Source organism: Camelus dromedarius, chromosome 3 (assembly GCF_036321535.1).
Source record: "Camelus dromedarius isolate mCamDro1 chromosome 3, mCamDro1.pat, whole genome shotgun sequence".
NCBI lineage: Eukaryota > Metazoa > Chordata > Mammalia > Artiodactyla > Camelidae > Camelus > Camelus dromedarius.
In genome coordinates this window covers 91642011-91763906 of record NC_087438.1, presented here as the reverse complement: position 1 = coordinate 91763906, position 121896 = coordinate 91642011, and the positions used below count along the sequence as shown (strand labels likewise).

Here is a 121896-nt window from a genome sequence, read left to right as displayed (position 1 = left end):
GTGAAGCACAATAAAGCAAAGCCCAATAAAACAGGGAATGTCTGTAAAACTTGCTCAAGGCTACACAGCTGATAAGTGACAGATCCAGCATCAGATCCAGAAACACTGTTCTCCAAAGGTATGCCCTTAGCCTTATTATAATTTGCTTTAACTAGAGCACAAGCAAATATTTTTTAAATTGATGCATTAACAGAAAGGAAGCTAACTTTGTCCAATATATTTTTGTTAATATTTTTCCAACTTATGTTAATTTTAAGATTTTTGATGGACAGAAATTTTTAAAAGTTTATAGCAAAATCTATTTATTTTACCTTATCTTTAATTCCCATCCTGAGATTAAATAATCACCTATATTTTCTTTCAGCTTTTTATCTATTTATTTATTTTTACATTTGAATCTTTAATCGATTACAAATTAATATCATATGTGTTTTATGGTGAGATGCTATTTTTTTTACAGCTTGTCAATTGTCCTAGCACTAATTTTGAATAATTTAATCCTTTTCTTGATCATTGGTAATGCACTTTTATCATATGTTACAATTTTATAAACACTTGGGTCTGTTTCTAGAATACCTGTTTATCTTTCTTTGTATTTTTAAACTTGTAAGGGAATATTTCACCAGACCACTCTTCCTTTCCAAAAATTTCTTAGACAGTCCTGCCTGTTTGTTCCTTCAGATGCCCTTTAGAATTGTTTTTTTAAGTTCCTAAAATATCTCCCTGAAATATTAATTTTGATGATACTAGAGTAGTGAATTAATCTGGCAGAATGGCAGGTTCGCAGCATTCAATCTACCCATTCAGGAACATGGCACATCTCTATTCAAGTCTTAATAAAATGAAATAATTTTTTCACTTAGGTTTTACACATTTTTAAAAGGATATTTCTAGGTATTTTTTGTTTTTATGACTATTAAGAATGGAACCTGGTTTTCTCCAGTATATTTTCTAGCTGGTTATTTCTAGTACCTGATTTCTAGTTGCTGATTTAGAGACACTTTTTATATTCTTCCACCTAAACTGAAACTCTTAAATATAAGAATTTCTAGTTAATTCTTTTGAATTAAAAAATACAGTATCATGCTCTGCTCCTCATAATATTGGTAACTTCATCTATTTTCTAATAGTTTTACTTCTTATCTATATTTTACACTATGACTATAGTTACTAAAACTTAGACAAAAATGTTGAAAAGAAAAGGTGCTAAAACATATATCCATAAAATTACTGTTGAAGGGATGCCTCTGGTATTTCACTCTAACATTCAGTGTAATACTGGCTGTCATCTGAGACTGATATTCATAAGGAAGCTCAGGTAGTTGGCTTGTAGAACAAATATTAAAAATAGTTTTTAAAAATTAGGAATATATCTTGAATTTAATTGAATACTATTTTGGCATGTATGATTGGTCTTTGAACTACCAAAGAGATAATCATTTGTGTACTTGTTGCCTTTTTATAAATAGATTTTAAAAAGTCATCTCTTACTACTGTAAAACATAAAGCAGTCATATGAACAGCAATAAAAGGCAATTATCACATCCTTACTTTTTGCATTTAGAAAAAGCTGTAAGAGCATTTTATACTTAGGTGTTTAAAAAGTCAAATGTCTATGTTTCCAACATAACATTTTCACTAGGCTAGAATTACAAAGGTTGGTTGGTTGGTTGGTTGGTTTTTAGCAGCTTACAACAACTATTTTATTTTGCTGGTGATTTTGTGGACAGGAATTTGGGAAGGGTTTGGCTGAGCTTTTCATGGGGTTGTCATTGGATGGTACTGGGGCTGTCATTGCCAGGCTGGACTGGGCTGGACATCCAAGATGGCACACTCACAGGGCTGGAGCTCAGCTGGGGCTGTGGACCAAAGCACCCCCAGGTGGCCCCTCCATATGGCTGGGCTTCAAGAGGGGTGTCCAAAGAACCAGTGCTCAAGTCCAGAGATCCAGGTGACCTTGATCTTCAGATTCTCCAGCACATAAGCCAACCAGCTGGGGACTTAGGAGTCACTGCAAGTTTTAAGAATTGCTGGGCTCCCTTCCCCACAAAGTATTTTAATTAAAATGAATACTTGTCAGATACCCATTACATGCAAGAAAAGCTCAGAAACCCTACAAAGGAAAAAAAGATAAGCAAGGTGGGGTCCTGGCCTCCCAGAGGCTTGTAGACCTATAGTGGAGGGAACAAGACAAAAGCCCAAATGAGTGAGGGTAACAAGCACCAGGACAGCACAGAGGAGTGAACGGTCACTGCTGGTGGGAAAGAAATTTAATTATTTTTAGCAGCTGATGCCACCAAGCAGCATATTAAAAACCAGTGGCTACCAAGTCTACACACACACCATCACTCTGAATATTGTTAAAGGGTTGGTAGCTCGCCACCATGCTGCTCCCAGAAAAGCCGGCAACAGTGAGAGCATGCTGCCCAGGTCTCCTGGAGGACCTTCTTGCTATGTTCTCATCTCTGCTTGACTAAAACATAGTGAAACATGGAGCTGACATTTATTTTCTGAGCTTCCGTTATTATGTTATCCCATTAGTGATTTTTACCTTTTACGATGCTCTCATGGAACTGAGATTCCCCTATTGCTGACCAGATGCACCCCTAATTGGAGAGAATACAGTTGCATACCATGTTTAGGAAGGTATGTATTAATGGAATGTTTTAAAAGGCTCTCCAGATTGTTGGCTTAGATAGCCTTCTTCCTGGGTGCTGACCCCTCTTGGCTATGGGACATCCAAGCCATCTCTATCAATCTAACTGGTTTGCAGTTTTCCTGATTCTCTGTTTACCAATAAAATGTCTCTTAAACCAGTCTTAGGGAACAGAAGGCTTAGTCAAGTCCTCACAAAGAGCACAACAACTGTGTACCATTCAATAGGCTGTGAGCCACCAAAATTGTAGCTAGGAACTGCCTTGGGTCCCTTCTGAAAGGCCGACAGGTCATACGAGCCAGGCTACTTGATCTCCTGCTGCATTTCACTTGTAAAATGCTATTAATATCTGCCATCAATTCCTCTCAAAGGAGTGTATAAAATTTTCTGGGTAGGAATATTGCATTTAATCATTTGGTTACACCACTATATGAGTTCATTTCAAAAACTGCTGTGACTGTGAATGTGTTTGTTCACTTATACACACACACACACACACACACACACGTTGCCTCCTGACAGTTGTGTTAACACAATGATTTTTTTTTATTTGGATAGTATTTGTATTTGGAAGTGAGTGTTAATCTTTATACGGATTTACCAGTCTTTGATCAACACATTTTCACAATATCTTACAAACCCATTTCATTGAATTAATTATAATTACTAAGGAGGACTCTCTAGAAATGGTTTGGCTTATAAAATAAGGAGCTTATCTGGAAGAGTGGTCCAGAGTTTGTTATATGATAAGCATTACTCAACAGCAAGGTCCATTTTAGTGTTAATTCTTATCATCAGTCCATTTCATCAGGAAAGGCTCTAGTTTCTTCTTAATCTTATGAATCTGTTTTTCACTCCCACCAAATAGAGTAGAAATTTTTATCAGAATGAAGTTACTAGAACTTTGGGATTTTCTTCTTTCTCCATGGAATCTTTTGTTTTTTTCCCAAACCTGAACCTGAAAATAAGATAAGTGCTAAAGAAAATTAAATATTCAAGACTTCCCTCCTCAAAATGCCAAAATGACACTGAAAAACAGGTCTCCAGTCGATGAACAGGTAATTATTTTAACTCTAATAAGAACCTCATGAGCCTAGAAGTAGTCTTCTGTGATGTTACAGTTTCCCTGAGGAAAGAGTAAAGTGGCAAGCACGATGCTCTTGGCAAGTTAAAGTTGATGTTAAAGTAGTTATTTTATTAGAGGAAACAACTTATCAAAAGTAGGCACCTTTTGCTGTCCACATTCAGTCTGGGGTCAGAATCCATTCACATATGGACTTATTTTTATCAAGCCAGGCATTAAAAACACTTTATCTTGTATAACCTCACAAAAGCAATATGAACTATTCCCACACAACAGATAGGAATACTGAGGTTTAAAGAAAATTAAGCAATGTGCCCAAATTTATGCAGTAGATTTGGAATTTGAGGTCAGGCAGTTTAACTCTAGAATCTCAACTTCTACCATACTACTAATCTTTAAACGTTTGCCAGTCTACTATGTCATAGAAAGATATTTGATTTTTCCCCCTAGTTCCTGAGTCAGAGCTCATAAATCTCTTGTGATGTCCTGAGTGACAAGCGTAATAGGAGCGCTTTGCCTCTTATTCTAATGAGGCAGCTCTTGTCCCTAGATAGCTTCACGAGGAAAGCTGGTCTCCAGAAAGACCAATCCTTGACTAGAAGCCTGGAATTTTCAGCCCACCCACCAACCTCCAGGGAGGGGAGAGGGCTGAAGCTGAATTAATAATTGATCATGCCTATGTGATGAAACTTCCAGAAACCCCCCAAAACACTAGGGTTCTGAGAGCTTCTGAATTGGCAAACATATCCATGTGCCAGGATGGTGATGCTTCCCAACTCCTCAGGACAGAGGCTCCTGTGCTCTGGACCCTTCTGAACCTCACCCTGTACTCCTCTTCATCTGGCTGTTCATTTGTATTTATAACAAATGGGTAACAGTAAGTAAAATGTTTTCCTGAGTTCTGTGAGTCATTCTAGCAAATTCCTGAACTTGAAGACAAGGGTTGTGGAGACACTGGTCTTTGTACCCAAGATGGACACGTTGGGGCTCAGGGCAGGTTGCCCCCAAATATGCTACAGGGCATATTGATTAATTTTTATTAAAGTTGCTTGTGAAGCAGCCAATGCAAAAAGGAAACTCTGGCCTCCTCTGCAACCCTGAAAGCAAGAAATAAATCTCTCCTGTCATGTGAAAGGTGAACTTCCTGCATCTGGAGGTAGGGGTTCACACTTACTACCAGAGAGAGACAGGGAATTCAGGGCTGGACCAAGATGTCTGTGTAAACAAACTTTGTTATTTCTTTATTAATTTACTACCCAAGCTCAAATTTTGCTTAAATTCCTTACTAATTAAGCACCCAAACCTAAGTTTCTTTGTTCTGTCAATCCCTCTCAAATTTATTGTTTGTTTAAAAGGTGTAAAAGCTACCTTCTTTGGCCACTTCTTAGGTCCTATTTCTGTGAAATTTCCATGAACATTAATCAAAATTTATTTCTTTTTCTCCTGTTAATCTGATTTGTATCAATTTTATTATTAGTCTAGCCATAAGAATGCAAGAGTGGTAGGGCATAAATTTCTGCCTCCCTGACAGTCAAAAGTGTGGATAACCTTGGGGACCCATTACTTGCAGCTGGAGTGTGAAGAGAGGGCTGTCTCATGGGATTGAGACTTTAACCTATGATGCTAACTTGGGTAGTTAGTGTCACAACTGAATTAACTTATAGGACACACAGTTGGTGTCAGAATTGCTTGAGGTCAGGAGGAAAAACCCTCGCACAATCTCACAGACCAAAAGGTGGATGAGTATTTCTTTTTCATGTATATGTTTTCCACTGAAATTTCCTTTTCTATAAAACTGCTTGCTCATGACCTTTGCTAGTTTTCCTACTGAGTTCTCAGTTTGTCTTTTTTCCACTCGTTGCTAAGAGCTTCTTGTGTATTAAGTTTATTAACCCTATGTCTATAGTGTGTGTTGCAAATATTGTTCCCCTGGTTTGTCAACCTTTGCCCTAATTGACTGTTTCATTTTTGTTGCACCAACAGTTTCTAAAATTGCATAATCAGATATATTAATCTTTTCCTTTATGGCTCTTTACTTTTTATATCATGCTCAGAATGGCCTTCTCTAAGGATATGAAAATGTTTATGTTTTCTTCTGGTACATTTATGATTTTACAAGTTTAGGTCTTATTTTTTGATCTTTCTGGAATTTATCTTGATATATTTTGAAGTAGGATTCAAGATTTTTATTTAGCCAAAATAATTAGCTGAATTTTCTATCATCCTGTACTGAGTAATCTAACTTTTCTCCACTGATTTTGAATTGCTACTTTTCATCATACACTGAATTCTCATATTTTCTTTGGTTTAATTCTGAACTCTATTCTATTACAGTGATTGATTTTCCTATAACATTATCACATTGATTAATGTGCTTTATTAACTGTTAGAGCCCCTCTCCTCTTATTACTCTTCCTTTTCAGAACCTTCCTAGCTATTCTTGCATGTTTATTCTTTCTGAGGAATTTTGGTATCATTTTTTAAAGTTTCACTTACCCTTTCACTTTCTGCATCTGCTCTAAGGTCTCTGGTAGAGTCATTCCAAAACTGTCAGGGAAAAAAAAGGGCGATGATTCCAATCAGGACAGTCAGGCTTCCCATGAGGATGTAGGGCAGAACTCTGTTGTAAGCACCTGTAAGGCATGGGACAAAATCAATTAGATACAGGAATTCCTCAGATACTCTTGAGAATCATTTTATAAAGGTGGCAAACAGTATTTAAGATTTTATCTGAATATCTGAATATTTACAGAAGAAAAAAAGCATGGAAAACATCAGTTTCTGTTTGGCAAACGTCATTGCCCCCGTGTTTCCATAATCATTCACCGACCTGGTTTTTGCATTATCATGCAGTCTCTCATGTCAGCTGGTATTCTCTAAGCTTCTACTTAATTATGTGTGATAGATGTTCAGCTGATAGAAATTTCTGCCGACCAAAGTTGTCCTCTTGGATATTGGAGGTCACTGGAGATGGGAGATGGGAGGACACCAAGGGGCAAGAGGTTGACTAGGATGTTGCAGGGACAGGTAGTGGCTGTTATGACGGGTTGGACATTTGCTTTTGACCAAATCAGTAAGCTAGGTCCACAGAGCTGTGAGACTCTTTTAAAAAACCTAAGTAATATTTTCAATCCAGTTTAAATCAAAAAATTTCAGGCACTGTGGTTTCTGTTTGCAGCATTTGTATATCTTGGTTTTATATGAAATTGGAAGAACCACTCCACCTCTCCTTTATCTGGTGTTACTTAGACAGGAAATAATAGATCTTCATCTTGCTTCCCTTCTGCCTACAGAGATTACACAGGGGCAACACACCCAAGAATTTTATTTGACAAAAATGTTCATCTTGAAGCTTCTCTAAGGTCTCTGTGTCACTAACAGGAGTAGCTGTTGTGGAACAGAAAGGTTTTGCTCAGACTCCTCCATTTCTTATGTACCAGTGGTCCACCATTAGGCCACATGACCATGCTTTGAAAGTACAGGGAAGAACAAAGGGGAAATGACACCAAAATATATAATAATGTACTTTCTCAGGTATTGTTCGGGGCAGCTGTGTGGAAAATGCTTCTCTTTCTCTATAAGGATTTAGAGTGTACTTTTTCTGAGAATTCGTATATGTCTCTGAGGATGTGTGTGTGTATGTGTGTGTTTGAGCCAGTAGGTAACCTATGGATGACTAGGAAGAATAAGGAGCTGTGTCTACATCTCTCACCAGTAGAGTTCCTGATGGGGATTAGGCTTGACGTGCCAGAGCCTATATCCAATGAACACCCTACTAAAGCCATTCTGTAGTGTTATTCCAGATTGATAAATTTGATTATATAAAAACTAAAACTTCCTGCACTGCAAAAAATGTCATAAAGTCAAAATGTAGATGATAAACTAGGAAAAATATTTACAATATATATACAAAGGGCTAATATTTTTCAATTACAAAGAGCTCCCACAAATCAAAAATAAAAAGTTGAATAAACCATTAGAAAGATGGGCGAAAGACATGAGCAGTCAGATCTCTTAAAAATAAATAGAATGTCAATAAATACATGAAAAAAACTCTCAGTCTCATTCATAACTGAAGAAAAGGAAATGAAAGCAACAATGATACCATTTTTCACATAGCAGATTATCAATGATTAAACAACTGGATAATCCTCAATGTTGCTGAGGATGTGGAGAAACAGGCACTTTTATATATTTTATAGTTAGATTGTGAATTGGTACAATATCTAGAGGTCAATTTTGCAATATCTACGAAATTTTTAAATTGCTCCAGCAATTCATGGATCCAAATGTACAAAGGGTATGAGGGCATAGGGAATTGTTTATTGCAGTGTTATCTGTAATAACAAACCTGAAAATGGCCAACTGTCCATTCATGGGCCTACTTAAATAAATTATTTATATACATACATACATTTAAAGTCTATGTACTAACTAAAAAAAAAGGTAAAAGAGCTATATATACCAATATGGAAAGATATCCTGATACACTGTTAATTTTTTTAAAAAATTGTGAAAGAATATTTATAATATAATTTTTTGTGTGTTTAAAAACATACATATACATATATACGTATGGAGAAAAAAACATCTGAAGGGCCACTCACCAAATTGTTAATATTAGTTTCTTCTAGGGCTGTGATTTGGGGAACTGAGAGAAAAGAGGTAACTTGTACTTTTTCCAGTACTTTCTATGCTGTTTGTATTTTTCACAAGGGAAATCTATTACTTTTATATTTTTAAAAAAGAACAGACTGATAAGATGCATCTCACCAAGGTAAACAAAGTAGGGAGCAATGATGCTGCCCACTCTGGAGGCCATGGACGTGATCCCCACAGCCATGTTCCTGACCAGGGTTGGGTAGAGCTCTGCAGTGAAGACATACAGCATGGAGAAGGCAGAAGTGATCCCGAATTATCCTAACATGGCCAGACCAATGGACAAGAAGTTGTAATCTGGAAAAGAGACCCAATGTAAACAGAGATGCTTTTAGAAGCAATGTTTTCCTAATTCAGTTGCTGGTATTGTCCTTTTTGCTAATACAGGAATGTTTTATAACATAAAGATGTTCCCCCAAATTACATTTTATCTTCAATGTCTTACTAATTGGACATGGACAAAGACGGAGTGTGAGGGGTTGCTTTGAGCTTTGTTCTTCTGAATCATTTATGCATTCAATGACCTTTGTCCACTTTTATTTATTGCAACAGTTTCATAGTAAGCTGTTAGCATGTTAATATAGTTAAGTTTAATATTCGAAGAGAAGGACCAATCCTTTTTATCTTGTTTATTGTTATTAAGAAATACGTATTTCTATGCATAATACTATATATCAATAATCAGTTGACTTAACATTTTAACAACATGAAAAAACTAAACATAGCGAAAATGAGAAGTATGTATCTTTTCATGTGCTTTCTAACTACTTAAAGATTACAGACCATAAAAACCAACAAATTTATACTGGAATTGACATGTACTACCAACTCAGAGAAGGTCTGAAAGTACCAAGAAATTGGGAATCAGGACTGTGACTCGATGAAAGAGGTTTCTACAAGGGCAATTACCGGGAGCATTACTCTTCCTCTTCAGGTGGTAATTTCTGATTCTCCAAGGCTAACTTTTATGTTTGAGGGGAGTAATTTGAACACAGGAAATCACAGTTTACTATCACTTGTTTAATTGACTAATGAGTTGTTTATGATGTAAAGGCTACATAAACAGGGAGCGGTGACTAATAATTAGCCCAGTGAAGGTGTGGATTTTTTCTGGTAAGCTGTTAATATTGGATAATTTCTTACCTGCAGGTACCAATTGAATTAAGAGAAGCACACCTCCTGCAAAAAGCAGTACTCCAGCTATGACATAACACCTGGGCAGGGTTCGAAGTAGCAGCCAGGCTGTAATGTAAGCTGGAACTTCAATCAAGGCAGAGAAGAAACAGTTCAGGTAGGCATCGCCATGTAAATTAGGAGTGTTGAGAGACAGAACAAAGTAACCTACTGAGGTTAGCATCCTGAAAGTCAAAAGAAAAAAGACAAAAATGACAAAAGAATGGCTTGAATTACTTTACAGTTTCATGATGATCAAGAAATTGTCTAGATCCTCCTGCCTTACAAGCAGACACTAGCCACAAATGGCTATTTAAAAGTAAATAAATTAAAATTAAATAAAATTGTAAGTTCCATTCCTCAATGTGGCACTAGCCATACTTCAATTGCTTAGTAGCCACATGTGGCTAATAGTTACTATGACGGACAATACAGATATAGAACATTTTCATCAGTGCAGAAAGTTCTATTGGACAGCTCTAGTCTAGATATGCCAATATTCAACAATACCTCTCCTAGTCTAGTTAATTTCAAGTTTCAATATTTCCTGAAGAGTTTGTACATTCTCATTCCTGCAGAGCTATTATTTGAAGAAGGAGTGTTGGTCACGTCAGTGAACATAAAATCTGTATTTCATTCTTACCAAGAAGAAGAAGAAGAAGAAGGGGGAGAAGGAGGAGGAAGAGAAGGAGAAGAAGAAGCATAGGTAATCCTGTGGGATCCACTTACAGTAAATTCCAACTAATTTAGTAAAACTCATTTTAGGGAAAAAAAGAGAAACCCCATAATGCTTCAAAGTATCACAGAGTGCATATTTCCATATCCTGTCTTTATAGTTAACTTCCATGTAAAAGCTTCTCTGTAGAAGAAAAACCATACTATGCAGAAATTTGCTTATTATTAACATGACTGAAAAGCAGAAGGCTTCTGAAAAATGTTTTCAGGAACACTGTTGGATCTTTTTATACATACTCTACTAGGTTGGGTAGCACAAGAGCTAATCTAAAACAATTTTTAAAAACTGAAGCTTTCATTGCTCTAGGAATCTTAGTGATTTTCACATTAGGTAATGAGAGTAGCCTAGATAAAACTAGTGACTAGTTTATTACTGGCTCAGTAGTGCCACTACTTGAGATACATTTCCATCAATGATATATGCTGACATGTGAGAACTAAGGCGGTCTATTTTGAGGAAAGCCATATGCCTAGGACACACTTGCTTAATTCAGAGGCATAAACTCTGTCATTGACTTCTTCTAATTGCAGAACAGGATGGCCCTAAAAATAGACAAGCTGCAGTCTGGACCTACTCTTTTTAGTGCTGCCATCATGGGGTAGGCATGTTCTTTTTTCCTTCTTCCTCATTTCTTGGCAGATACATTATTAAATCTAGTCTACAAAGTCAATTCAGTATTTCTATGCCTTAAAATCACTTGGTAGATGGCTATTAGCAAGTATTAAAAGCTTGTCAAAACTCCAATCCAGGCACTGGGGATTCAAGTTATTCCAGCCTTACTCATCAGTTGCCAGTACAGCTTCAGGAAACAGGAGCTGAATTAGCATCTTGGCTTCAGGCACCAGGGACCTCATAAATCTTAATCCCAGGAACCTTGGGGGGATGGGGAACCCTTTCCCTGTGGGTCACAGTATTGTAGACTTAAATATTGTCCCTTGTGACTTTTTTTTTCAGTAACCAGTTCCATGAATTAAATTGAGGCCTTCCCAAATAACTTAGAATTTTAAAATTTTAATTTCATCTCAGGAAGACCTAGGCCTTGCCCTGATCATCCCTTGAATTAAAGAAAATCAGCTATATATTTACATGTAAAATCAAAAAACTAAATCTATTTAATCAAATGAATCTATATACAAAACAGAAACAGACTCACAGACATAGGAAACAAACTTAAGGTTACCAAAGGGGAAAGGGAGGGGGAAGGGGAAAATTGGGAGTATGGGATTACCAGATACAAACTACTATACATAAAATAAATATGCAGCAAGGATTTACTGTATAGCACAGGGAACTATATTCAATATACTGTAATAACCTATAATGGAAAATAATCTTATATATATATATATATATATATATATACACACACAACTGAATCACTTTCCTGTACACCTGAAAGTAACAGACCATTATAAATCAACTATACTTCAATAAAAACAATTGAAACTAAAAAGTTACAAGGCTCTGAGGTGGGGAATCTCCCAGGATAAAATCACTCTGTGGCCCTATGATGTGTGTGCAGTAAGAGGCTGAGGAAGGAATTTCTACTAAGAAGGAAGTAAGACTGCCAGACCTCATTATAGCAGGTGCTCCCCAGATATTAGCATCCTTCTTTCCAGGAAAAATCAGACACTTCCTCATGCAGCTTACAGCCATATGACCTTTTGGCTTTTGCACCACTTGGAGTATACAGCTCTAGAGCATGCCCCCGAAGCATAACCCTGTTATCACAACAAAGCAAAGCTCCTCTGAAACTACTGGGAACTAGCAGTCCTCCTGGAGAGCTCTGGGGGTGGTGCCAGGCACAGACAGGATCATGCTAATGCTTGATGCTTCCACAGGACTTGTGAAAAATGCAGATTGCCAGGTCCCACCATGGGCCTGCTTCATCTGAATCTTTCCTGGAGCCTGGCCTGGGAATCTGGATTTTTAAAAGGATGACTGTGATAAGCATCCAGGTTTGGAAACCTGAGAACAAGAACATTCTTGTATCCACTGCTTGTTTGTCTCTGGCCTGTACAGAGCCACTAAAATGCCTTTGGACCAGGCTGAAGGTGCTTCAGAAGAGAAGCCAGAGAAGCTTAACATCTCCTTCCAAGCTGATACTACTCTATATGTTTTCCTGTTCAAATTAATGCCACTGCCCCTTACGTGAGTTAAGAAAACACAGCTTTTAAGAGCACACACTTTGGCACCAGAGAGACCTCGGAAAAGCACAAGCTCCCTTTCCCTTCACAGGCTCATCTAGTTGACACTCAATGTGCCTTGCGGCAGGAAGAAACCAGGCGTGCTGTCACAAGCGAATTTTCACACTGGCCTTTATTTTTACTTGTCCGTAATTATATATCTCTTCTATGTTTTATTCTTCCTTTCATCCATGTAGGTCTGATCTTTAATACTAGGCTATAAGTTCCTCCGAACAGGAGTCAGACCACATATCCACTAAATATCAACAAACACCCAGGACAGCTCTGAGATGCACAAGTGTTAGACACTCCCAATGTTATTTTTGTATCTAGTCAAACTGACAAAGGCTGGGAATGGAATTCTTGATCTGAAGAGCAAAGCATTAAGATATATTTGCCCTGGCAGCCCTTTGAGAGCTTGGGTTCATGGCCACTGTAATTAATCCTCCGGTCATCACTAAGGTATCTGCTCCTGTCAAAGGCCACAAAGACCAGGGATGGAGGAAGCCCTCAGGGTAAGGCACTGGCATGCCCGCCTCCCTTCACAGAGTCCTGCTTTCTGGGGTGGCCTGGAGCACAGATGTGAGCATGGGGAAAGCAAGCAGACTAAGAAGCGTATGGTCTTGATGGGGTTTCCTGAGCAGCCCCCCACCCTTCTCCTAGCCAAGAGTGCCCTGCCCCACCCTCTCCATCCATCTGTGTGTCCTCCCTGGTTTGGACTCTTCAGCCCTGAGTCACTCTGCTCGCTTTCTCTGCTGGATCACAGTGTCCACTCACTGGGTACTTCCTCCCTCATGTCATCCTTTATCTTCCATCGAATCCTCTTGACACTCAGTTACATTCTCTGCTCCTTAAGCACAGAAACTATGTCTAATTTTTCTTGTTTTCTCTAGGAGTTGGCACGGGGCATGGCTGAGGACACTGTGAGTCCTCATTGACTGTCAGGAAGTGCATCTGCTTCCATAGGATACCAGCTGTTTTCTCGTGGCCTCCTGCCTGCAGGGGTGAATCCTCCAGCCGGAGCTCTCAGGCGTCAACATGACACAGCAAGACTAAAGACATGCGCAACTTCCTCAGCAGGCTTTGGTAAGATTCAGGGGACAGTGGGGAACCCGTGGGTGGAATACCCCTCAAACACATTTTTCCCACTTAAACTGGACATTTGAAAAACAGCTGTATGTATCTGCATCAATGGTATGGAGCAAGACCCCAACAAAAAGTTGAAGATAAGCTTGCAAAAGGGAAAGTAACTAGTATTTAATCAACACTTGTTCTGTGCTAAGCAGTTTACATATATTATTGCACTTACTTGGCCCACAGCCCTTTGAGGTAGGTTTTATCTCAGAACTTCATCATTATTGTGTCTCTAAGGCCTTGAACAATGCCTGGTACATAGTGGGCACCCAAAACATAGAGTCAAATTAAAGTCCATGATCAAGAATGCATAGATGATTTCAAGAGGAAACATCTGCAAAGGCTTACCTCCACAGGATCAAAAACCATGACTGGGGCAGCTACGTTGTTCACTTTTGCAGCTTTTTGGATGGTATCTTCAGCTTCTTTAAATCTTCTCTGGGATATCAGCCACCGGGGAGATTCAGGAATAAACCTAAAATTCACTTATAATGGTTTATAATTTTTCACAGTAGCAAGGTTTGATGTTATTAATTGTAAGTTGCCCCCGAGTAATTTTTATTTTGTAAAAAGCTAGTTTGTCTTTTTAAAGAACATCAGGAGGGAAGCCTCATGTGAGCTCCATTGATTGTAGGAACAAATAAAAGTACCTTCAAGTTTCAAATTTCTGATCAAATCATAGGACCAATCATCAGTTGTGCTTGAGGCCCGGACCAGACTTTAAGGGGTAACACTAACTGTGGGCATGTTTAAGCCAGGGCAGCTGGAGTATGCCGTTCAAAACATCATAGCCAGTGTGGCTTAAGAGAAACACAGCCTAGGGTCTTTTCAGTGTGTCTATCCCTGGGAGCATCCCTGCTGCCCCAGTTGGTGATGCTCACAAGTTTATTGGGTAAGAGAGGGCATCTGTGTTCCTCAGGCTTTTCCGGTAGTCAGAGGAGGAGGTGAGCATACTGACATCCTCCTGCAGGCTGTCCCCAGGGCTTTCAACAGATTCCCAGCTCAGTGAGCACCCAGACCAGTTTTGGGGAGACAGACAATGTTGTCTTATTTTTTTTTTAATGTCTAGAAACATAATTTTTTATTATACAATCTATCCACATTTTAAGTGATGCTCAAACACAGTTGACTTCTTTCCTAATTTTTCTATTTTTTCTATTTATTTTCATCATGCTTTATTTAATTTTCCTATTCTTTCCTCGTTTTTATTTCTCAGAATTGCTTAGCCATCCTTCTGTCCGGTCTTGTTGCTCTTGCTTTCCTTAGCTATTTGTCAGTACTTAGTTATCCTAGAAAACAAGTTATATGTAGCAGATACCCAGACCTCCTGTAATTAACGGGCCCCTCCAAGGCCTCAGTAGGGATTACCTCAGAGCAAAACACAACATACAGAATGGCCAACCCCCAGCTTCCATTCCCAGCCTACTACTAGCATATGAGTTGAAAAATGAATCCGGTTTGCATTTTTCAGATTGTACCCTTAGTTGGTCCCTGTAGCAACTGTAATGATGGGAGGTCACTGACCTTCAGTAATTAGAGCTGTGCCATCCAAAAGAACTTTCTGTGGTGTTCTGTATCTGAGCTGTCCAACAGAGCAGCCACTACACGTGTGACTATTGAGCTGGTGTGACTAGTCGGACTGAAGAAACTAATTTTAATTTATTTACTTTTAATTAATTTTAATTAAATGGCTGCCTGTGGCTAGTGGTGACTGTATTAGTGCAGAATTAGCAGTTTTACCCCACAACCACCATATACTGCAATGGGCACTTCTGCTTCTGAGAGATAACTTTTCCCAACCAGGTTGTTCTTAGAAATATCCTACCTTTCTTACTAGGGGCTCTCAGGGCCATCACTGGCCTCAGGTTCCTAATACTTAGTCAGCTAGATATTGTAGAGCTTTTCCCATGTTGCACCTGTGGGCTCCTTCCCCACCCATTACGCACATACTCCATTCATACCTAGCCACTTATTGCCAAGCCTTTTAAGGGAATGTGGGACATAAAAAATCCCCAGACTACCTACAGTAGCTCTGTGTAGGTTCCTGCCCACTGTACTCAGGGTTGCTGCCGTCTCTACTTTCGAACTGCCATGGTTTTTTGGTGCATGAAGAATCAAGTCTAGCTGATCATTTCAAGTTAGTGGAGAGCCAAATGAGGTTGTACACTCTAGCCTCTTCATAGATTTAATCCAGATTGAACAGGGGAAGGGTATTGCTGGAGAATTCACATCACATATCGAGTAGGCAGCAGGGATCACAGTAGTCCAAAGCACTTCCCACATCATCCCAGCCCACCCAGACGGATAAGCATTGCTTCAGAAAGTACCACCATCAAGGACAAGACATTCAAAAGAAAGCTATTTTGTTTTTATAGGAAAATGATAAGACAGTTGTTAAACTTTCAGGGCAAGCACCCAGCTTATTTGTCCTGGCCCCGGGCTGCCTTCTGTCTGGGGCAGTCCTGTCCCTGGTACAGAGTGCCCACAGCCAGGAGCACTCATGAACCAGCCCGTGGGCAACAGAAGGGAGAACACTCCTCAGGGCAAGAGTTAGGCAGCTCCTTGTGGGATGGACCTTCTCTGCTAGAAACTCAAGGGGCTGGCCTAGCAGAGCTGTTCCTTGCAGTGATGTTTGGTTCTGAGGCAAAGATCCAAGTCCCAGAAATTAAAACCCCTATTAGTCTCTTATGGCCAATGAGGGCCCTTTTCTTTTTGTACTCTCTCTCTCTCTGATAGAATCATATACTAATAAGGTTGATTATAACATTTTTAAAGTACTTATCTCTTATGCCAAAATGACAGCTAGAGCCAGGGAACACAGATTATTAAAAGCATTCATCTGAAGAGGCAGAAAGTAACCTTTGAATAATCTTGTCTTGTGTCTTGAGAGACCCTATGGTCACCAACATCTTTTACAATAAATTCAGTTAGCAAGGGGGTTGTGGAGAGACGGAGGGTGTGATGATGGTGATGATGATGATGGTGATGACTCTCATTCCAGAAAACTGCCCTGCTCGCAGACTGGGTCAGGAACTCAAAATAGTATCTACCCTCTAACACACTACCTCTCAAATTCTAGGGAAGTAAGAGAAAAGTTCTCTCTCTTCCCCATGCACACCCATGCCAAGAATCTGCATTGGTTAAACCACAGCAGTCTTAGAGGCACCCAAAGGACAGTGGTTCAGAGTGGTCTAACTTGAGACACGTGATCCAACAAGGCCAGGAAGTACTACCTGTCAGCCTCTACGGCTGCCTGACAGTTGCAGCAAGATGAAGGCCCTGCTGGGAAATCTCCTAAGGCAGTGTGACCACACGACGGGGCAACCACGAGGGCTAATGAGTTCCAAAAAATGACCATTGTGTGTAAGCAGGTAGAGATGAAGCAGTTCAGCAAAAAACAGTCACTGCTGGGAGATTTGACTTTGATATCATGAGACCAAACCAAGACTAATTAATGAGAGAGAGAGAGAGAGAGAGTGCCAGACCCACCAATGGAAAAATAATCCCCTTTCCTCTTGCTTAAATATGAAAAAAAATCAAAGAAATGGGGAATCCCCCCAAAAAGAGGGTATGGCTAAGGACTTTATTCCATTATTCTTAATCTTTTCTCTCACTTGAAATTTCCCACTTAATCACACTGGGTGAAAATGGGGCCAGTATCTCAACACTATGTTATTCCTACACTGCTGTGTCAAAATTGGGCTGGAGGGTTGTAGGGGGAGAGAAGAAAACATTTCTCCAACAACTCATTAAACAAAAGCAATTCTCTCCCCCTTCAAGACAAAGCAGATAAACAGGCACGTCTTAGATGCTAATCATCACATGATAGGGATGCTTGAAGAAGCTACATTAGTTGAAACCACTAGGAGAAAGAGGTTTGCTAGAGAGAGAAAAGTGTCAAAAGAGCAGGGCGGGGGCAGAATTAAAAACAACCAAGCCCACAGTATCATTTCCACAAACAACAACCAGCAGTAACAGACAAGAATGGGGAGAGCCTGAGTGGGGACTGGGTTTCCTGAGAACCGAGCTTTGTGGGACAGTGGAGAATCACACCCCAGCACGCTGGCTCCCCCCACCACAACGAGGCAAATGGTCTCTGGGCTTCGAGGCCGTCGCAGCTCGCTGCAGTGAGATCAGCAAACCCATGCTAGGATCGGCACCAGGCTCTCGGCTCCAGGCTGCTGGCCCGCAGCAGGGGGCTGTCTGGGATGGAGCCTCACTCACCACCACAGTGGGACACACAGCACCCCCGGCACAGTCAGCACCAGCAGCAGCATCCGCCAGTCTCTGATGAAGTAAGCAAACAGTGGCAGCAGCATGTAGCCAACTGCAAAAAATGTGCACACTCCTAACGTAGAGAATATAATACGAACTGACTTGCCAAGAATTTCTGCTCCTGTTCAAAACAAGGGAGGAGTATTAGCATTTTAACTCATTTTAATATTTGCTTTTCACATCATTACCTGGCAGGCAGAGTTCAAAATACAACCACGTAGGAAAGGGAAAAGGTGTTTGTTTCATGGCCTCTGCAGAGCAGGAGCAGTCAGGGTGGAGGAAGGTGGGAAATGACCCAAGACTTATCACCTTAGAGAAGCATGAGTTTTGTGAGATTTTAAACGAGCCATAGATTTTATTTTTTTAAGGCCACCTCATGTCATAGAAACATCATGCCCAGCCCCAGGAGGTAATCTCTTCAGAGAATGTCATATTTCCAAAGTAAGAGCCCCGAGGTAAGTAACAGAAAGGGTGTCCCAGGAGATGTGGCGGCTCTTCCAAGGGCTGCATGCGTGGTGGTGCATTCAGCCCTTCCCACAATTCTCCACTGTAAGTAAGCAGACTCCAGTCTCTTGGGAAACAATGGAGCGTTCAGTTAGTGAGTCGGGTTAGGACACACTTAGCCATCTTCAGCCCTGGGAAACAATAAAGGGGAGCCAGCTGGCTCTGGAGGAGCAGGGATCAGGTCCCTGGCACCTAGGGCTGAATTCTGCTGCAGCCACACTGTGCCCAGGGATCAACCCCAGGCGGACACAGCCCATGCAGACCAAGGGAAGACAAGAAAGACCTGCTCTACTGGCCAGGCCGGCGGCAGCCCTAGAGCTGGCCACACACTTTGGGGCTCACAGAGCTTTCCCACACCACCACAAAGGCCCAAGACTGTTCGGTGTCCCGCCCTGTTTTGGGAAAGGCTCCTGCTCTGCTCAGCGCCACAGTGGGTGGTTTAGCTCCAGTTCTTCCAGAGACATTGCCTGCCCCTTGGGGCACTTGGTTTGAGACAGGGAGTCCAAGAACAAGCTCCTTTTGTTGTCACAGAGCTCCAGGCCCTTTCCAGAGTTTACTCTTGGTCCTCTGCCCTGGGGTGGAGATTTGGCCAATTGCAATGGCTCCATCTTTTGAGATCTGCCCATCACTATAGAGAAATAGCCCAGAAAATACAAAACAGACCATTCAAAGGTCATTCAGGCTTGGCTTTCAACAGAAATTTTCTCAATTGTGTTTATATGCCCTGAGCACAGGCTAAGGAATTAAGGGCTAATTCCAGAGCAGCAGTAAAATCACTACTTTGGCTGGTGTCTCTTTCTCGCCGCCTACCTGTTCCTGTCCCCACCTCTCTTCTTTCTCATTCAGCATAACTGAAGATGTGCCTCAGTGTTTTCCTCTTGAACTGCCGTTTCTAAAAGCTGGACTGACAGAAACGGCTAGTACTGTGTACTCCTTGCATCCCAGACTGCAGAGAGTAGCCTTAATCACACAGGGCATTTCTCAGCCTCTAAATTCACTTCCAGGGATAGGGCCAGACTTCTTTGAGGATCATGAGTGTTATTTCCAGATCTTTTCTTACCTCATTAATGACCTTCCTACCACTTCATAGGAAGACTCACCATGCCATATGGGAATGATATGGGAATGAATAGGGGGTGATTTATTCCTAAGCAGAGATTCAGAAGGGAAGCAGCAGAGGATGTGACTATGGAAAAGAGAAAGCGCACAGGACCAAGTGAAAATCTTGTAGACTCACGAGGCCAAGGAGCTCCCTTAAACTTCCATGCCCCTGATAAGAGAAGAGAGGGAAGTTACACCACTGGATTCCTGGATAATCTCCCTCTCTAAGCTTGGATCTCAGGCCAGAACAGAGCTGTTCTAACTTTGGAGAGTACTCACAGGGACAGAAGAATTATTAAATAAATCTACCCTGCCTCTGCCCTTCTGTGGAGCAATACGAATGGCACAAACCTGAATAATCCCTTGTTAGCACAACTTTACACTCTGACTTCTAGACAGTCACCTTTCCTTGAAGATCATCATCACCATCATCATCATCATCTTCTTCATAGCTAGCATTTTTTTTTTTTGAGCAGGCCCTTTGAGCCAGGTTCCAAGCTTAGTGTTTATGTATATTATCTCTTTGAGTCTTCACAATAATTACATAAGAACTAATATTGCTTCTATCTTACACATCATCAGCTGAGACTTACAGAGTTAAAGTTAATTGCCTAAATTCACAGCCAGGATTTTAGCCTGATCTGTTTGGCCTGTGGATACCGTCCAGAAAAGAATCACCTGGGGGCAAAGCCTTGGCCCTATCAAGCAGTCCTTCAACTGAGGCTCCATTGGAGACATGTGTGGGAGATGGGTGAGGCCATACTTGCTTTTTAGAAGTTAGGATTTGCATTTTCTCTGCCTGGGCTGGTCTTTGAGCCAACTAGCCCCCTCAGAGGGACTCTGGCAGAGGAGTCCTGATTCCTGCAGACTTCTCACGGCCTCCAGGTACCACAGATTTTCCATGTGCTTAGCTGGCAGTGAGATGGGTTACAGTGGTGACTTCTGGCTCCGCTGACTGGGGATCCCTGTCCTGGCCTCCTTTACCGCCTAGGTTTTTGCTCCTAGGGCAAAGCCCACTTGGTCTTGGTCTGGTTGGGCCTCTGAGTGTCACTTAGGAGTGAGACTCCGACAACTAAGCCAGAGGGACATGGCCTGCAGGAGTGTTTGCCCACAGACTGTCACCACCACTCGAATCTGAGCACTCTCTCCAAGAGGGCGTGACTGAGAGAGGGCCAGGCTTACTTCCACGTTGATCAGGGCCGTTCTGTGGTAGTCAGCCCAGGAACCACTGGGTCCTTTCCACATGGAGGCAGGACCTGCCCTTCCATAAATGACCAACAGAGACCTGCAAACCCCTGCTCAAGAAACCAGAATGTGGTGCAGTTGCCAGGATGTGGAGCAGGACCCAGGGACCCCTGGGACGGGAGTGCCCTCTATTAGGTATATGCAGAGAGCATTGATGCCCGTGTGACTTTGATAGGTCCTACTTCATGGAGCTATTATTGTAAGGACTAAGATAATGTAGGTAAAGGGCCTGGGTGAGTGTCTGGTATGTGGTAGGTACTTAGGAATAATTCTGTTATCCCAGTCAAACTGTTGAAATGTGCCAGATGTCAGGGGAATGATGGAAAAGTACAGAGCCTTTGATCAAGAGACCCAGTGGAAGACAGCAGAACCTCTCTTTGCTCCCTGGAAAATACTCAGAATTCTTTTCAAATTGATAGGTGTTCCCCTGCTCAGGGCGTCCTCTCTTCCCTATATAAACCTTCACAGACCATTCGAGTTAAAAGTAATCTTTCTTATCTCTGTATATACCCAGAAAAGTTATCTGAGCTCCCCTGACACATTGACTGTCTCTGCTGACCAGATGTGAGCCTCTTGCAGACACACAGAAGTGAGTCCTTACTCCTCCCTGGGCTCCCCCAGTTCTGCCCTCACACATTGCAGGGCAAACAAGGGCTGCCAGAAAATTTTTGCATCTTTTCAGTGTATTTATATACCATCTCCTCCCTTGAGGGTTTTGAGGTAGCTTATAATCTGAATAAAAGTTTTAAATGGCTACATTAAAATAAAAAGCAAATAAAGGTAAAAAGTTATGTGTTGGAGAAAAGAACAAAAACACACAATGTATCATTTTGGAAAACATTCTAGGAGTTCCTTAAATGGTTAAACATAAAATTCCCATATGACCCAGCAATTCCACTTAGAAAACAGTCTGGCAGATCTTTAAATGGTTAAACTTAAAATTCCCATATGACCCAGCAAGGTACATATCCAAGAGAACCGAAAACATAGATCCACAAAAAAACCTTGTATTCAAGTGTTGATAACAACATTCTTCATAATAGCCAAAGAGTGGAAACAACCTAGATGTCTATCAACAGATGAAGAGATGAACAAAATGTGGTTATCTCCTACAATGGAATATTGATTAATGCTACAGCATGGACCAACCTTAAAAACATTAAGTGAAAGTAGTCAGTCACAAAAGCCACATATTGTACGATTCCATTTATCTGAAATATCTGGAATAGACAAATCCACACAGATAGAAAGTAGATTAGTGGCTGCCAGGGACTTGGGAAAAAGGAGAAGGGGGAGTGACTGGTAAAAGGGTTCCTCTTAGGGGTGATGAAAATTTTCTGGAGTTAGAGTTTTTGGTTGTACAACTTTGCAAATATACTAGAAACCACTTAATTATACTCTTTTAAAGAGGTAATATTATGGTTTGCAAGTTCTATCTCAATTGAAAAACTATGTGGCTGACAAAGGCTTCATGATTGATATAGTGCAATTACCATCTTGCCTGAGCTTTCCAGTAGCCAAAGTTATAAAGGGAGGTGCCATCAGTTATGTACTTATCAAAGGAAAGAACACATTTAAACATCAGTAAATAGTAAACATAGTTAAATAGTAAATAGTTCAACATGGAACAAATACTGCATAGGAGGTTGATGTTAGTTGTACTGGAAAAATACCGAAATAATGGATCAGTGAAGACAGGAGGCAGTGAAGTGTGCAAAATAATTTCAAGCAGCTAGTTATGAGAAAGGATGATGCCACTGGAGTTTTACCCAGAGGCTGTGGACAGGTTAAAGTTGTTATTGCTGGGAAACAGTAGATTGTGAGGGGCAGCTGGAGTGTGGGTGGGGTCAGTGTCCTCGGTCCTGAGTAGTCATTTCCTCCTGAACCAGAATCATTCTGGCAGCTCCCTCACTTCCACGTGTGTCCACACTGTTCCTTTAAGTAAGGAACTGTTCCTTCCTTCCCTTTTCTTGTCTCCTATGACTCTGGCAAGCTTTACAATTGTTTTAAAGCAGAGCAAGGAGAGGATCCGTTTCTGCACCACTTTGGAAGTGGGAGTAATTCAGCATCCTGAATTAACATGAAGACTCCTAAAATGGGAGATTATCATCACAGAGTCTTGCCAACCCTTCCCTGGAGCCAGAGGGCAAAAGTGAAGATCCAGACAGAACTCAGCCCAGACCCCAAACTCTGGTTTCTTTTAGTTAAATAAAACCCGGAACTCGACTGTTTCAGCCCTGGAACACCAGAGAGCGCTGCTGTGCTGTGGGAAGCCTGCCCCCCGTGCCCTCGCACGGTCCCCTGACCCCGCCCCACCCCAGGTGCTGCTGATGAGGGAGTCTGGTTGCTCCAGGGGAAGGTTGATTTTCAGTGACACTCTTTAAATGTTCAGGCCTGAGAACGAAGGGTCTCATACCAGGACACAAAACTCAGCAGTTTCCCACAGAGCACAGTGGAGTAAACCTACAGCCAGGGAGGCTCCCAGAGCACCCTACAATAGCCCCAGACCCAGGCTGATAGGAGCCTGCTGCACCCAGCTTCCCACCTGCTGATTGCTGGTTTGTACATCTAGGCTTGGACTGATCTTACAGATCTTACTTTCCCCTTGGCCCTCTCACTCTTCTAAGCATGGAGAGCAGGGAGGGAAGTTGGTTACAGGATCAGGGTCAGCTGGGCAGGGACTTTCCTGCAGGAGGCCTGGCGTGGGCTCTCCTGGCCTCATCCACTCACAGGGGAGGCTCTATGGCCCCAGAAACACCCTGTGCCACTGGAAAGGCTGGTCTCAGTGCTGGCCATTCAGTAGAATCTAGGGGATACCATGCATGGCACACACGCCACCAGGCTCCTGATCCCAATGACAGGGCTTCTCTGGCTTCACTGTGACTCTGTCCCCTTCCACTTCAGAGGATCCTTTAGGTCCTCCTAAAGTCAGGCAGAGCCCTCTGTTTTGGGGAAGCCTGTTTAGTCTCTGGTTTGTTCTAGCCCAAACAGCCACCCACTGGGCTTTCCAGGTATAGGGGCATCACTACAAGGAAGATGGAATATGCAGAATTTATATCATGAAAACAATAGATTTTGCTGTGCCCAAGACCCCTGTGTCCTTGGGGCCATCAGGCATTAGGAGATTGCAACTTCTGTCCTAAATTCCTCCAATCTCCAGTTTCCAGCACCACTGGCTGGAGGCTCTCTGGGGCCTCTACGTAACAATCTCCTTTGGAAATTCTTGCTCCCCTTTTTCCCCCTTCAGGGAGGAGAGAGCCCCGCTTCTGCTGGGGCCGTGTGGCTTCAGCATGCCCCTCCTTCCTCCCCTCTTATGACACTATGGCTGGGCCTGTGGTGAGGAGCTCTTCACAAATGATTAAAGGAGTGGAATTTGAACAATTCCATCTTGGCAACCTGACAGAGGGTGTACGCATCCTCAACTTAGAGAACACAGCATCCTGAAAGCCAATGAGTCATCCAGACTCTTAAAAGTGATCAGAATCATCTTACTAGATTCAGATTTTTGAGACAAGAAGAATCATTAGACTTACATTAAAGGGCCACTCTTAGTAATTACACTGTGACAATAGGGACAATGTGGGACAGCCAGGAAGGACATTTGATCACACTGGAGATTATGAGAATTGGTGCCTGTTGTCCCAGAAGTTCCCCTATATCTCCTTCTCTCTCCAACTCAGAGGGAGCATGTAGGCTCAGAGAGCATGCTGGGGCCTCTCACTCCTGTGGATGACTCTCATCAACCTGTCTGGAGCTCACCCACTGCTTCTGAGGGAAAGTTGGTGAAGGGCCTGGGGGCCTCTTCATGGCCTTTAGCTTGTGAGGCCCCTTCGTGCAGCCTGATATTCCAGAAGAAGGCTGCTGCTAGGATACAGGACTGCTTTCATCAGTGAGGGTCATCGTGTGCACAGCTGTTAGGCTCTGGTTGTGGACTCTGACTCAGGGTGAGACTAGATCTGCCCAATGATGGCAGACTGGTGCTGGACTCCTGTCTGGCACATATCTCCTCCACCTGTGTACTGGCCACACCAACTATTCTAAGTCCTTCCATGGGCCATGCCCAGCTGCCCTTTAGCCTTGTCCCAGGCAGAAGCCCCAAGCTTTCATAGCTCAGATCGAAGACATCCCTAGGCTGTTGCTCCCTTAAGATCCCCTCCTCTGTGTTTCTCCCAAGCCCTGTGCTCCTTCAATGTGTCTCAGCTGGTTCCTCCCAGCTCCAGCTCTTATTTAGTGTCATATTTCAGGACTCAACACAGAGCTGGCTCCCTGTGAGTGCCTGCCCTGCCTGTGACAGATCAAAGAACCTGTAGCTATAGTCCCCTCCCCAGCACATATACATCTGGAGCTTATCACATTTGGAAACACAGCCCATGAGTTGAGGTGCTTCCTTCTATGCTGAGTAAAAGCACTCACTGTAACCTCTTCAGTGGCCTCCTCTTCCCAGGCCTCTCAGAGGGGTGGAAGGAGGAGCCCTGCAGGTCAGAAGCCATCCTTACCTAGTATGAAGGCCACCACATAGTTGGAGATCTGGCCCATGCCGACGATGACAAATAATATGGTGAACATCTCCCAGTTAATGGAAAAAATCTGCAGGAAGCTGAAGCCAGTCTGCACAGCCATGGTTATGAAGTGGATGGTCTTCCTGCCAAACCTGTAGAGTATAGCCCAGCACAAAACATGGCCCACGCAGGTCACTGTAGCATGCAATCAGGGTGTGTGGCAAGCCTTAAATCAGACATCGCAGAAGACTTTGTTTTTTCAAGGGCTGTGACAGGCTTTCCTCCCCCTCACATCCTCCCAGGTTCCTTCTTGTTGAGACTTCAGGCATCCATCTGTCCAGGAGGTGACTTTTGAGATTCTAAGCCTCCTGTGGAGGCACCAAATCTCAAAAGCACATAACAGCTTATGCAAGGACCATGTGGAAATCAGCTCTTTAGAACGAGCCACAAGTAGAAGCTGCCACCATATTTCTGGAAAGCGGCTACAGTACAGACTAAAGATCTAATATCAGCAACATGGGAATTCTGTCAATCCAGAACCAAGAGTCTCTCTATGGCAGTGGTGTTCAACCTTGGTTGTGCTTGGAATCACCAGGAAAGCTTCAAAGAATACTGGTGTCAGCAACCACCTTCCTCAGTTCTTACTGTCTGGCTGCAGACAACTACATGCATTTCAGCTTAAAAAAATTTCCCAAGTGACTCTACATGCATCCCAAATTGTGAATCACTGCTCTATGGGAAGTGTAGCTTCCAGCAATGTCCACTGGGGACACTGTAGTGGGCTTGCCTTAATTTCACATTCTGATAGTGTCCAATGGATAGAATGGAACATAGGTGTGAGCAGAAGAGTCTTCCACCCAGTTTTCCAAACTCAGGTATCAGGCTGTTGGGCTTGGAGTCCCACTGGGCTTCATAACTGGGGGAGGGACGGCCACTCCTCTGGGAAGTCTTCCCCAACACTGCCACTGACCACTCCCATTTTCCTGCTTGGGTTCCCATAGAATATTCAAGGGCCATTGAGGGCACATCTCCCGGAGCTGTGATGCTGTCTGTTCCAGACTGCACTCCAGGAGGCCAAGAACCAGCCTGGATCAGCTCTGTGGCCCCAGTGTCCAGCCGGGGGCCTGACCCATGGCAGAGATGGGTGCACAGTTAGCGAGCAGGTGCTCACGCTCTGGTCTGACTCTGGCTGATGGCTGGTTGTGGACAGATCGCATGTCATCCAAGAGTTAGGGGTGGGGTGGGGAGGCAGTGGTGAGACAGTAGCAGCTTTTTTTGAGGCATTTGGTGATATAAAGACTCCACTTTCCAGAGGGTCCCAGCAAGAGGCTGAGGGCAGGGGGAACAGGAGATACTGTGGTTTCTCCTATCTCTCACTTGGTGGCCTAAGTGGCCTCTCTTTCCCTGGGTGAAAATACCCTAAATTCAGTTCAAACCAAAGATAGGCAGTGAATTGAAATCATCTTTCCTCCCTCCCAGCATCCTTACCTTTCTGACAGCTGCCCGGACACAAAGGACCCAAGGAGCACGCCTACGAAGAACAGGGAGGTGGTGAGCGGCGTCTTCCAATCATCCTCACACACCAGATTCCACTGTCAGGGAAAAGTGTGAAAAGTTAGCCCAACCCCTCAGCAGGCCCAGCCCCAGCCCAGCTCAGAGGGCATATCAGCTTGGCAGCCAGGTAGGCTCTCCTCCCCTGGGCGAGGCTGTAGCTTTTGTGCAAAGGGCACAGGCCTCACAGCCCTGGGGTTGACTCCTGACTGTACCATTTACTGGGGCAAGTCAGGGTCCTCCCTGAGACTCACCCTCCTGTTCTGAAGGGAGGGTGATGACTGTGGCTCTGCTTACATTTGTGTAGTGAGAAGCCAGCTGAGGCATGGCTTTGACTGGTGACCCCTCAGCTGGGATGCAGTATGAAGCAAAGGTGGCATTTCTGCTTCAGAAGGCATCCCAGCACAGAGGGAAGATGTTTGAAAGGCCTCAAGGGCAGGGTAGAGGGCATGGTCACTCAGTCCAGGTGTGCAAGTTTCCTTTACCTTGTTGAAAAGTGCAAGTGGTCCCTGGGGCCTGTGATTCTGTTTTCTGAATGAATTCCTCTAGAGAACCCTGTGCTCTCTGGCCCACTAACACCATAGGCCCAGCTTAGGGCCTGATCCAGGGCCCCAGTGTGCTGGGGGTGGGGTTCCTACCCCCTATGCAGTGCTCCTTATCTCCCCTCTATACTCCTCCACCCTCCTTCCCATGCAGCCCTCACCCAAGTGTGGTCCCTCCATGTCCCCGGGTCCGGGGGCTATGATAGCCCTAACAAGTCTCTGCTTATGGACCCATAAAATGAGAGTTTCAGCCAGAGTTTCAATTCCCAGCTCTCGACTTAGGGCAATTCAGCAAAATCTCAAGGGGAGGTTGCAAAAGTTTCAATGGGTGTTCAGGGAGCTTTCATTAATTAAAAAAATAAACAGATGCCCATAAATATTTGGGGGCTGTGGGTAAGGGGGTTGCTGCACGAGGCAAGATGATCCCATCTACAGGGAAACCCCCTGCCTCCCACCCAACCCCAGCTCCACTTGGCAGTGGTGCTGCTCCATGACATTCCCAAAGCAATTTAGCTATTAACTCTCACAACTTCCCTGAAATAGATGTAAAAATGAATTCACATATTTATATCATACCTCATTCTGCAGCAGAGAGAGGTATATATAAGGACACACATAAGAGAAATGTGTACAACAAAAAGCTAAGGGAATTGGGGCAAGTGGGAATCACAGGGGAGGCGGGGTTGCAAAATAACCAAGCCAGGGTAAGACTGGCCACTGGCTATACTGCCCAGGGGCCTGTCTGCTTGCCAGGGAAGCCCTGAAATCTGGCTTTGAATATCCCAGCAGCTCAGCTCTCTGGATCACTGTGCAGATGATCCACTCTGGATCATTCCACAGAAGCTCAGTTTTTCTAAGTACTGAGACCCAAGAGAAGTCTCTCCTATATCCTTCCTTCCACAGAGGGGCCACTCTGTGATGTTGAGGATAATGTCTTTGAGAACACCCCCATCCTGGAGACAATAGCAAGATTCAATAGAGTCTGCCTCTCCCGGTGCCCACAATCCTGGCCACAGGCCAGACGCCCAAGCACAGCTCTGCTGAAGAAAGACAATGAGGGCCAGGAACTCAGATCTCTACCCCTCAGACACAACTGAGGGTAAGTCTGAGACCATAGCCAGAGTAGGGTTGCTTCAGCTTGGGCCCCTGAATGGGCTTCATGGGAAAGGGCACAAACCCTCCAAAACTGTATGGCCAGATTCATGTGCCCTCCCTGGCCATGACTCAGAAGTAGACAGGACATGTACCTGAACTAATGGCCAACTACTTACAAAAATCACTTGCCAAAGTGTCAGAAAAGAGCTTGAGATCTGCCCCAACACACAGAGATTAGTGTTTGAGGCCCCAAAGCCTCATGATGTGGAGTGTGACCCATTGTGCAGAAGAGTAAACTTAGGCTCTGAGACTGGTGTTTGCCTGAAGTCATAGCAGGTAACTGGGCAAGCGAGACACCAGCTCCGGCCTCAGAACTCAAACTTGTAACTGTCTGCTTTGGACAAGAATTCCAAAGGCCAGACAAAGTGAGTTTATTACATACCACCCCCTGTACTTCTTCAAGGAATGTGACCCCGGGACTAGGGACAGAAGGCCTCGACCACAGCCTTTGGCCTTGGACAGAGCTGAGGAAGTCTCGATAGTAGGGGTATTAATGTGTCCATTATCAATGATCACCATTCATCTGTAGTCAGGCAGAAAAGCTCTTCCAAAGGTAATGTGCTCTCCTTTCTTGTTCTTTTTAATATTTTTGTCAGGACATTGCCTTAGGGGAAGATAGATAGGACTTGGAGACAGAAAAGAAAGAAGAAAGCTGTCAGATGAGGGGCCAGGCATTGCATGGGCAAAGGTAGTGAGCAGACCTGGTGACCTAATTTGCAAGCCCAGTGCAAACAGAAAATTCAGGATCCCCTATTTAAAAACAGTTAAGAATTTCAAGACGTCGATAGCAGAGAGTGAAAACTAAGTGGGGGCCCCTGTGTGACTGCACGGATTGATGCTCAGGAAGCTGGCCCTGGTAGTGGGTCGAGCCTGGTCTCTTTAGGGAATGGAGTAAGGAAAGAAGTTCTGACTTGGGTGCTGAGAAGTGTGAAGTGAGGGCCAGCTCTGCATTGCCCTCCTACTGGAGGCCATATGGCCATGGCTCCAGGTTCCCCTTCCCTCCCTGAAGAGGGGCCCAAGAAGCCCTGTCAGCATCAGGTAGCACAGAAGGTGGCCATCTGCCCCAGGCCTTGGAGGGTGCTATATGTCTTTGGAGCTCTTGCTTGCATGTGGCAGGAGATGACAGCTGGATCTCATGGCTACCCATGGTGGGTTCCAAGGCTGGGCTCTCTCGGGGAGTTACTGTACCCAGAGTCTTTTTAGAAAGCTACCAGAGACCTGGTAATAGGACCTGAGATTGGCAGATAAAGTTCCAGCTGTGGCTCATGGGACTGGTGACCAATAAATTGGCTGCCAGCCTAAAGAGGGGCCCTTTTCTCCGTGGGACTGTTTTTGGGGAGGCCAGGCTCTGCCTGCCCAGCCCTTTGGGGATTTTAGGAGTGTGTCTTGGAGCCCCGCTAGCCAGGTCCCAGGAAGCTCCCTGTGGTTAGTAATGAAATGGCAGGACCAGTGGAAGATAATCCTTTCCTTGATGAGACAGAACTGTCCTGTGGGTCTCTGCACATGTGTGTACACACATGCACACATACACAAACATACATACACAGGGTCAGCTCAGAGCATAATGGCTGATGGCCTGGTGAGGAGCTGCCCAGCATTGCTCTAGAGCTGTACTTTGAGGTCAAAAACTACCATTTCTGAAACACAACCCACACTCACACATGCCCTGGACAGAGAGTGGGACATGGGAACCATACAGCCCAGAGTGGATAGGGTTAGGGCACTGGATGTGCCCTTGCAGGGTTACTGTGCCTGTCTCATTCTCAAGGTCTTAAACCAATGCTCCCCAGCAGAGCAGAGTAAGCTCCAGTTGGCTGGACCATCTAGCCTTCAGCTCTGCTTTAGTTTGGCCTAGAAGAATATGGCGCTCATGGTCTCAGCAGCAATAATAATAGGAATGATGAGTACAGTGTATTGAGTGCTCACTGTGTGTCTTGTATTATCTCATGGGATTTCAAAGTTGCCATATGAAATGGGTGCTCTCTTTATCGCCATTTTACAAATGAGGAAATGAAGGCACAGAGCAATGAAGTGACCAGCCCAAGTTCTAGAGGATTGGTAAAAGGAATTGCTTAATCATTTATTCAGCTGTCATTGAGCACCTGCTCTGGGCCAGACTCTGTATGGGTCACAAAGCAGACATGGTCACTGCCTCCACAAAGCTCAAGATCAAGCATACCTCACAGGACAGATCAGGTGTGCACATGTGCATGCATGAACCTAGCAATCCTGGGTGGGGCAGGCTTTGTTCTGGGCCACTAGAAGCCTTGCTCTCTGGCTAGAGAGGAAAAGAGGCACCCCCTGCTCATCCTTCTCCAGATGGACAGAATTCTAAAACCTGAACACATTCATATAATCATTTTAGATAACTGATGCTTGCACAAGGCTAAGCACTTAAAACATAGGATACTTAATATAATGGATATGTAATATAGTGGATACTTAATATATTGTTGATGAACAAATGTTGTACAATTAGGAGTAACAGAAAATAAGTTTGGAAATGTCCTTTGAAATCACTGTCAACCTTGAACTCCCCCAAGTAGCCAAAGTCGAGCAGTTTTAGCCTTTTCCAAAGCCATAAAGGATGATAAAGATAAGTGTATCTGCGACCTGCATCGGATTGAGAATCTGGAAGGCAGCCTGATGTTGAGCAAAGAGCACAGGCTCTCTGGGGTTCTGCCACTTCTGGCTGTGTGACTTTGGGCCACTCATTAGCCCCCTTTTCCAACTTCAGAGAAGTGACAATAATACTCCCTCCTGAGGTTGTCGTGAGCATTGGACAGGGAATGTAAGTAGAGTGTCTGACATTAACCATCACAGGCCTCATTAAGTGGTAGTTCCCTTTCTACTAATCTCATGCCTTTGTCCTAAGCAAAACCATGACGTACAACAAGCAGCATTAATGAGTAAGCAAAGCAGGTTACACTTAAACCTGACTAGGCAAAAGAGATTCTTAGAAATAATAACTTTATATTCAATGACTAAAAACTAGAAAAGCTTTTACCACAAGGTGTAAAATCTCTTTACAAACGGACTTCAATCTCAGAGATGACTGTGAATGAAAAATTAGCTATAGTCCATTTAAGAATGAAAAATGGATTTCTCTTGTAGTTGTTTTTTCATTCTGGGGGAAAAAATAGGAAGTATTAGTTAGTTAATAATAGAATATACATTCACTCTTATTTCCTCTTTATAACTCAGTTGCAGATTTAAAGCTGGAAATTTCCTGACCATTGTAGGGGAGGTGGGGGAGCTGGCTGGCTATTTAATTCTTTGTGTATAAGAGCTTTATTGAGATACAATTTATATACCATAAAATTCTTTTTGTTTAAATGTCTACAATTCAGTGGTTTTTACTATAATCACAGAGCTGTGCAATCATCAGCACTATCTAATTTCAGAATGGTTTCATCACCCCTGAGAGAAACCCCATACCCATTAGCAGTCACTTCCCATTCTCTTTCCCAGCTCCTGGCAACCACGAGTATACTTTCTGTCTCTATGGATTTGCCTATTCTAGACATTTAATATAAGTGGAATCATACAATATATGGTCTTTTGTGATTGGCTTCTTTCACTTAGCACAATGTTTTCAAGGCTCATCATGTTGTTGTATGAGTATCAGTACTTCATTCCTTTTTATGGTTGAATAATATACCATTGTGTGAGTTTACCACATTCTATTTATCCGTTTATCAGTTGATAGACATTGGGGTTGTTTCTACTTTTTGGCTATTATGAATAAAGCTGCTATAAACTTCTGTGCACATATTACATGGACATATGTTCTCATTTCTCTTGGGCATATATGAGGAGTCGAATTGCTGAATCATATAATAAATCTATATTTAATCTTTTTAGGAACTCCCAAAATGTTCTCTAAAGTGGCTGTGTCTTTTTACAATCCCAACAGCAATGAACGAGGGTTTCAGTTTTTCCATATTCCTATCAACACTTGTTATTGTATGGCTTTTTAACTTGAACCATCCCAGTGGGTGTTAAAAAGTATTTCCATTGTGGTTTTGATTTGCATTTCCATAATGACTAATGATATTAAACATCTTTTGTGTTGAATCTGCAGATCAACTTGGGGAGTGTTGCCATCTTAACAATATTAAGACTTCTGCTTCATGAACAGAACATGGAATGTCTTTCCATTTATTTAGGTCTTCTTTAATTTCTTTCAAAGATGCTTTGTAGTTCTCAGAGAATAAGTTGTGCATTAAAAAAATACATATTCCTGAAGAACTTCCTTTAGTATTTCTCGTAAGGCAGCAGTGCTAGCAAAAATTCTTTGTGTGTGTTTGTGTGTCTGGGAATGCTTTTATTTCATTTTTGAAAGATAGTTTTGCTAGATATAAGATTTGTGATTGATGTCTTTTTTCTTCCAGCACTTTAAATATGTTATCTCACTGCCTTCTGGCCTCCGCTGTTTCTTGTGAGAAGTCAAATATAAATCTTGCTGGGATTCCCTTGGATGTGGTAAGTCATACTTTTCTTGCTATTTTCAAAATTTTCCCTTTGTCTTTGTCTTTGAGTAGTTTTACCATGATACGTCTGTGTGTGAAACTCTTTGTTTCTTCTACCTGGAGTTCGTTGAGCTGCTGAGCTGTATAGTTTAATGCTTTTCATCAAATTTCAGGAAATCTCAGTATTTCTTTCACTATTTTTTATGCTCCTTTCTCTCTTCTCTTAGTGTTCCCATTATGCATGTGTAAGTTTCATTAATAATGTTTCAAACTTCTCTAAGACCCTGATCATTTCTCTTCATTCCTTTTTTCTCCCTTTTTTGGATTACAATTTGCTGATTCTTCTGTCTGTTCAAATCTATTACAAGGCTCACTAGTGAAATTTTAATTTCAGTTACTGTGTATTTCAACTCTAGAACATCTATTTGATTCTTTGTTTAATATAACTTTTATTTTTATCTCCTAATTGGTATTCTGCATTTGACGAGACGTTGTCATCATACCTTCTTTTACTTTTTAAAGTATAACTTCCTTTAGTTCTTCGAATAGATTTGTAATGGCTGCTTTGAAGTCTTTGTTAAATCTGTCATCTGTGCTCTTTCAGGCAATTTGTTTCCTGCTGCTTCCCTGTGTATGGGTCATGTGTTCCTGTTTCTTTGCGTGTCTTGTAATATTTTGTTAAAAACTGGACATTTTAGGAAATATATTGTGGAAACTCTGAGCACTGAACACCCCTTAAACCTGAGGGTGCTTGTTTTTATTTTCGGTAGCTTGTTTATTTATTTAATGACTTGGCTGGACTCTTAGTGAAGTCTATTTCCCTTGCAGTGTGAAGTCTCTGATGTTGCTCCTCAGAGGGCATAGCCTTGGGCATGTGCACAGTCACCCTGGGATAGCAATGATTTTAGCAGGGCTCTTTTTGACTGTCTCTTTCCCTGGTTTTTCTATTTAGCTGTTCGCCTCTGCTGATATCACACCTAGCTGTTAGGTTCCACCAATTGCTGGCTGATTCCTTTATTGTTTCAACAGTGCCCTGGGGCATAAAACATTTCCTCATCTAGTTCAATTAAATTCAAGATCATTTGCAGGAGTAGTTTTGAGGCAAGGTTTTGAGGTCTGTTCAGACTCCTGGAGGACTGTTATGAGCTGTTCTTTTTCTGGTTCTCTCTAGTAAACTAGTTGCCTTATGGGTTAGCTTGTTGCTCTAATGAAGCTACCAGTCTCCTTTTAATTGTTTACCATCACAATCTCCATTGTTTTAAAGAGCCCTCGTAGGCTTCAACGTCTGCACATACTGTTTCAAATGAAGCTATTTCCTGCGGGGACAGCTTTAGAGCTCTCTGTTGTTATGGACTACTTCTCCCCCTGGGGAAAATCTCTGAGCCCCTGCTCTAAAGTTGGAGAAAGGGAAAGCAGCCCTCAGAATGACACTTCTGCTTTATGAGTTGGATGCTGGTCCTTCTTTTCAGCTTGCATCACTTATCATGGAATTTCCACTCTACAACAAGCTGGGACAAGGACAACCAGCCCAATATTCTCAGCCTGTAGAACCAGGGGTAGAGCCGCTACTATGTGAGAAGGGGCTGAGTGGAGTATGGGATTCCCCAATATTCTGGTTGCACTCACCAGGAATTAAAGATTCTCTAACTCAGAGATCAGGAGATGGAAGAAGGCTAAATCTTAAAATATTCTCATTATCTTTCTTTCTTCATATTAGAGGTAAAGAAAAAGCACTCACTAGTGGAGACTCCTCAGTGAAGAGTTCTGTGGTCATCAGAGGCTGAGCCAAAGCAAAAGACCCAGGGAGTTTAAGTGGGCTGGTGGGGATGGGAGTGGAGGGGCCTGAGGAAAGAAGGAGCACTCAGAGACCTGGCTATCCCCCTTGCATCCCGACATTGGATCTACCACAGCTCTACCAGGCTCCATTCTGGGAACGAGACCGAATGGGATGGGATCTGTACCAGTCACACAGCATCAAAGAGAAACTCTAGAAGGTGCCACTGTGAACCTGCCCTCCAGTCCTCCAAACAGAGCAGGAGCCACCAGCCCTGGGCTGTCTGTGCCAATTGCTAGGGTATGTGAGTCAACCTAGCCTTCCCCCAGAGCCTCCATTCTCTCTGCACTACCTCTGGTTCAAATGGGGATCCCTGCTGTGAATGAAAAATACTGCAAGCCATATCAGTAAACAAAGAATGCTGTGGCCATCAAGTCATCAGCTGCTACTGCCAACTCAGGATGCAGACAAGCAGGCAGCCCCCAAAGGTGCATCCTGAGAGAACTGAGAATGTGAAAGGACAGGATACTGGCCCTAGATAGCTAGGTGCTTGTCAAAGGAATGATTTCAATGAACCCAGACATTTGCTCCCTCCCATACATAGAAAAGCACTTAATTATTTAATTTGAGATAATCTGATTTTCTTTAGTCAACAGTAAGTAATGTTTTAATGTTCTGACTACCCAGTCTTTGTTTTAAAACTCCTGTATATCCTGGCTCCTCCCCTGCCTCTTTGGAGCAGTCCCTCAGAGTGATTTGAGAGTCTGTCATCCCGGGCTCAAAGGGGGTCGAGTCCTCAGAAGTCCGCCAAGTAAAACATAACTTTCAACTTTTACGTTGTGCATTTTTTTCAGTTGACACTGCCTTTCTTTTGAACTCCAGAGATACACTTTAAACTAAACCAAAGTTTCAGATAACAAGGCAGATCTGCATTACCTTTGAATATAAATCAAATTTAGCCTGTCCCTAATAAGAAATCACAGTCCCATCAGAGGCCCGAGGCACCTGCAGTTCCTCCGACCAGTTCTGCCAAAGCCTTGTTTTTGTCAACACACCACATAATCTCTTAGACAAAGTGTGAGGGTTCTGCTGCCCACCAGAAGAGAGAGACAAAGTCTGTTTATCTCTTTAACTTGGCAGGAGGTGTGGGTGAAGCAGCCTCCAGAAGGTATACTCTGATATCCTGGTGGCCTTTGTCAGAGCAACACAGTTTAGAGGCAACAGGCAAACTGTTTGGGGTGAGGCAGCAACAGAGGAGCACCTTCAGGCCAGAGACAGGGAAAGCCCCTAAATCTTTATTTGTCCTCTTGCTGAACCATTGACTGTAAATAAAAGTCTGCTGGTGTTGCCTAGAGGTGGAGGTCCCCACTTTATTCCCTTTGGAATCTGGCATAGCGCAGGTCTGAGTAAACTTGGCTAATACTCAGGCTGTCCCAGCAGCCAAGTTGCCAGTCTCATGCTAGCCAGCAGTATTCCAGGGCAGCCTGCAGACCTGGTGGTAAGATAACAGCTTAAACTTGCTTCCTGTTCACACTCTTCACCTTTGGCAGAGACCACACAGGCCCCAAGGGAGGTACATCCCAGTGAGCTGCCATATGGGGTCCCATGCACTTGTCAACCAGATGCCAGGCTTGGTCTGTCTCACCGTTTCCTCCTTTGCTGCTCCCAGTGCCTCCCATAAGCACCCTGTTTGCAGAGAATAAGGCCCCCATGTTCCTGTTTCGTATCTTTGGGCTGTGGGTGGAGCACCAGTGTATCCTGCTCTGTCCACTCTCTGACCCCAGGTCCCAGGAAACACAGCACAAGGCTAGTGCCTCCTGAGGTCCAGGCCCTTTACTGGATGCTCCTTCATGCTTTAGGCCATTCAGCTGGTCCACTCATGGGCTCCTAGAGGATGCAACCAGCTGGAGAGAGGATAGAAATCATTATGGTAGAGCAGTAACCCTGTCTCAGGTCACTGATGACAAAAAACTGATCTTTACCAAACAAGCCTCAGGGCCTCAGGGCCTCTGGAGCATGGAGTCTGGCTCAGAGGTGACTGCCTAATTTTTTCCAGCCCGAAGGGGGTCATCTACCTAATGATGTTCCATGGAAAAAGAGGACATGTTTGAGGCAAAGGCTAGCCCATGCTTAGACCCTGGCCAAGAGCCAGATTCACCCCTGCTGCTTTGCCCCGTGGCCCTGCTGCTGAATCTAGGCCCCCTGGAGAGAGGGCATTTGCTCCTTCAGCCTCAGGGCAGGAGGCTCCTGAGCTTCCTTTCACCCATAAGGCCTTCGCTCCCTGGGGTCTGTGGCACTGAAGTGCTGGATGGAGGGTCATGCCCATGGAGACTGGTCTCACCACTGCGGTAGATCTCAGTGACAAAGACTCCATCATCAGGCAGATCGTCTGGGATGCTTGGGGTCCCTTCCTTCCCCAGCAGAAGCTTCAGTCCCACGCATTGGGCCAGATCTCACCAGCCCCTGCTCCTGTTCCTATGCTCCCACCCTACGGATAACTTAGCTAAGAGGTGACTGGTGCTCTTCCCTGGGGGCAAACACAGGCTCCTCTAGCCCTGACTCCAGAGACAGATGAAGGACCTCACCCTGGATTTTTACATTCTTTCTCCTTAAAGTGGAAAATAATTTGGTTCAAGCTGGAACAACCGGAGCAACAAAATAAAGGATAGTATTAGGTTATGACTCATGGAATAAAATAAACATGCCTAAGTCTGTACTGATATGAAGTAATAATTGTATAAGTAAATGCGAGTGAAAAGGAAGCTCTTCTTTACAGAAGAATTCCAGTTAATAAATAGGAATGAATCACCGCTAGGCAAACACCCACAGAAATAGTTGTTCCAGTGAAAGTCTAGTAATGGATGTTAAAATCACTGGGTAGAATGTCCAAGAAGAAACGGGATGTTTGTACAGTCTCAAAGTATCTCCCCCAAGATATTTATTAATTATGAAGGGGAAAAAATAGTAAGTTTACAGTGGAGAAACCCAGCAGACACCAACTTAGCCAAGTAATCAAGGTTAATGTCACCAGTAGTCAGCCACATCAACATCATGTGCCTGCTGGTAAGATGCCCCGAGGACTTATCACTTCTCTGGTATTCTTACCAAAAAGGGCACAAACTCAGTCTCATCATGAGAGGAATCACACAAATCCAAATTGAGGGACGTTCATCAAAATAACTGATAGACTCATAAAAAGTGTCAAGATCATGACAAACTGAGGAACTGTCACAGACTTGGGGAGACAAAGGACTTGACAACTAAATACAATGTGGGATTCTGGACTGGATCCTAAAACAGAAAAAACAGTAGTGGAGAAATTGGTAAAATTCGAGGTCTCTAGTTTACCTAATAATATTGTCACCAATGTTAATTTCCCAGTTTTGATAAATAAATTATGGCTATGTAACTTGTAGACATTAGGGGAAGCCAGATGAAAGGTATATGTGAATTCTCTGTGCTATTTTCACAACTTTTCTCTAAATGAAAATTATTTCCAAATGAAAGTTGTTGTTTTTTCTAAGTGATTCTTAGCCCTGCACAGGACAAATAAATTGGACTTCACAAACAGCCCTCAACGAAGGAGACTACCTCACACACCTAAACACACAGACAGATGCACCTATTCAGGTCCCAACTCAGACAGCAGGTTCCTGCCTCCTGGCATTCTCTGAAAGGCATCTCCACAGCAGAACATGCCATCCTCGAGTCCCTGGCTGACCTGTCTTCCCTGTGGAGGAGCCAGAGGGTCATTTCAGGTGGGCTTCTCTGTTCCAGAAGGTATTGCCATCAGGAGATCCCATACAGAGGTATAAAGCAGAGACAGTCTGAGAATGGTCCCTCTCGCTGTATAGTGCCAGAGGGATGCCGAGGACTTGCTCAGGGCCCCTGGGCTTGATGTTATCGGGGACCTGAGGCCATTTTTTACCCCAGCATAGTATTTGGACCTGTGTCCTATTATCTGGGCCCTAGAATTCCACTCTGGAAAAAGAGGGCTCTGTCACCAGACAGTCTCATCATCCATTAAACAGGCTGCAACCTTAACCTTAGAACGACTCCCACAGTGCCACCAGCCACAGGTGATGAGACATTTACCACCCCTCACCCACCCACCTATGACGACCATTTGCTGGTGCTACAGATGTGGTGGGGCGCATGATCTCACTGAATCCTCCCAACAACTCAGATAAGTGGGGCATTCTTATGATCCTCATTTTAAACAGCTGTAATAAAATTCACATAACATAAAATGTGCCATCTTAATGATTTTTAAGTGTACAGTTCAATAGAGTTAAATGTATTCACACTGTTGTGCAACCAATCTCCAGAACTCTTTTCATCTTACAAAATGAAACTGTATATCCATTAAACAACTACCCATTTCCCCCTCCCACCTTGGCAACTACCATTCCACTTCTGTTTCTGTGAATTTGACTACTCTCCGTAACTCATATAAGTGAAATCATACAGTTTTTGCTTTTTTGTGACTGGCTTACTTTACTTAGCATAATGTCCTCAAGGTTCATCTGTGTTGTAGCATGTGTCAGAATGTCCTTCCTTTTTAAGGTTGAATAATATTCCATTGTATGTATACACCGTATTTTATTTATCCATTATCCATTGCTGGACATTTGATTTGCTTTTACCTTTTGGCTATTGTGAATAATGCTGCTATGAACATGGGTATGCAAATATTTCAAGATCCTGCTTTCAATTCTTTTGGATATATACCCAGAAGCAATATTGCTGGATCATATGGTAGTTCTATTTTTAATTTTTGAGACTGCCACACTGTTTTCCATAGTAGCTGCACCGTACTACATTCTTACCAACAGTGCATGAGGGTTCCAAATTCTCCACATGCTTGCTTGTTATTTTGGGGGAGGGTTGTTTTGTTTGTTTGGTTTTGGTTTTGATAGCAGTCAATCTAATGGATGTCAGGTGACATCTCACTGTGGTTTTGATTTACATTTCCTTAATAATTAGTGATGTTGAGCATCTTTTCACTTGCTTGTATCCCCTTTTATAGACAAGGAGACTGAGGCACTGAGCAATGATGTAACCTGCTGAAGTCATCCCAGTGGTTAAAGGCAGGGTCAGAAGTGGCCCTCTGGTCTGACTCCAGAACTCCTCCTTGTGCCATCACCTCTGGGGAGAACCACCCCACCCTACCCACTTTCAAGCTACTCCTTTCCTTCCTCCCAACTACTAGTGCCCCTTTACCTTTTATTTTACTCCTAGCACCCAAAAAGGAAGCCAGGAAGTGAAAGACTGCTGGAAAAGGCAAGTCCTGGTGTGTATGTGTGAGAGTGTGATGATGTGCCTCCCCAGAGGTACCCACAGGCCCCTGTGAAGGGCACAACAGGGATAGCTATATACTTGTAAGCCAGGAGCTACCCACCCCTCACACCCTGAAGTGAACAAAACCAGCAAGAAAGGGGAAAGAGACTAGTCAGCCCAGCTGTCAAGGAGGGCTGCAGCCAGTAGGGCCAGCTCCAGCTCAGGTGCTGATGACACTTCCAGGACCAGAGGATGGGCAAGCACTAGGAGCCCCTGCTAGGAGATCAAAGCCAGAGAAGCACGGCCACCTCAGGGACCAGGGTCAGCATGGTGCCAATGATGAGGGGAATCAAGAGGTGCTCCACAGGCTGAGCCCACTTTCCACAGTTCCTATTGACTCCACAGCCACCACTCTTACCTGGCCACCAGTCTCCTGCCAAAACAATTCCCACAGCTTCCTCACTGGTCTTCTTGTTTTTCATAGCAGTGAGAGTGAGTTCTTACTCAAAACACAAATCTGGCCATGTTACCTCTTCCTTTGAACCCTTACTATTTCCTCACTGTCTTCAGAATAATGTCAACTCTTCAACATTCTTACAAGGCCATTGTGAAGATACTCCTACAGACATTTCTAGCCTCACCTGCCATTCCTTGAGTTCCAGGCCATCTTGATCTATGAAATCCCATCCCCAGAATCTGCCATGTTCTTTGCCTGGACAAGTTCTGGTCACATTTCCAGACTCAGCTCAAATTTTAACACCTCTTCTTAAGAGTATTTCCTCACCCTGCTATCTCCACAGAAAACGTAATTTTTACCCCAGGTCACACAGTAAGCCTGTCAGGATTTGAATTCAGGTTCCTGAACCCTGTTCCTAACCAGGTATGATGTTAGCTGACTCTAACATGGCCAGTGTGCCCTGTGGGCATCTGAGCTTTGAAAGCACAAGGCCGGGCATGGTATCCTATTACTGTCCCATTGTGCTGAGGAAAGGGGATAGAAGACTAGCAGACACTATGCTCAGGTTTTCACATAGAGCAGAGGAGAGGCCAGAAGCTGGGAAATTCTACATGCCTGATTAACAGCAGAAAACGAGTCTATGAGGGTACCCTCTTCAGAAGATGTGTGCTGATCGAGCATCTCCTGGTCCTTATCAAATGCAAAATAGGAAATGCAGAGGACAAAGTATGTCTATATCTTGACTCTTGAAACTTAGAAATCCTGCCACTAAACCATGTCGGATGCTAAGGGACTAATGGCATAAGCTGGAGCCCTTGTCCACCTCTAGGCCCTGTGCTCAGATGGTCTCTGTGAGTCTGTCTCTTCATGAGTGCCTTGAGGTCAGGGTTTCCTGCACTTTGCCAGTATCAGGAGGTCCTCTGCTCCTTTCTAGAGAAATTGGAGCCTCAGGACAGGACCCAAGCCTCACCGTAGAGTATGACAGAACAGGACACCCTCTGATGCTTCCAGAAGTCTGTGGGCAGGGAACAGCCCAGATCTGCCAAAGCCCTGCCCAGCAGCAGGGCTCTTCTTTGTGTCTGCATGTGGGCTCAGCAGCAGCCCCCACACCTTTCCTCAAGCCTGTGGCAGGAACTTGACTCAGGCTGTACATCTGGGGAGCCTGGGGCCGGTGGTGTCTAGGCTCTTGGGAAACAACTTGGTCTGTTGTGAAACTGTCAAAGGAAAAGGCAGATGACAACGGCCTCCTTTCTTTCTTCTCCATCCCCTTCATATTAGACAGAACAATTAGGAATGAGCCTAGGTGAGTTCTGCTCTCTCTGGCTGCACAACCCTGTTGTGCGTCAGCCAGGTTTGATGAAGAGTCGGGGACGCTGATCCAGGCATTGCCAGGGAGTCTAGGCGGGGAACTGATACAGATGAAGGGTCGCTCATACAGTCACCTCAGTCACAATGGTGGACAAGTAGACGTCCTGGCTGAACTCCCAGCCATCCAGGCAGCTCTCCTGCTCCAGCTGCTCCAAGTCCACGTCGCGCCCCGGCTCCAGCCCGAGCGCCGAAAAGTTGATGATTGTCGCGAGGCGGTAGCGGCGGCAATAGTGAGGCACCTCGCGGCCGTCCTGCAGCCGCAGCGGGAGACTGTGGTTGCGCCGAGCGAGGCTCAGGTTCGCGGTGTCCGGCACCCGGCAGCGGTGCTCCGGGGTCCCGCCAGGAACACGACTGACATACCGTTGAAGCCGTTGGGGATGATGCTGGCGCTGAGCAGAAGGAAGATGAGGCGCTGGAAGGGCCCCCACTCGCCCAGGAAGGTGGTCACCTCGTCGTAGTCCCGCATGCTTCCCGCCGCTGCTCTGCAGTCTGCAACAGCGGGCGATAAGGGCGTCCGCCGGACAGCGTCGCGCGGCGAGGGCGCTCCCCGAGGCCGTCAGAACGTTCTCGCGGGCCAGGCAGGCTGAGGGAATGTGGAGCGCGCCGCCAGGGACCGTTCCCGGGGAGCGGGCTGCGGGCGTTGGTAAGTTCCTAGGAAATGGTCGCAAAGCTGGAAGGCACGGTATAAATTCGGGACCACACCTCCATCCTGGCCGGGGCGGCGAGGGCGGGGCGGCCGGGACGGCCGAGGTGGGGCCCGGGGCGGCTCCGCCCCCGCTCCGCCCGCCGCCCCGGGCGACCCCGCGGTAGACCCGGCTGAGGCCTGGAGCTCAGGTGGGCCGCCTAGCTCCCTCGCACCCCGCGTGCCCCGCGACCGCCAGCTGCTGAGCGCCCAGCTCCGAGCCGCCGCGTTGGGCACCACGGGGGCGAGCGGGCGAAAGGGAAGAGCTGAGGCGGGAGAGCAAGGTCTTTGAGAGGTCGGGCCTCGGCCCTCTCTGTTGGCGTCGCCCAGGCCTCATCCGGGCGGGAGGCTCTCCCCTGCCACTTCTAACCCGGAGTCTGAGCTCAGAGGGCCTCGCGCGAGGCGTGGACGGGCGAGCCCGTGCCGTTGGTGCTCTCGGGAAACTTCTGTGGGCACAGGGGTGACAGGAGCACACCATTTCTTCTGGCACGCCGCTGCCCGAGTGGCCGGCACCAGCCGACCCGGCGCTCGCCTCCGCCTCCACCCCCACCCCCCACCCCACTTCTCCAATCCTAGAGGGCTGGATTCAGTTACCAGCCGGCGGAGCCCAAATTGGCATCTTCTGGACATCCAGGAGCCTCACCTCGAAAAGGGGGAAAGGGCCCAGTGCCCAGAAGGGATGAGCGAGATCACACTGCGTCTGAGATAGGCTGGGAGCCAGGGGCTACTGGGTCGTCCCAGGATCTTGTTGGGGCCTCTCGAGAAGATTTAATACGGAGCCTGGCCCTTTGTAAGACCGCGGTAATGGAAGCACCTCTTACTGCTTTCACCACCCTGGACTGTGATTTTGATCCCCCAGGGCTCTTCATCGGGGCTGGCTGCCAGTCTTCTTGGACTGGAAGGCGTCTGATTTGCGGAAGGGACCGCCCCACCCCCGCCCCCCGCCCCAGTCCAGGAACAGAGGGAGGGAGGGAGGGACGGAGGAGGAGAAGGTCCAGTTTGGCACCCAGATCTGGCAAGGTAACCAGAGTAGGGACCAGTCCGCTCAGTGTCCAAGCCTAAGACTACTCACCTGTCGGATTTTGCACCTGGGGCAAGTACCTCATTCCTTTCATTTGCCTCAGGTTTTTCCCAACCCTCATTGCTATGCGTTACTGAGATTCCCACTTGGACCTTCTAAAGAGTCATATAGAATGAAGCAGCGTTTGTTTCCTAGTTCTGGTTCCATTGGTCAACTCCCCTGCAGTCCCAGGCTGCATATGTGTGAGCCAAACAGGTACCACTCAATTGAATTGTTTGCTACCACCCAAGAAATCCTTACCTTTTATTTATCAAATAAAGGTAAATCCATACCTTGAACCATTTAGCCTTCCATATGAAATGAATGCCCAAGTACACTGTTACAGCTGGACCCCGGGAGGCTTTCTATTCACCAGCGTCCTTCAGTGCCACTGCTAAGTGGGGCTCTGTTGCAGTAAGAATCCATTTTTTGGCTTGTATCTTCTGTGAGACAGGGCTGAGTATTTTTCCCCCTATCAATTGGTTATAGAGAACTACCCTCATAAGACCACAGGTCTGAGTTGGGGGCGAAGTGTTGATATAGCTGAGATAGGTGTCATAGGAGTCTGAATCACCAGACATTAACTTAAGCTGTATGGACCTGCTCAGTCCTGATCCTGACACTACCATTTCTATTATATGATGGATTGCTGACATGCCTGCTTAATCTTATGACTTGATAGAATCTGGCAATACCTAGCTTTTACTGGACACTTCTAGTTGCCTAGACCCTTGATATCCCATGGCCAGGCACTCAGTTTTTACTGTAGCCGTGTAGTTGCTTTTCAAATGGCAAATAGCTCTCTGCTACAGAAGGCATGACCTTGTTATGGAGATCTGTACTGAAACTGTTTTATTAGGGCCTCTTTTATCAGAGGCTCTACTCTGCATTCTTATCACCATGAACATCTCTAGCACCATGGATTCTGCTGGGTCATATGGACCAAATGGCAGGGAACCTTGTACTATAGTTGGACACACTGTAGAGCTCTCTCTGGGCTTCACTCAAAAGTGGGAGTTTTCTCAGGCACCCATTAAATGGGTTATAGTAGTATTCCCATGAAGCACTATGTCTTTATTAGTGGTAGAGGGTACAGGGTACAACAACTTGCCTTTACCTTACAGAGGATGGCCTGGCATGTTCCAGACTACTGAATCCCTAATAACTTCACCAATTGGCTTCAAAATAATAAGGAATCAAAGAAGTGGGTGAGGATATAGATGAAATAAGATTGGCCATAGTAGTGGTCCTAGGGGTTCATTTTACTAGTTTGTCTACTTTTATACTTTTATATACATTTAACTCATTCTAGAACAAAAAGGTAAAAAAACCAAACCAAACAAAAAAACATTTGTCAGCATGCAAGGCCCCGAATAATACTTTTTATCTCCTATCTTCTGGCATGGATGTGTCTTACTAGAACATCTGCTCACTAGGTTATGACATATTAGCATTATGTAATCGATACAGTAAACTATCGTGATATTCTATGGAAAATCAAGACAATCAAAGTCACTAAACACTGTGATAGAGAGCAGAAGAATTAACGCAGCCCAGGGGCAAGGCGAGCAGGGTGCTCGCCAGGTTGTCAGAGGGACTCTGGACCCATAGCCCAGGCTTCTGAGCATCACAGTACATGTCACAACATCCCTAATTCAGCTGTTCATGGGCTGAGATCCCAGGGCCAGGGTGCTGGGCCACCCAGAGGCCTGAAGCCTTGGCCAGGAAGGGAGGACTAGCATGAAGCAATATCTGGATTTCTCCTGCCCTCACGCCTTTCCTTGGTTCTCAAGGAAGAAGGTAGAGGAATAAAGCATGTCACACAGGTAACCAAAAGGAAGGACTCAGATTTCATTTCTAGCTCCTTGGAGGGTCAAGGAAGGTGGCATGAGCCTGGAAAAGATCTTGAGGAAGCTGAATTTACACATTAGCACAAATGCAATTTTGCAGGCCTGAAGCAGGGCTGTCAGCAACGATCAGCAGGGGCTGCACCTCATGGGGCCTTGTGGGCTGGGTTTAGGAGTTTAGGCTTTGTCCTAAGGGTAATGGGGAGCCATGGAAGCTTTAATAGACAGAAGTGACATAATCAGAATTGCATTTTAAAAATCTCTCTTTGCTGTTGTGTGGAGAAAAGATTGAGGGGCCAGACAGGGGACAGGAAGGCCAGGCAGGAGGTTATTACAGCACTTGGGCAGGAGAATGTGGGGGCCTGGACTGGGGCTGGAGCTATGGAGGCAGAGGAAAGTGAGCTAGTCAGGGGTTAGTTAGGGATGAATGCAATTGTGCCTAAACTGGTCTCCCTGCTTCCACCTTTGCCCCTTACAGTCTATTCTCCATACAGCAGATAGAGTGATCCTGGTTAAAACATAAAAGTCCAGGTCATGCCACTCCTCTGGCCTCTCATCTCAGAGTAAAGGCCAAAGTCCTTCCTGACATGGTCAGCCTTCCCACCCCCACATCTCTCTCACCTCATCTACTTTTACTAGCCACTTCATTTACACCACTCCAGACATTTCTTTGCTCTTAGAACACACAAACACGTGGTTTCTCCTCCCTGTCCCATCCAGGGTCTTTGTATTCCCTGCTCCCTCTGCAGAAATGTAGTTTTTCCAGATACCCCCACTGATGTTCCCTTACCACCTCAGGTCTCTGCTCAAATGTCACTTTATCTGTGAGGTCTTTCTAAATTCCTTATATAAAGGAATCACTTATTCTTTATTGTAATATGCTATTTATTTCCTCTATGGCACTGCATTTCATCTGGACTTTTAAAATATGTTCAAAATCTTTCCTAGTATGCAGCACAATGCCTGGAACATAGTAGATTCTCAGTAAATAATTAGTTGAAAAAATGAGTTGAGGTTGAGACTGCAGGAGGGAGACAGTGCCCATCAGGGCTTAATTCCCCTTGAGGGTTTAGGCAGTATGCCAGCAGAAAGCAGGAGAGCAAGGTGAGGAGAAAGGTGGTGGGAGGCAGGGAGGCCCAGGGTGTGTGTGTGTGTGAGACAGAGGGGACTGGCCTCAGGGCTCCTGCACCTCTCTGTGCCCAGCCTGGGGTCTGGGGAGGATGGAGGAGTCTGACCAAGGAGGTAACAGGTTGTGCCAGAAGCAACAGGAAGGAATGCAAGGGGTGGGGGAAGGGCACATGGATGGGAACTACTGACTTTGCCTGGGGATGGGTGGGCCAAGGCTTTGCTCTAAAGGGAAGGGTCAGTGGATCAGGGACTTGAAAAGTGAGTAGGAGTTTGCTGGATAAAGAAGAAAGAATCAAGGCATTTTGAACTTAAGAAAGGTCTGAGGGGTGTGAAAAGGCAGGGTGGCTCAGAGAATGGTGAACTCTTTGGTGTAGTAGAGGAAGTGAGACCAAGTGGTTAGCAACCTGAGGTCTGAGAGGCTTTACATGGTAGGCCTAAAACTGATCTGTCAGTGACTCCATCTGAGGGCCCTGGGGCCGTGGTGGGGCACAGGGGGAGGGTTAGGTCCATGAAGTAAGAGAGCGAGAGAATCTTCCAGCTGTCCTGAAATGGACCCCAGAAATGCTTAGGAGGCAGAACCCCATACACAGTGAGAGGTAGGCTGGGATAGTTGGGGTGAGTGTGTAGAAGATGACGTCTAAGTCTCTGGTTTGAAGGCCTCTAAGGTGAAGACCTGTGAGAGGGACAGGTTTGGGGACAATAATGAGAGTTGGTCTGGGCCGGTTGGGCTGGGATATTAGAGCAGGCAGATAGCTAGATATGAGCAGAGAAGGGGGGACACATGCCAAATGGCAGGAATTGGGCAAAAAAGGTGGAGCATGGGCAAAATGCAGGAAACCATACATCATGTAATCAACAGAGGTCCTTGGTCAGACCGAGAAAAGCAGGAGCCTCTGGACTGATAAGAAATCACACATTTCAGGGTGACAAGTGTCCTGGTGGCCAACAAAGAAGAGTGGGTAGAGGCAGGAATCTCCAGTGTCTGAATGTAACCTTTTGCTCATTATGCCTTCATTACAATAAAATTAGCCTTCCAGATTAGAAGTACCCATCATGCACGAATGCCAAGATACTTCCGATCCAGACTAAATAAGGACAAAAATCCCTCCTCCCCTCGGGAAGGTGGAACTGGATGAAAATCAGGGAATACTTCAAACCCTTCCCTCCCTAATTCCACCCATTTATTTTTACACCCTATATAACCAGCTTACCAAGGAAATTCGGCGCAGCTGCTCACCTGAGCCTGCCCGCTCTCGTCTTTAGAGCATACTATCTATCCCTTAATAAATCCTCACTTTACTTTTTTAACCTGTCTCCTCTTAGAATTCTTTGTGCAAGGAGACTAGAACCTAATCCCTGGCAACAGGGGCACTCTTAACTGAGAATCCTGCATCTGTGTCTCCTCCTGGAGATTCAGCTGCCCAGTCTCACGATTAAGCCCCTGGGTCACAGAGACCTTGTCCCACAGAGGCCTTGTCCCAGTACATTTGGACTCAGTCATGGCCCCTGGGCAGAGAAGGTGGTTATGGGACTGGCAGAGCCTGGTCCTTGAACTGGGAAGACTGGCAGCTCTGGGCACCACTCCTCTTAGCTGTTGTGCCCGCCACCCTCACTAGGATGCTTACCTCTGCGAGGGTTGATATGGCTGCTGCAGCCCTGTGAATGTGGAGCTGTTGGTCTCGGGGAGCCAGAGGTGCCTAGGCAGCTCAAGGACTCCTCAACTTGGGTGTATAGGCCCTGTGTGGGGAGCGGGTGTCTGAAGGATTAAGGCGAGCGCTGGCGGCTGCTGTGAGTGGGGAGCCTGGTCTCTGCAGGTTTGCATCTGAGAAAGTGGTGCCGGGCTGTGCGGGTAGCTCGGGTATTTTTCCACCTGCTCTTCTGCTTAATGGCTTCCCTGGCTGCCCGTCATCCCCTCTGCTTCCGCCTATGGAGGTGGGGCTGGGACCTGGTCTGCAGAGGAAGAGGGATGGGTATGGAACAGTAGACTCTTCCACCAAGCCGTCCTATTACCCTTAGGCATAGTTCAGTATCTCCCCAGATCAGCTGACCAGTCCATTCTGCACCAATCACTATTTTTAATGGAAATTATATATTGGCATTGTACATGAAGTTCACCAAAGTTGTATGTACATGTAAGGCAAGTTGTGGGTCATCATGACCCTCACAGGATTGAGAAAGGAATGTTATATTCTAAGGAGTTACATGGCTGGCACCAGAAGGAGAAAAATTGATCTTTATGGTTGAGTAGGAATTTCTGCCATTGGGGAGATGTGATTAACACACATGCAGATACACACTCGAGGGGAAGGAGGAGGCCAAAGGTCAGAGAAAACCTTTTATGTTTAAATTTTTTGTTTGTTTATCTTAAAATCTGGACTTTTACTTCATCAACCCTAATCAATACAGAGTAAGCACAGATCACACTATTCTCTGGTAGGAAAGGACTCTAGCCAGTTATTCCCAAATGAGTCTCTAGATTCAAGGCAACCCCAGTCACAGTTCAAAGAGGTTTGTTTGTTGTCTGGTTTTTTTTTTTTTTCCAGAGCCTGATTCTGAATCTAAACCTCTGGGCAATTGGAAATGTACAATAGCCTTGACTTGTTTCTAAGTGAAGAACAAGGAAGAGAGATTGGCATGTTAAACTCTTTAAAAGGTAGTAATTAAATCAACATGATATTGTCTCAGTAATAAAACAGATTAGTGGAAAAGAATCCAATAACAAAGATTCTTGCAAAATTATGGAAAGTTCTGACCTATCATTAAGAAATTAAACCTCAGAAAAAATGCATGAACGGTTTAGAGCAATTCACAGAACTCTTGGAGGGAGACCATTCTGTTGCCCTTGGCTCAGCACTCAACAGCAAACATTACAAATATCTGTTCAATGAATGCTCATCCCTGGTAATCAGAGACATGCTAATTAAAGCAACTATATACCGGGTTTTACCTATCAGATTGGCAAAAATGAAAAAGAACTGATAATACCCTGTGTTGGCAAGAGTGTGAGGAAAGGTGTAGTGTCGTGTGGTGATGGTGAGAGTCTGAATTGATAAATCTTTTATGATCTGTGCTAGTACAAAACTGAAAAGAGCACAAACATACATTACTCGGGGCTCACTAAATAAATAAACTAGGCTGCTTCCTGTTCTGAGCAAGCTAAGGAGAGGGTAGATCCATGTGACCTGGAGTCCAGGACGAGTCATCCGGTGTTAACAGCCACAATTCACCCACCCCGATACCATTTCTATTTTTCAAAAGTGCGAGTCTGTATCCTTGTGTGTGCGACCGAGCTGTGAAAGGCTCAAGGCCCCCCACCACGCTGTCACCGCCAGGCTTCGGAGGAGGAGTGTTTACTTTTCGGCTTTGGAGGAGAGTGTTCTTTTCTTTCTAAAATCTTTCTCTCTCCCCCTCTCCCTCTCCCACACACAAACATACACACGCACGCGTGCGTAAGCGCCCCCTGGTGGGGAGAGACAGGAAGGGGAAGAAAGGAAAGACTAGAGTAGGCAGGGGCCGGGTGGGAAGGAGAAACCCGGAAGAGTGAACGCGAAGATTGCCGGCAGGCAGATTCCACCCACTGTCTGGGAGGCAGTCCGGGTGATCTCCGCAGTCAAATCCCCCGCGGGGCAGTCCCTGCTGCGGCTGCTAGGGGCCGCCCGCGCTCGTGCTGCTGCACAGACGGAGCCTTTCCTGCCTGTGCTAGCCTTTGCCATAGCTTTGTACAGTTTCTCCCCCTTGCAGAGCTCTTCGTTCCCACATCCCTTAGTTCTCAGCTGATACCTTTCCTCACTCCACCAAGGTCAAACCCTTTGGCATGATGTCCCCTTACAGCACCTCATACCTCACCTCCCTATTAATAGAACTGACCTTGTGTTTCGTGTCTGCCATCCACCCAGGCTGTGGCCTCCTTGAGGACAGCACAGCACCTGTCTTGCTCGCCATTGCACCCAGTGCCTAAGAAAATGCTTGGCACCTAAACACTCGGGAGCCATGGCCTAAACTGGAGGGAGGCAGGCCAGGGCACTGATACGGTCGAGGCCAAGCAGAGGAAGTTTATTAGGCAGGGCGCAAACACATTATTTACACGGGCCATGCAGGGACATTAAAAGAAGCAGAGGTGGGGACGGGAGGTTTCGGGAGCGGCTCAGACGAGTTCCACCTTGGCATTGGGGTACACGGCCACCACATCGTAGCCCTCCGGAGGCTTCACGCGCGCCTTGGCATGGCTCTCACAGTAGAGCCGCTCGTCCAGAAAGAAGTAACCGCGCTGCTTGAGGTTCAGGCCGCAGTCGCTGCACATGAAGCACTCGGGGTGGTAGAGCTTGTCCCGTGCCTTGACGATGGTGCCCCTGATGGGAGACAGAAGAGAGCAGAGTCTGGAGCTGACAGATTTGCCAGCAGGCCCTCACCCAGGGCCTTGGGAGCAGTCAGGAGACTGCTGGAGGGGGTGGGGAAGGCGGGGAGGCACAAGGCAGGGAGGTACTCACACAATGCCGTGGCCGCAGCGCGTGCACTCGGGAAGCCCCTGGAGGCCACTAAGCGGCGCGCCCAGCTTGCTGGCCGTGGGCTTGAGGTTCCTGGGGCTACCAGGCCCAGGTCGTTCCCCTGAGAGCCAGAGCACGATTGGTATGAGCCCGGTGTGGAAGTCAGAAAAGGGAAAAACTTCACTTCAGTGGAATGTGGGGCTGGGCCCTGATTACAGAGCTACCGCCACAGAGACTGGGAAGGAGGGTGAGAGGGGTGAGGTGAGGGGCCGCGACAGGGGTGGAGTGGGAATCAGAAAGCACCTGCGCAGTGAGGAGTGTGGGAACACCCCCAGGACACGGGGAGAAGCTAATTGCCAGGAGGGGGGACATGGGGTCGCCAAGGCATGGCTGGGGCAGGTTAGGGGGTGCCATTGGTACCTCAGGGAGTGAGAAGGCAGGTGGGTAAAGCCTTACCGCCCTCGCCGGCCTCTAGCATGCCCTGCAAGTAGCGGAAGGAGCCTGACTGCTTGGGCGCCGCAGCCATGGGCTCAGCAGGCTCCCGGAGCATCCTGTACACCTCTGAACCCAGGTCGACTCCACAGTCACGACTCCGCGGAAGGCCTCTGGCTGGGTCGTTGCTGGGGGAGAGAGACGCACGAAGGGGCAGAGTTGCAGTACCAGCCTTCAGTCTGCCAGCTCAGGGGTCTACTGAGGTTTCATGGGTCAGCTGAGACCCAAGGATCAAGTGTTAGGGGTCAGTATGGGACCTGGTGTGAGATTCGAGGGATTAGGGATTAAGATGGGACCCAGGTACGGCTACAAAGGCTGTGCCTCTGTACTACCTGTGGGATGGAGACACATGCAGGTTGCTCATCTGGGCCAGTAAGGTAGCCTCACTGCTGCTGCCGTTGTGAGGGACTGGGAGGCGAGGTGGCTGCCCGTAAGGAGATCCCAGGGCTGGTCTGCCATCTTCTGGTCCAGTCCCGGTGGCTGAGGGCCGCCTGCTGGTTGCTGGACTGCCATCCTAGGAGAGAGTGGGGCCTGAGGTGCTGGGAGACCCTCTGGGCGTAGGGTCTCTGGCCATTCCTTGTACACCCACCCAGGCCTTCTTGGATGTTGGTTGTCTCCCCTTGTTCTGGCATCTCTGGGCTATGTTATCCAGCCAGGGAATGAATCTGTAGGGAAAGGCTGAGTTTTGGGCCTGGTTCAACCCCTGCAGAAATAAGAAATGCTCATAGAAAGTCAGACACAAAAATCTGAGTGCCTAAGACTCACCCTTGGCTCAAGAACCATGTGGTGGTTCTTACTACTAGTACCTGTGAGGAATGGTGTTGGGGAAGGACTATCCCAAGAAGCTTTTTAAGGCCAGGATTTCTGGAGCAGAGAGTGTGGCTTCCTTGCAGAGATGGTCCTGGTGTCAAGCCTTCTTACCTGCCAGAATGGTGCTAGGCACTGGATGGGCCCAGGGCTGGGAACACAAAAAAGGAACTCCTGCTCTGCAGCCAGTGAGGGTCATCAATTGTTGTGTCCCAAGGCCCTTTGGTGGGGGCAGGCTGAGGTTTAAGGGTGCTATTGTGAGGTCATCTCCCTCCAGGCTGGTGTTTTTGCCCCCATCTCCTGCTTCCAGGCCAAAATGGGTGCCCTTCTGTAGACACAGCAGATGAGGGGCAGAGGCTGTGCCATGGCTCAAGGCTCCCCACTTCATAGCCAGCCCCTGGCTGAAACATTTGGGCCTGAATAGCCCATGGGAAGAGGGCAGTACCTTTGTGGGTGTGGATCTAAATGGGGACTAAGGATCTCCTTCCCTGCAGACTCCAGGGCCTTGTTGTCCCTAGCTTGCAGGCACACAGGCCTGCCCTCAGCAGTGTGATAACAGGCATGTACACTCTCACAAGTACATTTACAGCCATACCTATGCATGAAGGCAACACACGTGCATCAGCCAGTCCACCTACATATACCTAATCTTACAGACACATTTACATATACTTGGAGCCAGTGCTCGTCACACTTGCGATGACCATGGTGGCCTCCATGGCTGGGACAAGGTTGGTGGCCAGAGCACCCTGCTGTTGCTGCTTTCTGCAGGCTCTGAGTGGGGTGGGAGCATGGGGAATGGGCAGACCAGCAGCTGAATGAGGGCGATGCCCCTGCTCTCCCACCCCAACAGACAAAGGAGAAGGTCTCTCACTGCCCAGGTGGGCCCCCATCAATGAGGCAACAGCAGCAGAAAACCCCTTAACCCCACAGGGCCCGAGAAAAGACCCTGAGAAATCCGAGCACTCCCGCACATATGTCTGCAGGGCAGGCAGGCAGGCGAGTCTGGCCTGGCCTCTAATGGGGACCAGATGGGCCATGGGCCGTGGGGGCAGGGCTGGGCCCCTTACAGAGGAGGCTTCAACAGGAAGAGGGAGTCAGGGAGAACCTGGAGGAAGGAGGCCTTCACTCACTCCCACCCAGCAGGGTGTGAGACTCTATTGCAGGGTCATCAGAGCCACTGCCCCTCCCATGGCCACCCATGCAGCAGCCTCTCTAGGTCTGAACTCAGTGGTTAAGACACGTGGCAACCTCAGCCTTGTTTGCATCCCAGCTCTATCAGTCACTCACTGAGTAAGTCATCTCACCTCTCTGAACCTCAGTTTCTTCGTCTGTGAAATGGAGAACATGGTTTCTATATCAAGTTCCTTGGGATAAAATGAGACAGTTGCATACAAAGCACTTACCATAGTAACTGGCACAGAGCAAGTGATCATCGGATGAATGGCTGTCATGAGCATTCCTGAACCCCTATTCCTGCATTTTCCCTCTTCAGGTGTGTAGTGGTACACCTAGTACCATGTGCTCCTTGTGTCTGAGTACCTGCCAGCTGCTGATTTGGTTGTTGAAGCCTCAGTGTGTTAGTCAGCAGAATGAGGGTAACTGTCAGCTTGTTCATCAGCTCCCACAATGACTATAGTCAGAATCTGGGACACTCCCACAGAGATGGGCACCAAATCCAGGTGAGCAGGTGACAGCTCCCAAAGGCTGAGCTCCAACTCTCCGCTGGCCTGGAGAGGACAGGCTGAGCCTGCACTGCCTGCTCCACCTGGCTTGCCTTAACCCATCACCTGGTTCTCAGCTCAGATGCCACTCTCTTCAGGAAAACTTTCCTGATCACCCTCCTTCCTCCATTCTGGGCTGTGTTCCCATATTAAGGGCCAACAGAAGGAGTCTCCTATGACCCTATATGGAAGGTGAGCCTGAAGCCCCATTTGGCACACATCTTACTTGGTGGGGAGTGCCAGGGTACTTTGTGCTGGTATAAAGGCCAGCTGTGGTTCTCACCTCCTCCAATGACTCTAGCTGGGCCCATCCCCCTCCTGTATGCAGGCAGAGGATGGGAGCAGTATGGGGACAATGGGCCCTGTGTCTGTGTTACTGAGGACATTGCCCTGCAGGGGCTGGATGGGGGTGTTTCTGTCACCACCCATGGAGCTCATGACCTTTTAAGTACAAAAGGGGGACAGCAGCTGAGGGGCTGCCCTGTTGCTTGTGGAAAATCCCTCCACTTCCAGCCTGAGCCACCAGCAGCCTGATCCTCCAGGAGGTCAATGAGGGCAAGTGTGAGGGCAGGGGGAGTTGCTCTTTAGGCCCCAGCCCCCCAGGCCCACTGCCCCAGAGCCTCTCCTGGAGGACTCAGAGACCTGAGCTTCAAATTCCAAAGCTCAGGCTCCCTTGCCTTATCCGTCTGGGCACTCGTACATGAAAACTAGGGCTCACACATGAGCTGGGGGCCTGTGCTCTGCTGCTCCCATCTGTCTGGCCCATGCCAAGCCTGGTCAGCTTGTCTATGTCCCCCAGACCCCATCCGCATGGGCTACCAGAATAAGCTTCTGAGACACAGTTGTGGCCACAAATCTCTGCAAGAACAGCTGAGGTCCTGTGTAGAGGAAACCGAGGGCCTCTTTGTGGCCCTGCCCCATTGTCCACCCTCACCTCTGCCTCTCACCCCCTGGGACTTCTCTTTCCTCTGAACCTATGGTGCACAATTTCACCTCTGGGCTTGTGTGTGCTTCTTGGTATACTTTCTCTCTCTATGCCCCTTTGCCTGCCTTATTCTTTCCAGGCCTTCAGGTCTTGGTTTGGATACCCTCTCCTCTAGGAAGCCCTCTCTGACTCCTTGGTTGAATCATTTGCCTAATCTAGACTCCTTTGACCCCTGGCTTCTGCCATCTCAGAACTGCTAAGTGCCTCTCACCTTCCAGAGCAGGCCCTCCTTGCATGTGATAAGCACCTGGCCTCAGGGGTGCCAGCAAAGGCAAATAGGGAACAAATTTCAGAGCAAGATGGGAATTAGGGTAGATGGCAAGGGAGAGGCCATAGCAGATCCTTCCCTCTCATATAGCGAAGACTCCATGAGAGAGAGTGGACACAAGTAGTCCCAGGAAGCCATGGTCCCACATGCTGGGTCCCAAGTTCTGGCTCCATCACAGACCATTTGTCCTTGCCCCCACTTTGTGGACCAGAGATACTGAGTTTGCTCTGGATACCTCAGCATGCCCACTTGGCTACCTGTCAAGCCCATGGCAAAATGAGGCCCTAAAGCAGCCTGGCCCCCATCATGCTCCTTGAGGACAGCACTGTAGCTGTGACTCCTATCATATACAGACTGAGCAGGCAGGACAGCAGCCAGAGGTCTGCTAGCTGTAATCACAGGATGGCCAGGAGAAAACTTTAACCTTGGATAGGGCAAGGCAATGCCTTACATTCTAAGGTTGGCTCTGGCCACCTAGGTGCCCAAGGCTAAGATGTGACAAAAGAGTGTCCCATAGCCTGAGACCACCACAGCCTATGGTTGCCCCCCAATCCACCCACAAGCTTGGTGAGCTTGCCCCCACCCCCACCCAGAAGCCTGATGGCTTCCTACTGGTTGGCATCACTCGGCAACAGAGTGAAACCCAGCTGGGTGGACACTAGCCCTGGGCCAAGGCTAGCCCAGTCCCCGCCCACCACAGGCACCTGTGTCCCAGAATCCAGGACTGCTGGAGTACAGACAGAGCCCCCAGCAGGTACATATCACCTGGGAGCACTGGATGGGGCATGGGCATTGCCCAGAGAAGCTTTCAGTTTCAGTCTCTGGCCTGGGCATCTGAGAGCCACAGTGAGGACATCCAGTGCAGTTAAACCTGTGGACTAGGCCTGGCCCCTTTGCCCTGAGCTTGCTCTGAGCCAGGCCAAGCCAGACAGGTGGTGTCTGTACATACCTGGACCTCAGGGTCGATGTGGCTCCTGTGTGCATGAGCCTTGCTGTCCTCTGGGGTACTGGGCCAACTCCTGCCTTCAGGCCTGTGACAGGAATTAGGATGGTCAGAAATCTCTGCTTACTAGCCCACCATGCCTGGAAACTAGGACCAAGAGGGTCCTGGGGTCTGGGCCCAGGGCCACCCAGGACCGGGCTTCGTAACTCTGCATGAATAAGGATACCGCCCAACTCTTCCCTCTGCACTAGAGTGGTGGCTGTTGCAGCAAGGAGACACAACTCTAGATCTGCCACCCACCTGGTGAGGGCTGTGCATCCCTTCCCTACCTGCTGCTCCTTCCCTCTCTGGTCTGGCTTTTAGAGAGGATTCAGCAGAATCCCTGCAGCTTCCCCACTCTTCCGCCCTCTCTGTGGCCTATGGAAGCTCCGCATAAAGAGGGCCCAGCTCACGGCAGGACAAGCCAGGCCTTACACACTGATCAGCTAGAAGCCCATCCACTCATCCCTCTTCCATCCACCATCTCTGGCCGGGCCTGCGAGTCAGGCATCTGTGGGCTCCGAGGGAGGTGGAATGGAGGCTCTGAGCAGTGCGCCTCCCCTCCTGCTGCTGCCGGCAGAGTCATCACCAGTGTCTGCCCAGCCCAGATGGGAAGCAGGCCATTAGGAAATTCCTGCTTCGCCATAGAAACCAAAAGCCAAACACCACTCAGGAGAGAGAAAAACATCATAAACCTGCCATAAGCAGGGCAGGCGGGGCCAAGAGGCTACAGGCCTGGGGCCCCGTCCTGCCACTGAGTAGTCCTGTGAGAAGGCAGCCCAGGAGGGTGCGTGGTCCCTGGATTGGCGGGTGGGTGTGAGTGAGACTGGTTAGACCAAAGGGGAATAATGTCCCCACTCTACCCCAAAGGGCTTCCTGGGTCTTCTTGGGGTCTCACCACTTCACTAGCAGCTCAACCCTGCTCCTCTCCACCACTCAGCAGAGGATTTTAACAATCTGACTACACCTGTAGTCCACACTCACTCTGCAGTTCCTTACCCTTGCCCATTCCTTGGTCCCCTGCAGGCTATCCCTCTCCTCTACAGCCTTCTGGAGGCCTGTGGCACTAGGGCTCTGCTGTCCCACCCCCACTGGCATCTGGCTCCAGCCCCCTCAGCCAGGCTCCCAAGTGACTGCCCTAACTCAAAGCTCTAACCGTGGCCTCTATCCACCCAGAACTCTTCTGGGATAAACCTAGGACACCTCATGTAGCTATTTGGCCTTATACTTCCTTGAAGTTCTGCCCAAAAGGAAAGTACAAGGTCAGAGGGTACAAAGTACCTAGAGCCATGAGAGTGGCCCAAGGCATCAGATCAGAATGAAAGGCTTATTCACGAGTCAACCTCTACCCCTAGGTTTCCACTTCAGGCTGGGCAGGTGGCTCCAACTGCCATCTTGAAGCCCACCAAAGGGTAGGATGTACAGATGCATCTTGTGCCACATGTAGTGGGTGACAGGGACCCCACCACAGGCCCCAGGGTTGGAGTTGATGCCAGGAAGGTCCTGGACCTACAGAACATGCCCAGAAATTGTGGGTTAGCTTGGATTGCTGGATACCTGGCTTTGAGTTCCAGACAAAGTAAGTGTGCCAGGGAAGCTGGGCCTTTACTTCACTTTTTATCCTGAGAAGAAGTCTGTGGAGGATTAGAGCTCTTTGTACGCAGGTAGGGAAGCTGGCCTGGGCAGAGTTCTGGGGGTGCTGACACAGAGTACCTCCCTCCAACTAGCTTACCAGGCTTCCATAGAGAACATGGTGTGGGGTGGTCTTTGGGGCCCAGGCATAAGTCCTGGCATAGCATGCAGGATGTAGAGCAGGGTCAGAGGCCTTGCAGTTGAGAAGGTACCCAAGAGAAGAGATGCTGGCCCAGAAGGTCAAGGTGCCCTTGTGTCTTGATCCCCTAGAATCTGCATGTGTGAGAATTAGGGATAGGGGCCTGGAGGACAGGACCCCAGTTTTCATCCTGACTGAGCAGTCCTTGTATGTCATCATCACTCAATCCCAGATCACAAAACAGTCCCTATTTTGAAGTTGAGGAAGCTAAGGGCTCTGAGATTAAATTACTCGCGGGAGGACAGCACAGTTCTCGAGTGCAGAGCTGGGACTAGAACCCAGATCTGTGATAGGAAAGGATGTGCTTCTCACCTGCTCCATGGCCAGGCAACATTTGGGGGCCAAAACACCCCGAGTGGAACAGGTCAGTGGGCCCTTGGCTCCGTCCATGCCTGGCTTGGAACAAATGACCAGGAAAGGAAGGAAGGTAGGGGGACCTCCACCCTACCCCCCGCCACCCTCCCCTGACATCATTCTCCCTGCGGATCTCCTGACTCAGGGCCCCTGTGAACCTCCCCTGCCCTCTGCCCCACTACTACCAGGGCTTCCCTTGTTCAGCCACGCAAAGTCAAGGCTGGAGGTGAGTCAGGGCCCAGGAACCAGGCCAAGTTGGGTGGACCCAGAGGCTGCTCGTGGGCAGAGCAGTGCTGATGTTTCCCCAGCCAGCTTATACCTGTCTCAGAGAGGGTGATGAATGTGATTCTGCTTTATGGAAAAGGAAGCCCAGGCTCATAGAGGTCATTTAGTCTACCTAAGATCCCATAGAGCCTGGAAGAGGGCCAGCTCTGCTACACTCCCGGGCGAGGGCCTCCTCACTGTGGGCCAGGTGGAGTGTATAAGGCCTTGGACTTGCAGCTGGGCCCACTCAGCGCCGAGAGCAGAGTCAGGGGTCCTGACTCTGACCCAGACCTGGGCCAGACACAAATGCAGGCTACTTCAGAAGCCTTCCCACCGTTTAATGACTTAGAGCCATTGGATTACCTCCTGCCCTGCCGGCTCTAAGGTCTGGTTGGCCGTGCTGTGGTTTGGGGGAAAATTCGCCCACACACATCCCAGGGGGTCATGGAAAGTCCCTGTTAACAGTGAATGCGGCAGAGCTGAGCAGTTATGTCTGACTTCTCTGGATCCAGGCAAGATGGGGGCAGGGATATTCCTCTGAGCCAGGACCCAGCCAATTGCCATCAGTCTGAGGAAGGCTGAAGATGCTCCAGGTACACCTTCAATCCTGGACTATGTACAGGGCATAGACAGGGCTTCGTGACTTCCAGTCCTCCCCTTCATACTGGGCTGTGTAACACTGCACAGTTCATGGCATCAGATTTTAGCTGGGCAGAGGCATGGGCCATACAGAGTGGGGACAGTTGAGGCAGGCAGCTGTGGTGCTGGTAGGAGTGGTCAGCAGCCAAGGAGAGGAAGTGGCGTCTTTGGGAGTGAGACAGACTCAAGGTCAAATCCTACTTCCCCATGGCCTTGTGTGTGACTCTAAGACCCCTCTAAGGTTTCTGAGCCTCAGTCATCTCACGTGTAGACTACATTAGGTTTTACCTTATCAAGTTAGTTTGAGTGTTAAATGAAATGTTAAACAAGAAACTTCTCTGAACTGGTCATCAAGCTGGTCACTCAGGGGTGGGAAAAGGACTGAAATCGTACACCCCTCACCCTGTCCAAGGCCACCCATGGCCTTACTTCAGCCCTGACTTTGGGCTGCCTACCCCCTGCCATAAGTCCCCCAACACAGTTCCAGCCCCGAGTTAAAAGGGGGCTTCTTCTCAAGCCACCTGCATCTCCAAACAGTGCCTGCCAAGCCCCCATAAAAGTGCTACTCCTTAGGACTGGGGTGCCAGGAAGCTGAGGCAGAGAGGCCATGTGAGGCTCAGCTCACCCAGGATGCAGGCCACCCATCACTTATCCTCCCCTAACCACCCTCCAGCCTGCCATCATCCTGGCCCAGTCTGCCCTATATGCATAGGGCATACCTGCTCACAGAGAGTGTGAGGTGGTCATTGCAGCCCTTGATGCGGTTCTGTGCCTCCAGGTGTGTCATGAGCTCTGTGCTCTCACCATTGATGGCCTGAATCAGGTCTCCAGGGCACAGAGCAGCCAATGCAGCCTTGCTGCCAGCATGGACCTGTGGATAGACAAGCCAGATGGCTGGGTATTGGTCATTATGTGGCCTTGCTGCAGGCTCTGCTCTAGACCCCTTCCAACCTCAAAACCTGGCAAAGGTGGCCCTGATGCCAGCGTGACCTGTGAGTGGGCAAGCCACAGGACTGGCTGACTTCCCACATGGGCTTGCTGGAGCCTCTGCTCTAAACACTCCCAACTCCAGCACCTGGAAGTCTGGTGGGATATGAGTGCATATGAGAGGGGCTTCCTCTGGGCTGAGACAGGTGGGGTGTCACTCTTGTAGCCTGTATACATAACCCAGGTCATGCAAGGGACACATAGGGTCATGTGCTCTCAAGTATATACAGAGTGTGGACATGCCACATATACCCTGCATTGCCCCACCCAGCCAGACCACATAGCAGCCCCTTGACCTGACATTCAAACCCTTAGCAACCTTGTCTTCCTCCCTGTTTCCTCTCATCCCCAACCCCCACATTCACCTCCACCCACCCACACTCTATTATCCGAATGTCCAGGGGATACTCACTCACTCAAGTAAATATCTCTCACCTCCACACTTCTGCAGATGCTGTTTCCTCTACCTGAAACACTCTTTCCTGACTACCAGCTTACTCCTCCTCATCCTTCAGGTCTCAGGCTCTCAGCAGAGGCCATTTTCCCTGGGAGCCTCTCCTTTGGGGTCCACAGTATCCTGTGCACCCCCTTTACCACTCTGCTTCCCTAACATTGTTAGTGCCTCATTCTGTGTCATCACCTCTCCCAGGCAAGTCAAGGGCCGTCTACTTCTAGCTGCCAATCTGCATTCCCAGGTCACAATTTTACCTCCCCTTCCTCTGCAGGACAGGCACTCATGCCACCCCAGTGCCACTACTGACCTCAGAGTGTCCACATCTGGAGACTCCAATGCCAGTTCCTTGATGTGGGCCACATGAGGGTGGGGATAGGCTCACAGGAAGCCTGAGTAAGCATCCCAGGGGAATTCTGGCAACAGGGCATTCTTTACCCTGTCCCTGGTCCCAGCACAGCCTTTGGAAAGAGACTTCAGGCACCCTCATTCTTACCCAGCCTCTCCAGTGGTACCCGGCTGTAGCTCAAGAGCTCTTAGTGACACTGTCCCTACTGGGGTGGGAGTTCTTGGAAACCTAGCCAGGCTCAGCTTAGCCAGTTCTCTGTAATGAATAGACAACACTGAGGTGCTGGCAGCTACTTGGCTGTAGTCCTGGTGTGGGCACTGACTGCCAAGCTGACGTGCCCTGAAATAGGCAGCACCAAGGAATGTTCTTCTGGAGCATGATACCCTCAGCCAACCAGCCCAGCATTAATGTTCACTTATAGGACATGGCTACCTACACAGGCCTGTCCTCCTGGGGGAGGCACACACTTGGCACCATCCCACCCTTCCCTCAAGGTCTTGCTCCAGGTCCCCTCTCCTTCATGGATTCCTGCTCTGTGACATGGTGTGGGCCCTGTGCTTTAGCTATAACTACCTCATGGCAACCTCTTAACCATCTAGTGAGACAGAGGCTTGTTCTCATCCCTATTTACAGATGAAGAAAGAGAGGCTTGGGGGAAGGGACACCTTGCCCCAGTCCCCATGCAGGAGAGGAGTCTTTTTCTTCAGGGGGGTGGCTAGCTGCTGGATGATTCAGCCAGCACAAGGGGTATATTCAGGCCCCTGTGGGTGGAGGAAGTTCTCGAAAGCAGGGGTGGCTGGGACTCTGCCAGTTCTGCTAGCTGTGCTAGTTCTGGTCAGAGAGGGCATGGGGCCAGGAAACCATGACTCTCCCAACTGCCTTTATATGCATTGTCTCAGTAATCCTCAAGCAAGCAAGCCTATTTCCTAGATAAGGAAACTGAGGGCCAGAGAAGTGCAGAAGGACACTCAATTGATAAACAGTAGAGTTAGGATTTCAATCCAGGCCCAGGTGATTTTCTAAAAAAAGTGAGGGGAGTGAGGTGAAAAGAGAGTGTCCCAGGTAGAAGGATCAGCATGTATAACGGCTCATCTGGGAGTGAGAGTAAAAGCAGGCTCCTGTGGCCAAAGCATCAATGATGAGGAGAGAGTGGAAAAGATGAAATCAGAGAAGAAGCAGGGACCAGATCTGGGGGCCTTGTAAGCCCAGATGAGAAGCTGGCATTTCTCCTGGGTGGTTGGCAACCATGGAGGAGTCTAAACAGGGAAATCATGGACAGAGCGGAATTCAGGCTGATCCTTCTGGCTGCTGAGTGCAGGTTAAACAGACTGAAGAGAGAGGGAAGCAGAGAGGTCAGCTGGGAGGCTGGGCCATGAACCAGTCCCCTCACCTACAGCAGCTACATTCCCAGCCCCTGCGTCACTCTACCCAGCCTAGACACTGAGGTGGGCTGAGGGCCACAGAGTCGGGTGCCATGTGGTCCTGTACAGTCGTACAGGCGCCAGACAGGCCTGGCTTCCCATCCCTGCTCTGCTTCTCTGGATACATTACCTTAGCCTCTCTGAGCCTCAGTGTCCCTATTCCATAATGTGAGGCCAGAGGGAGTCCTTTCTTTTAAAGGCTGTTGTGAGGACTTCTTGAGACAATCAGGGCAAAAAGTGCTGACAGGGAGTTGGGCACAGAACTAGTGGTGCTCATTCCAAGCACCAGTTTCTGGGGACCTGGTAGCAACACCATTAGGATGGGCCTGGAATGCTGTGGATGCTGGGGCAAGGCCAGTGCTCATTACAGTCTGTGGGGAAGGGATACTGGACAGTGTTCTTGGGGGGTTCCCTGGGGCTTTGTGGGTCAAGGTTGCCCAGCCCCAGGTCTTTCAGGCAGCCAGCCTCCTCTCTGTCTGAGTATGGCTGTCCCCACTGGGTGGGGGAAGCCCCGTAAGCATGGGAGGGGTTAGACCTTGAGCCCCCTGGGTGAGGACACTCCCACACACCGTCAGTGTCTGTAGGCCTGCCCTTGATGTACCTGCTGGGCAAGCTGTGGCCTGTGCCTCCCCAGCCCCATAAATCTCCTGGAATCCCACCCAAACACAGGCTCAGCCATCCTGGCTCCTCGGGCCTGAGCTGCTGCTGCGTGACTTTGGGGGACAACAGGGGTGGGGGGATTCTTCCTGGCAAACTCTTTCCCAGACTGCCTGCCTGCCAGGGGCCTGCATCTTGATCAGCTCCAAACAAGGCTGCCACTGCTGCTGCTGCTGCTGCTGTGACGTGTGGAGGCCTTCCCTAGGCGGGCAGGCAGCCGCGTGGGCAACAGATGTCTCTGCTCCCTGCCGCCTGCGGCCGTCAGCCGCCGCCACTGAGCCTGTCAGCAGCCTCACGCCCAGGGTGCCTGGCCTGCTGGCTGGCCTAGCACCCCCACTAGCCCGTCTTGGTGGACACACAGCATAACACACAGGCAGACACAGATAGGTGCGCGCATACGCACGCGCGCGCGCACACACACACACACACACACACACACCCAGCAGGGCTCCCTCAGGGAAGGGGGAGATGAAAGACTCCCGGAGGTGTTGAAGGCCCACCTCACTCAGCCCTAGGGATCTAGTGGCCGTGGGGTGAGGGCAGATGTGGGAATCCCCCCAGGACAGCTGGGCCTGCCTGTCACCCTGGTCCCCAGAAATGGGATTCCATGATTCCATGCTCCATCGGGTGTTCATCGCCTCCCAAGACCTGGAAAGAAATCTCTGAAAGCCCAGCCAGCTTGGTCCAGCCCCAAGGCAAGAGGTAGTGGAAGGGTGAGGGAAAGTGTTCTCAGTTCCCCTGACACAGGGCCCTGAACACTAGAGCAGCCTATGTTGGTGCAAGAGATGGCTCCAGGTCCCCTCCTCTCTTCCCTTCAGACTAGGAGCCCCTAAAGGCAGGGTCTGGGTTCTCTCATCTTCCATTCCCCAGGCTGAGACCCCCAGCAGCAGAGTCTGAGTCCCCTCTTCTGGTCCTTCAAATTAAGCGACCCCAAAGCTAGGACAGGATCCTGTCTTTCCAGATTGGACACCCCCTCTGACAAGGCCCAAGTCGTCTCCTCTGCTCCTCTGTCCTCCTCAGATTAGCCACCGCCCAGGGTTGTGCCCCATCCTCTTCCTCTTCTGTCCTAAGCCTGGGGCAGTGCTTGACCGGAACCTTGAGGAACTGGGCTGAGGCTATCCTAGCCCCTGGTCTGTGTCTTGGGTGGTGGGGTGGGGGGAGTCTCACGACTGCATCATCAAGTTTTCCCTCCCCCTGGAAGCCAAAAATTCCTCCTGGTTGCTTCCTTTTAGGATGACTGAGGTCACGGATGAGAGACTGACCAAAACCAGAGTGGGGAAGTGGATGGATCTCTCTTTTTTCAGTTTCAGAGAGGACTCCAGACCTCCTTGGGGTCGCCCAGCACTGCTGACAGAGACCCTTGATAGAGGAAGGGGTCTCTCAGTCATTTTGCCCTAAATCTTAAGGGTGGGTTTAGTCTGAGCAGCATTTCTGGGCCTCTGTGTATCTGTCCAGACCCCTGGCCCATGACTGCGGTCCTTCCCTGGCCTGCAGTGAGTCCCCCAAAATTAGGCCAGCAGGGAGGCTGGTGTGTGAACTCTTGAGGGGGATCCTCCCAGGGATAGGGCAGGCAGGCCCAGAGGGAGTAGGGAGCGGGTTGGAGCGGTGCTGCTCAGCCTGGAAGCCTCCTCTACAGCCTGTAGGTCACCCAGGCCAACCCTTGGCCTTCGAGCTTCCGGGACGTCGGGGTTTCGGGTCCCAGGTGGACCGCGAGGACGGGGTCTTAGATCCAGGACCTCCCCTCCACCCCGTGGCAGCCGGACTCACCCGCGAGATGGTGAGGGGTACGCTGAAGTCCCGGCCGCCCACCAGGCGGAAGCCCCAAGGCGAAGGGCCGCGCAGGGTCACAGAGTGGGGCATCTCAGGCCGGAGCCGCAGCCGCAGCCGGAGCTTGAGCCGGACACTAAGGAACAGCCGCCGTCGCCGCCGCCGCCTGGATGCCGCGCCCCGCCCCCGGCCCGCCCGCCCGCCCGCCCCCGTACCCCCCTCCACCCGGCCCCCGCCCCCGCTCCCCGCGCGCCGGGATTGGCCCCGCGGTGGACCCGACCCTCCCACTTCGGGGGCTCTGAGGGCCCGCCCCTCAGCCCCTGCTGCCTGCAGCCCAGCACCCCCACGGGGTTCTGAGAGACCCCCGGGCTGGGAGGGCCCCGACGTCCGGAATCCTGCCTCGGCCTCCGCTTTGCCCGCCGCGGACGCAGGCTGGCCGCGGAAGCTCAAGCCTGGCCCTTTGAAGTCGCCTCTACAGGGCGGCGCCCCAGCCTGGGGGAGGACTAGGGGGCAGAAGCAGCCCAGATGGGGGATGGGGCCGCGCCTTGCTCAGAAACCTCCTCTAGGTCCTGGCAGGCAAACCTGCGGCCCCACCCCTCGGTGCAAAGAGTCCTCTGAATAGTGAGCACTGATGGGGAGCCCTGGGCCTCAGCAGGCCTGGGCCAGGGACACAGACCCAGGATGACAGCGGGCAGCGGGAAGTATAGAAGTGGGAGCAAAAAGCTACCCAACCTCATTCGGGGAGGCCAGGACGGCTGTGTGAAAGAGGGGACCCCTGACTTGAGTTTAGAAGCAAGGGGCCCTGTCTTGTCCTTCCAGGTGTAACTGCTTCCCCAGGACGCTCAGGCCTTCTCCAGCTGCCCCCTCCTCCCTCCCAGGCCATCTCCCTGCGTGAATGGTCCACTTTCTTCCTCCCTTGCCAGGAGCTTTGTTTCCCCAGGCTACCTGGAAAAAGAGCAGCTAGGGTGGCTGGGATAGTGGCCCGTGCCACGTGGTGTGAGGGACGTTAAATATCTAAGGAGAGTGTAATTATGGGCAGCCCTTCACTTGGGGCCCTCCATGGTCTTCTCTCCACTCTAAACCATCGTCCTCCAGGAACATCCCTGAACAGCCTTTGCTGGTGCCATGGCCCCATCCACCTCTCTCTGGCTCTCCTGGATACTTCAGTCTGGCCACATCAGGGCAGCACTGTTTGCTGTTCTACACTCTGAGGAGGTCCCTAATTTAGTCATTCTTGACAACTCTGTGCCCTCTTGGCCAAGTTCTGCTAAGGATGCTGCCCTTGGGAGGCTTACAGTTTGTGGAGTAAGATGCATCTATGGGGTCTGTAATACCCCAAGAAGGAAGATGCTTGAGAAGCCCAAACTTAGGGTAGTCCAAGGAAGTGGGGATGCCCTTCAGGATGGAACATGGGTGCCTCTGGGAGGGGGCATGGTGCTGTCTGTTCAGCTGGCAGAGAAACATGGGTGGTGGGTGTGGCAGTTGGGGGGGATGTTTGTGTGTGGAGGGGATGGTGTCCAGACAGCACCAGTCACTGGGCTCCCAACACTGGTGAGAGAGGAAATATATGCTCAGTTCCACAGAGACTGGGTCCAACATGGACAGAGTGGAAGGGCTAGCAGGAGAGCTGGTTGCTGGATGGTCTCTCAGGGGCCTTTAGGTCAGAGACTTCCCAGGACTTGGATCCCACTGAATGACGTGGAGTTTGGGGGCAACTATCACTATCACTGGCTGTCCAAGGATTAGGTGTTCAGCATGACTGGGTGGTCAGATGCTTCAATGAGACTCCAAGAGCTGTAGTAAATGTAAATCGTGCAGAGTTTTGTTGGGGGGGACGTGGGGCCTCAGGAGTCTGTGGAAGTTCCTACCTAAGGCATCCCATAGTGGTTTCCTGAAACTCCTCCTTAGACATGGCTTCCTTCTCCCAACTTATCCACCCCCAGGGACTGTCAACCACCTCCCCCCACCAATTCTGAAATCCCTTCACTGTCTTCCTGTTTACTTCTATTTGTGGGGAGCGTATCAGCCCCCTCCAGAAGTGATACTGCTGAGTATGACTTTCCTAGCTCTTCAGCATCTGGGCATTGTAATCTTTCTCCGAAGGCTTCTCTCACCAGACTGAAGACAGGGGTGAGGTGGGGAGTGCCTCTTCTAGAATCCGGTGTGTAAACTTTCCCATATCATGGTGTAGTTTCTGGGGTAGTTCCAGGGTCCAGGCCAGTCATCCCCCACTGTGGGTCCTTGATGGCATCCCTGACTTGAGAGGCCCACAGCCGATGGCACCCTCTCACTGGACACAGGCCTGGGCTGGGCTGTGCTCCTGGAGACTGGAAGCAGCTCTTCTTAGGGGCCACACAGTTGTCTTACTCCTGAGACAATCTGCGTCCTGGGCAGCAGGTTAGCAAGCTGCTTCCAACCCATCCCCTGTACTCCCTCCAGGAAGCTCTCAGAATCTCCTTTTCACACTTGATGCCCTTGTTCTGGGGGAATTGCTGTATTGCTGAATCCCCAACATGGTGGAGCATCAAGTCATGGGACAATTACAGGGTCTGGAAGCCCTCTCCAAGGTGGGGATGGGGGCAGCTGGGTCATGCCTCAGTTCTGCCCTAGTGGCCTTCACTTGTTTACTGTACACCCCACCAGACATCTGTGCTGCTGGGTATAACCAGACTGCTCACTTCGTGTGTTCTTTACTCATTCAGCAAAAACATATTGAATGCTTTCCATATGCCATGGCCTGTACCTACCCAGGGCTGAGGTAGAGGCACCATGGAGACAGTGACTGTGTGTATTTTATTTATTTATGTTTCTCCAGCACCCACAGAGAGTCTGGCACACAAAGGGTGTTCAAAAACACTTGTTATTGACATTATTATTACTGTTATGGCAACTATTATCTCAGCTCACCCCTTAGGTTCAGCCCAGGGAGAGGCAGAGAGGACATGAGGGAGCCGGAGAGAGGGGGGACTTCTGCTCCTGCTGCCTTGGAGGCACACCCAGTGGCCCTGTCCTTCAGGGCTGTCCCAAGTAGCTCAGGACAGTATGCCCAGGGCTGCTGTGTGCAGCCAGTTAAGTCCAAGGTCAGGAGAATCCACAATACTTTTTCCTTACCGGACTGGCATGCTCCAGGAGGAACAGATACCCTTGGGAGATGCCCTTGAGACTGAGCCTAGGATGAAGGAGAGGGAGGGGCTGGGACAGGAACAACCTCAGGCTGAGGGTAAGGCCAAGCCAGGGGACTGCCCAGATTTAGAAGCAGCCCTGGGTGGGGTGTATAGTGAAACTGCTAGATCAGCCAGATCCTGTGAGATGCTGGGGGTGGCCAGAGAGTGTAGACCCTGACCTGCTCCAACCTGGCCCAGTGGCCACAAGTTTCTGGGTAGAGTCTCTTCCATTCAGGCCAATACATCCCTCCTTGAAGGCCCAGCTTCCTCCCTTTAGCACATAGCCTGGATTCCAAGGGGATCTGAATCTTGATGGAGCAGTTCCTCTTCATGGGATGCCCATTCCACAGTACTGGCCACTCCAGGACCCCAGAGGGTAGCTAAAATAAAACCTGAGGAGCCCCCATTTCAGTGTGGCCTATGTGGCCCAGCTCCAGGTCTCATGGTCTCTGGCTGCTGTGGGGTCTGCTCTCCCAGAGGCCTCCTGCTCAAGGCTAGGAGCCTGGGAGTCTGTAGGGTGGAGAGAAGAGCAATCTGTGGCAGGGCTGGATGGGGAGGGGCTGTGTGGACCTTCTGCAGGGCCGGGACTTGGCCCTACAGTGATAGAGAGCAAGGTGGGCCTAGGCAGGGTTTGAGGGGCTCTGGAAGGGGTGGAGGCTGCCAGGGACATAAGGCACAGGCAACATCCAAAAGGAAGGTCTGGGATGTTATAGCCTTTGAGGCAGGTTGAGGGCTGATGCCTCACATTTCCTGGGATGACAGGACTCAGTCAAGGAGGCAACAAATCTGGCCTTTGAGCTGTGTTTGGTGTAGCAGAACACACAGGGGAGAGTGTGCCTGTGACAAAAGGAGTTTCCCAGCTCTAGTTTTGTGCCATCTGATCTCTCAGCAAACACTTATTGAGTGCCTTCTGTGTGTAGCCTAGACCTGATTAACTAGACTTGGAGGTATGGTGGGGACTCCCCACATTGCCACACCTTCTCTGGGAGCTAAGAGGCTAGAGGCTCTAGAGGGAACAATTCTCTCAAGGTCCAAACAGGGACAAGGCTGATTCTGACAATTGGAGCCTAGTTACTGGCCCTGAGCCAGATTCCAGGGCAGACAGAAAAGCAGAACCAGATCTCATTAGGAAACTGAGTCCTGGGAAGGCTGAGTGACCACCCCAAGTTCACATAGCTCCTAAGGGATTGATCTGGGGTTTAGACCCTGCGTTGGTGATGTACTGCCATGCCCCTTGCACTAGGCACTAGATGTGTCTCAGTCATATGTGCAGTCTCCAACTGCAGCCCATCAGTCTTGCTTTATCTCTGTTTTCACAGAGAAAACCTGTCTGCTCTGGGACCCAACAAAGGGGCTGTCAGGCAGCAGAGTTGGGGCAGGTTTACCCAGCTGGGCCCAGGGAGGCCCTGGCCCTGAGGCCTGGGAGTGGAGTGTGTTGGAAGGAGTGGAGGGAAGCAGCAGACAGGTGGGAGAGCCAGAGGCAGCTCAGCCAAGCCCAGGCAGGGAAGTGACAGAACAGGCTGTCAGAAGTGGCAGTGAGGCCCATGTGATTGAGTGCTGTGCTAATGGGGCCTCAAGACTGCTGCTTACAAGGGCACCATGGTCTCGTCCCTGCCTCAAGGACATCCCCGTTTTTACTCTCCCTCCCACTTCTCATTCTGGCCAGAGGGTTCAGGCAGCCTGCCCTAGACCACCCAGCCTCTGCTCCCACCAAATGCCTCAGTTCTACCTGTGGCCCCAAAATAAAAGTCCAGCCCAGGAGTTCACAAGTTTCCAGCTTCCCCTGGTAGTTGGAGGCTTCTGTTAGCCAGCCACACCCGTCCCTGTGCAGAGAAGGTACCTCTTTTACAAATCAGCTTCTCCAGGCAGAACAGTAGAGGGATCCGGGAGCAACTGGACTGTGTGCTCGCTCTGTTCCCTGGTCACTCTTGGCCCTGGCCTGACTGTCATGCTCTGGCATAAGCAGGGGTGCAGGACCCGTCCCTTCTCAGCTCAGGGACAGAGACATGGCTATCAGGTGCAGGGAAGGCTCTACCACAACTGCAGGGATGACAAAGAGGAAACAGGGTGCAGCCCAGGGATCTAATTACTGGGGCTTCTGAGACACACAGCACTATTCATCTGTCAGCTTAGGACTCACTGCCTGGGCCTGGACTCCTGGTATTCCCTGCCCCAGTCCACACTTCCACAAACACTCACATTTAGCAGTGACCTAGTCAGGACGTTCTGGTCTCCTGGCTGAGGACCTGCCTCCTCTTGCTGACCTCTAGAGCTGACAGTCAGGCCACTTAGAGAGAGCTGGAGACATCCAGGCCACTTCCATGTTTCTAGACTCTCAGTAGAATAATAATGGAAGAAATGTGAAAATAGTATTTTAAGAATCATGGCATATGTTATTTACACTTTTGTGCATTTATGCAACAAATATTGTGGAGAGCGTTCTGTGTGTCAGGCACTGTTTTAGGCCAGAGTATTGAACAGGTGAATGTTGGTAACACATATACAAAATGTTCAGCCTCACTTGGAGATAACCTCAAAGATTTCAGTTCCAGGCTTCCTTGCCCTTCTTCTCAGGATGAACCTTCCCAGCCCCTGTCCCCCATAATTTTCTCACTGGGATAGATTTGGCCTCTGTCCCCTGCTCCCAAGGGGTCATAGGAACCATGATGAGATTGGTGAAGACGGCGAAGGCTTCCTCAGGAGTCCAGGGAACATAGGTCTGTCTCCAGCCTGTCTTCCCAGCCCCATCCTTTCTATCTCTAATGGCCGCCCTCTCCCCTATGGCACCAGCAACTTCACGCACTGACTGGTCTTGGTGAAGTGCCCTGCCCGGTGGTGCCCAGCACTGCTAAGCGGTGCCTGTGGTGCCTCTAGTGGCTGAGTCACAGGCTGGCAGGGACCGCTCAGGCTGACCTCACCTCCGGGTCTGGCTACGGGACACCCCAGCTGTGACCACCTGGTGTGAGCCTGGCCGCCCATGTTGCTGGGAGAGTATGGCAGAGCTGTGCCACCAGAATGCAGCAGCTGCCAGCTGGCGCTGCGGTGTGGGAATCCAGGTGCAGGGGGCCATAGGGATTAGAGCAGGAAGAGCCAGATAAAAGCTTGCAAGGGTGAAACTGGGCTGAGTCTGCTCCAGGCCCATGGGGTGAATGGGCTGGAGCAGGACCCATGAGTCAGCCTCATGTTCTGGGTGGCTATTTTTTGGCTCCCAAGAATCTTCAAAAAATCCTTTCCTACTTACTTTCCCTCCCAAGGTCACTGTAGACCCAGACTCAGCAGTGGGAAGTGGGCAGAGCCCTCAGTGGTGGTTGGGGGGAGCTCCTCACACCCTACATCTCTTATACCTGCCCACAAGGGAAAGAGTGTGTTTGTGACTTGAGCCCCCACTGAGAGGACACCTGATCGGACTGTTTCTGCCTGTGAGATCATCAGACTTGTGGGAAGGCAGCCTTGCCTGAGGAATGAGGGAGGGAGGTCTTGGGGGTGAAGGGATGCCTCTACCACATGAGAAGCCAGGATTGCTCCAAGAGAATGTATAATGAGCATTCTGTGCACTGACAGTTAAACAAGAACTGCCTCACCTCAGGGAAGAGGAACAGAAGATGGCGGGTCTGGACTAGACGTGCTCTGTGCTGGAATGGGCCCTGCCCAGGACTCTGGGACTAGAAGGCCCTGAGGAGTAGCTGCATCTAGGATTAAAACAGGCTAACCACAAGGAGCTGTGACATTGGGCGTTCAAGCATGAAGCATTGTTGGCCCAGAGAAGAGCACAAGCATTCCTCTCAGAGGCTGTGGTATTCCAGAGCCAGAGCAAGATGGAGAGCTTCCACAATTATTGTGCAGATCTATTTATTATTCTAAGACCAAGGCAGCCCCCCTACAAAGAAAGATCCATTTAATTTGTGAACATAACAAAGTGGCTTCTATTGTGTGTTAAAGTAGTTACCCACATGGGAATTTTTCTGGGATTGCAAGCTTGATTTAACAGTATAAAATCCATTGATGAATAGATTAAAAAGAAAAAAAGGAACACTGTGATCATCTCAAAAGGCATTTGATAAAATTCATCAGCCATTAACAGTAAAAAGTTGGAAAATCTTGAAGAGAAGGACACATTCTTAACATTTTAAATAACATGTACTGGAAACCAAATACCAATATTGGACATAAGACCCTGAAATTCCCATTAATATCAGGACCCAAGCAACGTCCCTTTCAGTCTATTATGCAGTGTTGCTTTGGAGGTCCCCACTAGGACAGTAGGGTGAAAAAAAAGAAATAATGAATAAGTAAAATAATAAGTAATGGAAAAAGCAAAATGGTCATTGTTGGCAAATGTTACGGTTTTGCCTTCATAAAATCCAGGACAGTCAACTGAAAACTATTATGACCAGTAGGGGGATCCAGTCAGATGAAGCAGAATGAGGTATATTCATATCTGTATACAGATTTTAATAGCTTTTAAAAGTGTTAAGTCACAACTAACTTAAAAATGTGATGTAAACAATTTACCATTCACAGTAACAGTGACACGAGAAATACTGAGAAACTCACTTAGAACACATGGAAGGCATATAAGATTTGCCTGTAGGATAAATACAAAAGAAGACAAAATAAATAGAGGCATATGTCATGTTCCTGGAAAACTGAATATTTAAATTTATTAATCGATAAATTTAATGCAATTCCAATGGAAATTAATTTGGGTGAAGGGAAATGGCGAGATGATTCTAGGATCAACTGAAAGAGTAAATAAGGACAAAAACCAGAAATTTGTCCAATAGGCATTAAAATGTGTGATAAAGCTGAAGTCATTAAGAGTGTGGTGGCAGTAGAGGAAAAGACAAAAAAGTCAGTGGAACAGAAGAGTTCATAGCATGTGGTAAAGGATACATCTTAATTCAGAGGATAAATAGCTTATTCAAAAAATCATGTTGCGGCCATTGTTTATCTATACAAAAATGTACGGTTATAATCCTATACACTTCTCCATACTATAAAATGACTTCCAAATTGATTCACAAACTGTATGTTTCAATATTTCCAATATAAGTGTTTTCATTAAACTGCTCATATACTCCAATACAAAAAGGGCTGATAGAAAATGTAGATAAATATTTTATAATAAACATCCTTTTCATCAAGATAAATACTTTAAATATGTCTTCCTGTTACATGTAGATAAAAAAATCAAAGAACTGTACTGTAAGCTATTGATATTTATTGCTGGTGATAGTGTTTCAGGACATTTACATTTTCTAGGTTACATATTTCTACAGTGTTTTAATTTTATATAAGTAAACTTGTATTTGTAACTAGAAAGATGGAGATAATAAAAAGGAAAATAAAGACAAGGAGAAGAGGATAAACACTGCTTCTTATGCAATGTAAAAACCTTACAATAACATACTTCCATTTACCCCTCCCTTTCTTTGTGCTGGTGTAGTTGTACGTTTACTTCTACAAATACCATAAACTCCGTAATGAATAGCTGTTATTTTTACTTTAAACAGTCAGTTGTCTCTGAAATAATTTAAGAAACAAGAAAACATGTTTTATATTTACTTGTAATATTACGAGTCTTTCTTCCTTTGTTTACAGCCAAATTACCATCAGGTATCCTCTCCCCTCAGCCTTAAAAACTTCCTTTAGCATTTCCAGTAGTTCGGGTCCACTGGTGATGAATTCTTTCAGCTTTTTTTTTTTTTTGTCTAAAAACTTTTGAATTTCTCATTTCTTTTTTAAAAGATAATTGCTCTGGACATAGAATTAGAGGTTGTTTTTTTTATATCATATTCAATATATCATTTCATGTTTCCATGTTTTCTGGCTTATGTTACTTCTGATGACAGGTAAATGGTCATTCTTATTATTGTTATTCCTAGTATAACATGTTTGTGCTCCTTCACTGTTTTTAAGATGTTCTGTTTGGTTTTAAGATATTTGATTATGATGTGCGTGGATTTGGTTTCCTTGTATTTATCCTGCTTGGGGTTTTGTAATCCTAAACTTCTTGTGATGGTCAGTTAATAATTTTCGAAGTCAATTTAGAATTTCAGTCACTATTTTTTTAAATAAAGTTTTGCCTCAGTCTCTTTCTTTCCTTTCCTTCTGGGAATTCAATTTTATATATACTAGACTGCTGAATATTGTTTCAAGGTCACTTCACTGAGACTGTGTTCATTTCTTCTTTTTCAGTCCTTTTTCTCCCTATGTTTCCATTTGGATAGTTTCTATCAACTTCAAGTTCATTGAACTTTTCTTCTTCAGTGTCCAGTCTGCTCTTAAGACCGCCTCATAAAATCTTCATTTTATATATTATATTTTGCAGTTCTAGAATTTCCTTTTAGTTCTTTTTTACAGTTTCCATTTCTCTGCTATTATGGCCCATCTGTACATTTATTATGTCCATCTTACTGGTTAGAGTTCTTGAACATATTTATAATAGTTGTTTTAAAGTCCTTATCTGCTAATTTCAGTATCTGTGTTACCTTTGGATCTGTTTCTATTCATTGTTGATTCTCCTGGTTATGGGTCATATTTTCCTGTTTCTTCATATGTCTGGTAATATTTGATTGTATGTTGGGAATTGTGGATGGTATATTGTTGACAGTCTGGATTATGCTCTTCTTTGCAGAGTGTTGTTTGTTTCTTTAAGCAGTAAATTTACTACAGGCTTGATCTGGATCCTTTTGAGGCTTGATTTTAAGTTTTGTTAGGGCAGATGTAAAGTAACATATCCTATATGGCTAGAGTAATCCTATTCCTAAGGTATGGACTTCCTAAGATTTTAATTAAATGTTCAGGGTGTTCAGCAAGGTCTTTCCACTCTGGCTGGCCAGAACAGGTCTCAGCACTGTGTGACCCTGGGAATCTCCATTTAGTTTACAGACTCAGAGTTTTTAATCAGGCCTTGAAGATTCTTTCCCTGCACATGTGCAACTTAGACAAAGCCTCAAAGATACCTCTGCATATTTCTAGAGCTCCTTCTCCATGCAGCTCTCTTCTCCTTGATACCCTGCCCCCCAAATTCAACCACTTCAGTATCCTCTATCTCTGATTTCTGTTCCCTCCTCTCAGTGAGACCATTGCTCTGTTTGGGCTCTACTTCCCTATGCCATAGTTTCAAAAATGCCCTAGGTAAAGATCTTTAGAGAATGTGGAATTCACTTTGTGTGTTTCCTCTCTCTCAGGAATGAAAGCTATCTGATGTCCAATGCCTGTAATCAGTTGCTACAAATGTTTTATCTAGTTTTACAGTTGTTTACAGTGAAGAAGTAAGTTTATTACCAATTACTCATTCATGGTTGGAATCCAATAAAATTTTAAAAGAAGAAAGGAAGGGAAAGGGAAATAGGGAGCCCTAATTCAGAATGTGGATCTGATGCCACAGGTATCTAAGAATCTAAGCTTTCACAGAAAGCATCTGGGCCAGTGGGGCCGTCCCTTTCTAGTATTTTCTAATCTGGCATCAGATTTAGACTGAATAAAATCTCCAGTTCTGGCCATGGAAGGTTGTATCAGACTAATCCTCCTGCAAAAATTGCAAAAAACAAGAATTTGAGGGCATTGGAGAACAGCCAATACAGGTAAGAGTTGAAGGATTATGATCCTTGAAAAAAGGGAATAATGTGTAGTGAGTTCCACACTTACCCTGGCTTTTTCCCCTGGAGTTATTTCCCACATTGCTGCACAGAGCAACTGGAGCTCTTAGACATTGCTGCTGGGAGTGTAATTTTGTGTACTCACCTAAAAAATGGTTAGAAGTAAATATTGTAGCTAAATATATGCATATCTTATGACCTAGCAATTCCATTTCTTGATTTATATTCCACATAACTGAATGTTTATTTCCACTAAGAGACATGTGCAAACATATACAAAGCAGTTTTATTTAAAATAACTAAAAACTAGAAACAATTGAAATGTTCACCAACAATAGAATGGATAAATTGTGGTATATTCAAACTATGGAATACCACACAGCAAGGAAATGAAATGATGTACTACTGAAAACAACCAGATAGATTGTTACCACAGCCAGAATGTTGAGTTTAGAAAGCAGACATAAAACTATATAGAGTATAATTCTACTTCTATAAAATTTGAAATCTGACAAAAATGGTCAAAGGTGAAAGAAGAAAGAGTAGTGGTCAATTTGGGGAGGGTTTATTGACTATGATGGGGAACAAGGGAGCCTTTTGATATAGTGGACATAGTCTATATCTTGATCTAGGTGGTGGTTACATGAGTTTATGTGTATGTAAAACAGATTGAGCTATATATTAAGATATGTATATTTTTCTGTATGTTAAGTATATCTTAATAAGAAGTTTTAAAATAAAAATTTTAAATGCCACTGGCTGCCCATGCCATTCTACCCCTGCTGGTAGGGGGTCTGTGAAGTTCAAGCAGGAGATACTGGCTTTCCAGTGGGTGGAATGAGGCCCTGCCTGGCCACCACACGCCTCCATGTGAATTAGCCATCCTCCCACCCCAGCCCTTGCTCTTTCTCTCTCCTAGATCTCCAGTCCTCTGCCTGGCTGACTACTCGGAGAGACCCAAACTGCACCCCCTCACCTGACCACTCAGCAGGTGAGATGCCTCTTCTGCAGTTTCTCTCAGCCCCTGGGATTCACCATCAGTTTCCTCATCTGTGTCCCTGCTCCCCCACCACAACCTCTGCAAAACAAAAAAACAAATCAAAAAAACCCCATAAGCTCTGTCAGGGCAGGGATTCTGTCAGACTCATCTCTGTCTGTGTCCCTGGGCACTGAGGACTGGGAACAGAGTGGTTGTCAGCAAATATTTATTGACTGAACATGGGAAGTGAGGGTGCAGAGGGTGTAGAGGCCTTGGGTTGAGTGATCTAATGTGAAAGCCCTTCTAGAGCTGAGGGGCTGACTGCTCCTCAGTATGGCCAGCGCAGCTCAGAGACAGTCCTGAGGCTAGATAGGACACTGAGCCAGTCCCTCAAGTGTAGGCTGCTTCCGCAAAGTCCACTTCCTCCCTCTGGCAGGTCTTTTCTTGGTAACGTCCCCAAAGTCCATTTCCTCCCTCTGGCCAGTCTTTTCTTGGTACTCCGCGTTGGTTGAACCCAGGGCAGGAGCACCTGTTGGTGTCACCTATGCAGGTCAGCAGCCAGGGGCACAGAGCAGGGGAGGGGAGAGAGACTGGGATCTGAAGGAGCAAGCGGAAGCTGTCCATCCGACACAGATGATGTCTGTCAAGAGTTAGGTTACACTTTTTACAGGGTGAATGCTCTATCCATTAGCTGCCCTATTGCAGGAGCAGTTTAGAACATCAGAGGAACCCAGATGTGGACTGCCCATTCCAGCTCCTTTGGCCCCTCTCCTCAAAGGGTTCCTCTCAACAGGAGCCATGTCAATGGCCTCCCTCATCTCCTTACCTAACTTCACTGCACTACTGGCCCTTGGTTTTTCTTCAGTCGTGCTGGTTTCTATGATCTGAGGCTCCCCAAAGGCTGCAAGCCAACTAACTGGATGTGAAGGTACCTGGTTACCCATGGCTGAGTAAGGGGTTTGGGACCCTCCCAACACCTTTCCTGTCTTTCCCACCACTGGAGGTCCCAGCAGTGGAATCCTTATGGCCTGGAAAACATTTCTATCTGCCATAGTTGCTCATGCTTATGCAGCCAGGCAAAGATCCCAGCTAAACTTTGGCAGGTTGGAGGGGTAGGGCATGGGCTCAAGACCCGAGGAGCTTTTTGAGCAAGACTGGGACTGCTTCTTTAACTGGGTGGCCCATGGTGGGCTCCATGCACCCTCTGCTGGCCATCCTCAGTTTTGCAGATGTAGCTCTCTGGGCAGGACCAGAGTCACATAATTCTCCCAGTTTTGAGGCCCCGTGCATCTTTGCCCCAAGAACACAGATAACTGCTGGTGTCCCGGGATGGAATGAAGAGAAAATCACAGATCATGGTGAAGGCAGGGGGTCAGCTTGGCCTAGAGCTGTTGGGTGACTGTTAGGGTGAGAGAGTAATGCTCGCCCCCAGGACTGCTGACACATGATAATGTCTGATGGCCTAGATACCGTTCACCACCTGGATCACTCACTCTTTAGCCAGGGAGATGCCCTCTCCAAGCCATCCCTGCTCCTCTTGGGGGTATGATTCCTATAGATGATGGAGGTGAGCATCTTTCTGATTCTAAGCCTCAATTGACTGGTTCAGGGTCAGGGACAAAGTCAGATTCTGGTTTAGTTAACATTAAGTTTAGTTAAATGTTATTGGTTTAGTTAAAATTAACATTAAGTTGTGAGAGAGAGTCAAGTTTATGAGCAGAGCTGAGTACAGAACACAGAACCTCCTCCTCCTCATGTGAGAGGCCACAAGCTTGTGCATGTACGCACGTTCCTGTGTGCACATGTGCATGTGTGTCAAGTGGGTAAGGATCCTCCCACAAAAGGCTGTGGCCAAGTCATTCTGTTTCTCAGCACTAGAGGCACAGGTGTCATCAAACTTCTCACAGGTTCATGCAAATGTTGGAAACAGGAAAAAATTTAGAAAACTACAAAAAAAAAAAATACTAAATGTTAGCAAATGTAACTTTATGTCATGGAAACTAGAACTCAACTCAACCATGTTCTTACTGGGTCAGTAAAAATGTACTTATGTGGGAAGCCAGTTTATTGGAGTATGTTTGATGTGGTGTGGAGCAGTCAGGGCCTCCAGCAGAATAAGTGTCCTGGCTTCCCTTTAGTGGGTCAGAGTCCTGGGCAGTGTCCTTTCAGGGCAGAGGACAGGGCTCAGCAGCAAGTTCAGATGACAGTGTCTACTCAAGGGGCAGGGGAAGAGTCAGAGCCCCAACCAGAGCTGATACCAGCAGGGCAGTTGAGGACATAAGAGAGCCTACAGGAGGGGATGGGGTCCTCAAAGCCTCAGCCACATAGGTGACTCAGGCTCCTGTGGTGATGAGGGGGTAGATGTACCAAATCCTATGGCAATTTTGTACAAATCAGGAAAGAATATCACATTTGAAATTCACTTTATTTCCATCTACTAGTAAGTTGTAATGAATATGCAAATCTACAATGTCTGTGCTGTGAATGGAGCCCCAGGCTTGTGCAGTACAGAATTTGCACAACTTGACTGGGCTAGGGTCACTCACAGATGGATTGACTGGCAACCATCTCCCTCCAGAAAGGATATAAGGTGCCTCAGAAGCATGCATCAGTATAGCAGAAGTGCATTCATGTAAAACTAGGAAGGGGAAGTGAGGCCAGGGAGAGGAAGGGTGGTCTTAGCGAGTTAGTGCGAAGACCATCATTAACTGGGTGGTTACCTTATAAAGGAAGGAGCCTCAAGATTGAAGAAACCAGATGCTGTGATTAGGACTCCTTGTCAGCCCGAAACCCTGAAGGGTGCTGATGTGTTCTCTGGAGGTGACTAGCTGGAGCCCCATTCTTGTGTGGTCTAGGGGCTGCCACTGATTTCCTTTACCAGGGCCTGCTCTGGGGTGACAGGCCTGAGGGAGCCAAGGGTGAAAAGACCTCATTCTGGATGTGAAACTGGGTCTCATCCCGAAGAGGGAGTTCAAAATGGGGAGCAGAGCATTTAATAAATTTGTTGAACGAATGAATAAGTGAATGCACACAGCCCTCCTGTTCTACCTCCTTATTCATTCTTAACTATATCCACTTCTCTCTCTCTGCATTGCCATTGCCAAGTTCAGGTCATCATCACCTGTCATCTAGACTCTGCACCAGCCCCCTCCCCAGTCACCTCCAGGCTCTGCTCCTCCTTCTCCCCCTCCCCCACAGTAAGCGGATGGGGGTGCTCTCCCTGGATCCTAAATGGGATGGTGCTCCTCCCTGGCCTTCACTCTGGGGTGGCTGCTCCCTGCCCTCAGCATCACATCCAAACCTGTTTCGTGGCCCTTGAGGTCTCAGGTGATCTGCCCCTGGGACCACTGCAGCCTCGCCTGTCATTTCTCCCTCACTCTCTGCTCTACTGGCTTCCTGACATTTTGACAAGGACTGAAAAAAAATAGTAAAACCACTGAACTTTCAGCCTTTTAAACAGTAGCAAAGTCAGATGTCCAATAGTTATCCCCAGCCCTCACCTAATCCTCACACATCCCTAATCCCTTCCCAGCCTCCATTTGAGCTCAAGACTCAGTGAGGAGGGCTGGGGTGGGGATGGACTATTTTTAAAGGCATACTTTACACTGTATGCATCAAAATATGAGGACTGGTAAATACCATACCTAACTAACTCCTAGCCCTCTGGCCATTTGTACTAGCCCGGAAGTTTCTTGCCCAGGATGGAAGTGGGAAGGGTGTGGTGAGGAGGGAAGCTCTCTACCCTGAGGGCCTGCTCTGGATCTGCTGGATAATTATAGCTCCCAGAGGCCTTGGATGCCTCTCTCCACCATGTAATGACAGCCCAGCTTGTTCTGGCTTTGCGGTCTCTGGCTGCAGGGGTCCTTGGGGGAGGCAGATGAGAGGGAACATGTAGTCATTCTATGGGTGTGCCTCATCTTTTGCATGTACCAAGCAGGCACTCTGTGGGGACACACTTGGCCCTGTCCAGGGCTGGCACCGCGGGTCCCTGGACATTCTGCCAGATTCGTACCCTTCCCCAGGTTGTTTAAGGCCAGACTACCTAGGAGGCCCTATTTCTGAAGCAGTAAGGCCACCACTAGGTGGCCCCACTCAAGCTGTACCTCCCACCCTCTCTCCCAAGCCTTGAGTCAAAGTGCTAGTCAGTTGGGATACACCCAGTCTTTTCACAGTCCCTAAAGGGAGGAACCTGGAGGGGAGTATTGGTCCCAGGGTCCAGTGGACAGCTGTATGGTGACTGTGCTGAAGGGTACAGATGTGTGTCAACATGTACAATACACTGTGCAACATTGGTTGATCCCGGGAGCCCTGCTCTGGGGAATTTTGTGGATGGACAAGGTGCTCATAAGCCCTGGCCAGGTTTCGAACTGCTGTAGTGGTTGCCAGGCCTTGCAAGAGTAATCAGCAGTCAGGGTGGCCTCAGTGCCAGGCAGTAGGACTTGCCCCCTTCCCCTTCCACAGGGCAGGGCTCACAGGTGAGTAGGGGAAGGCAGGGGCAGAGCAAACTGAGGAGGCCTCCGTTTAGAAGGAAGGGCTGCACCCCACCAGCCCTACCATTCATCCAGTTACCTGTCCACCCTGCACAGGTATTTTTGCCAACCCTTCTGGAGATATGCCAGATCCTTCTCTTGGGATAGAGGTGGTAGGCAAACAATTCTAGGCAGCTTTGAGGAGCCATCGGCTGGGGAATCTCACTTAGGGACAGCATGGGGGTAGGGAATCTCACTTAGGGACAGCATGGGGGTAGGGCCTCATTTGGCAATGCCTCTGGCCAAGCTGGGGTCAAAGGTGGAAGTCCATACCTGATCTGGAGCCTGAGGAGGGTCTCTAAGACTGGGACCAGGAAGGCAGCACTTCCTATCAGAAGCCTTTACCAGCTGGAAAGGGCTGGGCCTGGATAAGTTTGCTGTGTGAGTCTGTTCAACTGCCAGTTTTCCCCACTGGGCATGGTGGTGGTAATTAGGTTTGTTTATTTGTTTATTTAAATGGAGGTACTGGGGATTGAACCCAGGACCTTGTGCATTCTAGGCATACACTCTACCATTGAGCTACACCCTGCCCCCTGGACAGAGACCCTTTGATCTTCACAGTCTCTGAATCCTTAGCACTTAGAATAGGATAGAGCCATTACCAGATGTGGCTTTGTTTACACAATAGATTTGGGGAAAAAGGAATGTGACATGGCTGTTGAGTCACTAAGTGACTCAGAATGGGTGTTCTTAGTGAGGTCTGCTGGAGGCCACACTAGTGAGGGATGACCATTCATTCATTCATGTATTTTTCATGTATTTTTCTTCCCCATCCCCTGTCTAGGTCCTGGGTGCCAGGCCTTATGCTAGAGGTACAGTGATAAACAGGACAGAAGCAGCCCCATCCCCAGGAAGGCGCCATGGTGAAGGAAGTAGACATGATAGTCAGATGGCATACGTGGAATTCATCCATAAGGAGCAGTAGGGCCTATGCAGGGACCTGGGTCAGGCTGGGTCCAGAGAAGGCTTTCAGAGAATACAACATTTTGGAGTGTTCTGGCCAGAAGAATGACACAATCAAAGGCCAGGGACCTAAAAAATGCCAGGGATGCTGGAGCATCAAGTTTGAGGCTGCATATAAGAGAGGCCATCAGAGCTGGATAAAGGGTATTGGCAGCGTTGGTGTGATGTGTGTCTATCCTGGTGGCAGGAACACCTCGAGAAGTTCTATACGTGAAAACAACATGATCAGAATCACACTGTTAAAAGATCACTCTGCTTGTGGAATGGAATAAGGATAGAAGGAGCTGAGTGGAAGCTGTGGGCCACGATGGATTGTCCAAGTGAGAGGTGGAGGTGTCCTGATTTTGGGCTGTGGTTGCAGGAATGGAGAGCAGTAAATGGACTGAGAGATCTACAGGGATGTGGGGGGGACATGGTGGGGAAGAAAGTGGGAATGACCGGGAGAAGTTGATTCTGTTTCCTGAGATATGGGAAATGCTGGAGCAGCAGCAGTTTGGGTGGTGTGGGTTAGGATGTGGGGAGATAATGAGTTCATCCATCAAGTGGCCACAAAGAAAAGGCTACGGGGGTCTGGAGTGGGCCTTGGCTGGAGATTCGTAAGTAAGAGTCAAAGATTTATAAGGGGCCCAGTAACCCCTGAAGGGCATTAGGGTCAGGTGTACTGGGTTGAATGGTAGCCCCCAGAAAGATATGTCTAAGTCCTAATGCTTGGACATTGTGAATGCGACCTTATTTAGAAAAAAGAACTTGCAGATGTAATTAAGAATCATGAGGTGAGAGCATCCTGATTACTCAGGTGGGCCCTAAATCCAATGATAAGGATCCTTATATAGAAGAGGAACAGATGCAGACACCTAGGAATGAGTGGGGTCCAGGTCTCTGAGGCCCTGTAGAGGCCTTAGTCAGGCCTTGGCTACCAGTATATGGAGCAAGGCATTAAGGAGATACCCATTCCTTCATGTAGTCATGAACTATTTATTGAGTTCAGTTCTGGGGTAGCAGCTGAGGATATAATGACAGACAAAAACACACATAGCTTACACACTCCCGGAGCTCCCAGGCCAATTGTAGGCAGTGCGAGGGACAGATATTAATCGAACAATCATTCAGCTATATCAACTGCAGCAAGTGTTAACAAAGCATGTAGGGTATGAGAGGCTGTAATAGGAGGTTCTGACCTGGTCAAGCATGTGAGGAAAATCCCTCTGGGAGGATCTGAGGGATTTAATCAGGGAGGAGGGAAATTTTTCTAGACAGAAAGAACAGTATGTGCAAAGGCCTGTGAGTGGAGTGGGGAGGGAGAATGACCAGTTAGAGGGACTGAGGGAAGGTCAGCATGGCTAGAGAAGTGAGCAGGGGCCAAACCACACAAGGCCTTATAGACCACTTTCAGGATTTTTCCTAAGAACAATGCAGTTCACTAAGCTGAGAGTGACAGGTTCAGAACTGCATTCTGAGGAGGTCGCTGGCTGCAGTGTGGAGAAGGGACGGGGAAAACAAGAATGGAGGGGAACAGCCAACCAGGAACTGTTGCAATCATTCAAACGAAAGAGTATGGAGAGAAATGGGTGGATTAGAGATTCAGATGGTAGAATTGAATGGATGTGGGAGATGGAAGGATAGTGTCGGGGGGCAGGGCACAGGGGGGTGCTGAGTGTGATTCCCAGGCTTCTGGTTAGGTAACTGGTGGGGGTGGTGCTCCCTCAGTGAAGTAGAGAATATGGGAGATATGGTGGGAGGAAGGCGAGAGAGTTGGGCATGTTGTAATTGAGGTGCCTGTGGACAGTCAAGTGGAGCTGTAGACTCAGCAGCCAGTTATATGACTCCGGAGCTCACGAGAGAGGACAACAGTAGAGAGAGAAATTTGTGAGTCATCTGCATATAGGAAGAAATTATAGAAAGAGGAAAGGAAAGAGGAAAGGCCTGAACTCTGAGGAACCTCCAACCTTTACTGACTAATGGGGAGAGAGGGAGAGGAGGATGTACTGGAGGCAAAGATGCTTGGGCAGAGGTGGCCAGAGAAAATGGTGGCAACCAAGGGAAATGAGTGTTTCAGGGAGACAGTGGTCAAACGCTGCTGGGGTGTCAGATGGTGCTGGGGGGTTGGCAGATGAGGACAGAAGAGTGGCTGTTGAATTTAGAGACTTGGAGGTTATAGAGAGTTTGCTGAGTTCTGGTTTGGTGTTGTCAGGGAGCCAGAAGGCCCACCACAGGGGCCTGAGTAGTGGGAGAGAGGTGAGGACAAGGAGACTGCTCTTTGAGGGAATTTTGCTGTGGTTGAGAAGGAGAGAGACACTGCAGTAGTTGGTGGGGTCTAATGAGGGTTTGTTTCCATAGTAGAGGCCTGAACATATTTATAGGTCAAGGTATGGATCCATTTGAGAGGAGGAAGTTCAACATTCAAGACAGACAAGGGATGATCCACAGGGCAAGCTTCTGAGAAGAGGGAGAGGATGGGTGGACCTGGGCAGACAGAGGGAGGCTCCATGACATAACAGGATGTAGCAGATGCAGGAAGATTTCTGTTTGGTTTTAGTTGAACTCTGGTGGAGGTCACCTGGTGGCTGAGGAAGGCCAGGAGAGTGGCTCATTCTGTGTTTTATGTGTGTTGTGTATATTTCTGTGTGCCTGTGGCTTCCCTGGGTCTGGGCTGCCAGCCTGGACGGTGTGCCATAGGGAATATCCCTGCACTGGTCTGGGCGGAGGTTGGACACCTCCCACTCTGGGCTAGCTCTCTGATGAGATTCTCAGACCGGTTTCCCCTCATTCATGACCAGGAAGGTTCACAGAGCAGGCGTGGGAAACTGCTTGGCAGCCAGGGCCTTCTCTAGCCCAGGTTGAGGTTTGCAGCATCGTGCCTTCATTCCCTCCCACACTGGATTGGCTGAATGAGGTGACCACTGGTTTTGGCCCGGGTTGTATGGAAGGGCTTGGGCAAAACAAAGTTAGCCCCAGTGTGCCCCTCGCCCCCAGTCTTTGATGGAGTCCCTTCTAATCAACCCATTCACCCATACATACATCACCAGGAGTGCCTGACCCAGGTGCTGGGTTCAGTGGCAATCCCTTTGGGAGCTGGCCCTGGAAGTGGATCCCAGGTCCCTAGTCTTCTTCAAGGTCTTCTCCACTGTCCCCACCCCTGAGAATCCAGCTCCTGGGCCGGGTAACCCCACCCCCTGTAACCTGATGGTGGAGATGTTGGGGAGGGGGCAGTAGGAGCCCATATATACGGCAGGACCACCGAGGAAATGGGCTTGAGCTGGGGTCCGGGGGCCGCTCCTCGTACAGCACCGGCGCCAGGATCGGGTCGTGGGCCCGTGTCCAGCCGCCCTGGGAGGAGGGCGGGCGGAGTCCCACAGGTGGGAGCGCGAGAGGGGAGGCGGGCGAGGCGTACGTGCGGCGAGGGGCGGGCGGCATGAAGGGCGCGGGCGGTCGGCGCCCGCCTGGCCCGGGGCCCGCTCCCGGCTCCCGCGCGGCCCGGCGGCCTGGGCCTTCCCGGGGGGCGCTGGCGGTGGCGACCCCCGGCCGGGGCTGTCGGGGCGCAGAGCCAGGGGCCGGGCGGGCGGGGGACAGGAGGTAGGGACGTGGCAGCGGCTCAAGCGGGCGGAGCCGGGCCGCGGCGGGAGGCGGGGCCGCCGAGGGGGGAGGTGCCGAGCGGGCCGGGTGCCGCCGCGGGAGGTTCTGGAAACGCCGGGAGCGGCGCGTGTCCCGGTGAGCGTCCTGCCCGCCCGGCCGCCGGGTCCGCCTCGGGGCTCGGGCGCGGGCCGGGGTCGCCGGGCCGAGCGTTGTGCCCGCGCGGGGCAGCGAGTTGGGCGCCGGGGGTCGCGCCGCCTGCCGCTCGCCACGCTGTCCCGGCCGCAAGCCCGCGCCCTCCGCCCAGTTTCTACAGGCGTGTGGGTTCCTGTCCCGCCGCTGCGTTCCCTCCCCGAGCTCACGGCGGTGAGGTCAGCGGCGCCCTTCCTGCCGGTCCCCTCGGCGGCCGCGAGGGGCCGGGCGGGGCGGGGAGCTTGGCCGCTCAGCATGTCAGGCTCCCGGGAAGGGGCGGCCTGGCCCAGGGCTGCCAGAGGTTGGAGGCGGAGGCGGGGGCATCGGGCAGGCCCTCAGGGGCCGCTTAGTTTTGGAGGGTCCGCCTTCCTTCCTCCAAAGGTCTGGGAGACTGTGGCCTTGGCCCCGCAGGGTCTAGCTTGGTGCCCGTTAAGTCTGGCTGTTGGATGAGAAAATTGTTCTGTTTTTTTGTGGGGTTTTTCTCCCTCCAGACACCCTTTTCAAATCTGCGTGGATTTGCCTCAAGAGCCGCGGAGTCTTGTGGTATCTAGTTAACTGATTCAACCAACGGACCCTCTGTGTGTCAGAAACTGCAAGGAGTTGCTAGCCCAGTGGGGCAGGCGGACTGGAAGACCAGGAGAGTCCAGGCCCACGGCAGTGTGGTGAGTGCTGTGCTGGAACAGAGCACCAGACTATGGGTACTTGGTACGCGGCAGAATGCTTCAGGTCAGAAGACTTCCTGGAGGAGGTGACCCATGAGCTAGAGTGGTCCCATGACGTCTAATTGAGACAGAGGAACAGCCTGTGTGAGTGGAAGCAGACCTGGGCACTCTAATGGAAGCAAGGTGATGGGGGAAGGGCTACTTTGGGGGATAGCTGCCCATGGCCCTGTCCACAAGCTTCAGGTGAGAGGAGAGTGCCTCGTATTTTGCCCTGTATGTGGAGGGTGCTCAGTGAACCCTTGCAGCATAGGCATGGATCAGGGCATTTCCTACTTGAGGACAGAGGCCCCTAGCTTTTTTTTTTCCCCCCTAATCTGACATCTTTAAGATGGTGTAAAAGAATATTAGAGTCCCTCTCAAGGCTGAGACTAATGTCTTCTGCTGTGAAGTGACACCTAAGGCTAGTGCTGTTCTTTGGCCAGAGATCCTGACCCTGAGAGCAACGCTTGAAGGACATCACTTTGTAGCTTATGGCAGTCTCACATGTTCCCAGTTTTGCAGAGAATCACTGTCCACTTAAGCATGTATAGAATGATTTTCCAAGATGCTGCTGCTTCTCAGACTGTATCACATCTGGACAGCAGGTTCCATGATTTAGCTCTCTTTTAAACTAACCATGATTTCCTTTGGCTTGTGCTTAAACTGCCCTTGAAGTGTCCAGGGTGCACTCTCTAACTTTGGTTCTGGACCTCAAAGGCCAGCCTGTCTGTTCACTTCTCCCTACTCTTGAGATGTTTAGACTTTGAATCCTTTTCTTCTAGGGCCTCATTTGCAGAGAGCCAAGCCTGTCCACTGTGTGGCCTAGCCAAAGAAGCCACGTAGCAAGGATGGAGTGAGTTGGCTGGGGGCCTCATCCCAGAGATGCTGTCATACTGAGACACCCTAGTTCTCTGAGAGCTCAGCAGGCAGTCGTGGTGGCGACTAAGCATTGTCTGTGGCTTGTGATGGGCCCTTATGCCCTGTTGAACGCTCTGAAATGGCAAGTCTGGGAGAGTACTTACTTTGCCACTGGTTTAGCCTGGCCACAACTGATCTCTTTTCATTCCTTGAGTACCTTCTGGGTGCCTGGTTTCTGCTTAGAGTGTGCCTGAGGCTGGAATGAGAGAGGAGGGAGAGGAGGCAGCAGTGGTGGCACTATCCTTGCCCATGGGTCGTTCATAATCTCGCTGAGATTGCTGCTTCATCCTGGCAGCTGGTCACGTGACAGGGAGGACCTCATCGGAAAGAGAGACTGTGGGTGCAGCTCTGAGGAATGAGTAAGGTGAAGGAATCTGGGGTCTGCTCATTTCCTGAGAGAACCTTGCTTTTTAACTGCCCTCCCACAGCCTTGGAAGAGTCTGAGGCTGGGTGCAAGACCTTGGCCAATGTGTGGCCACGCTGGCTGATAGTGTGCATTGGGCTGGTGGGTGTGTCCCTGGCTCCTGGAATCTGTCAAGAGTTTAATTTTATGCAGATGGGGGTTGTCAGGAAAGGCTGTGATGCAGGCATGTGCAAGCCCAGACAGGGTGTTGGAGTGAGAGTTAAACTTTGAAAAAGTTGCTCAAATCTAGCAATTTTGACTTTTGAAGTGCACCAGAGTGAGACATAAGCGTGTCCTTGAGTAGGGAGGGCTGGTAGCTCCTGTGGTCTCTGGGGTTTGAGCTGGGGATGTGGAATGAGCAATATAGTTTTTATTCTCAGAAGGAGCAGAGGGGAATGGAAAGTCTGGATTACTCTTTTTGGAGGCTTAGAAGAGAGTGTTTGTTTAAGAGGTGTCATTGCAGAGCAGAGGAGTAAATGTTTGGGTAGTGAGCTCTCCAGCTTAAATAAGACGTGAGCCTGGTCACAGATCTGCTCTAGATCTTATAGGAAATGCTTGCTAGACTGTAGCCTGCTCTGTACCTGGCACTCCTGAGGGCCCAGGGTGTGGCTGAAATCCTGAGGCCCGGTACTTGTAGGAGCTTGGAGTGAGCAGGTCAGAGGCATAGAAATACCTGAGATTCTAGAGTATTGTTCCAGCTACCTGTTTTTTCCAGAAAGCTTTCTTTCCTTGGTGAGCATTAGAGCCAGTGATTGACTAGTTCCAGGGTTATTCCCTGATAGTCAGTGTGCTGCATTACTCTTTCCTGAATTAATGTTTCATCTCTTTTAGCACTCCTGGGACATGGAGATTCCCCAATTTCTGCCTTGTTGTCATCTTCACTGTCCTCTAGGCTGGACCTTCCTTCTCTCTAGGGATCAGCTGGGCAGCTGGCTGCTTCAGGTCTATTGCTGTTCCTCTAGTACCACTGGTGCTTTGACTGGTATAAATTATGCCTGGTGCTGGGTTGCCCACTGATACCATCATCTCATTTAGTCCTCAAAATAGCCCTATGAGATGTAGGTCCTAATATTATCACCATTACATAGATGGGAAAACTGAGGCTCAAAGAGTCCCTGTAAATTGTCTAAGGTCCCAAAGCCAGGAAGTGATTGTGAGGCTGAGTTTTAACTCTGGGGCTGTCTGGCCTCAGGGTGGGTGTGCCTGCCTGCTGGACTGTACGGCCTTGCCCTGAGCTGGGCACATGTTTATTGTGAGTCCTGTGATGTCTGGGGCAGAAGTGACTGCTTACTTGAACTCGAGGCACCATGTTCCTGTCTATGTTGCTGTCTGCCTTCTGGTCAGATCCAGACAGGGATATTGGAGGCTACTTTGTGAACCACAATAAAGTCCTTGACCTGGGCAGGCCTGCTCTGCCAGGGCCACGTGTGGCTCCTCCTCTTGGAAGATCCGTATGCTATTAGACAACAAATATTACTAAGTAGTATGTCAGGTATGCAGGAAGCCCTCTCTTAGCCTCAATTATCTATCTATAGATCTATGTCTGTAATGGAGATGTTTATCTAGTTTACAAGATTTTGGTTAGGATTGGGTCATAGAAATGAAAGATTTTTGGAAACATGAATAGTGGTTATCTTAGCCTAGTTCCCAGAGAATAGAGCCCAAGGCAGAGCTTAAGTCCTTAATGCTTTGTTGGAAGGTACAGTTGCAGGGCAGCAAGGGAAAAGAAAAGTGAGGTAGAGGAAGGTGAGGTAGAGATAGAGAAGGAGAGGGCAGCAAATACAAGGTGGTGCTTTAGCGAGCTGGCCAGTCTGCACAGAGGTGCACTAGGTGTTTAGCCATGCAGCACATCTCTGGGCAAGCTCTACAGAAGCTCCATGCTGAACAACCGTTTCTCAGTGGAGGCCTGGAGAGGGGATTTATCTGCTGACGTCCTCTTGTCTCTGTTCTTCATTGGTCAGAGTTGCCTCATGAGGAGTTAAATCCCCCATGCCCACTCCTCAGTTACACTCCCAGGTTCTCCAGCAGCCCCTGAAGAGGCCAGCATGGCACTTGGTTGAAGTCTGGAAGTAGTGGGAGGAGCCAGAGATTTGGGGCCTGCATAGTCTCCTCTCCTGGGTCTGAAACATAGCAAGTGGACATAGGTGAGGCCCGGAGGGTACAAGGTGGTACATCAGATGCATCCAGTATAGTGGTGTGTGGATTTTATCCTTTCTATAGTTCCTTATTAGTTAGTCTTGCCTAGACTGCCAAGTCTTTGCCAAGACTATGATTGAAAACCCAGCTTGGCTTTTGCGTGTTGAATTTTACAGCCTTTTCTGCTACTTCATTGCCTAGTTACTGAAGCAGGAGACTTCGTGGTTTTGATGGTACCCAAGTGGGAAGTACAAGTCAACATTTTTAGGTACCAGATAGAGAAGATACAATCAGCCCTCTGTATGCATGAATGTGAAATCTTTGAACACAGAAGACTGACTGTACTATGCCTTTTTATATAAGACACTGAGCATCCGTGGATGTTGCTGTCTGCAGTGCCTTTTGGAACCAATACCCTGCAGGTACTTGAGGGACAACTGTAAAAGGATAGGCATTAACATCTAGGCTTTGTCAGGTTCTCAGTGAATGAGAATTTTTTCATGTGAGATAGTAGTTCAGGATATGAAACCTGGAGTCATGAGATGGGCTGGAGAAGGCAGTAGGGCCAGGTCACACAGAGGCAAAAAGGCCCTGAGGACTGAGGAGTTTGCACTTTACCCAGAGGGCAGTGGAGAGCCTTTGAAGGAGTCTTAGGGGGAGAGACCAAGTGGGCTGCAGTAAGCCGCACTGGCTATTGTGTAGAAAGGAGTTTGGAGAGAGGTCACATGAAATGAGAGACCAGTGCAGGCAGAGGCTAGTATGACTACAGGAGAATATTAGAGGTGGCTCAGAGCAGAGCTGGGTGATGACTAGGTGTGACATCAGGAAAGGTGAGTACCAGAGACAGAAGCTTGTGGGCTTAAATGAACATCCATGTGCTTAGGTGGTATGGCCTTCCTGACCCTCTGTACAACGCTTATTGGATTGAGCACGCAGGTCCTCTTGGCTCTGCCATCCAGAGTTGGCCATACCACTGGGAGGCAGGGCCGCTGGGGGGAGCCCTGTTCAGGCAGATTTTACCCCTTAACAGAAGGCAAGCAGCCTCTTGTTCAGAGCCAGGCAAGACCTGTTTGTTCTCAGCAAACCCATGTTCTGTCTCTAGGCTGTTAAATACATTGTTAAAACTTGAGCTGTTGCATTTGGGTTGCAGCTGGGAGCTTGGCAGAAGTTCCTGCTAGATGAGGTAAGGGGAGAAGCTAGGACACTCCTGGTTTGCAGCTGGAAACATCTTTTTGGCCATTTGGCCAGGTTGTAAACGTCCTTTCCAAAGAGCAGGCTCACTGGGGCCTCCGATTGTATGTCTTGGAATTCCCTTGTGCTTAGAAACAGTGCTGGTTGCCTAGTGGGAGAATCACTGGCCTTGGGGTGTTGGCAGGCTTTGGAGGACCTCCTGGTGGGGATCCAAACTCAGGCTGCAACAGTGCTTTGGAGTCCAGTTGAGAGAGCCTGCTCTGTTTTCTTTTCATTTTAAGTATATTCTAAAATATATTTTAAATTTTCCAGAGAACTCCTTGTGGCAAGATTAGAGACTATAAGTAAACATAAGTAGAAAAATAAAATTACTTCACTAAGATACTAGTAGATTTATGACTCTGTGTACATGTATGCAAATATGTAAGTTTGCATGTATTTAAAATTTTTTTCCTGTAAAATTGAAATCATAGAGTACATGTTATTTCGGAGCCTGCTTTTCTCACTCAAAGTAAGCTTTGATCTTCTCTCCCTGTTAATATGCATACAGTATCCATTCTTAACATAATCCATGGTATGGAAGTATTGTAACATCTTTTGTTGTAGTTTCCTGGCATGAGCAAGTCTGTGGTGAAGTATTATTTATTGGGGGTCTGATATGGGCCAGACTTTTTTCTAAACTTGGAATACAGCGCAGACGAAACTCAATATTGGTTTTTCTGCTCAGGCTTGGTGCCGTTTTATTTTCATAAAAGTAGGTTTGACATTGCCCATTTCCAGGCCTATTCGACATGGGTTTCTGAGGGTTCCTGGGAGGGCTTTTGGCAGCACTGAACACTGGTAGGGGCACTAGGCAGACACATACACTTCTACCTACTCTGTCCTAAGCAAGCTCTGGGTATAGATAGGAGATGGGATGGACAGCATGTAGGTAGTTGGCTTTTCCCACACTGTGGGACACAGCCCTTGTTGGAGGCTGTCTCCTCCCAACCTGACCCTGATTAGATGCCCTTTTGTATACCTCATACAAATTAGTGTTCAGGGGCCCAGGATCAGGAGAAATGGGGTGGGGCTCCAGCGCATACCTGCTTGGGGTGGCAGTGTGATGGTGGTGGGCTGGGGGCTGCACAAGGGTGTCTGGCTCTCTGGGCTTGCAGGTTGTCCCCTTCCTCCATCAGAGCAGGACTTCACAGACTCTTGGTAAGCCATTTCCCAGAACCCCATCTGTGATTCTTTGGGGCTCTGCCTCCAGGCTGGGATTCATGGATAGGCTCAGTCTAAGCCAGATAGCACATTCCAGAGAAGTGACAGCTGGTATTCATGTAATGAAGGAACCTGGCTGCTTTATCGTGAGTAAGGCATGAATCATGAACTGTGTCACCAGGGTGATTGGAAAGGAGCAGAGAGGCTTCTCCTTCCCTTGAATTTATTACCTGATCCCTGAAAAGACATGCCACTGCAACTGGTGGCACAACAGGGGAGAAACCCTGGGACCCCCTACTTCCAGCCGTGGTTGGTCTGGTCTCCTGCTTGGGCTCTGCTCTCCCACACCCCAGCCTGTCTGGCAGTTGGCTGTTTCCTCACTGTTCACAATACAGCCTCCTGGTTCTGGGTTTTTTCTCTTCCTTCCCTTTATACATACAGAAGTGCACTCTTGAGCTGATGAAGCTTCTTGAAGTACAAGGAGCAGACACTGCCCCTTGTGAAAGCGGCTTGTGTAAGCAAGAACAGAGGCTTTCTGGAATCCCGGGGTGGAGATGCAGTATGCTGAGGCCTGGGGGCAGACCTGTGGCTGGAATAAGGGGGACCTGGGCTCCACCTTGGGGCCAGGCTGGGCCTGCTCACCTTCTTTCAGTGACTTGCTTTCCTCTGCTGCCTTAACTGTATAATGATTCTCTTAGCCCATACCCCCTCCCCTGCAGCAGGTTCTGGACTGGAGGATCTTGTCCTGTGTATCTCTGTGCCTCTAACACCTAGGGCATTGATGGGCATGATGCCAGCTCTGCAGACATTTGGCAGGGGATAACAAATGGGGACGCTCACTTGTTCTCTGTTCTCCCTTATATAGAAACCCATTTGGGGGTGGGGTTGTGGTTGGCTTCTCTGAGCCTAACCTGGAACCACAGTGGATTGGCATTTCTTCTGAAAGGGTGAGGTGAGGAATAGTGGATGTGACTGCATCTCATCAATTATGGCAGTCAAAAAGCTGATGAACTGGCAGCTAAGACTTCGAATTGTCTCAGATAAGGCTTATGTTTTAGAGGAAGGCATTTGTATTTCCTTTATTTCCCTTGTTTTCTTTTAGTAAATCTCCAGTGGGGCTTGGCTGAAGTAGAGCAGGAAGAGGAGGGACTGTCAGAACTGTCTCAAGTGGGTGCTCTTCCTCCAGCAGGCTCGGGGCTGGGAGGTGACGTCCTGAGCTTCCATTGTGTACTTGGGTCCACTGCCAATGGGGCTTGTCCCACGTTGTGCCTGCTGCCTTCAGACCTGGGTCTGGCTATTTCTAGGTTGACGAGAAGATAACAGCTGGCCTCTGACTCATGTCAGAAGCTCAGCATAAGATGTTGGCCCTGTGTAGCTAATTCATTTTTGTATTCTGAGTGCCTAGCTCAGTGCCTGGCATATGTGGGTCTTTAGTAAATATTTGTGAGTTGTGTCTCTCCACGAGGACAGTGTCTGCCGAGGAGCCTCACTACAGGAAGAGCAGTGTCTGCCCAGAGTGCCTGCTCCCCAGCTGCTCTGGCTGCAGCCGGGTGCAGACTGGCAGGGAGCAGTTTTATTTCTCTTCTGGCCCGCCATCTGCTGTACACTTTTCTTGGGGTGTGTACATCCCTGGAACGTATTGTATCAAGTTCTCTTTCTGTCATTGTCTCTCCTATACTTTTCAGTCTTGTGGGTAAGGACGTGTGTTACATCTGGGTCCCCAGAACCTGCCCTGTCCTGGCACATGTGCTCGTAGGAAAAACAGAAGCAGACAAGCAGTCTGTGAAACAAGGTGGAATGGGCCAGAATCTTAAGACTGACAGACTATTAGAACCAGAGTTGACTGTCCCCCTCAATTCAGCCTTCCCATGTTGCTGGTGGTTACCAGAAGTTGAGAGGGCAGAGTCTCTCCTCCCAAGGGCATTTGGCCTCCCAAAGGAGGGGCCAGAATTAAGCACACATCACTGTACACCCTGGCTGGCATCTTTCCACTGGTGATCCTGAATATTTTTCTTAGCTTCTGTGTGCTCGGTAAGGATTTTGGCATGTTTGAATGTGTGTGTGTATGTGCATATGTCAACGTGTGTCCTCACCTAAGTCGCTTTTTACCTAAGTTACTTTTTATCATTGTTGATCTGATGATTACTATCACTGAATGCCTTGCAGACACTGCCTTCTGTGACCATGAAATTCTGGATGTCCACGTTGCTGGTGGCATGGTTTGGTGTCCTGGGCTGCGTGCGGGCTGAATTCTTCACTTCTATTGGTACGTGCCAACAGGACTGTTGTCTACCTGAGCAATCCTTGGCTCAAGTGCCGAGGGATGTCACTGCCTGAGGGCTGTTCTCATTCAGTGTGGGATGGCTTCACCCACTGGTTTTGACCAGATCTGGAGAGAGTGAGGCTTGCAGAGCTGTTCTTCCCTACTCTTTTTTTTAAACAATCTTTTAATTTTTTCTGTCATTTATTTTATTTATTCTATTTTGGGGAGGAGGTAATTTGTTTGTTTGTTTGTTTGTTTATTTATATATTTATTTATTGAGGAGGTACTGGAGATTGAACCCAGGACCTCATGTATGCTAAGCATGTGCTCTACCACTTGAGCTATATCCTCCCCTGTTCTTCCCCACTCTTGAGCCCTGATGATCTGGATGTTTTTCCTGTGAGCCAGCTGTCTCAACTGGACCTCCTTTCTGGCAAGTGCAGGCTGCACATTGCCACCTTTCTCCTGGACCAGAGAGTGGTTTGAACAGAAAAGCCCCCAGGATGTCCATGTCCCAGTGACATGACCCAGCTGGGTGACAGTGGGAGAATGCGGTTTGGGGTTCCTTTCTTAAGTAGTCCCCAGTGCACTTAACATCCTCTTAGAGGCTCTGCCTTTCTCTTCCTGAATCTGGGGGCCAGGACCATAAGAATGCCTCAGACCCCTTTAACTTCAGGTCCCTGTGATCCCAAGAGAGCTGACATGCCTGTGGCCCAGGGGACTTGCCTCTGCTGGTGTTCTATGCCTCAAGGATGAGAGCTGGATGTCCCTCATCGATTTCTTACTGGCCCTTTTTTCTTTCTGTTGCAGGGCACATGACGGACCTGATTTATGCAGAGAAGGACCTGGTGCAGTCCCTGAAGGAGTACATCCTAGTGGAGGAAGCCAAGCTCTCCAAGATTAAGAGGTGTCTGATGTCCTAAGTCCCCATACCCACCCTGAGCCAGCCCTCCTGCCCCACTAGGGAACCCATTCAGGGTGCCCATAAGAAGAAGCCCTTGAGAGGGCAGTGTGGGGCAGGCCTGGAGGTTGCTTCATGCCAGTCCTCCAGAGTGGCTAAGTATGTGGGCTAAGGACTCACTGCTTTTTCCTTGCTATTTAAAAGCCTTTTTGCATGTTACTAGGTTTCCCAGTTCTTATCTAGATTAAGGAGCTGGAAGTATCAGTGGGGAGTTACTGTATTCATTTTTTATTGCCTCTTGATGAAAAAGGTCCTGAATCTTACCAGGGAAATTACCACAGGTGAAGATTCATGTGAGTGGGTGTGTTAGTCCTCCTTTGTCTCTGGTTCCATAGCTGGGCCAACAAAATGGAAGCCCTGACCAGCAAGTCGGCTGCTGACCCTGAGGGCTACCTGGCCCACCCTGTGAATGCCTATAAACTGGTGAAGCGGCTGAACACAGACTGGCCTGCGCTGGAGGACCTTGTCCTGCAAGACTCGGCTGCAGGTGAGGGAGAGTGAGCAGGTGCTTGGGTGAGTTAGTAAGCCCATGTGCTTGCACCTGGGAAGGCTCTGAGCCTGTCCCAGATCTGGGTGTTGGTGGGCACATGAAGTGTATGTCATGGAGCCTGCCGGTCACCTGGCTCTCTCTCTTCTCTGTGGGTACCTGGCTATCCTTGCTTTTAATATATAATAACAATCAGTTCCTAACTTTTCTCTAGTGTTTTCACTTCCCTTTTCTGGTAGGAACTTTATTTTGATTACATTTTAGTAGCATGTTTTTATATAAAAATTGGAAAACACAAAAGCAATTGTATAGGAAAATTACAGTTTTTAATCCAATTGTCTAGTGATAAACACTATTAAAGTTCTAGTCTTTATACACATGTATATATAAAAAAGAAAAGGAACCCTACCTATGTACCAGGGGATGCAAATGCACTTGCTCTGAGGGGCCAAAAGAATGAACAAAAGTGAGTTAAGTGGACTGAATGGCGGGACTGGCACGAGCTAGGGAGCATGGGCCTCATCTAAATTCCCTCCTGCTCATATCTTTTAGAAATAAAACATATCTGTTGGCAGATTTATGACATAAGCATATTCTGTTTTCCTGAATTTTTCAGCATCTCTGTATGTTCTTTAAGTGTTCTTCTGGAACATGGTTTTAATGTCTGGACAGTAATATGTCACAATGATACAGTGTAAAACTGGTCAAATCAGTGGATGTGGAATTGTATCCAAATCATAAGTGTATCTTACACATATCTTTGTGCCTATCTCTGATTATTTTCTTAGAATAAATTCCTAGAAGTGGTATTTGCAGGTCAGAATATGAGGTTTTTTTTAAAGCTTTAACTTGCTTTTACTGTAATAGTACTTTCTGTGCTCTAAAATTTTTCTCTCAGCAGGAGATGGAGGGGCAGGCCTGGAGGAGGGCTCTCCTGACTTCCAGCCTTGGGCCCAGCCCCTCTGGACTCACTGTCTCTTCTCCCTGAGTGGGAGTGCTGGTTAACTTCAGACTAGTTGTCTCTCTGACTGAGGCGTTTTTGCCCATGTGGCCAGACTGGGCTGGGCTTGGCTGTGAGCAGGATGGCGTCTGGGGAGGGATTGGTGAGCTCAGCCAGGCTGGAGCTGTGCCCAGTGAGCTCACTGCCTCCAGAAGTCATGGCTGCCTCTCCCAGACCCCTGCCTTCCAGCCTGGGCCTGTAGTCAGAACTGGCTGTTCTGCCTGCACTGTGGGATATTCAGCCTGCCCAGATGACCTCCTGCTCTCCAATCTTGTTCTCCACCCCCCACCCCCACCATCACCATCTGATTCCTTTGGAAAACCTTATAATTAGCTGGAGGGAGATAGGACAGCCCCCGAGAGCAATAGGTTGTTTTCACTTCTTACTTACAGAGTTCTTTCCCCCCAAACGGGGGAGGGGAACAGAGAGACATGCTGACAATGCTACTTTCTCTGGGAGCACTTTTTTCCCCCTGGATTGTAAACTCATACAGCCGTGAGGAAGACAGGGTTGCAGCACCTTGGTCCCTGGGTCCCCAGACATAGCTGAAAGTGAGTGTGTGAGCCTGAGGTTGTGAGAATAGGCGGCTGTGGGTGTTGCTTCTCTGAGGAAGAGGCCAGAGAAGAAATGGCCTTGGAGTTTCCCTTCCAGTTCTCAGCTCATGGGCAGAAATGAAGCCTCTGGATCGGCCTGGGAGGGCCTGGCCCTCACCTGGAATCCTGAGATTGCAGGAGGTGTGTGTCTTGCTTTACAGCTAGGACTTGGAGTCCCAGAACTGCTTCTTTGGCTATTCTGTGGTCAGGGGCTCTCCCAGGCTCCAGGCTGTGTTCTTGAGTACCACTCTTGGGGAGCTCATGCCCTAGCTCATTGCGGGCCTGAGTCGGAGCGTACCCTAGTAAACAGCAAGGGCTCAGTAAAGTCTCTCAGGGTGACTGTGCCTGGCTTGTGCGGCCCCACCTCAGTGCATAGCCTGGTCAGATGGTCTTCCAGTCCCTAATCTGGGAGTAGGGACAGCACTAAACACCTCTGTGACTGTCATTATCACCTTTCTGGATGATAAAGGCCAGTGGTGAGTAAGGAGTAGCCAGCTGGGCTCTCTAAGTTGATCATCTCTGTTCTTGGGCTCTTCAACCTGAGGTGTGGGCTGGAAGTCTGTTTACCTGGCCAACCCAGTAATCCTGGATCAAGGTTTTCCATGTGATTCATTTTCTACTGAGTGGTTGGCAAGTTCTCCCTGCATCCTCTCCTGTGTCCCTGTCAGTTACTCTCACTGTCCTCTGTCCCTTCTGTCTCCAGCAGTTACGAATGCATGCTTTGGAGCCAGGACTCCCAGAGTCCCCTGTGTTAATTAGTGAGTGAGGCCCTTTCTGTTCAGTTCCAAATGAGCAGCACAGGTAGTTGGTACAGTGAGGAGTAAGGAAGGAGAGGTCTCCATGGACTGGAGCCACCAGGGAGGGCTTCCTGGAGGAAGGGGAAACAGCCTCTGAGGGAAGGGGCAGAGAGATTGCACTAGCCAGAGAGACCCTCCGGTGGTGCCTCTCTGGTTCCAGGTGGAATTCTACCCCTGGATCAAGGGTAACCTTCTGCTCTCACTCTCTCCTTTGGAAGGTTTTATTGCTAACCTGTCAGTGCAGCGACAGTTCTTTCCCACTGAGGAGGATGAAACAGGAGCCGCGAAGGCCTTGATGAGGCTTCAGGACACATACAAACTGGACCCAGACACGATTTCCAAAGGGGAACTTCCAGGTAATTCACCACGCTAGGCTTTGCCTGTCCAGCCTGCATGTCTACTGCTGTGGCGGGACAGGGATGGAGCCACTGCTTCTGGTGGTCTCCAGCCCCAGGTGAAGCGCTGCCTCCAGCAGTGATTCTCTCTTGGGTTTCTAGTGGGTACCAGTCCCTTATTCCCATGACAGCTGCCTTTCCGTAGCCCCTACCCAACGAGCTCCCTCTGGGATTAGCCCAAGCCCTCTCTTTCATCTCAGAGAATGCGGAGACTGCTGCTCAGGACCCCCTTGACCTCTGCCCCCAGGGCACCACTCAGGTCTGTGTACAGACCGACTTCTGTCCGCAACCTCAGATTTCTTCTTGCCCAGGACTGATCTCTGGACTCACTGCCCTGTGTCCTGTGTGCCCTCAGTTTCAGTCTCTGCCCTTGTTCATTCTGTTTCCACTTCTCTGGGCTCTTCCCCCTGAGCTCACACATATGCTCTGTTCTTGCTCATCTTACAAACCTAAGGATCAAAGGTCCTTTTGAGTCTCTGCTGCTGATTGATCTTTTCTCCGTCCTGATTAGGCAGCTGGATAGACTCGTCTACACTCTTCCTCCACTTCCTTGGTTCCTGTGTCCTCCTGAACACACAGAGTCTGGCCTCTTTGCCCTATCCACCGATCTTGGCCCTGCAGGATCACTGGTGGCCTTGGCTGGTAAAGCCATTAGGCAGGTTTCAGGCAGAATGTTCTTTAGCTTTTCGGCAGCGTTTGGCACATTGTTTGCCCCATTCTTTCTGATATTTTCCCTTCCTTTGAATTCTGAGACACTGATCTTGGCTGCTTCTCTTTTGACACCTCTCTCTTTGTAACAGGCCCCTTTTCAATTCAACTGATTGCCTTAGTATGTTTATAAGAAGATGTATTGGGGCTTGGGAGCTATTAAAGGCCAATAAACCCTGGCATCCAGTTTATTGCTCACCCATGAGGGCCCTGTGGAGGCACAGCAGAGAGAATCTCGGTGTGTTGGCACTGTGTTGTTGAGAGGGGCACAGTGTTGTTGAATGGTCAAAGCCTGGAGTCCTGGTACTGAGGAGTCCAGTGGGCCGACAGGAGGGAGTGTAGAGTTCTTAATCCTTAGTCAGGCCACAAGGACAGAGAGAGAAGGCAGCTTGGGGTACCTGCAAGATCTATTCACCCTGTAGCTATGAGAATCATGGGTGGGAGGAGGGAGCCACAGCCAGGCATTGACCTTTTACATTCACTTAATAGACCCCTGCATTTCCTGGAGGGGCAGTGAGGGGTGGAGGGGCGTTTTTTGCCAGGATGCCATCCCTACCTCATGTCTCCCTAAGCATCTTCTCCAACTGAGCCCAGCCGTTTGTATCACTTGATGTATCATCTATACATGGATGACATCTAGATCTGTGTTCTCTGTCAGCGCCTGTGACCTGAGCTTCCAACCAGTGCAGGCAAGTGCCTGTGGGCCATCTATACTTGGATGTTCCATGGGCTCCTCAAAATTCATGTCCCAAACTGAAATCCTCATCCCCTTTTGAACTGTCCACCCTCCTTCCTCCTTATCTCCACAAAAATTACACCATCCACTTGCTGCTCTGTGGATTCTCCCTCCCTATAATGTCTTCTGTATTTTGAGGGCCTGACTCCAGCCTCATGGTCATGTCTTTCTCAACTGGATTATTGAAATATTGTTCTGACTTATTGTGCACCTCCAGCTCACTCCTTAAATTATCCTCTGTGAGCTCTTAAGCATATCTTTTTACATGAGTTTTTGATCACAGTTCTTAACTTTGAGGGTTAAAGCCAAATTCCTCTTACATATGGTGTTTAAGGGCCTACGTGGGGCCATCTCCCTAGCCTCCTCACCTGTTGTACTAAGCTACCCCATTGCTCAGTTCCTTTGTTTATCCCGCAGAGTGTGGGATAAACATCAGCGGGGTTTCAAGTCTGATCGCCCTTCCACACTCAGCACTCTCTGGGGAGCAGACTTTCCAGTTGGCTTCTGGGATGGATGCTGAGTGTCTGGGACCCATTCTTGACATTCATGGCATCTGTGAGACGTGTTGATAATAGCTACTGATATTAACATCCTGGGGGTCATAGCAGACATTTTCATACATCATCTTGTTGAATTCTTGGCACAAGTCCTCTAAAATTGATGGTATTACCTCTGTTTAGAGATAAAGAGGCTAAAAATCAGAGAGGCTGAGTAACTTGTCCTTAGTCACACAGTTGGTAGGTGCCATAGTGAGGCCCTCATAGACCTAGCTTTGTCCAGCTCACTCAACTGTGTTATACTGCCTTCATCAGTGTGAGTTCCCTGGCCTACAGAGCTAGAGGAGATCTGTGGAGGCCCATGGAGAGTGGATGGGGCCTCAAGGAACCCCTGAAGTTTCTGGTCTTCCTACTAACTCTGTCTTGTGTTTACTCTCCCCAATTTCCTATCCCACATTGTCTGTTCCTGAGCCGTCAGGGCGAGCAGACCCTGGTCTCTGAAGCAGCCAGCCTATTGCAGCAGGGGTTTCATTCTGGACATCCTGGGCATCAGGCAGCAAGAGCCCACTCTGAGGCAGCTCTTCCATGTCAGCCATGCCTAAATTGCTGTTGACGGGTTTGTAGGGAGACGCCCTTCCTTTCCAGGGAGGATCACAGCCTAAACCCTGCATCTTACCATAGCCTACACACCACATCTCCTTCTGCATGACTTCTTCATGGTCACTTTCCAGCGCTGAGTCAACAGCAGAGGACCTGTGGTCAGAGGACCTGCCAAATTGATCCTCAATGAGGCCCCACCACCTAGTGGTCAAATTTGGCACTGCAGTCTTGTCTCCTGGGCTCCCTTGGCATCTGTCACACCATTCCTGCTACCTCTGGTTCTTCTGCCTCTTGGGAACGTCTCAGTGTTTTTCACTCTATGTCCTTTCTGTGTAGGTCATCTCTGGGGGCCTAGCCTCAGTCACCTTCTCTATTCTTTCCTCACACTGTTCCTGGAAGTGGTTATCCTCCTCCATATCTTTAACTGCCACCTAAGTTCTATTTTTTACATTCAACTAGTTTTTCTATCTTCCACACTTAAATGGCCAGATGCCTTGCAAACATCTCCTGTGTGGTGCACGGGACTTTCATACTCTTGAACGCTACTTCTTGGTGGGCTTCCTGGGCTCCTCCATAACAAAGGCCCCTTCCCTCTTGGGGAAAGGGGAGTCTGAGACTAGGAGATTGGTTGTGCACACCAGCTCAAGGCAGGGCCAGCCTGGTGTGCTCACTGTACTAAGGCCCTTAGAGGTGTGTGTCTGAAGTGGGACTCTGCTGGGATAATATTTTCCCCTTCCAGAGGCCCAGGCTCCCTCAATGGGGGGATCTCTCTTACTAACCCAGGGACTCTTTGGAGCCTGACTATTTGCCTCCTGCTGCAGGAACCAAGTACCAGGCAGTTCTGAGTGTGGATGACTGCTTTGGGATGGGCCGCTCAGCCTACAATGAAGGGGACTATTATCACACAGTGCTGTGGATGGAGCAGGTGCTAAAGCAGCTCGACGCTGGGGAGGAGGCCACCACATCCAAGGCCCAGGTGCTGGACTACCTGAGCTATGCCGTCTTCCAGTTGGGCGACCTTCACCGTGCCCTGGAGCTCACCCGCCGTCTGCTCTCCCTTGGTAATAAGGTCCTAGGGGAAGGTCAGGTGTGGATGGGGAGGTAGCAGGAGAACTGGTCACCCTGCTGGCCCCTCTCTGGCCACTATCCAGGGACTGAGCCAGTCTGACATATAGCTCGGCCAGTGACTAGTGCTTTGCTGTTTTTAGGCCCAGACCAGTTGTCAGCTAGCTCATTACCCACCTTGCTCCTGGCCTTAGCACTTTCCCAGTTGTCAATGGATACCCTCAGGCCTGTGATGCCTGTGGCCCTACATGCTGTCTTTTTGAACAGGAATCCAGTGCTGTAGTATATTTGCTGCTCTGCACAGTGGAGCTTTCACTGCATGAGGAGCAGTTTGAGAGGCAAGCTGTTCTGGGTTGAGGCAGTGACAGTGACCTGACCTGTTAGAGATCTGAGGTCTAACTAGGGGACTTGCCATGGCATTGGTGATTTCAGCGTCTTGTGGTGTTAGACTGAAGGGGATCAAAGGCCCTGTGCTTAAGAACCTATTTGGTCCACCTCTTACTAATATATGGGGATATCATAGTCTAGAATTTCACAGACCAACAATGACTTCCTTTTGCTGCTGCTTTTCATGGGCCTTGAGTCTGAGGCCAGGTAGCACATGAGTGTCTGCAAGACGGATATGGGAAGAGAGCTTTGTAGACTCTGTTGTATTAGTAAGAGCCTTGGACAGGGAGTTGGGACATCTGGATTCCTGTTCTGTATACCCTAACCTTAATCTGTTAATCTGTTAACAACTTTGGGCCTCCATTTCCTCATCTGAGAGGTGGCACAGTAATCCTACCAAGCCTGCTCCTTCATGTTGTGAGGCCCGCAGGATGAAGCTGTGGCAGTGTCACATGGCTATTCTTGTTGCCAGTGTTTCAGCCTGCCTTCTAGCTGTGGCCAGCATGTGATGTGGTCACCAGTAATGGATGTACTCTAGGGGATGGATGTAACTTAACACAGCCAAGACGGGAGAAGGAGGGAGAACTCTGGACTGCTTCTCTGGACCTGTGTCCTAGGGACCTCCAGGGAGGCCTGAGAGGAGAGCCGTGCTGGTGGTTAAGTGTCCCCCGCTTTGTTGCTCCTTTCTCATCTCTGACCAGAGTTGGGGGCACCTCTGTTGGTTTTTCCGCTTTGACCAGCGAACCCCGGTTAGGTGCTGCGGAAGGCAGAATGCTGCGTGCAAGTGAGCTGCTGGGAGAGAAAACCGCTTACAGAATAATTTCTCTAAATGACCTAACAGATGTTTGTGGTTTCCTTTTCCTTCTTGTTCTTTGCTTTTGCTAGACCCGAGCCATGAACGAGCTGGAGGGAATCTGCGGTACTTTGAACGGTTGTTGGAGGAAGAAAGAGAAAAAATGTTATCAAATCACACAGCTGTACTAGCAACCCAGGAAGGCATCTATGAGAGGCCTGTGGACTACCTGCCCGAGAGGGATGTCTACGAGAGCCTCTGTCGTGGGGAGGGTGTCAAACTGGTGAGACACGTGGGTGGGTTGGGGCCCAGGCTGTGGATCTAGACCTTGGACAGGCAGCTCTGGGCAAGATGTTCCTCTGTCTGTAGGTAGTTTCCTCAGTTCTTTGTAGCATCTGCTCAGGTTGACGTGTAGGGGCTTTCTGAGATACAGGACAGGAGACTGTCTTTCCTGAGGTCCCAGGCAGAGTTTTAATCCTCTAAGTTATTAGTGAGCTCCCCTCTCTACCCCAGCATGCCAGCTTCTGCTTGTCTCATAGTTCTGAAGAAAACCATGGGTGGGGATGTGACTTGGGCCCTGAAGGAATTCAGGTCTCTAGCAAAGACGAGGCAGTTGCTAGAGCTTAGTATGAGGTATCACTGGCCTTTGAGAGCTCTGGGATCCCAGTGTTTCCTCATGGAGGCTGAGGTGTGAAGAAGGCTCTCGGCCTTTTCTGCATCACTGTCTGCCTGGCTTCCGCACCTGGAAGAGCTTCTTCACCGCCCCAACCCTTCTGACCTACTCACATCTCTTAAGAAAGGGGCCAGGGATTACACCCTGCCACAGGACTTGTGAATGTGAGGTATTCTTGGGATACAAAATATTGCATGATTTGTGGGGTGTCATTTCCTGCCGATCAAACTGAGGGGCTTTTGTTTTCTTCTCTCCTGGGTCAGAAGGGCGTGGCTGCTGGACATGGAGTGTGAGACTAGTGTCTGCAGCCAGCCAGCCTGGCACTGAGGGTTGGGACAGTCACTCAGCTCAGGGCCTGTTTCTCTGTGTTCCCCAGACACCTCGAAGGCAGAAGAGGCTTTTCTGTAGGTACCACCATGGCAACAGGACGCCGCAGCTGCTCATCGCCCCCTTCAAAGAGGAGGATGAGTGGGACAGCCCACACATCGTCAGGTACTACGATGTCATGTCTGACGAGGAAATCGAGAGGATCAAGGAGATTGCAAAACCCAAAGTAGGTGTCTCTGTGGCTCCTCCTCAGGCCACTCATCCCTGGTACCATGGGCAGTTTGGTTGCTTCCCCAGCTGGCCTTTGCTGATGTCTGGCATGAAAGTGCCATCTGGTACTGAGGTATTGCAGGCTTAGTTTGACCTTGTGGGTTCACGGTCCAGTAGGGGAAGAAATGAGGGAGCCAATGTGGACAGCCAAGTGCTATGACAGAAGGGCACTCTGGGAACAGGGCAGGCTCACAGGGAGAAGTGTCAGCTCACCTGGTTGGGGGCTGGTGTGTGGTGAGGTTTTAGGAAGAATGCCGTAGGACACTGGGGCCTCTGGAGCTCCTGATTAGGATTGCCAAGGAAGTGACTGACTTGGAGGAGGACAAAAATCTCTTCAACACTGAGTCTTCTCATCCAGGAGTAGTCTGGGGCTCTCCATTTATTCATATCTTTAAAGTTTTTCTTCATGTAAGTCCTGCATGTTTCTAGTTAAATTTATTCCTAGGTAGTTTTTTTGTTATTGTAACTTTGTTTCTTTTATTATGTTTTTACTGATCACATTATTAAATTAGTTGACTATTATATGCTAAGCTATTGATTGTAAAAATATATTTCATAGTAATAGCTACTGTTTCCTGAGTTCTTAAGTGTGGCAGGCCTAAGTCCTTAACATATACTAAGTGCTGTGTCTGGGCAGCAGGCTCTGTCCTTGTCTTCATTTTGCCCACAGGAAGCAGACGTGGTGTGGATCACAGCTAGCTACTGAGCTCACTTGCCCCTCTTGTGGTTTTTAGCTGATTACCTTGGGCTGTCCAGGTAGTATTAGCAGCTACCTACTAAGCAGGCAGTTGTTTTTGGATAACTAAGGAAATAAGTTATCCAAAGGATAAGGAAAATTCTGTTTTCTCATTCCTGATAGTTACAGTTCTTTTGTTTTTGTTGTCTTGTTGAGCTGCCCAGAACTTTTGGAGCATTTTTACAATGGGAAAATGTCTTGTTCTTGAATTTCCTGGAAATTCTTTTGGTATTTCACTGCTAAGTTGGCCGTTGGTTTTATGTATGTGTCATCATGTTGTAAAATTTTTCTTCTATTTCTAGTTCATAAAAGATTTTCTCCCATTTGACATCTTTCAAAGAGAACTACTTGTTGCCATATTCCTACCCTTCTCCTATCACTGGTGATTAGGAGGGAGGATTTAGCTGGAAATCCTTGATTGCTCTGCTTCTAGTAGAATTGTAGTGGCCTGGAGGCCCAGTGCCTGTGGAGAGATCTAAGATAGGTTCCTGTCTCGGGCCCTGGACCTCATCTTGGAACAACCTTGGCTTGAGGTACTAGGCCATCACGGGCTCAGAGTCAGTTGTTGGTATCATTGATGTGGCTGAGGGAGGGTGTGGCCAGTGTGTGTGTAGAATGGGAACCAGAACTTACCCCCCTCCACCTCCACCATCAGCTCCAAAGTCCTCCAGGGAAGAAAACTACTTTCCTGTTTGCCAGGCAAGAGGGGCACTGTTGTGCCAGAATCTCCTGAAAAACTCCTCACTTGTTCCTCAGACCAAAGCACTGAAACTTTTCTGTGTGTCTGTGTGTGTGTGTGCATGTTGGATGCATGTGTGCACGTGGGTGTGACAGGGTAGTGTGGGCCGGGAGTGGAGTGTTGGGAAAACTTGTCTTTGAACAGAAGCCATGCAAAGAGCCAAACATGTTGGCTGTTACAAGCTGACCTCTCCTTTCCGGAGTCTGTAAGGGACAGATGCTATTCTGGCTTTGAAGTAGGGCCCATGAGCTTAACTTGGCCTGTGGGGAATGCCTGGCAGCTGCTTGTGGGTCCCTGACCTTCTTTCAGAATAGATCTGTCTGTCCCTGGGAGCAGAGCACAGCTGCCCAGAGCCTCCCTGTGGGCGTCAGGCCAGTACTGGCTTAGATGTTTGGATGGGGTCTAGCTGCAGCTGCATTTGTCATCAGGGAGGAACTGTAGATAGGATCTCAGGGAAGCGCTCTGCTCCGGGTGCACTGCCATCTTACCAGAATGTGCTGCAGCAGCACAGTGTCCAGGCTGGTGGATCTCACCTGCTGACTGGCCTTCTGGTCCATCCACTCCTCTCCATCCCTTCTGCCACCTCTTGCCCTGACCTCTGCCTTACATCCTCACTGGCCTCCTTGTTCCTGTTCTGGCAGTTCCTTAGTCAACTCTCCATGAGGTGTCAATAGTGATCTTTACTTACATTCAGGTTGTGGTGTCCCATCCCTGTATACAGCCTTTCCTGTATCTTATTGGTCACAGGTTGCCTCCAGCCCAGCCCTTACTTACCTCTTCAGTCTGTTCCTGTAATGGTCCTCTACCTGCCTGCTTACCCTTCCAGTCTCAGCTAAGTGGTTCCCCCTGTAGGAAACCATTCTTGACCCTGTAGACTGAGTTCCTAAAGACACTGAACTCCCCACCTCCCAGCTCCTACCATGATGTGCTGTAATTACCCAGCTAGTTTTCTGCCTTCCTCTGTTGACTTAGTTGTTTGAGGGCAGGGACCATGTCTTGTTCACCCAGCATAGTGTCAGGCACACAGTAAGCACTCATCAGGACAGTCCACAGCTGAAGCACTGGGGGCTGATTCCAGGTGGCAGGTCCTTCCCGGGAGTATCACTGTACCCATCTGTAGAGACTGGGGGTATGAGGTATGTGATGGTGTGTGTGTATGAGTATGTGGAGGTGGGTGGGTTCCAAGCAGCAGTTCACTTATTGCAACTTGTAGAGTCCTTTCCTGATCCTATCATCTGACCTTGCCAGGCTCCCAAGGGAGCGAAAACTGTGCCTCCTGTCTTTGTTCCTTGTAGCAGTGGGAGCCCAGTGTGAGCTGGTGCAGGGGAAGAGTCTTTGGGTAGGCTTCTGGGCAGAGGAGGCCACTGAAGTTCAGAAAGATGCTGGTAGACTTGTCCACAGTGAGAGGAGCATGCAAGGTTGAGGCTCAGGATTGGCAGCACAGTCTGAATGTGGGAGCAGGCAGGGGTGGTACATGGGCCTGGTGAGGAAGGGGGCTATCTCGACAGGTGGGTGGATGGACAAAGCAGATTCCATAGGCATAATTCTATAGACAGCATGGATCTGGAAGGGATCAAGGGTGGGAGTGACCCAGAGGGCAGTGTCCAGGGTCTGACAGCAGAGCAGGAATGTGGAGGCCTCAGACTCCTGCTCTGACCTGGCTTGCAGGATCAGGGGGGCTTTGGCTAGAGTGGTTGCCTGCAGACTGGCAGATCAAGTCCCAGTCTTTCCTTTTCCCCACTGGCCTGACCGGCAGATTAGGTCCCAGCCTCTCCAGGAAAACATTCAAGGCAAAGAATGGTAAGTCTGACTTGCCTTCCTGCCTTCCAGCTTGCACGAGCCACTGTTCGTGATCCCAAGACAGGTGTCCTCACTGTCGCCAGCTACAGAGTTTCCAAAAGGTTAGCAAAGGTGGTGGTGGTGGTGGTTGGCTGCTCAAGCCTCAACTCCAGGGCTTCCCGGTTCCTGCCCCAGGGAGGGTGGCTGGGCTTGTCCTCCCTGCTGCCACCTTCCCTACATGGAACACTCACCCTGTGTCTCCTGTTAGTGCTGGCCCTGACTCTGGGGAGAGTGAAGGACCTCAGTGAAGTCGCCTTTCCCCACCTTCCTCTCTCTCCCTCTTGTTTTGCGTTAGCTCCTGGCTGGAGGAAAATGATGACCCTGTTGTGGCTCGAGTGAATCTTCGGATGCAGTACATCACAGGGCTAACAGTAAAGACTGCAGAATTGTTGCAGGTATGGTTGTGCTTCCTGGGACCCTGGAGTTGGGAAGGGAGTATTTCTAGCTAGATGGTGTCTCTGGTGCCCAGGGCTAGACACAGGGAGACTTGCCCAATAAACTATATGACTGCACAATGCTATGAATATGGAGTAACCTCACACAGGGAAGCCAGAATTAAGTCTGCCCACTGGCATTCAACAGTCAGCATTCAACAAATATTGACTGAGTATCTTCTGTGTGTCCAAGAATCATACTAGGAACTAGGGATCATTGGTGAGCATCGAAGGCCTGTTCATGTCTTCTTGACTGCAGAAGCTGAAATCCTGAGTTGTTCCAGGGACACATCTAAGATCTATAAATATCTTCAGAGGTCATGGTTCTGAGTCATAGAGGTAAAGTGTTCTGTGATATGTTGGTGCAATTGAGAGGCCTGGGCTGGTTGGCTGGTGAAGGGGGAATACTCCTTTTAAAGTAGCCCTCTTTGGGACCCTGGCTTCTTACTTTTATATCAGAGGTGATTGTAAAGACATAGCAGCACCATGCTGAAAGTTTTGGGTACAGCTCTTAATATATTCTCTGGTCTGTTGAGTTCAAATCAGCACTGGCCATGCTCCTTTCTGAACATCTGAATTTCTGGGTACTGCTGTAAAGTGATGACCTGAGACATCACCACAGAAGGTTCACTGGCATTTTTCTCCAATCCTCTGGGTCTGTCTGGCCAGAGTTTGTGTCTGTTTAAGGATCTCATACTTTACCTTTAGACTTGGACTTTGCGTCTGATCAACCATAGATCTCATTAGAATATTGAACTGAAGATCACTTGGGAAAAATTCTCTGAACTTTTGCCTGGACACACCCAAGCAAATCAGTACTCATCTCCCCTCTCCTCTCCCCATGGCTGTGTCAGCAATCAAAACCAATTTTGAAGGTTCTCCTTTATGGATTTGTATGAGGTCCACCAGAGTTTTTAGAAATGTGCTGATTATCTTACAAACAGTCTTATGAAAATTTTATATAATTTTTTCAGCTTAACTCAGCTAAGTGTTTCATTTGTAGGCCTAATTTTTAATTAAGTTCTTAGGCAAGCACATTAGGAGAAGACTTCTGCCACATCTCCCACTTCCCTCTCATGTGTGAGAACACCACCATTTGAAGAGCCATAGGACTTCCATGCCCTGGGTGCATCCTTGTGGGTGTTGTGATTCATATCTTCCTGTTGTTGTTAAGACATCTGCCACTGCTTCCTGCACATCAGAGCCAGTTTTAGGACTCTCATGGCCCTTATTGAGGACAATGGCCTGCTTGGTTGCTGATTCCAAACCCTGGACCAAGGAGCTGAGAAGAGTGGACAGGACCTGTGCCCCTCTTGCTCTGGTGACTGGCTTCCCAGCTGTACCCTCTGTACCCTGTCTCACATGCAGCCTGAGAAGACAACAGCTTCATGCTTGGACTAGCTTCTCTGCCACACCCCTGGCTTCATCTTAACTGACCTTTTATCATGTGGTAGTTGATGACTGAGGACTGAATGCTGCAACTCCTAGTGAAGGGGCTTTTATGGTCAGAGCTCTTCTGGAAGAGCTGGGCCACAGCTTCCAGGAGGCTAAGACAACGTTGTGGTTTGGTTTCCTTCTGTAGGAACTATCTTGGCATTTTGTTTGCCACTGAGTGGTATTGAAAGCTTTGATCCTGCGTGTTCTGGGGACAGGAACCTGGGTTTCAGTACCTGTCTCTAAATGTTCATTTTACATTCCACACAGTGTGACATATGCCTAGGCACCAGCAATAGCCTCCTTTGCAGGGCCCCAAAGGGAGTGTTACAGGCTTCTGGAAGGGAACTAGTTCTTCTGCCTGTCAACATTCTTTCATCTCTAGTTGATGTGTTTGCTATAGATCATTTGGAAGAAAGAGCAATTGTGGCTTTCTTGTGAATTGAATGAGGGCCTATCTGATAGTGGAGGAGATGCTACAGTGCCAGAATTCTCTAAGATTGAAGACACTCCTGACTCAGTGTCTCAGCCTTCACCAAAAAAGTGATTTCTAACCACTTTTTACCCTTCATTTTGACCTCAGTATCATAAATACCCATGTCTTTCAGCGACTGATTCTTCTACTTTTGTAACAAGAAATCTAAAAATGCAAATGAATACCTCCTTCCAGGAATCAGTTTTGATGTACAGTTGCTTAAAAATATGAGTCTGGAGCCTGGAGTTTGCTCATGTGGCGATTCTGATTGCTGCAAATCGAGAGGTTCCCATGACACTTGCACTATTTGGGGCTGTATTAAATAGCATAGGTACAAATCGCTTCAGCACCATGATTAATGAGAGTCCCCAAACTGTTAAAAGTTGAGCCAGCTATAACAATGCATCTTCTTTCATTACCCCCAGTAGAGAAAGTTTAAGCAGTCCATCCAGTAAGTGGGAGCGTTGGAAGGCTCTGCAGCCATAATAGTCTCCAGCTACAAGCAGTGATCAAATTTCCCTAATAAGTGCATTGGCACAGTAATCACAGCCATGTTTAAAACTTTCTTAAAGTTCTCAGCTAGAGAGGGTCCAAAGAAAAGGCATTTGTAATATCACTTCATCAACTGCACTAGCATGTCTCTCCTTAGATGCATCTCCAGCACTAGAGCCATCTTCTGAGCCAGGCCTCCTGGCACTGTTGACAGGATTTCCAAGTATTTTTGGTGTGGGCCTTATGAAGATCGAAGCAGTGTATGACAGCATATTTTCATCCACTGATTCTTCGTGTCACAATTTTTATTTTTGTGGACACTGAAAACCATGCTGCTGAAGTTCTCCACTGCATCACGTTTGATAAAATTTTGTTTTGTTTTGTTTTGTTTTTTACTCCAACAGGAAGATTTTCTCTCTTGTAAAGTCCACCCTCCCTTTATCTCCCCTTCATGTCCATACGTCTCCATTATTGCCAGCTTTGCAGCATCTCTTACCTGACTGTTGGAATTGCCAAAAAGGATATACAAAACCAATTTTTTGAGTACTAATAGCTGAACCCCAAAGATGTTTATGGTTTCATTAAGACACAGAGCCATGTGTTACCATTCGGTACATCAGCTTCCGTGTCAGATTCTGTACTTCATCTTGAACTTCGTCTCCCATTCCAGCTACTAAAGCTAAAATAACCATTGTGATTTAGGACTTGTGCTGATAAGCTGTTCACAAAGGCACTTACAATTTCTAATCCTGTTGGTGACACCTGAACTGGCTCAGGCCCTACTTCAGGTCCAGACTCCCATTGGGAGCCCTGGGGTGGAGCAGCAGTTTTGGCTACCCTGCAGCCAGCCGTCCATGCCCTGCTGCTTCATTTGGATGCAGAAGTACTCCATGCAGTAGACCGCTGTGGGATGGGGTGGGATATGCTTGTCCAGTTCAGCCTGACCAGGAAGAGCTTCTAGGGACAGTGATGGAGGTGGCAGGAGCACTGCCAGGCACTAAGTAGCTCCCAAGTTAGCATTTAAAAAATTAATCCCAATTCTGAGTTTGTTTCTTTCTGCTGATTACCTTCTCACTATTTTCCAAACAACGAGGGCCCACGCCAAGGTCTGCTTCAAGAAGGGCTCCCTCTGCCACTGTACAGGTGTCCCCACAGGGCTGGAGCTTCTCCCCAGTGGCCATCTGCAGCTTGTCCATCTTGTTCTGTTTGGGAAACCACATTTGTGCTGCAGCCTTCCTCTTGGACAGCTGTAGACCTGTTTGCAGCATTTGCTCTGCCCATGTTGGCAGGGCATAATTACCCTCCACTTTAGACAGGCTGCTCTTGGGGGTTCTAGTTGTTACCTGGGGAGATGGTATCCCTGGGAGAGGGGCTGCTTCAGGATGGTTCATGCTGCTGACAAAATCCAACATTGTTATTTCCCACCAGGTTGCTAATTATGGAATGGGAGGACAGTACGAGCCACATTTTGACTTCTCCAGGGTAAGGCCCAAATCACCTTGAAATCAGGTGCTTTCAAGGGACCCGTACCAGGTAGTTTGAGAAGGTTGGGGCCTTTAGGAGCATGGCAGCCCCTGCATCAGGTCCCCCTCCCTCAACAGGGCCTACCTTTGTTGCTGGCAAAGTCCAAGTCCAGAGCTGAGTGCAGCCCAGCTGTTTCCCCTGTGATGTAGGGAGTGGTTCCCCTGGCCCAACCCTGTCATTCTTTGCCATGGTTCTAAAGCAGAGGACCTCACTCGGTCTTTGTGAAAGCTGTTCCTGCCTCCTTTTCCTCATGCCTGGCCAGGGTTTCCTTTGCAGCCTTGACCCATGGTCCAGGCTGATGTATGGAACACACACTTACTATTTTCCCCTGACCTTTTGGGCCCCAGTCTTGTGGGTGGTGGGAGAAGTCAGTTGCAAACTTGGGTGAAAGTTGTTGTCTGTTGCAGCGACCTTTTGACAGCGGCCTCAAAACGGAGGGGAATAGGTTAGCAACGTTTCTTAACTATGTAAGTATCAGGTACAGGCCCACCTGTTTACTCTCACTTGATTTTATAGAAGAATGAGCAAGATGCTTTCAAGCGTTTAGGGACGGGGAATCGTGTGGCCACATTCTTAAACTACGTGAGTATGATGCGTGCAGCGTATGGGCCTTAAGGGGAGCCTGGGTCCAGAGTGCTCTCTGACATCCACTCCTATCAGAGCTGATACCACCAGCTGTGTTTGATGGCTGGCCCTTCTGGCTCTTTGCACCCTTCTTGGCTGGAGTAGAGAGTTGCCCTTTGTTCCTATCTGTGTGCTCCCCTGATCCCCCTGACTTCTACATCGCTGGCTCTTTTTTGATGGGTCCAGTGCTTGTCTGGACTTTTGGGATGGGTGCCCTGGCAGCAGAGTGAGGAGGTATCCATGAGGTGCTCTTAGATGAAGCTGCCTTCGTTTCCCCAGAGCTCCAGCCACAGGCCATTGAGTTTATCTCCCACGTGAGGAACAGTTTCCTCTCCCCTCTGCTGAGAGCCAGCTCTTAAGAGGCATAGAAGCCATCAAGCAACTTAGACAGAAGCTGGTGTCCATTTTCTTCTTTGGTGTCTCATTTACGTTTTTATTGTGTGGTTATCATGTGCTGGGGACTGCCATGAACATGCTGGTGAGCAGGACATGTGTGGTCTCTCTTGGGCTTAACGGTCTAACGTGAAAGACTTACTTTAAACATAGGAGAGGTAACTGTTTAGTTACCGTGGTGATAAGTGCTTTGAAGTACTTAGTAGTGCAGGGTAGGGTTCAGAGAAGGCTTCTCTTGGGAAGTAACATGTCAGTTGACACTTGAAGGTTGAGTGGAAATTAGTTGGTGGAACATGGTTTCTGGCAGAGGAGTGAATGTGAGGAGACCTTAAGAGGAAAGGAGCTTGGGATGTTGGAAAAAAGAGAAAATGGGCGGCGTGTCTAAGAGTGCATGAATTGGGAGTGGCTAGAGGGAGAGGCTGGTGAGGCTGCCAGAGCCTTCGGGTTCTAGAAAAGAGCCTGGATTTGATCCCCGCTCCTATGAGAAGCCATCGGGGGGTTTTGTCTTATTCATTTACCATACGTTTCTTGAGTGCCCTTCAGTCTGTGTGGTATATGTCCCGTGGAAATATTTTTTAGCTCCACATTTTACTACATTACAGGCTAAAAGCCTGAAGTAAGAGAGCCAGATGAGAAGTGGTGCTTTGGGCATGAGCTGAGGCACTCTCTGGGCATGAGTGCGGCCTCGCTACTGTTGAAACTGTGTTCCATTTAGTTTGAGGTTTTACTGTGGGCCTCTGCAGACAGCGCCCTGCCTGCCTGCCCACCCAGCTGGCCCTGGGGAAGGTGGCTGTTCTGGGGAGGGGAGGTCTGACTAGAGCTGCCAGAGAAACAGTCCAGAGTTGGGATCACAGATGGTGTTGGAAGCCACAGGGAGCTCCCCGTCAGGGCAGCTCACAGGGCACTGGCTTAGGCAAGGCCCAGGCTGGATGGGGATAAAAGGGGTGGAGGTCAGTCAGGCATTTTTCCAGTACAGACTCAGATTGTTCCCATTCGTGGACAGCCAGGTTATGGGTCTCCTGCAGGCCTTTGTCTCTCGAGCGCCCATGGCATGGAGACTGTCCTGATGAACCATAAGCAGGGTTGAGAGAGGGGCAGAATGTGGGAAGAGCCTTTCTTGGCTGAACGGCTGGTGGTGGAGCAGAGCCTCCAAGCAGTTCTGCTCATGCTCAGGGTGGGGGTGATCTGCATACCTTGCCATGTCCTTTGTGGCTCAGTTGCTCTGAGAGCCTTGAGTAGAAGGGCCAAGCTCTATGTCTTGTATTCCCAGATGAGTGATGTAGAAGCTGGTGGTGCCACTGTCTTTCCTGATCTGGGGGCTGCAATTTGGCCTAAGAAGGTAGGTTCTGGTTCTTGTGGGTCAAAGGTTGAAATACGGGGCTCAGACTTCATCCATGTCTCCTAGTCCCATTCCCTGGCCTGCTTGACTACTGCTTTGAGGGGCCTTAGCCCCTTCTTGCCTGAACCCTGACCTTGTGGTCTCGGCTTCTATCTGGGAAGATGGGATGGGGAGGCAGGTAGGATTTGAACATCCACACCACCCCACTGTGAAGGATAGGTGCTTTCTGGGGAACTTCTCTACACTGGAGTCCTAGAGCCCCTGTACATGAGATAGTGAGGGTGTTTCTGCTCAGGGAGGGCTCTGTGGTACTCAGGGTCAGATCCTTGAGCCCACTATCCAAGCATATTGTTTGATGGGGCTTCTTTATCCAGGGCACAGCTGTATTCTGGTACAACCTCCTGCGGAGTGGAGAAGGTGACTACCGAACGAGACATGCTGCCTGCCCCGTGCTTGTGGGCTGCAAGTGGGGTGAGTGGCTTAAGGTGTAGTGTTGGTCTCTGGGCTCTAGTGGTCAGCCTGAGACTCTGAGCTGGGAGACAACTGCTGCCAATTTTCACAAGGCCAGACGGTCTCCATTTTTGAGATTTTGTTTCTTATTTTTTTGTTTTTTTTAAGCCTGCTAACTGGTAGCCCCACCTAGCCATGTAGCTGTGCATTCAGCTCGTTATGTGCCAAGACAACTGGTTGGGGACACTCTCAGAGATGCCTAGAGGGCTGCAGAAGCCCCAAGAAGCGTTGTGGGTCCAGGATGGCTCCCCAGAAGAGTGGACTCTGGCAAGGGTTCTGAGGGTGTAGTTGGGGAGAACTGGAATCAGAGAGGGCAAGGGGTATCCCAGGCAAGCAAAGCCTACGTGGAACAACACAGGCTAAAATCAGCCTCATAGGTGTGGAGACTGGCTGCCTTTGTCTCTTGCACAAGAGGAGGCCTGTGGCACAGGGGCCAAGAGATGAGGCTCCAGGCTGGGAACAAACTGTGGAGACTGAAACTTGAGCCTTGTTCTGGAAGCAGCTGTGGTGAGCCATGGAGAAGCTTGAACCAGGATGTGACAGGAAGTGATCACAAAGAGATGAGTATAAGCCCCCTGGGAGAGTTTTGGGGATAAACAGTGATGGGTCACAGAAAATTAAGAAAATGAGAAAAGAAACAAAAAAGGGAATATAAGTACAGTTGACCCTTGAACAGAGCAGGGGTTGGGGTGCTGACCCTCTGTGTATAATTTATAGTTGGCCCTTCATATACGCTGTTCCTCTGTATCCGGGATCTGGATTAGCAGATTCAGCCAACTGTGGATCATGTAGTACTGTTGTATTTGCTACTGAAAAAAATCCACGTGTAAGTAGACTCGTGCAGTTCAAACATGTGTTGTTCAGGGGTACACTATATAATCTATATTAGGTAGCTCAGATATGAGTAATATTTATATAATGATGTAAATACTGAATATTAATTTAACTAGAACTTGTAATTTAACTATATTGGGGGGTGGGGGGAATAGATATTTTAAGAGTGGTATAAAAATTTCCAAATCTCCATCTTTCATAGTAGACCATCAATATATAAGATCTAAAATTGAAAGTCAAGAAATAGCGTTATAAGTATGTTATGTAGAAAAATGAGGATAAGTATCAGAAGAAACAACAAAAGGAGTTGAATATACTCAAAGTGGGGATTGGTGGTGGGAAGCGGTAGGTAAGGATTGCTGTTTATCATTATAAGCCTTGCAGAACAATTTGATTTTTTTCAACTAAGTACGTGTATTACTTAAAAATATTATAAATTATATTTTAAAAGTATTCTTGCTTCATTTGTGCATTAACATCAATTTTAAAAAATTCATTATGGAACAGTCTCAATAGAGGAATGAAATTGTGGTTTGTAAGCATTTAAAACATAGCTTTAGATGACAAACCATGCTAGCACTGGCTCTTCTTCTCTGCTGCCCACAGCACGCAGATTGGATCTCCTGGCCCAGAGCCGTGAGGTTCCTGTCTAGGCCCTCTGCAATACTGACAGGCTTCCTCACCCTCATCTCCCACTTCTTAGTTCCCACCTGCCACACCTCAGTAATATTAAGTGTTGGGGTCCTTGACTTAACACCAGGGTGGTTCATGCCTTGATGTCTTTGTCATCCTGTTCCCACTTCCTGGACCCTCTTGGTGTAGGAGCCATCTGCTCTGTCCAACTTCTTCCCTGATACCTCCTACTCAGTTTCGTGTTCCAGCCCTGGGGTCTCCTCTTCCCCGACGTGGGTAGATGCCCTTTGGCTCCATGTCCGTAGCAACCTACATACATATATATCTTGTGTCACTGGCAGACTTTTGTACCCTTATCTGTCTTCCTCACCAGCTCATGAGCAACTTGAGGACTGAGACCAAGTCCTATTCATATCTGAGCCTCAGGTCCAGTGTAGAAGTCATTGTGAAGGAATCATTAATTTTGGCTGCTGAACTAACCAACAGGATTGTAACATACTTTCTCTCTGTTCACAGTCTCCAATAAGTGGTTCCACGAACGAGGGCAGGAGTTCTTGAGGCCGTGTGGATCAACAGAAGTTGACTGACATCCTTTTCTGCCTTTCCCCTTCCTGGCCCCACAGCCCATGTTGTCTTCAAGTTCAACGTGACAGACCCCTCTGTATGTTCCAGCCCCTGTCAGGAGGGTCTTTGGAGGAGTGAATGTTTGTCTGGAGCAGAGAGTGGACTGGGGAAGGTCTTGGGTGACCTGAGTCCAAGCCTCTCCAGTCAGCCTGTGCTATCTCTGGCCGCAAGGGTAGGTTGGAGTGGCTGCAGCAGAATTGGGCTGTCTAGCACCTAGCAAGGTGCTTTTGTACCTCAGATGCTTTAGGTGTGAGATGTTTCAATGAACCAAAGTTCTGATACCTTGTTTACATGTTTGTTTTTATGGAATTTCTACTAATGTGGCTTTAACCAAAAATAAAATGTCCCTGCCAGAAGCCTTAAAGAGCCTTATCTGGAGTGTTTTTTAAGATGGAGAGCTTTTACCAAGTAGCATTTCCTGTGCATCTTCTCTGTGCAGGCAGAATCTGGGTAGTATTCATTAGGCTCTAGATCTGGTTTTGGCACTTTGTTTTTCCTCTAAGTGTCCTTTCTGGAAGGTGAGAGAGATGGTCTCTCCTTGCCTTTTGGAGAACACAGAGATCATGTGTGTCCATGATTGTGATGCTGTTATAATTTGAAATTTTGAGACATATACACAGAATTGTTTGTGACTCACAGATGTACAGTTTAAAGAATGTGAAGGTGAGTATGAGCTCCCATGTCACCACCACCCAGGTTAGAGAAGAGATCATTTTCAAATTTACATCTCAGGAGTCCCTATGGGTCCCTCCTTGACCTGCCTCCACTACCTCGGTGGTAACCATTGTCTGGTGATTTGTAGTAGTTATGCCTTTGCTTTTCTCCGTAGTTTTACTATCCATGCCTGTATCCCTAAATAAATAGTAGTTACTTTGTTTTCTCTGATTTTGAACTTTTTGTAATGGAATCAGAGGATATTTTGTTGAGTGGCCTCTTTCATTTAACAGTCGTTTTTAGGATTCATCCACGTTGTCGTGCAACTGCAGTTTGTATTTATTTGTATAGTTCAGTTTTGTTAATGTATATTATAGAACAATACCATAATATAGCTGATATACTGTTGATAGACATTTGAGTTGGCTTCAGTCTTGGTATATTATGAATAATGCTGCTGTTGCATTTTTGTAAGTGATTCCTGGTGCACATAAACACATTTCTGTAGAATATATATCTAGACAAGGAAATGCTGAGTGTTAGTAGGTGAACCTTCAACTTTACCATTTAATGTATTCAAGAGCAGTTATGCACGTTGCCACCAAGAGTAAATAAGAGTTCTTGTTATCCCAACCTTCTCCAGTATCTGGTATTGTCATACTTTTGTATTTTAGCTAGCTTGTTACAAGTATAATATTATCTATTTTAACATGATTATTAATGACACTGAACAGCTTCTTGTATGTTTATTAGTCTTTAGATTTCATCTTTGTCTGTTCAAGTCTTTCTCTTACTAATTCATAGGCATTTTTTAATATATTAAGGGCACAAGCTCTTTGTTGATTACATGCTTTGCATCTTTTTTCCAGTCTGTCTTTTACTTGCAGTTCTGTCTTTTGATGAATAGAACTTCTTAATTTCTATGTCAAATTTTCAAGCTTTTCGTTTTTGATTTGTGCTTTTTTATGTCTTGTTTAAGAAATTCTTCTATACCCCAAGATGTTGAAGATATTTCTTCTTTTATAAAAGCATTATAGTTTTGTCTTTTACATTTATATCTTTAATACACCTGGGTTTTATTTTTGTATATGGTATGAAGTACAAGGGTCTATGTAAAAAGATTCTTTTACATATTTTATTAGGATAGGCCAGGCTTATGCTAGAATAATAAAATAACCTTTAAATCTCAATGGCTTAATGTATAAAGCTATGTCTCAGGCAAAAAGAAATCACTGGGTCTAGGGAAACTGCTACCTATCTACTGCCATATAATCTCCCTCTAGTGCCTTCCACCATCAGAACCTAACAGGAAGCCAGCTGGTAAGGGAATCTGAGAAATATGGTTTAGAGTCACAACTCCGCTGTAACAGCAGAGCATAGAACAGATGAGCTTGGAGCTGAGAAACAACAGAAAAATTACTGGCATGCTAGGTGTTTTGGTTGTTTTATTTTGTTTTTGTTTTTGTTGTTATTTTATTCTGAGATTCTTTGGGCTTATTTGAATCTGTACAATAGTATCTTCAGTCAGTTTTGGAAAATTATTAAATCATTTTCTCTTTCAATATTTTCTGCATTCCTCCTGGAACTCTGGTTAAATGTAAATTAGACTGTGTCATGCTATTCTTATCTCTTAACCTGTCTTCCATATTTTTAATATCTGTGGTATGTTTCAGTTTTTTTACAACTGTCTTATAATTTACTAATTCTCTTCTATTAAATGCATCTAGGAGTTTTTCTTTAAGCACTTTAAATATGTTAAGTCCATTCTTTTCTTTCTTTATACAATTTCTGTTGAAAATTCAGCTATCTTGTCGTCTTGCTGCTCTTTTAAAAGTAATTTCTCCCCACTCACTATCTACTATCTGCTTTTTAAGATTTTTCTTTGTTTTGGTTTTCACTAGTTTTACTATATGATATACCTAATTGGGTTTCTTTTTGTGATTTTCCAGCCTGGGGTTTACAGAGTTTCTTGAATTTGTGGGTTGATGTCTTTGATCAGTTTTGGAAGTTTCTCAGATATTATTCAAATATTATTTCTGTCACATTTTCTGTCTCTCCTCTCTTTCTGGGATACCAGTAATCTGGATGTTAGAACTTTTCATTGTGTTTCATGTCTCCTAATCTCTTTTCTGTATCTACTATTCTTTTTCCCCCTTGTGCTTCGGGCTAGGTATTTTCTATTGATCTCTCTTCCAGTTCATTTCTCTTCTACTAGGTCTGCCTATTGAGTTCTTAATTTTAGTTCTTGTATTTTTTTTAGTTCTAGAATATATTTTCAATTATTTTGAATAGATTCTAGTTCTCTGGGGGAATTTATCTTTTGTCTTCTCTTTTCTTGTACCAATGGATCAGTTATTTTGAAGTTCTTGTCCAATAACTCCATGATTTAGATTTTCTATGAATCTCTTTCTGTTGTCTTTTTTTGCCCCTGTAGTTTCTGGTCATTTGTTCCACTCTCTTGGTATGCCTGGTAGTTTTTGATTGAATACTAGACATTGTGTATGACAAATTATAGCAGCTCTTGATGGTGATAACCTCTTACACAAAGGGTTTACTCTTTACTAGGGAGAGTGGGGATTGATCATCTTGATCCAGTCAGGGCCTGGGCTGACATAATTAATGATGGGTTCTGGTTTTCTTAAGACGCTACCTCTGGTTTACCCTTGTTTTCCCATGTTAGGGGAGGGAAATTTCCCCCCTCTGCTCCTTTTGAGTTCTTGTGACTGAAATGATGATAAAATTGCAAGGCAGATTAACAGGAAAAAAGAAACAAATTTTAAGTCATGTGCACAGAGGTCTCATAGAAATGGGACCTAAGAAGTGGCCAAAGCAGGCATTTTTTATACTTCTTAGACAAAGAAACAATAAATTTGTGAAGGATTGACAGAAAAAAGAAACTTAGGTTTTGGGTGCTCAGTTAGTGAAAAATCTAAACAGAATTTGGACTTGGGGTGGTAAATTAAAGAAGTGACAAGGTTTGTTTATATAGGCTCCTCAGCCTGAATTGTCTATCTCTGGTGATAAGGGTTTCCTTCTACCTCCAGATGCAGGGAGTACACCTTTCACATGAGAGATTTATTTCTTGCTTTCAGGGAGACAAAGGAGGGTCACAGTGTCCCTCTTGTGATGACCATTTCTTAAGTAACTTTAATTCAAAATCATCAATATGCTATTTAGGTACATTTTGGGGTGGCCTACCCTGGGCCCCAGTACCCCCTTATAGGATATAGTCTTCCAGGCGTTTTTTAGTTGACAGCCTAGAGTCTTAACTGGATCTGTCTCTGCTGGCAGTTCTACAGTTCTAATCCTTGTATCCCCAGTATCTAGACACTCCTTTTCAGAGGTTTTCTGCTTAGCTTCTTAATCTTCCATTGTGCACAGCTTCAGAATTCAGAAAATGTCCTAATGGGTAAACAGGCTGAGTGGTTGACTAATCTCCCCACCCCTCCCTCCTATCCAGTACTCTAACAGTTTAAT

The 121896-nt window shown here is 47.8% G+C and overlaps 3 protein-coding genes and 1 non-coding gene across 9 annotated transcripts; 1 reads left to right on the top strand and 3 right to left on the bottom strand.

The window, feature by feature from the left end:
- Positions 1-3459: 3459 nt before the first annotated feature.
- On the bottom strand, positions 3460-42317 carry SLC22A4 (solute carrier family 22 member 4). The gene is given in 12 exon segments (XM_031441808.2): positions 3460-3614; positions 6237-6301; positions 6303-6373; positions 8514-8696; positions 9543-9799; positions 13334-13364; positions 13973-14103; positions 17853-18024; positions 25250-25404; positions 26741-26844; positions 41926-42191; positions 42194-42317. Coding segments are annotated over 12 exon segments (1635 nt in total). The 3' UTR covers positions 3460-3538.
- An 8278-nt stretch (positions 42318-50595) lies between these two features.
- Positions 50596-65203, bottom strand: PDLIM4 (PDZ and LIM domain 4). Of its 3 annotated transcripts, none has more exons than XM_010981254.3 (7): positions 65031-65203; positions 60118-60269; positions 56278-56359; positions 51877-52058; positions 51509-51672; positions 51056-51173; positions 50596-50917 (listed from the first exon to the last, which is right to left on the bottom strand). In XM_010981254.3, exons 1-7 carry the CDS (start codon positions 65121-65123, stop codon positions 50713-50715), a joined length of 996 nt encoding a protein of 331 aa, XP_010979556.1. In that variant the 5' UTR covers positions 65124-65203; the 3' UTR covers positions 50596-50712. The 3 variants fall into 3 exon arrangements, with proteins under 3 accessions (XP_010979556.1, XP_031304836.1, XP_031304837.1); XM_031448976.2 differs by lacking the exon at positions 65031-65203 and adding an exon at positions 58043-58215 and having other exon boundaries at positions 60118-60199; XM_031448977.2 differs by lacking the exon at positions 51056-51173 and having other exon boundaries at positions 50704-50917; positions 65031-65182.
- A 16560-nt stretch (positions 65204-81763) lies between these two features.
- On the bottom strand, positions 81764-81839 carry TRNAS-AGA (transfer RNA serine (anticodon AGA)). Its single transcript has one exon. It is a non-coding gene; the product is annotated as a tRNA-Ser (tRNA).
- A 4083-nt stretch (positions 81840-85922) lies between these two features.
- On the top strand, positions 85923-119150 carry P4HA2 (prolyl 4-hydroxylase subunit alpha 2). Of its 4 annotated transcripts, none has more exons than XM_031448972.2 (16): positions 85923-85977; positions 86523-86693; positions 94750-94849; positions 95657-95753; positions 96143-96294; positions 98903-99040; positions 102442-102681; positions 103958-104148; positions 104915-105091; positions 108441-108511; positions 108745-108844; positions 112713-112766; positions 113325-113390; positions 115096-115164; positions 115539-115635; positions 117658-119150. In XM_031448972.2, exons 3-16 carry the CDS (start codon positions 94768-94770, stop codon positions 117726-117728), a joined length of 1605 nt encoding a protein of 534 aa, XP_031304832.1. In that variant the 5' UTR covers positions 85923-85977; positions 86523-86693; positions 94750-94767; the 3' UTR covers positions 117729-119150. The 4 variants fall into 4 exon arrangements, with proteins under 4 accessions (XP_031304832.1, XP_031304834.1, XP_031304831.1 ...); XM_031448974.2 differs by lacking the exon at positions 113325-113390 and adding an exon at positions 113216-113275; XM_031448971.2 differs by lacking the exon at positions 85923-85977 and adding an exon at positions 86080-86210.
- Positions 119151-121896: the final 2746 nt, after the last annotated feature.

Excerpts from the sequence above, each read along its gene's own strand:
- PDLIM4 (XM_010981254.3), bottom strand. The coding sequence starts at position 65,123 with ATGCCCCACTCTGTGACCCTGCGCGGCCCTTCGCCTTGGGGCTTCCGC. Across the intron at positions 60,270-65,030 it reads TACCCCTCACCATCTCGCGG|GTCCATGCTGGCAGCAAGGC; the intron begins GTGAGTCCGGCT and ends GTCTATCCACAG. Across the intron at positions 50,918-51,055 it reads CGCTGCGGCCACGGCATTGT|GGGCACCATCGTCAAGGCAC; the intron begins GTGAGTACCTCC and ends GTCTCCCATCAG.
- P4HA2 (XM_010981245.3), top strand. The coding sequence starts at position 94,768 with ATGAAATTCTGGATGTCCACGTTGCTGGTGGCATGGTTTGGTGTCCTG. Across the intron at positions 102,682-103,957 it reads CCGCCGTCTGCTCTCCCTTG|ACCCGAGCCATGAACGAGCT; the intron begins GTAATAAGGTCC and ends TGCTTTTGCTAG. Across the intron at positions 115,165-115,538 it reads CTGCAATTTGGCCTAAGAAG|GGCACAGCTGTATTCTGGTA; the intron begins GTAGGTTCTGGT and ends TTCTTTATCCAG.